The 144,179-nt window shown below is 38.4% G+C and overlaps 1 protein-coding gene and 1 pseudogene across 2 annotated transcripts; one reads left to right on the top strand and one right to left on the bottom strand.

Annotated features, from left to right (window-relative positions):
- The first annotated feature begins 2,283 nt into the window (after positions 1–2,283).
- On the top strand, positions 2,284–67,369 carry LOC121434777 (hepatocyte growth factor). 2 transcript variants are annotated; one of them, XM_041633749.1, is made up of 18 exons: positions 2,284–2,478; positions 9,240–9,405; positions 13,752–13,864; positions 15,321–15,435; positions 21,040–21,167; positions 25,491–25,611; positions 26,984–27,102; positions 40,147–40,321; positions 43,950–44,077; positions 48,240–48,342; positions 50,541–50,674; positions 55,741–55,779; positions 57,464–57,560; positions 59,199–59,273; positions 60,280–60,426; positions 60,822–60,928; positions 61,049–61,194; positions 63,734–67,369. In XM_041633749.1, exons 1-18 carry the CDS (start codon positions 2,391–2,393, stop codon positions 63,899–63,901), a joined length of 2,169 nt encoding a protein of 722 aa, XP_041489683.1. In that variant the 5' UTR covers positions 2,284–2,390; the 3' UTR covers positions 63,902–67,369. The 2 variants fall into 2 exon arrangements, with proteins under 2 accessions (XP_041489683.1, XP_041489682.1); XM_041633748.1 differs by having other exon boundaries at positions 2,314–2,478; positions 21,025–21,167.
- Positions 67,370–78,210: 10,841 nt separating this feature from the next.
- On the bottom strand, positions 78,211–80,344 carry LOC121434707 (annotated as a pseudogene).
- Positions 80,345–144,179: the final 63,835 nt, after the last annotated feature.

Raw genomic sequence — 144,179 nt, forward strand, 5'->3', positions numbered from 1 at the left:
TCTCGAAAAACCAAAAAAAAAAAAAAAAAAAAAAAAGATCACAACTTGTTTGTCCTGGGTTCAACTGACAACTGTTTAACTTCAGTTCCAGGGGATCAGACGCCCTCTTTTGGCTTCTGAAGAAAACAGGCGTGCAAGTGGTAAATAGAAAGTAAAGCATTCATATACATAAAATTCAAAAGCAAAGTCCTGAGTTAGTGAGCTTCACAAAGTACTGAGTTAGTGAGCTTCCACAAGCTCAGGTCAGCTGTTTCTGCCTGCTAGGGAGCCACATGGCACCGACCCAGGCCTTTTGCATCCGGGTGACAATTGTGTCTTTGGTGAGACCCCTAGTGGTGGGACCAGAACCAATTCCTGATGCATCAACTGGCTCTTTGGAACCTATTCCCTATGGTGGGATGCCTTGTTCAGCCTTGATGTTGTGGGGAGGAGCTTGGTCCTGCCTCAGCTTGATATGCCATGCTTTGTTGACTCCCATGGGAGGTCTGATTCCATCTAAGTAGAGACTGAAGGAGTGAATGGGGAAGGGGTAGAAGGGAGTTGAAGGGAGGGATTGGGAGGAGAGTGGTTGGAATATAAAATAAATAAAAGATGATTAAAAATGTTTAAAAATAGAAAGAAGTAATGTATAATGTTATTTATTTCATCATGACAGTTATTCCTAATTAAAATCAGTATTTAAATGAAAAAAAAACACCAAAATCCCTCAAAGGAGTTCTCCTTCATGGCTAAATACCGCACAGCCTAGTTTCTTTCCTCCTTCCTTTCCCTTCCTCTCATCCTCCCTCCTCCTCACTCTTCCTATCTTTCTCATTCTTCATCCCCCTCTCTCTTTCCTGTCTCCCTTTCTCCAGTCTTTCACTCTCTCTTGTCTCTGCAGGTAGTTGTAGCTGTTCTGGAGGAGGGTGAAAAGAACTAACTGCCTTTGCTGATGGAGGTAGAGGAAGGCCATCCTGTTACTGACTCTCATTTTGCCCTTGGTTACCTCTGTAGGTCAGCAGGCTACTTTAGAGAGAGAGTCTCAGAGTCTCACATTCTGTTGGTGTTCCCATTCCCCGAAGAGGTACTACTTCCTATAGGTATCCACCTCAGAAATACACAGAGGGAGCTATTTTTCAAAACCCACGAGAAAGAAAGTGCTCTGTCGTCTGAAATGTCAGAGCAATCCCCCCACCCACCCCCGCCCCGTGTTGGTGATAAAAGGAGAAGTCTGCGCAATGATCTCACCAAAACGTGATACTCGGGGATCAGGGCCCCTCCACCACCCGCAAGTGCGTCCTCCCTCCCCCTCAGACTGTGTGATGTTGTGGGGGTGTGCAGGAGAAAAGAGGCGCAGACAGTATTTATGAATTAAAATAGCTCAAGGGATCACACGTGACAGACTGAGGGCACACAGAGTGGCAGGCATTCATATGTGACTGGGTACAAGCTCAGAAGGACGAGCATCTGTTTGCTTGTCAGGGACAAGCAATGGGCATGTCTACCCCTTAGACGCCTTAAGAGAAAGCATCACCAGATACATCAGAAAGGAGACCTTTGAAAAATGTATTTGGCATCCGTCTGTGGTGGTTTGGTGTAGCACATCTCCTGAGGAGAGCTGCCTGTCCTGAGCCCATTGGACGGGGGAGTTTTCTGGCCTGAGACCCTGGACGCTTTGCTTCTGCTGTTATTTAGTCTCAACCCTCAAGGCCACACCCTTTTTTTCCTGCCCTCTTTCTACCTGGGCTGTCCTAAGCTCAACCCCCTGGCTCCCTCCCTCTGCTGCCACTGTCTTTAAAACCCAGGGAACTGGGGTCAGTGTTCCATCCATGGGTCGCTCCAGCATTGCAAGTTTGCAGACTTGGGCGCTCGGGCTCATTTGGCAGAAGGGCTGCTCCGCTTTCTTCTCATGCAGCTTCCCCTTCCTCTTTTCCCAGATAGATATGTAAACACATGCATTTTCCTGTTCAAACGGGGCGAATTGCTGTTGTGCCTGTTCCTTGACTTAGCTATTGGGCTGAGCCTTGCTCCTCCCTTCTCCGCTCGGATAGGAGCCACAAGGATCTGGAGCTTGGGCTTCCAAATTGCAGCTGGCCTCGGGCCAGGTGACCTTTGCTTTGTAAGTTTCTTTGGGGGGGGGGCGGATGGAGTGCGTGGAAGGGGGAGCTGGGTTCTGTTGGGTGTTGGGGGGGGGGTAGTTGAGGAAAGGAAGGGGCTGGAAGAGAGTAAAGGGCTGTTGTTAAACAGTTTCTTACCGTAAGAGGGAGTTCAGACCTGGATCTTTCCAGTTAATCACACAACAAACTTAGCTCATCGCAATAAAAGCAGCTCAGAACCGACCGGCTCGCAACAGGATTCTCTCAGCCCGGCATCTCCTGCAGAGGGATCAGCCTGCTCGAACTGCAAGCGTGATGTGGGGGACCAAACTTCTGCCGGTCCTGTTGCTGCAGCATGTCCTCCTGCACCTCCTCCTGCTTCCTGTCACCATCCCCTACGCAGGTAAGTTTACTTCTGCTTCACGGAGGTGCTTGAACTCTCCTGCGGATCCGGCTCTTTCCTTCCAAGAAGCTCTCTACGCTGCTTCCAGCATCCTTTCTGAACTCCATGTGTGGTGCGGGGCTTCCTAACCCCTCATTATGCTTTCTTTTGGCATTCCTTTCTTTTTGAAAAACATGTAAAATGATAATTAGCATCCCTCAGCGATACCCCCACCCCCATGGAGCCCCAACTCATTTAGCCAAGCTGTCCGGAATTACGGGATAGGAATGAAGTGCTAACCCTGGCTGGAACTTTGCTGGTTTGGCCAAGTTTTTTTTTTTTTTTTTTTTTTTTTAAAAAAAAAACAATAAAAACGAAGACAGACTTTGGCTTGAAGAGGGGAGAGTGATAGTCCATCTAACCGGGGACCCACGATTTCCCCAAAGGAAAATTTCCTATAAGCGTCCCTCCAGTCAACCCCCAGCTCCAAATTATGACATTGCGCAGGTCTCCACTTGGAGGAGGTAGATTAAGCTCTGAGTACATGCATGTTATAAAAATGAAACAGAAAGCTTTTCCTTCCAAGCTCCTCTTCTCTCGGGTATGGATGATTGCCCTGGATGCTGCAGCGCGGGGAGGAACCACATCTGTGGCTTGTATGGATGCAGCAGAATTGTCCCTCTGTCTTCGCTTGGTTTGTAGGTTGGGGAGGAGACCCTTGGTCTCATTGAGATGGCCTGAGTATCTGGGGGGTCTCAAATGCTGGTAAAGGAGGTTTTCTCTTAGTAGCTAGAGTGGAGGACACATCTGTATCTATTGTGCCATTGCTGCAGTGGCTGCACGGGGGTGCCAGCAGGAGAAGCTGGGGAACTTTAGGGTAGGTGCAGGAAGATAAAGACTGTAGTGAGGGCCATACAGCAGCTAGGTGACCTTTTAAAAACAAGAGAACAAGGAAATGGCCTCATAATTTAAGATAAGTTAACTATGACATTTATCACACCTCTGATCTAGTATCTCAAGTAATATAAGAAGTAGCTAGTGCTAATAAAAATATTGAACCCACCTGTGTTTTTCTGCCTTGGGAAGGGACTCCTTTTCAAAGAAGACACCTTGGAAAGTGTCCTTTGAAAGGGTGTAGGCAAATATTCCTGAAGAAGTGGTGGAGAACTTAGAGAGGTGTCATACTAAGGTAGACCTTTAAGACATTGCTAGGTTGGGGTGTGTGTGTGTGTGTGTGTGTTAGAATTAATTTTGATCTTGGTCCAGTTTGTTGGTTTCACTTTTCAAAGGCTGAAATGTTGTTGCCCCGAAGTGTGGTTCCCTGAACTCAGCTAATGCAAGACCTCAGTTTGGAAAACTCAAACAGTAGATCGACCAAAGACAATGTCTATTCTTTTGGCGAGCATTACATGCTTTTGGCAGGAGGTAGACATTTGTAATTATATTTCACTTTGGCTAATGCTAAGATGACTTTGTTTCCTGAGTATAGAGAGAGCAGTCTGAGAGAGTACCAGCGGGCCAGGAGGGGGATGTTGGCAATTCCAGATATATGCTATGAATAATTCCTAAAGTGGGCGATACTAACATCGTCATCAAAAGAGGGCCCATCTTTGGTGTGTTTTCAGCTTTGTTTCCCCAGTCTCCTTGTTTGAAGTGACTTCCAAAACGGAAACAGATAGCTTTTTTTCCGGACATGTGATGAGAGTTTTGCTCAATGACTTTCCGTGTGACGTTGAATATTTACTGTGTAGTTGTTTCTTGAGTGGCTATTCCTCTGACAGCAAGCAGGTCCTCTAACATGCTGAGAGGCAGTCGTGAACAGAAGATGTCATGGAGATGCTTCTTAAAGAGGTTTCTTGAGAAATCTTTGGTGTGGATGATGCAAGCGGTTTTGATAGCTTATCTACTACATAGCATTCCCACCTCGTCCCTCACACTGAATACTGTAAGCATATGTGGAATACTCCATTTAAGAAATTAAACATTAAATGAGCACCTGTTGTTCAAGCATCTTAGGAAAGGCAAATGTGATCAGATGGGAGAGGAATTGTGTTTGTTGAGCTATAGTGCTAAGAAATGAAGCTAAAACTCACTTAGGCCTAACACCTGCATTCTTCAATCTATTTGACATGTAAAAAGCAGGGTTTGAACATCTTAAAAGTTATCTTTGTTAACTACGAACTGACCTAAAATTTCTGAATACTAAGTGAATGGAAAATGTAATTTTTCTCTTATACTAAAGCTCAACACTGCAATCAGTTCAAGCATACTTATGAAAAATCGTTTGGCTAAGTGAGAAAAAGGAACCAACATTAGCAAAAAGGAAAACAAAACATTTTATTTTTTGTATTAGAAAATGTTGATACAGTATAATGGAGAGTTCTTTACTTTAGTCTTCAAGCTTGGTTAAAGATGTTTGTCGTACCTAAGTCAAATATGAGAAGATGAGCTATAGCATGATGGGTACTGTGGTAGTATTGTTTCAGGAGTTGCCTGAATCCCAGAGGTAAGAAAGTGTAAGAGATGCTTCAGAAAGACTTACAGACAGCAAGGGAAGATCAATTCTAAGGGCTGGTATACTGCGTTCCTAGTGGGAGTATAGCCTGTGGTTGGAAAGGGAAGATGGGACAGTATGACAGCCTTGTATGTCATGTGAAACCAAGGGGTCTCAGTAGTGAACATCGGAGGGAGCACGTGAAAATTTTGCATGCACAGGACACAAATAGCTGCACTTCAATGTGGTTACTTTACTTACTCTGTAGAAGGGAGTTGCAGCCAGAGGGGGGCAGAGGCGAAGGAGATCAGGGCAGGACATCTATAATGAGGAGTCCCAGAAAGGAAGTAGAAAGAAGGGGAGACACCCATGCTTACCTTGAACACTCTATCCAGCAAGTCTTCAGGAGAAAGGTTATCACGTTGCTTCTCCGCCACCAGTACTCAGTCTAAGCTCTTGATTCTCACTGTCTTTATTTACCACGAGATTAGCTCCTCCAAAAAGGGGGAGCATATTGCTGCCAAAGAGTGAAGTCTGAGTCCTAGACAGTAACAGTGGAAAGTGTGACTTCTTTTTGTGATCCCTGTCTTTAGGAGTTAAAATTCTCTAAGCGCAGCCATTGCCCCCATCAATTCTTTGTACACTTTCATCTTAATGTTTTGCCAGTTCAAACTGTTAATCACTAATCATGTGGGTAGTTTTCTTCAGTTACGGGGAGCCAGGCTCCTGCTCTTTCCACACCCTGCAAATCCTTCCTTGGCCTGGCTTGCCTTTGAAGTCCACTGTTCTTCCACACAGAAGGAAATATATGAGGTACTGAGAGAAATGAGCTTTGGGTCCAGGGGCCGTGAGAGAAATGCATCTTTCTGTGTCTGCCTTCATATGCTTGACGCTGCTTTCTGTGTGCAGATTTCCACCAGGATCCTGGTGATCTCGGTTCTAAAACAGGGACTTCAGGTTGTGCAGGAAATGTACCTTCCAGAATATTTCCCTAAGCTGGGAAAAGAGAAAGGAGCAGAATTAAAAATACAGGAAAGCAGACATATTTGTAGGGCTCTCTTACCCTTTGATTTCACTTCAGTATTTTCTTTATGAACTTTAACAGACACGATCAAAAAATACTAGGTAAAATACCTGTTCCAAACGTATTTTGAGTCCCCACCCTCTCCAGGTTAAGCCTGGCTTTTTAATTGTTTTCAGTAAACCAAGCATCAGTTGCTACAGGCGGAAGAGGCAGTGAAATCTATTTTCAGCAAAGGAATTCCATTTTCAAATGCTGATTTTGAGTGACTTCTGTTTTGCCTTTTTTCTCTTATTGAAGAAGTAATTAATTTTATAGACGCAAGAAGTTAATGATGTATACGCACTTTGAACTTCATATTCTGGAATAATTAGTGAGTGATCTAGTCTAGAGACTGAGTTCTGAGGGGAAGTTCAGGTATTCCAGTTTCAGGGGACTCCTGGTATCTGGCTCTGATTGGTTCTTATTAGCACTGAAGCTCTGGGGCTGCTATACTACACAGTAAATCGAGATTATAGATTTACTTATTTTTCAGGACGCTTTTTGATCTGTAGTCAGGCAACCTCTCCTAGCAAGCCAGAGTAGCTGGTTTTATGAGGCAAATTCATGCACTGACACAGTTCAGTAGGACAACTGGGGGTCTCTAAAGTTAATCAGCGCCTCCTTTCCACAGATCAGTCTTCACTCTTTTATAGCGTTGGCCAGCGGCTCTGTTCGGATTGATAATTACTAAAATAAATGCCTTAGGAACTTAATGCTTATCAAAGCTATTTTGAAATTACTTTTGTGTTTTTAATACGCTTAGACACACACAAAAGCACATTGTACATAAGACCAATGCTATATTCTTAGTTGGCAAAATTCACATATATACATATATACCTATATATGTGTGTTATATATAGGTATAGTATATATGTGTATATATATGTGGTTAATTTTGACAAAAGCTATTTTTAAAACAAATATTGCTCAATGTAAGCTTCTACCACCTACAGGAAATGCTTAAACTTATAAGGAAACTTAAATTATCTTTATGGTATAAAATATTTAGGAGCACCAAAGAAGTAGTGAAATAAGGCCACAGAAAGAGAAACTCATGATGGAAAAATTATCTCTCATTAACAAGAGTCAATGATAGGAAGGTCAATCTGCCAGTATCATGACTTTCTTTGTTGTAAGAATAACAGTTGTGTCAGAAATTAAATGATAAAATTTCAAAAATAATACCAGAACTCCAAAAAACCCATTTCATTGCAATTTCTAATTGTATTCATAATATTTACTTAATGAATATAACTCAAACAGCTCTATTGATTCATTTAGCCTTTTTATTTATAGACTGAACAATCAGTATCTTAAAATTTCATGTAATTACACAAAGTCAATTGGCAAGTCAGTAAAAATTCCAGCTTCAGCTGCCTGTCAATGTTATGCAAGGAATTTTGACCCCAATTTCATGAAATAACATACTGATAGATTATTTGATTGACTTTATGTATCAAGGTTTTGTTTAAACAAAATCTCTGACATCATAGTCGTTATATCTTATAGCCCAAGGGACAACATCATTGCAAGGGTGAGTACCAGTCTGTTGGAGTCTGTGTTCTGGAGTTTTGCAAAGAACTCAGACCTTGGAGAAGTGCATGTTGACTTCAGGTTAGGATAGACATGAAGGAGCAGCATTTGCATCCTTAGCCAACCAACCGGTGCCAGTTGCTGCTGGCAAACGGGATGATGCTATGCTGGACACTGCACTCCGGGAGCCATCTCTCCAACTTTCCCGAACAGAAAGCTGCACCCTCCTTTCCTGACATACTTCCCAACATTTAAGGAGAAGGAATTCATTTCCTGTGGCAGCATCCAAGCTTCTCTTCAACTGATAGCTCTGAACCAAATCTCCAGGAAATGTTTACAAATCCCATGTCCCCATACATTCTTAGCAATTCTTAGATAAAGGATGGCTGTGTGGATGGTTCCGGGTGCTAGCTTTGAAGCTGGGCCTCTGCGTTTCCAGTCTGAGGTCTTTGAAGTGCTCAGTTCATTTCTCCCTATGTCTTTACTCACCTCCCGCTAAAAATGAGTGTATTAAACTGCCATTGTCTTAAGGGCTATTAAATAAGCGGATGTGCACATGTGCATGATCCCACACTTGTTTTGCAATTGCTGTGGTCTAATAGATGATTGGTGCAAATGAGTTTGGACAATATTATAATGGGGTACTTTGGGGAAATTAAGAATGAAGCAATAAGCCTGGCGGTAGTGGTGCATGCCTTTAATCCCAGAACTGTGGAGGAAGAGGCAGGTGGATTTCTGTGAGTTCAAGGCCAGCCTGGACTACAGAGGGAGTTCCAGGACAGGCACCAAAGCTACACAGAGAAACCCTGTCTTGAAAAGCAAGCAAACAAACAAACAAACAAAAAAGAATGAAGGAATAAGTTCTTATTATTTTCAAATTATACATAAATTTAAGATCTTTATGAATTGTTGGTTCTTTTTTTTCAGGTTTATAGTAAGTTTCATGCTCTCTAGAGGTCTTGCCCCTTCATGAAGAAAATTGGTATCGCTACATTAAAGGATAAAACTTGACAGACATTTGATTTACAGTGTTTGGATTGCTCTCAATACAAATTGTTTCATGAAATTGAGAAATAGTGTCCCAAACACGGAATACATTCTTTTTGCACAAAACTAAGAAGAGAGGGGCTAACATACGTATAGTATAGTATGAAGCACTTAAAGAACAAGTCAGAAGAATTTGTCCAGTGCAAAGTTTTTAGTGAGAAGTTTCTCACGTGCCTTTGGAGAGATTTACCTAGTTAGCAGTGTGGCTTCTATAAGGAACCACTGAGAGGAGAATGAACAGTTTAATTACAAAGCATCCATGTGCCTCTGGCAACTATGTTTTATTCTGTGTTGTCTGGAGAACATCATCTCTTTAGGGTGAGCTTTGTCCCAATTTTGAAATAATTATTCTTTAAAGTTGTTTATTCTTTGGGGTGAACTTTGTCCTAATTTTTCAATGCATCCTTCATTTGAAAGGATGTAGATTAGTGGATTTATATAGCAGCTATCTGTTTTTACATAATTATAGTGTTCTTCTCTCTTTCTCCTACACATCCTCATCCAACTCTGTCCGACCCCTAGAGGTATGCTATGTTGTTCTACAAAATCATTATTTTGAAGACGTTCCTTAAGACATTTCCCCCTCTATAAATATTAAAAACCTTTCTTTCATGTTGAACTATTTAATTTTTGCATTAATAGAAGGACAGAAGAAAAGAAGAAATACACTACATGAATTCAAAAAGTCAGCAAAGACTACTCTTACCAAGGAAGATCCATTATTGAAGATTAAAACCAAAAAAATGAACTCAGCAGATGAGTGTGCCAACAGATGTATCAGGAATAAGGGACTTCCGTTCACTTGCAAGTAAGCCTCTTCATTTTCTTTATTGAGTAATTTTCAAATAAAGTAAGTATGTAATAATCATATTATCTCTTCCTTTTTGCTAGTCAATGCAATGGGTCCTTTAGAGTAAGTTTGAGCCTAGCTTTAACTCATTACAATAGCAGACCGAGCTCTCAGCCGATGGAAACCGAATGAGCATGCGCGGCTCTGAAAACTGCCTTTCAAAGTAAACAGTTGCATTGGCTATGAACTTTGTACAATTAACTTGGAGCTAAAATTCAACTGGACTGAATTTTATCTCTCTTTATTTTTATTTTATTGTGTGTCTTGTTTTCTTCCGTAGCAGAACACTGCAAGGATTTTCTGGGTAGGAACTGGGCAACAGCCAAAATTTCCTGCAACTTCTATCATCTCTGTAGGGATTTCAATAAAAAGTGTTGATAGACTCATATAAACCTAGAGCGACTGGTGTCAGCAGCACAGACTGCTTCAAAGAAGTTGGGGAGGTGATGATAAAGCTATGGCGGAGAGGGGTGGAGCCATTCCGAGGCTCAAGTGGCTTCAAGTAAAGAGGGTCTTATCTTTTGACAGCTCCCATCTCACTAAGAATTCCCATTGCCTTGCCAGTGATCTCCAAGGCGAAAGCTTACAACCTTGAAATAACACGGTGAAAATTTCATCTGAAATGGCAGTAAGAACATTGATTTCCTAAGCGAGGTCTAGTGGTGCACTCTTAGAATCCCCAAATGAGGAAGTTGGTCATTTCAAGTTCAAGATTAGCCTGGGTTACAAAGGCACACAAACACACACACACACACACACACACACACACACACACCATACTTAAAAATCTGTTTTGTTGGTTTATTTTCTAGTATCCCTTAAAAAAACACTGGGTGCTGAAGAGATGGTTTGGTGGTTAAGGATACTTGCTACTTTTGCAGAGGACCTGGTTGGTTCCTAGAACCCATATAAGAGACTTCCCTAACCCCCCCCTCTACCCGACACCTGTACCAGTTCCAGGGTATCTGATGTCCTGTACTGGCCTCCAGAGACATCTGCACACATGTGGTACACATTAATTCCCTTGAGCACATTCATATAATCTGATAATAAATAAATCATTAACAAGAGATGATGTAGCTGGGATGTAGCTCAGTGTTGGTGAGCCTTCTTGGAATGCATTTTATAGATGGTATTAAATATGATATTTTTGAAGGCATTCTATGAATGTTCAATTCTTGCATATTCTGCATTTTGACAGTGGCATTTTATGAGAATACAGAATTCAGTGGTTTCATGTGAGCGGTTTCCATTTAGTGTTCGCTGTCTCAGAGAAATGAGGATTATGGGCCTGTAGGGCGGGACATGGTCACAGAAGGTCTTCAGCAGACTTGGGCAGAGGAAAGACTATCTCTTCTGTGTTTTCAAAGCCAGCTGCCACTCCCAGGAAGACATTTCCTGGCAACCACAGTGGGAACTGGATTTGTAAACTTGTCCCTAGGATAACTGGGTTTCAGGCTGACTTTTGTGTATAAGCCTTGAGATTGGGGAAAATGAAGCAGGAAAGATTACTCTCAGTCAGTGTTCAAGCTGCATGAATGGATGGAGATGTTTTATTGGCAACTGGGCTGGCATTGGGTCGTCTCTCCTCAGAGTTGCAATGTAGGGGAAAAGCAATAGAAGAAGCACATTTCGTTGTGAATATTTAATGGAGAGCTTGAAGATAAGGATGAGGTAAATTTAGAGAAAAATTCATCGCCGGGAATGTCATGGTCCCACACACTTCACATAAAGGAATACCATAAAGAGCCTATGCTGTTATAATCGGAGAAAGGAAAGGGTCTATACATTGGAAATCAAAACAACTTTTCTGACTGAAATTACCTTAAAAAATATCTAAAGTATTTTGTGGTATTTATCAATTTGTTTTAGTTAATACTTTTAGTAAGCAATGTGAAAAGCAGCATATTAGCTGCAGGAATAATGGGACACACGTCTTCCATAAGAGTATGAATTAAATTGTATTGTCTAATGTTAATAGTTTTGAAATAAAATGTGTATGATAAACCTTTTATGGGAGTATTGACTTAGAAACATAGCACCTTATAGTTAGATGTCCATTCTATTTAGTAAATTTCACATTTTATGGCTCCCCAAACAAGGATATTATATGACAGTTTCCAAACATTTCACTCAGATTCTTCTTTTTTAAGACACTATTTGGGCTTGGTGACTTGCCTAATAGTTTTTTCCTCAAGAATTTCTTGTATGGTTAGAATATATCTCAGTCACGTCCAGTCCCCAGTGCTTCCAACTCTTCTCAGGCTTCCCAATACATCTTGCTCTAAAATTCATTTCCTTTTTTTTTTTTTTTAAAAAAAGTGCCCACTGAAAGACACTTAAGGAAATTGTAAACATCCTTAGTCATCAGAGAAATGCAAATCAAAACAACTCTGAGGTTCCATCTTACACCTGTAAGAATGGCCATGATCAAAACACCGATGACAGCTTGTGCTGGAGAGGATGTGGAGTAAAGGGTACACTCCTGCATTGCTAGTGGGACTGCAAACTGGTGTAGCCCCTTTAGATATCAGTATGGTGATTTCTCAGAAAATTAGGAAACAACCTTCCTCAAGACCCAGCAATACCACTTTTGGGAATATATCCAAAGGATGCTCAATCGTGCCATAAGGACGTGTGCTCAACTATGTTCATGGCAGCACTGTTTGTCATAGCCAAAATTTGGAAACAACCTTGACCAAAGAATGGATAAGTAAAATGTGATGCATTTACACAATGGAGTACTACACAGCGGAAAAAAAAATGACATCTTAAAATTTGCAGGCAAATGGATGGAGCTAGAAAATATCATTTTGAGTGAGGTCACCCTGACTCAGAAAGACAATTATCATATGTACTCACTTATAAGTGGCTTTTAAACATAAAGCAAAGAAAATCAGCCTATAAATCACAATCCCAGAGAACCTAGACTAGAATAAGGACTCTAAGAGAGACAGACATGGATCTAATCTACATGGGAAGTAGAAAAAGACAAGATCGTCTAAGTAAATTGGGAACATGGGGACCTTGGGAGAGGGTTGTAGGGGAGGGGAGCAGAGAAAAATGTAGAGCCCCATAAAAATCAATTTTAAAAAGTGCCCACTGAGTTCAATTCGTGGTACTTATCTGTGCATGACTTTGCATCGTCCAGTGAAGCATAGGTAATCTACTAGTGGCCACACCCCTGAAAGAAAAGTGACCCTTTCTCCCTTAGCAGCCATCAGCTGGCCATAGCTCTTCAGGAGCCAATCATCATTCCATGCTGGAATTTTCAACTGGCTTGGTCTTGTGTGGGCAGCAAGAGCTGCTGTGAATTGCTATGTGGAACGGCCAGGTTATGTTCAGGGGTGGCATTATTTCACAGTACACCTCCCCATCTCTCAGCTCTTACATTCTTTCTTCCCCCTTCTCTAGAATGTTCTTTGAGCTGTGAGGGGGCCAGGTTCCTACAGTTACTGTTCTCAGTACTTCAGCGGTTAAAAAGTCTGTGCATTAAGCACTGCCTACTTTGATAAGAAACTTCCTTGACCGAGTGTAAGAGCAGCACAAAGCTATCTGTTCCAGGAGCCTGGGGACTCAGCCTAATGCAGCTAATCATTCTAGCTTTTTTATTGCAAGACTGAGGGGGAAATCTAAATCTCTCTCCATGCTAGGACATGAATTCTACTGACCTATATTCCTAGCTATTTTATATATTTTGTTTTGTTTTGAGCCAGGGTCTTGCAAAACTGTTCATGTCTGCCTTGAACTTACTCTGTAGTCTATATAGGCTTTCAATATATTTCTCCAATCTCAGCATCCCTGTAGCTGGACGAGGGCTACATCATCAGGCCCAGGGGATGTGTTATTTTAAGAAAATATTTGTATATTATAAGCTTTGCATGCTAATGATGATACGCAAATGCAATCACTTGCATATAACTAAAACCTTCTAACTAACTGGACACTTACAAAACTATTAAAAGTCTTCAGAAATCATCTAGGTAGTTGTTGTATGCAATTTTGGGACCTTCAGTTTTTCTACAAGTCATTGTGATTAAATTCAAAACTTTCCACATAGTGTTGATCTGGTTTTCTAATTGATACCTAAAAAACCGTTGTTTTGTCCTTCCTGTTTGTTCCATCAAAATTAGGAACACACACACACACACACACACACACACACGCACACACCACTGTATTTTAATACGCAATAATGCCCCATTCTGTATGTCCTCCTTGGTAAACCATGTGCCCATTAAGAACGAAAACCAGAACTGTTGAATTGTGCTATTCTTTTTTTTTCACTCAGCTGTCTTTTTCAGGGCCTTTGTTTTTGATAAGACAAAAAAACGATGCCACTGGTTCCCTTTCAATAGTATGTCAAGTGGAGTGAAGAAGGGATTTGGCCATGAGTTTGACCTCTATGAAAACAAAGGTAATGGCCTTCTTTCTAAGCACTACATGACAAAATGAAGGGTAATCTCTACACTTGCATTTTCTCGCCACTAGGTCTTCCCTGCTGGTGTCCTGGTCAGGTTCTGATCTGTGACTCAGTCAGTTGCTGATTAAGGCAGAAGAACCTGGTGCCTTGACTATGATTGTTGGGACACCGCGTTAGACGGAAGGCTGTACTTCCCAGATTTCCCTTAATTATCTCTCTTCCTCCTTAGCTTGTTTTTTCTACATTCATTTTCTGATGTGTGATTTAGGTTATGAGATCAGCATACCCTATATTGTGGCAAATTTTAAGATTAAGGTAGTATTTTCAATTATAACAACTTTGTGTGGCTCATCATAATGGTGGTTGGCACAAAGATTTGGGGGAAATAGGTTGAGTTCATGTATGCATGCTTTAAAATTATTTAATTGAACAATTGAAATTGTTAATTTGTCTATTATGTGAAATTATATATGATATAATATGTAAATATTTCCACTGTTTAAAAGCAAAAATATACCAATGTGGTAACTATAGAATATTAGATATGCTTTTAACAGGTTAAATATTTCATCATGTGAAATAAAAATTATTAATTGAACTTCTGAAATGATCCTTATTTTATTAATTTTTTGTAAGAATCTATTATAGCCTTGAATTAGAATATTGATGCCAAATATAGACACCTCTATGCCAACTTACTGGATCTTTAAGCAAAAGCCAATAGTAAGAAACAGAACAATTTTTACATATCCCAATAATTTTACATATCTGAAGTCTGATTTGTCACCAAACAGGAAGTCCCTCTATTCAGTCTTCCTCCAGTTGACTAGCTGCAAATCTTCTTGTCTAAAGCTCACATGCTCCTGTTTAGAATTCAGTTCCCTGTGCTAGAAGCTGGTGTTCTTTAAAAATGCAGAATGATAATTGACCAGCGTAGTCATTTCACGCCGCCACCCAAATACACACACAGAGAGGTAATAGCAACCACGAAACCAAACAAACGCACACGACTTTGCTGAGCTAGGAAAGACAGATCAGTTTCACGTTCTTACATTTTATTTCAGAATTTAAACTAGATTCTGGAAGTCACCTAAGTTTTGTTTTTAATATTTTCTTAGGTGTATTTATTCATCAAGCCACAGTGGTCTACCCAGCGGAGTTTGTAAACTCATTCAATTAAAGGATGAAGAATAATCTCTGTGGTTAGCTTCTATTATACACTCAAAATTAAAACATGACTGCTTGACTTGCTTGCTTTGCTTTGCTCTGAAATGTTCTACTTTTAAAACACTAGTACCAGCTTTACGCAAGACTTTTCAGTGTCGTTGGAAACGGTTTGCATCAGTCAATGACTCACGTGCATAAGTGGATTCTTATTTTTCCTCTCCAGCGAGCACAGCATGTGCTTCACAGAGTTCTAAACGTTTTTCCCCTCTCTGTTAATCAATAGACTATATCAGAAACTGCATCATTGGCAAAGGAAGCAGCTACAAGGGGACAGTATCCATCACCAAGAGTGGCATCAAATGTCAGCCTTGGGGTTCCATGATCCCCCATGAGCACAGGTAAGAACAGCATGGGGAAAAGAGGAAGCAAGCTTGTCTGTTTGCAAGTGAACAGTTAGTTACTCGTTAGTCCTCTGGATCGTACAGCCTGCCACCACCGCTCAGTCAGTTTGCTGACCTGCACAAGGCCAAAACTTACACAGATTATTATTGAGCCATCAAAAGATTCACAGATTTATTATTTAAATATGGCCTAGCATTTTTTTTTTAACCGCAGTGTCTCAATTTGTTATTGAAAATGATTCTCTCTGCTTTTTGCCTTTGAGAGGGTACTTTGAATTCATGGGAATCCATGATTTAGACCTCACAAAAGGTGTGTTTAAACCTTGGTAGAGCTCGGCTTTGGCTGCGTGTTAAAATGACTCACTGCAAACCTTGGAATGTCCCACTACCAAAGTTACAAACAGATCGACTGAACTAGATCCTTCAGAGTAGGGGTGGCGATAATGGTCCTTGATTGGTTCTGAAGGGCACACGACACTGGAGCCCCTTAGTCAAAGCTCTCTTGCCACAGATTAACTGGCTTGCTGGTCCTATGCCACCTGTTGCTGAAGTCATGAGAATCTTATGTGTAGATTACATATCTACACTGAAGAGAACTTTATTCACTGTAGCAGAAGAAAAGTATTTGAAGATCAATATTCATAGGCTTATGAGATTTTGATCATCATGGAGGAAAAACATCAACATTTTACATGCACCAGAGAATCAAATGTCCAGACCTATTTCATAAATAGTCTCAATAATAAATAGTTTGAAACAGTTCTATCTGGTTAGAAACTTCAGCCGAGGCTTAAATTTACCACGTTAGACAGTTAACTCGGTAGACAGTTAACCTGATTTTTTCGTTTATTACTTAGACAAATAACACAGCACATGGCTTTATGTTCCTAGTTACGTACTACAAACATATCCCAAACAGTCTAGTGTTTTCAAGGCAGTTTCACAGGAAACCCAGAATATGCAGCAACCTTCCAGCATGAGATCGTGAGTCTCCCTGTAGTATGTGCTTTCTGACTTGTCTGTAATAGCAAAATGTGATTCCTTTCCCTTGATGAATACACATTTCAATCCTTTCTACATCAAAACTTTTTATGCATTTTACATAACAACCACAGTTCCCTCTCTCTCTTCTGCTCCTCCCTACCTCTCCCTCCACCTCCCATCCACTCCTCAGATAGGGTAGGGCCTCCCACGGGGAGGCAACAAAACCTAGGATTTCAAGTAGAGGCAGTACCAAGCCCCTCTCCTCTGTATCAAGGCTGACCGTGGTATACCACCGTAGGGAGTGGACTCCAAAAATCCAGTTCACGCACCAGGGATAAAGCTTGGTCCCACTGCCAGAGGCCCCACAAAAAGACCAAGCCACAGAACTGCCACCCACATTCAAAGTGCATAGTTTAGTCCCAGTCAGACTCCCCAGTTGTCAGCCGAGAGTCCGTGAGCTCCCACTAGCTCAGGTCAGCTGTCTCTGTGGGTTTCCCCATCATGATCTTGACCCCACCTTGCTCATATAATTATTCTTCCCTGTCTTCACCTGGACTCCAGTCTGATTACAAGGGAAGGCCAGTTCAGGCACCTTCTCCCCTATTGCTAGGAGTCATCCTTTTGGATTCCTGGGTGTTTCCCTAGCCCCAGGTTTCTCCCTAACCCCATAAGGGCTCCCTCTACCAAGGTATCTCTTTCATTGCTCTCCCTCTCCGTCCCTCCCCCAAACTGACCCATCCGGTTCCCCCATGTTCTTATCCCCATTCCCCTCCATCTTACCCCCAACCTTCCAGTTCGTTTCTACTTTTAAAAAGCATATGCTTCCAAGATTGATTTTGTTTTGGCAAACATATATGAGTTAACCAACTGAAGTATAATATAAAAGTTAGGTTGTCCAATGCGGTAATGAAACCTTGGGACTTTGCCTGACAAACCCTAGCTAGTGACTCTCCAAGTTGATCAAGTCGGTAGTAGTATTTCAATAATAGGAAACGACGATTTTCCGAAGTAATTTACAACAATTTTAAAAGAATGCCTCTAAAACATGATATTGCCTCTAGATCAGAAATAATACAATGAATTTTGTTCTGCCTTATTATAGGTGTGCATACTGAAGAAAACTCATGGGTTGATGGTTAGACCAAACTTTTCACTAGCAAAGAAATCCGATCAAAATCAATCCAACCTTAGACCAGGAGAGTTCTAGACTCAGTCGAGGTTTTATTTTAACCCGAATTCTCTATGATTGTCATTCTCTGCTCCAGGAGTAAATGTGAAATGAATCTCTCTGAGAACTGACTTTCCTATCCAAGTAGATATTGTGCCAAGGAACATAGGCATCTTATATATTATCCAAATCCCCTTTTGTTTAAGGAAAACAATACTTAATTTTCATCAATTAGCAGTTTTGGGGGGCTAGCTTCATGATAGCTTAACTCTGTAAAATGAGGTGGTAACTAAAGTCTAATTTAAAAAAGAAATATGTTTTTGCCTAGCAGAGTGATTTATTGTTGACTTTCTAAACTGAAATATTTTACAAATGGCTTAATGGAAAGATGATGATAGATGTTGAAATTAGTACAAAAGCTTCACAGAGAGTCAGGTGACCTGATATCTACATCTATATCCATCACTGGCTTCCTAGCATTCATTAATGAAGCAGATGATAGAATAGATCAAGTTTTCGATGAACACAGTTTATATTAAAAAGCAAAAAAAAAAAAAAAAGAGGGAGGCTAGCACCCAGAAGACCTAGTTTATGGTTTAGAGTATATTTGGACATAACCCAGTTTTAAATATTTCTTCACTTATCTCTCTTAAACTTTGCTAACAGCAAGGACAGAGATAAAAATAGTATCTGTGTGAGTACCAGCTCGGTACAGACCCCACAGGCTGGCACAGGCCTTTAGTGTGACGAGTTCTCATAAACATTTGTCTAATGAACACCTATAAGTGAAAGAGCGGGTGAGGCTTCATACCCTGGCCAAGTGTGGGATGTTGAGGATGATCAGCCTGAACACCTTGTGACACAGAAGAAAGCCAGCTAGCTTGGGGGAAGGTCAAAATCACCAAATAAAGAAATGAGAAGCTCTTTAACCTCTATGACCCAAAGAGGAATTTGATGTCAATTGACTCATAATTATAAAAACAAGAACATCTTTTCTCTTCATTTTCTGACTTTAACTCCAGTGAGAATTTTTTTCTTCTTTTGGCCGTGTTCCTCGCCCGTCCCCTTCTCTCTTTCCCTCCACCCATCCTCCAGCTACTTTCTACTTTTAAAAGAACACTTTCTAAAATCTCTTCCTTCTTTGGTTAAACCGGGCAATTTTATTTTACGATTTGAAACTTTTTTCCTTCAATTGAAAACAGATATTTTTTTCTTACACAGTGCATCCTGATTATGGAATACCCTTCTCTCAGTTCTTCCCCACCTCTCCTCCCAGGCAGATCCTCCCCACCTCCTCTCATCCAGTTCTCTGAAATCACTAGTGTCTTCAGTATGATATTGTTCTCTTGACAAACCTGTAATTAAATAAATCATTGTCTGGGGAGCATCATTCCCACACCAACCAGGTGATAAGAATGTATGATACGGCGATGGCTCATAACTAATATTACCACTGCCTTTTCCTAATGTAAATTTACAATAGACTTTTCTTAAGTAAATGTAGTTGATAAGTTACTTCATCAAATATACGAAGTGAAAATCAGTTTTATTTCTGATAGAGAGGTATTTTGTTATAAATTTACTATGAAAATTTGGAGAAGTGCTAATCAATGAAAGAAAATATATTTCAGGCAATATTACAAACACAGGACACAGACACAAAATTCTAGAATGACAGGACTACAACTGAGAAAAGATAAATGGTTTACTTTTCAAAATCGATTCTTGTGAAGGCTTTAAAATTATAATCACCTTTAAATGCACTATAACTTCCATCAGTCACATGACCTAATGTCTTATTTCTATTTCCTTTATTTAAAATGCTGGCGAAGTAAGGATATGAGCACTTTAGGGAGCTACACCTTGCAATTGCTTAATTCTTACAATGCTAGTTTGGTTCCTTGCCTATGTTTAGTAATGTCTTAGATTGGCTATTTAATTTTTGAGCACCAGTTTATGTCTTTGGAAGGCCTGACAGTGGCATTCCTTCATGCTCAGACAAAACTTCCTATTGTGAAATGTTGCTTGGAATAGGATGCACGCCAGTAATCATTCTGTGGTATAACATCTTTATTTTTAAAACGATTTCTCTCACTTTCCTTTTTGCTTAGTACATAATAACTTTAAATGTAGTGACTGATCTTTCAATTCATGTCGCAGACCAGCCCTGGATAATCAGCCTATCTGCTTCCCAACTATCATGTCGCTGGATAGAAAACTCATTTGGATCATATTTAATGTGAGACTTAGATCTTTATAGCTTGTATTCATGCACAGAAGTGAGGTCAATAAACGTAGAGACATCTTTTAGCAAAAGCCCAGTTAACTACTAAACTTGTGACTGGGTTGAAATGTTTTTACTGGCATTGCCTATTGAAGAATGGTCTTCTGTTGTGATGCTTTGTAGTGAACAAGTAAGGATTCACTACTGTAAGCATTACATACAGAGACTGCTTTCTCCTTTTCTCTTGCTGGAGTATACTCCTGGGTCACAGACTACCACTAGATCTTTAGATATTTTTGGTGAAGCTATTACATTGATCTCAATATATCCAATGACTAAAACTGAGAACACCAAATCTCAATCTCAGCCATTGTTTTCAAACCTTTGGAAGAGAATAATCCATTGGCTTCCTTGTTACGGCACTGACAATGAGTTGGGTCTCTTAATTATTGGTGTCATTTGTCAAGTGTCTCATCATCTCCTTGAAGTTCTCAAAGCAGCCATATGAGATCTAAGTTCTTATAAGTGCTGGGTTCTTAGTGAATTACTGAGCAAATGGTTCAGAGGGGTGAAATTATTTGCTGGGATCTCACAGTTGTTATGAGAAAGAGTTGAAAATGGTACCTGGGCTTATTTTGATACTGGATTCTTGGCTCATGCTATGTCATCAATCTTTTCCTCAACTGTGAAGAAACAAGGTGTGTTTGTGCGTATGTGTGTGTGTGCATGCGTGTGTGTGTGTGTGTGCATGCGTGTGTGTGTGTGTGTGAGTGAGTGATTTCCCTCCTGAGGAAAGCAATATATAAGCAAATGATGACCCTAGATAAGCAGTGTAAGGTGAGGTCTAGAAGTCAACTGCAGAGATGTGGCTTAAGTTTTTCTAAGTCAGAGAAATTGTTACCTGTGATTTGGAGTGTTGAAATTGTATTTTATAAAACATGATTATATTTCAGAATATTTGGGCTTGAGGAAATTCAGAGGCTAGGAGTCACTGATTTGATGTGGGATACAGATAGTTCAGTTAGGTAAATTTTGATGAAATTCAAGTATTTAAGCATATTGGAAATAGCAAAATTAAAGTACATGCTAAATTACATGAGTAGATGTTGCTCTACTTTTGGGGAAAGTATACCCAGTAACTAGTATAATTAATAGGCCCACACTAATGTTGCATGCTCTTATACTGTGATGATTATCATTTTAAAACTAGCTTTTTGCCTTCGAGCTATCGCGATAAAGACCTACAGGAAAACTACTGTCGAAATCCTCGAGGGGAAGAAGGGGGACCCTGGTGTTTCACAAGCAATCCAGAGGTACGCTACGAAGTCTGTGACATTCCTCAGTGTTCAGAAGGTAAATGAACCTGAATACCACGTGGGGCACTACCTGCCCCCCGTGTATAGAACTGTAATTCACCTTAAAGATTAACAGCAATGAATCAGTTACAATGAATACGCTGTTCATTCAAGTGCAAGCATAGATAGTAATGGGAGCGTTTTCTCACAACATATCACAAACTTGGCGTCAGCAGATTCATGCAAGGTAACAGCGCCAGTTACCAATGTGAATTGCAACACCAGCCTGGAATAATCTTCTGTGAAAAGGAACAGTGGGCATTTACTTGTTCACGGAAGCTCGCCTACCTCTAATTCTGCTACCATGGACCCCCTGAGAGGGCCTAGAATCTAGGCCCACCTTTGGGGGTCGTGTATCAGATAGTATTTACGTGATGATTCATAACAGTAGCAAAGTGACAGTTATGATGTGGCAGCAAAATAATTTTGTGGTTCGGGGTCGCCACACCATGGGGAACTGTGTTAAAAGGTTGCGGCATTAGGAAGGTTGAGAACCACTGCCCTAGATAAAACTGTCTTTGATTGATAGTCTTGGTGCTGTCCATCCAGCCCCTGTTTCTGAAGAAATGTGGTTAAGGCTGTTTTGAAGCCACACAGCCCAGACTGGATAGATTCAAGAGATGACATGCTGGGGTTCCCCTAAACTCAAATTTCCAATTTATTTTGGGGGTGACTGCAACCACGCATAAGGCATGTCTGCAACTCAGTGCCATTCAAAACAGTGTTTGAAAAGATCAAACTGGGGTCCCACGCTGCCTGGAAGGCGATCACCTTAGCCACTTCCTGCACTGTGTTCTCACTGTGAACATGTTCTGTATTCCCTTTTGCACTGGAAAGCTGGGTGGCCAGCAAGACGGTACAGAGATCATTTGAGCATTGTGTACGGTTTCATTTCTCTCAGTCATCTGACTACAGGATTAATTGGGTTTTTCAGTTCTGACAAAGCTCCTATGATTTCACAAATCCAGACGAAACATGAATTAAATCATTTTCAGATTTATTAGGATTTTGAAGTACTTGGGGAATGGAAGAGACCTCTGGAATTCTGTCTGTTTTTATAGTAGGATGTCATACCTGTTTATTAATGCAGTATTTTCTATATCCTCCATGAATATCTATTCTATATTATGTTGCTATTTATCACGGAAGCAAAGGTGTTGTTAGCTCACTGTCATGGAGAAGGAGAATATGTTTGTCATTGGTTAAGTTGCAGCGCTCGAGTTCATGTGCTAGACAGTGTGTCTCTGTAACCTGCTCCTCTCCATCCCTTGTCATACTCTGTTCCCTCAACATCTTCATTGTTTCCTTTCCTTTTAAAAATAATAAACGCATCTGTGATAACATTATGAATAAGTCTGTTTTGTACGAATAAGTCTGCAATGCATTCTGGTCTCTAAATTACACATGAAAGAACATAAATCTCTAGGCTTAGGGAAATCTCCGCAAGCATAATTTTCTGAGATTGAGAATCAATGGCAAGTACATTTACTGCTTTCGTTTGGTCTGAGAAAGTATTTCAGAGGGCAGGTAGTTTGGTCCAAACTTTGTACAGCCTAACTCCCGCATTCCCTTCCTAGTTCTTATTGGGATATGATTTTCGTTCCTCGTTCCCCTTTTGCAAACACATTGACATTTATTCTCAGGGGTGATGGCAAATATAAGTGCTAGAAAAGAAGTATTTTAAAACACTCTTATTTTTAGCTATGCTTAGGAGGAAATTCCTTAACATCCTTCAGCAGTTTGAGGTCATGAAACATCTCTTAGAGGAGACCATCGTCCACTGGTGTGGAAGACGTGTGTTGTCATTCACGATGTCACAGAGCGTGCAGATAAGTGCTTTCTGGAGGTCTGATAACAGCGGAACCGACCTCTAGAAGTGAGTGCACACCTGCCCTATTGACTAAACATGCTCAGGCATCATGAGTTGAACTGGGAGATTTTAAATTCAAGCTAAAGTGAGCTAAGTTCTATGTGGATTTTAATGAAGAAAAATTCAAAATAAGCAGTTTTGTCCATACACCCATGGACCATAGAACTACTCATAAAAAGGGTATTAAACATGTAAAACTGACGTACATATGATGTGACTAGAAACACGAAGGAGAACTCTCAAAATCCACTGAACTTAGACGATATGATGAACTGGCTGTCTGTTATTAGGTTTCATTTATTAAGTGGTAAGTGGCAAAGATTGCCTCATTACGAATGAGTTAGTAATTATCAAGTAGCTTTATAATTTTATTATTTGAAATAATAAGATCCTATGATCATATTTTCTTCTGTAGTTTTTAAAAGAGGGACTACTTGGACCTCTAAGAGGGCCTGTTCATTTTTTACCCCCACAATGGCTTTGCCTCCTACAACTTAACATTAGTTTTCTAACTTATACCTAATTAATTTATTAAGTATTACCACCATTTACTGCTTATTTGTTCCTGTATATGTTATTAATTTTATCTATACTTTAACACCCAAGAAAAACTTGTCTCCGAAAGCTATTCCCTCAAACACATAGAAGTTTCGATCCTATCACACGGTGGGGGTCCTGCTGCCGGCAACATCAGGGTCTTCTGAGACCCTATCACTGCTACCCAGTCCAACCCTGCTCACCAAGGGCTTGACAGTGAAGGAGAACTGAAGGTGGCTTTTATGCAATTTAATGTGGAGGCACATTAATCTCCCACATTCGTTCTGGAAAGTAGTCGTGTCTTGTAGTCACGAATTTCATCTGTGTAGCAACTTTTTCCTAATGCTGTTAAACTCGAAGTCGGAAAATATTTTATAATAATTCCCATAGGAATGCTTCCAAGAAAATAGTTCTATTCCATTTTAGAATTGGCAGATATATCATTACAAGCTGCAGACACAGTTTTGAGCGGTACATTGCAATGGGAATAGGTAATCTACTTCTCACTGAATGCAAAGGAACAGGCGACAAGAACAGTGCCATTTTCATTGAAAATATCAGAGCTTAACATCCTTTAAAAAACGGAGAGCACTAGATAAATTTGTTCCATTCAAATGAAAGCTGAACTACTACTAGCTGTAACCTATGTGAAGCATTTTGGTGTGGATGACAGCGTCTAAACTGAACACCCTTCTTTGTGACGAAACCCTCCTTCACAGTTCCGGTGCCTATTGACTGTATCCTGCGCAATCTTTGAAACACAGGCAAGGAGCAGAATTGGCCCTTTGTCTTAATTCATGAATTATCCTATAGGAAAAGAAAGTAGATGGACACTCCAATACATGGATCATATATTCAGACAGTTAACAGTGACTGTCCCATTATGTTATTAAAGTAAACATTTCAGAAGAAGAGACCATTTTAATGTCACATACCGAAACACTCCCAATATTTATTAGGCAAGAATCCAGCAGATAAATTAATTTTAACATTAATATCTTTCCTCACTCTAGCTAAAGTTAGATGATCAGTGCTCATGAGATACAAATGATGTGTTTGGGGAAGCCAGACGGCTTCGTAGGAGAGCCATGCCATGATTTATTCCACAGGATGCTTGCTGTGCTACAAATCAACCTTCTGTTTGAGAAATCTCATTTGCAGCTAGTTGATGGGACTCAGTTTTCAGTGTGACTTGAGACCAGCCAGAGGTGCACAATTAATTAACCCACAGAGCCATCAGTATGATCCTGCATAATTAGATCAGCTTATACATTTTTAAAGAGTGGGCGCACGGAGTTCAGTAGCAGGTCATCTTCCGTAAGGTAAGAATGTTAGCTTGCCCACATGCTCGGCATGAATTGCTACTAACAAAATGGAGCTGTAATTACCTATAAATTTGCGTGCAAAAGCTTGTGTTCTTAAGTTGTAGCTGACCAATTGTTTGGTTGCTCTCTTAAGTATGTCAGTTCTTAATGGATATATTATACGTGCTTAGTTTAAGTCCCAAGATCGTATGCGTGTGTGTAGAGATGGCAGGCGGAGTGAGAACCACTAGTGTGTTCGTGATACATGCTCTAAGATCTTACACTGTAGTTCAAGGGGAGCAGTCTGCAAGGGTCCATCTTATATTTCAAATTTTTATGTATTTTTGAATAATTACCGAAAATTAGGCAGCATTATGTCCTTATGTTAAATCTGGATGGAATTAAGTTAAATATAATATAAAATACACGTTACATTCCATAGGTATTATTTTATGTTGCTATTTATGGGCATAAGATCCCAATTTAAAATTAGGACAGAGTGTATGGCTATTGAATTTTTAATAACTGATTGATTTACTGTTCTAAACAGAACAATGGTATTGGTCTTACTACCAGAAACAATTAACATAGCATATTTTAATTTTATTAGTTGAATGCATGACCTGCAATGGTGAAAGCTACCGGGGTCCTATGGATCACACCGAGTCGGGCAAGACCTGTCAGCGCTGGGATCATCAGACACCTCACCGGCACAAATTCTTGCCCGAAAGGTAACATCTCATCAGATCTTGCTCCCATAGCTTTCTGTTTACATACTGTTGTTTATTCTGTAACAAACCGCCATGAAAATCCTGTCTTTATTATAGCACACAGTCAGGTAATGTGGTATTAGCTTTTCTACTCTGGCTTCTGCCACATTTGGTGGGGTCTGCAGGATGTAGTCCTGGCGTGATAAGATAGGTTCATGGTTAGACATTTGAGAACAGTAGCTACACATTCAGTTGAGTTGCTAAACTAAGGAAGGTTGTTGACCAAAACTGCCAGAAAGGTGCAGAATGGAAGCAGTAGCAGAGCCTTCTCTTGTTTCCCATAGCAATAAACAAACAGATAAAAACAAAACAAAACACAAACAGTACAATGTGGCTAATGAGATAATGATTACTTTGATAGACCCATCCTTTTGGCAGACAGTATATTGCTAAGTACAACCAAATTTCCTCTAGCATCTTTAGATAATTAGGCCACATGTCTAGTACCTTAGCACAGTTCATGTCCATCGTGGAAAGGAAAGACAACACAAAACAATCCTCTGGCTGTTTGAGCCTCATGCACTTTAAAATGGCCAAAATGTCATGTGAAAATTTTGAGTTGAGAAAGAAAAGCAAAATGGAATTAATTTTATAATAAATGATTAAAAGGCAAATAGTTATTCTATCTCCACCTTTCTTTAGAAATTGGTGTAAATTGCCTTTTTAACTTTTCTCTATGTTTTTGTTTATTTTTTCTCTTTACTCTTGTAAATGGAATGAAAACTCTATTTTTTTAAATGTGTGTCATTTCTTTTAAGTGAGACCAGAAAGGATATGGTAGCAATTAAATTCAAACCACCAGTGCAGGGTGCTGCTAATTTAAAGGGAGGTGGGATGTGGGGAAAGTGGTGTGATGGAGTTTGTCTCTTGCTCTGGTGGAGGGGAGGGCATGACCTAGCAAGGCTCCATTTCCAAAATTGAGCTGTCATTAGCAGCAGAGCTATTGAAACCGGACTTCGGTTTGAAGTTTAAGCCTGCCCTAGAAGAGAACCTGCTCCCTTAATGAACATTCTACACAAGGTCATGTTTGTGAAATTTGTCTTTAATTGGACTCTGTGGAAAAAGAGATGCAGTTGGCGATCCTAACTGGGGGACAGGTCCAAAATGGACCTACTTTAGTAACAAAGAGGGTGATGCTGGATCCTTAGTGGAATGATGTGTAAATGAAATCGGGCAGTTAGCAACTGGCAGACCCTATAAAGCAAAAGGTGGGAAACGCATCTTTTCCATGCTCTGGCTACCAGGCTAAGTGGAAAGCTATTCTGGGAATTGAGGGCTGTGGATGGTGTTTGCAGGCAGATTTACGTGACACTTTTCCTGGTGTGGTTTGCAGATATCCCGACAAGGGCTTTGATGATAATTATTGCCGCAATCCTGATGGCAAGCCGAGGCCATGGTGCTATACTCTTGACCCTGACACCCCTTGGGAATATTGTGCAATTAAAATGTGCGGTAAGTTAGGCTCAAATTTATTGCTTCCTTTCCCTTTAACAGATTGGACCTAAGCAGCAATTATTCGGAAGATAGGTCAGCAACTATTATACCTCGTATCTTGTTATGCGTGAGTTTTAATATTCTAAGACTGTTGTGCTGTTCTTCCCAATCTTTTCAATTTTCATATAAAATTGTTTTGAAAGTGATGCATGCATAAGGGTGCACATATAAACACGTTCATACATGTGATAGTAAATACTTGCAGTTTAATGCTACCGAGAAAATTTTTTTGTAAAGTCTAAAGAGAGAGAAAATGAACAGGGAATATACACATCACTCCGAAATTTGTATGGTTACAATCCCTTTCGAGTTTACACCTTTTCCTGTACGCTTTCTCTGCCTTGTCTCTCAGAGGAGTAGCTTGAGCTATTATCTGACAGCAAACCTCTCTTGGATAAAGGTAGACCCACAGCGGGGAAAGGAAGCCTCATTGAAGCTTCTCATGGTGTCTGTAACCTCGAGAGAGTGATTTCTTCCCTCTGGCTAGCCTCACACATGGCCTACATTTTCTTTCAATTTGCTATGTCCCTAAGTTCTGTTTCTAGATGCTCACACTGAACTAAATGCTCAGGGAAGAAGCTAAATCTCATGTCCTCTAACTTGTGATATCCCGTTAAATTTGTGCGCGTGGCGTCTCTTTTATATCTAATTTGGGCTTTTCCTCTTCTTTGAAGTTATGCTATGTAATAATAATTAGATAAAGACATGCTTTTCCTTGTATAAAGTTCTTATTTTTGCAGCTGGAATCTAACATGCTTTAAGAGCATCACAACTGCATATATTTATGAAGATACAATAATGTTGTATATTGGCTTGAGAGTTATGTATTGATATGGAGATACATAAGGAGATGAGCTATATAAAGTGGTATAGCCACACCCAGAATAACACGAAATTATGAGGCCGTGGGTAGATATTTGGATGTTTCCCTGAACCAGGTTGATGAGGAATATCTTCTGAATATATCCTAAAACATTATTCAGGGTGTTGAACTGTCGGTCTCTTTCTTAGAGTCACCAGTAAGAGAAAGGGTTTGGGCAAGTCGGGGAGAAGGGACAGAGCATATGTGAATCTATCACAGCTTCTGGAAGCCTCTCAGCTGAGACACAGTGTTCCGGGGAGATTGAATCATCCACTTTGTCCTTTAAAATCTACGGTGATTCCTATGACAGTGCTGCTCTGTTGAGACTGGATTAGTTCCACCCACTGACTTATTTAATCATTTCCCCATCTTTTTAGATCAGGGAGATACAATACACCGATTGTTTCTCTTTTATTGTTGCTCTCCTAGGCAATATTAAAGCCTCCTCCTGAAATAGGGTTAGTAGACACACACATGAATGCTTGGCGAACTAACCCGTGAGTGTACACTCACACCATATGCACACACATTCACATGTATTCTCACATACACGATCACCTTTTGACTGTCATCTGTATACAGGGAAACCGAAATGTTATTCTCTGTGGTTCTAAACAAAGTCACGAGAATGTTTTAAAAAGATGTTGGGAAAAGAAATAAAGAATGATACTTTTGTTATTATTCTTTCCTGGTTTTTGGGACAAGGGCACACATATCTAAGACCTCCTGAATTTGACCATAATGCATTCATTGCCTTGAGGTTTTAAAAACACTAGAAACACTAAAATAAGAGATATTTTGAAAATTTATTAGACATATTTATGGCATTTATCAACATGGATTATTAATAATTCCATATCTCTAGCTATCTCATAGACATATATGTACACCTAAATGCTTATGTTTGTGTATGTCCTACAATCACAGGAAATTTAGCAATTCAATTTTAATCTATGAATTTATTTCAGAGCAATATAGCGAGGTGAGAAATAAAAGATGCTCCCACAAAAGTATCTGAAATACAGGCTACCAAAAAATAGAGTATAAATCAGAGGAGCAGGCAGAGAGAAGACAAAGTGGGGAGGGGAGGTGTGGATGACATTCAAGAGGTTGAATGTAAAGTACATCTGTCACACTGGGAGGACCTGGAGGTGGGATGAAGGAAGAGCTAGTTTCCCAGGGTGTTGTATACATGATTATGTGAGAGGTGTTAATCTAAGGATGGGAAGTGCCAAATTTGGATGGGATTTACATAAATCCATTCTTCCGTGTGTTGTTGGGGAGTGTCCTTAGTGAGTGTGACAGAAAAGCCTTGGCTGTGAGGTCGTGTCAGCCGGGTGACAGTTTCTGTGGGGTATGGGTTTGCTGAGCAACTGCTACGTGCCACACACTTGACCAGTTGAGAAGGATGGGAATGCAGCTGAGTTGGACAAAGTGATTGCACTGAAATTTCAGAGCTTTTGAATGAACTGCCAAAGCATAGCTAAACTCTCTCGATAGAGAAATTCATGACTTGCAGAGCCACAGTTTGAATGCTATTCTTTTTCTGATAAATGAACTCCAAGGTAGTTCCTAGCACTCTTTCCTAAGCCTTTGTTCTATGGTCAGTGTGTCTCTGGAAGTGCAGGACGGATGTTGCTCACTGTCTGCAAAAGTGTACCAGAGTGCTCTACCGAAGAATTCTGTCCTTCCTCACAAAGGAATATCTCCAGAAACATCAGAAGTCCACAAACATTTTAACGGTATAACGTTCGACAGTCCCAAGCCCGTGTGGTGCCTGCATGGAATATTGGCTTTCTCATTTATGCTTTTTTTTTTTTTTGGGACAAGCTCATATTTTGCATGTTTGTTTTGCATATTAGTCAGAAAGAGTGTTGGCTGAGATTGATGGTATCGGCCACATTAGTTGCTCATGAACCACCCTTGTGACTGATGTCCCCTAGAAAGCTTCACCAATTGTTTAAGTCAATTTACAAACTTGTCGGTCCGTGTTTGGGGAGGCTTCTGTCCCGCCTGACCCCACAATAAACACACAGAAACTGTTATTTTCAATAATGCTTGGCCAATAGCTTAAGCGTATTTCTGGATAACTCTTATATCTTTTCTTGTTTTTTTTTTTGTTTGTTTTGTTTTTCATTTTTTTTTTTAGACAGGGCTTCTCTGTAGATTTGGGGTAACTCTTATATCTTAAATTAATTCATTTCTATTTATCTGTGTATCACACTGGCCACAAGGCTGTGACTTAACGGCAAGGTTCTGGTGGGCTCCTGGGCAGCTACATGTCTTCTTGTGGGCTCCTGGACAGCTACATGTCTTCTTGTGGGCTCCTGGACAGCTACATGTCTTCTTGTGGGCTCCTGGACAGCTACATGTCTTCTTGTGGGCTCCTGGACAGCTACATGTCTTCTTGTGGGCTCCTGGACAGCTACATGGCTTCTCTTGGACTCCTGGACAGCTACATGGCTTCTCCAGACTCAGCCTTCTTTTTACCACCATACAGTTTAGTTTTCCCATTTAGCTTTACTCTGTTAAACCACTCCCCGAAAGCAGCTTCTTTATTAACTCATGGCAATAAAACATATTCACAGCCTGCAGAGAAGAATCCCACATCAGGACTGAAAGCATTCTCTGCTCTGTCATTGGGGTCTTCAACATATCTCTGTGGGTTATGCGAGCAATGCTGACCATATTAGAAATTAAAAGCATGTCAGCTCATTAGTAATGGTGAAAACATTGGCTAATAACACATGTAGTTTTAATAAGAAAATATGTAATTTTCAGAATTAAAGAAATCTGTGGCATTTTAGTCTTTTGCTCTTTCCTTCCTTCCTTTATGTCTTTTCTCTTTTTCTTTCTTTCTTTTTTTTTTTTTTGCAAATTTCTTAATACCATCTTAAAAGAAGGCAACTAGGCATGTTGCATTTGCTGTGCCTTCAGCATTTTGGACACAAATGACCTTATAGTGTTACTATGGAGATAGTCTTGATTCTGCAGACCCCTGGGCTTCTCAGGAATGTCAAGTGTGCATGAAAACACTTTTTTGTTGTTGTTGAGTTAGATCCCTGACCGTTGCTTTGGTCTGTTGGAGTGCATGGACTGGAGCAAATACACCTGTTGCCTGCTCCAGTTGATCTCAATCTCTCAGCACCAGTAACTTAGCGACCTGAGGACTTCTGTCAGATCTTTCTCTTTGAATTTCTTTATTAACCCCTTAGAAGGGTCTGTTCTGGAATTGAAATTCTCATTGGCATGATTGCTGCAATTTTTTTAACATGTTCAGAATATAAAATTCTAAGATAATCCCATCACTGTGACTATCCTCCATATTTCCTAGTTGGTACTTTACCTAGGCTATTTGTGGAGTCTTCTGTGAATTTCCTCATTGGCCATTTTGTTTCATCACTATCCCCATTGTCCCCCCAAATATTATTTTTCATCATCAGTAATTGGATGAACAGTTTTATGAGAGCAGTTATCACTTCTTCACGGTTTTTCTCTTCCATTCTCTTTTTCACATTATAGAACTAATATGTTTGCAAAATTCTTGTGACATTCTCATCCTTAAGCTGTACCATAACACACACATACACATACAGACACACACAGAGACACACACAGACACACGGACACACAGACACACACACAGAATCAAAATACTTCAAAGACTTTCTTTGATTCCCGCATGAAGATAAAACGAAGCACCTTTTGCTCCTCTCCTACATTTTTGATGCTCTAAGTGACCCCATAGTCTGCCAGATTTCTCTCCAGGAGTCTTGCTTGCTGTCTCAGGTACAATGTTTTTTTTTTTTTATTTTTTCACCTTTTCCTTTTCTTTCTGATGTCTCATGTACTCTGAATTCCCTTGGCAGTTCCTTTCCACTAATGTTACTTCTGCCTTTCACAACCACCTTCTTTCTTTTCTTGTCTAGATTACAGTCATAACTTCTATAAATTTTAACTTAGGTACCATCCCCAATAGAAACACTTTCCTCCTCCCTCCTCTCCTCCTCCAACTTCTTCTCCTCTTCCTTCTTTCCTCTTCCTCCTCTCTCCTTCTCCCTCCTCCTCTTTCTTCTTACCCATCCTCCTTCTTTATCTTTTTCCTTTTGAGACAGATGACATGGTGTAGCTCTGGCTGTCCTAGAACTTACTGTATAGTTCCAGTTGGCTTAAACATAGAACATCCTTGTGCCTTTGCTTTCTATCTGCTGAGATCACAGTTGTGTACTACTATCATTTTTAAATTTATCCTTGATTAGGTCAAATATCATTTATTTTTTTATGAATCAGGGGTTTACTATGTGGTCCTGGTTTGCTTGATATTCTCTATGTAGACCCAAGTGACCAGTTCACTGAGATCTGCCTGCCTCTGCCTCCTGAGTACTAGGGTTAAAGATATGTACCACAGTGCCCTTTTCATATCCTTTATTATATATTCATACCACCAAAACATTCCCTTTCATATCCTTAATTAGTCTGAATATTTCAAATTCTTTTTTTTATTTTTAGTCTCTATGCAAAGATGTAGATTCCAGTTAAGCTGAGTATTTGGCTATTGCAGGAGTTTAATAAAAAGTTGTTAATGAATGAAGGTTGATTCTTAGAGGCTTTGAGTTTTTCACTTTTCTTTTATGTTTTTCTGATTTTTTTTTCTGTGATTCTTGATTTCCACAAAAACAAGACCTAATGTGTTTTTACACAGTTTTGTACCATGTCCTTGGCTCACACATAGGCTTCAGGGTTTACTGGGCTATTGCGATTTTTTTACTGCCTATTGGCATAATAAATTTTCTTTTGGTCTTGTCTTATCTCATTTCTGTTAAACTCTTTCTTCTCTCCCTTCTTATTTTTTTAAAATTTGTAGATAAATTGTATTTGATTGGGGACATTTTAGAAGTATGTGCTGCCCAGATATTCCATAGCTCAGGAATCTGTTTGTGGCATGAAAATGGACTAAATGTTACAATCCCAAAATTTAAATACTGTTGCCTTAAATCCCCACATGATTAGATTTTGGCATAAGTATTTTAGAGGGGATTTAACATTAAGTAGAGTTCTAAGAAAGAGCCAAAAGTTAGTGGAGATAATGGTTTATAACAATAGGAAGATAATACTCTCCCTATGTTCCTCCATCATTCGAGAACAAGGCAAGAAGCAAGCCATCTACCCACCCTCATTAGGAACCTGTGGAACAGAACCTTTTTCTTGAACTTCCCAGTCTCCAGAACTGTGAGAAAATAAGTTACCATTGCTTACACTACTGAGCCCTCGGCATTTTGTTGTTCCAAAGTAGCCATTGATAACAAATACAGAAAGGCTTCCTTGTAGTAAAACTCAGTATGAGCCTCTTTAAAAGAGGGTATCATTATCTATAAAAGTTCAGGGTACTCAGATGCTGGGAACATATTTATGACAAACTGTCTTCCTTCTTAAAAAGAATACTGACTGTTTCACTGAGTTTTATTGGGACGTTCAAGGCCAGAGCAGAGATTAATAGAAATAAAACTGTATTTATTATATTCTCAGTCAGGAAGAAAAAAATCATACTATCAATGCCCTTCTCAAGGGAAAAGTCTTTCACTTGGATGGCTTTTCCAAGTCATCTCCTAAGAAATAATACTATAGACTTGAAGATGTTTCATGAATGCCTTGTCTCCTGTGTATTTTGTACCAGAAGAGTCTTGGAGAAAGTCCAGAGAAATGTTTCAGTATGAATACTAGCTTCACATGGGGAGCAAACGTGCAAGCAATTTGAGGTTTGTACTTTGGAGGTCTTTACTACTTTCCCATGTCAACTTTAAAGCAAGAAGCTCTTTAAATTTACAGTGGGCTTGATCCTGCCCTTTGTGGTCCACGGAGTACAAGTACTGTTGACAGGAGAGTGGCTTTATATAGTGTACTTAAGCCTCCGAGGACCATTGTGAGGTGAATTCTGTGTTTCATTGCCCCTCAGTAGCTATGGTTAGGAAGCTATGAGGGGGTATGAACTCCGGCAGATAATCAGGTGTTGTCCACTGGCGTGTTAAGCGATTTAGTATTAACTATTGAAAAAATAATAGGAGTCTGGGGCCAGGGAGCAACATCGGGGGCAGTGGGTAAGAGTAATTACAAGTGTGAGGACCTGAGCCTGCATCCTTAGCATCCATGTGAGAGTAGGGTACCGCTCTCTTTCTCTGGAATCCCTGCTGTTCTCTTCTGATCTCTGCACACATGTATACACACACACACACACACACACACACACACACACACACGCTCGAGAGTGCAGGTATCAGGGTTCTTAGCTCTCTTGGGAAATCTGACCTATTTTTGAAAAGGATTGTGACTTAGTGAAGGATTGTGTATGTAAGGGTTTGGCTGTCTGTATAGATAGAGCTTAGAAAGCCCTGGGTGTGGCTCTTTGAGACCCTTACACTCTAGTTCCTATTCACAAACATTTATTTAAAAAATACAGTTTCTCTGCAAAGACCTGGAAAGATTTTCACAGAGGACATTAATGAAATTTATTTGTTTACTTACTTACTTATATAGTTCAGATAGTGCAAGCTATCTTTGATCTTATGAACCAACTTCTCTAGCCCGCCAAATACAGGATTACAGGTGTAGTCTACCATGGCCAGATTCATTTGTTTTTAGTGATCTGTTTCTACTTATGCCTATCTGGAAAAGATGTTTACCCTAAGAATTAGATAAATCAATCCTCTTTATCTAATCATATCTATTTAAACTTTCAAACTGCCTTCAAATGTTCTGGCAACCAGATCACCCTGAATTCAAACCAGCAAAGTTAGTCGAATGTTCCAAGAAGCTCCCACTATATTTGATGGTTTTGTAACAAGGCAGCTGAAGTTTCAATAGTGAATGTTGTGTTCTTTAAAGTATTTCCAAACAGAGATGATGTGGGAGCCCCCTTTTGTGTCAATCACCAAGGACAAGCATTCCTCTTAGGCTAGGCAACAGAGGAACAGTTAAATATCTTTGAATCTGTGTCCAAATTCTGGCCACCACTGACACCCCTGGCAAAATATTTTATTTTGAGGAATTCTCCAAAGATTTCCTGGTATGCTCAGTGTGAACTTGCACAAATATTTGTGTGTGTGGTGATGATGTATTTTAAAAGTATGTTGTTTTACATCAAGTTGATCAGCTCCAGCAGATACTGGGTTGTGATGCTGTTCTTCCCTTTACTCTTGGTGCGGTCACTAGAGACACTTTGAACCTTCTTCAATCCGAGTCTCTTGTTGAAGGATTAAGTACAAAGGAATGCCTTTCCCAGTATTTGACAGCCCTTTCCAAATCAGTTATCTTGAAGCATTTGTTTCTCTTTTGCTTTAGGTTTTAGTGTTGATACAGTAGGGCAGCAGAAGGAACCTATTTTATTGTAGTTCAGAAATAAGTTATTTTATTTATATCATGGTTTAATGGTCTATGGGTAAATCATATATCATGTGTAATATCACTTTTCAGCTAATATTTATTGAACAGCTTCAAAAGAGTCTCTTAATAAGTCTTATTGATGAAAATTACTTAGTGCTTGTACTAATACATCTTCATTCATCCAAATTATTTACTGTATGCACTGTAGAATTATGTCGTTCTTGATGGGATCATTTCTAGCAGCGGAATGTGAGATGTACTAATCCTGAATTCAGTATTGTTTATTTGTGGCTAAAACTATGATATATTTCCAATAAATTAAAATAAGGAAAAAAAAACTAAGGTATTTAAGATCCTATAATGTTATAGATGCTCATTAAACTAATAGGTAAAAATGATGATCATTGCTTACTTATTTTTCACCTTTGGGAAGCTTAATGAAACATAATATTTATTGACACAATGTTGATTTTTCAAATATTTCAATTAATTCAAACATTAATTTTTACATCTGGACATTTTATAATTTCAATTATTAAAATCTTTGTTTTCTGAACTAAATTAGAATATTTTATGCAATACAAACCCTCTGTTTGCGTATTTGTGGCATATGTATGTATGAGTATATGCACAAGTGCACGTATGTATGCAAATACATCTGCATCTGTGTGTGTGTTGTGGCGACCACAGTTTTAAAGCATGGTTCTCTCTCAGCTATTCTCCATTGTTAGTTGTTGAGACTAGGTCTCTGACTGGTAACCCAGGGACTTGGCTAGACTGTCTACCCAGGGATCTTCCTCAAACTGTGCTGGGTTACAGTACCCATGGGCAGACTCGGCTTTTATGTGGATGCTGCAGATTTGAATTCAAGAGCTCAAGTTTGTAAGCAAGGTATTTTAGTGGCTGAATCCTCATAACTTTGCCTTTATAGTAATATACTAATGTGTTTTGTTGTTATTTTTAGTGAATATTGCCTTTTGAACATCATTTTCCATCAAAATCTGTAAAAATATCCTCCTGAAGTGATAGGCATGGTGGTTTATGTCTGCAATCCCATTTAGGAGGCTGAAAAGAAAGTCATTCCTGTGTTAAAAAAAAAAAACAAAATATCACACACAATAGTTATGATGAGAGTAATAATCATCATCATCCTAATAATGGCATAAACCAATGCAGTAGTTAGGAATGTGAATGGAAGCTGAGATGAACAGTCAGCTTAACAGTTCAAGGGATGAGCATCTTATAATTACATTTAAAAGTGGAATGTTATTCCATCAACTCCTGTTGGAAATCTCTTCAGCTGTGATAAAGTCAACTCTAGCAACACAGGCTTCTCAACTTGACTCTGACATTACAGTGGGTAAACATTAGTGAAATATGTTCCTAATGTCATTAGACAATTGATTTTCCTTGTTTTAATTAGTTTTTTCTTGCAATACGTTTTAGACCTATTCTTCCTCGCTGCAAACTCCTCTGTGACTTCTTGCTTTTCTATTCATCCAACTTCAGGTTCTTTTTCTCTTTGATTTTATTAGAGTCACTATTTTTGTAGTGTAGGTTTTCCTGAAATTTAAAAAATGTGCTCACTCATTGAGATTATTTATTTTCTGTTGGTATTTTAAATTTATTTTCTCCTCAAGTTTTTCTGATAATTATGTTATTGCTCACAACCACCCATTGCTTCTGCCAGAGACTGATTTTCTAATAAGTTACAGTCTTCTTTACTTATCTTAATAATCTTCTCACTAAGCCCATTTCAACTCATCTTTGAACTGAAATCTCTATGTAGTATTTCAGATTACAGCTCTCACAGGTCTTAAATTTAATATTTAAGGTCATATTGAAAATGAATAGGGAGCTGAGGCAGAATGTCCTGCTTCTAGATATCCCTCTGACATCTTTTTCCTGTCTAAAAGAAGCTTCACACAGTAGAGAAAACAGTCTTCAGAACCTAGTAATATATTAAGGTATCACATTATCAGGTAATGGCCAAATTCCCAGTTATGTCTGTCTACGTTATCCTTTCATTTTTCCTTCTTTGGTTAGTGTCTGTCGAAACAGCAAATTCATTTCTTTGAAATCAAGTTTGAGCTGTTTTCTCAGGGAAAGTATCAGTCCTCGTGTACTCAGTGTAACACTGACTGATGTCCAGGGAGACTGAGCTGTGGTGCACAGGAGCAACATAGCAAGGACAGTGCTGGTCACCAGTAGACAGGAAACCCACAAGTACGGAGGGCAGTAAAGAGCTAAAGTGATTAAGACAGGCAACCTAACCCCGAAAAGACCAAAAGAAGTGTGCTTTCTTACTAGCATCCCCAACTGTGAACTCCATTCCATCTTTAGGATTCACGCTCTGATTGCTGTCACCAGGTTGGTGTAAGAACTTGTTCCTAAGAGCTGAGTATCTTTGTCTCTTTTATGTTTCTATGACAGAGGGGATCACTCAGCTTAGGGTTCAAGGCTGAGTCACAGCACATGGTAAAGCATTGACATTGCATTGAACATCTTGGAAGGCAGAAGAACAAGTAGACATAGAAGGAGAAGAACAAACACAAAGAGGTGTTGCTTTATTGAGACACCTTCTGTAGAATGAACCCAGTCTTTTAAGGAAGTGTGGATGTCTCTTGATGACTTGATTGCTCTAAAAGTCCCCAATTCCCAAAACTAATACAATCAATGGCAACCAGATTTCAACAATCCAGAGGAAATGGCCATAGCCAAACCATAACAATGGAGGAAAATATTGATTCTTCAAGATATGTTTTTGTCCTTGTTCCTATCATAGAATAGTAAGATGTGCAATGTATTAGTACAAGGTCTGCTTATCTTAGAGTTGTTTTCCTTCCAAGACATCCCACATTAAGTCTCCTCCAATTACTTGATTCTACATTATCTAACTTGATAGAACTCACTTTGATGAAATATAGTTACCAGGGACTATGAAATCCATTCTTATTTTGCAAAACGTTTTAGTTAATATCAAAATCAAGTCTTGAGTTCTCAGTACAAACTTCTATCCAAGTCATTTAATAGAACGATAGTTTTTTTATTATTTATGAAGTTGTCATCTATCCTTTATCTATTCATCCATCTACGTATCATCTCCCTATCTATCACTAGTAACACTGTTATTTTATATAATGCTATCAAATAGACATATAGAGATCAATCACCAAACATTTTTATCTTCATTTCTTTTTTAAATTAGGGTATTTCTGAACTGCAGTTCTATTTCCTAAAGGAGATACAAGAAATATTGATTGCTGTAAAGGAATTAGAGCAAAGTTATTATTTTGATAAGTTTGAAGAGAAATTAGGGGAAACCCATTGTTTCAGCTTCTTTTCCTGTTGCTGTGAGAGCAGACCCCGACAAAAGCAGCCTAACGGAGAAAGTTTATTCTGACTCACGGTTTAAAGTCACAGTCCACGTGGGGGGATGTTAAGGTGACAAAGCTCGATGTGCTGGCTCATGTCACGTCTGCGTCAGAAAGCAGGAAGCAGGATGAGGGTTCCTTGGTCCCTTCTCTGCCGTCCAGTAGCCCACTCAGAACTGTGCCACTCATGTGGGGGGTGGTTTCCCACTTCGATTAAAATAATCATGGCCACAGGTAGCTCTGAAGCCCACCACCCACACATTCTAGATTTTTGTCCAGGAGAAGTGATCTTTTGTGTAACTGTTTTTTATCACTGTTTGTATTTACAAAGCTTTATAGAACAATGATAAACTTACATGGACATATCTCAGAGAACTTAATGAAGTGAAGCATCTGTCTACATGTAAAAGAGAAATAAACTTAGAAAAGAAATTGTTTTTATCATCTTATACTGTTGCATATAGACAGCATATATAGACCATTCTGTATTTGTAGAGGGGACCCATTTAGTTCTAGAATGTAAAGCTACAGAGAAATTTACTTCAATCTGAACAGTCTGATATGGTTCCAAACTTGGCTCTTATCCAGAGATTGCCGCATGATCATCTGTCATAAAGATACCTGGGGTGTTTACTTCTGATTGTAACAAACCAATCAAAGCTTTACGCATTTTCCTTGGTGCTTTGTTTTGAGGAAGGGTGTGAGCATGGTCCAGGCTGGTCTCAAACCTCCGTCTTCCCCTCAGTCTTCTGAGTGCCCAGATCCTTGTGTACACCCTCACACTCAACTCCTAAAATGCCCCCAGTTATACTTGGTGGATAGTACATTCAACACGGAAAGAATGACTCTTATTTGTGGTAAAATAAATTTCATGATTCTTTTTACACAGTAAGAGCATCATGGACACACACACACACACACACACACACACACAATGATGTGTGATAGTTGGAAAACTGAGTTTTGTAAATCCCCAAAATTCAGTTGAAAAGAATACTGTATTAACTTCCGTGTTTACCATATAAAAGAAAGTTGATGATGAAATTGTTGAGTTTTTGTGTATTGAAGAAACTTGACTGTCGGAATGACGCTAGTCATTTCAGAAGGAACTGATTTCAGCATGTATATTACAGAGATATATGGAAGTCGATATCTTTATGGTACTCTTCATGAAAAAAATTAAGTTAGGGTTGAAATGTAAGAAAAATTGGAAAAGAAATAGTAATATGTTAAGTTGATTTCTGACTCCATTTAATTTTCAACTAAACTTTAGAATGATAAAAAAAAAATCCCTAGTACCACAATGCAGTGGGCAGTGACAAGGGTGATGGGCATGATGAAAGAAAGGTTTTCTTTAAACTCATATTTTTTTTTTTTTTGCACCAACAGCTCACAGTTCTGTGAATGATACTGCTGTCCCTATGGAAACAACTGAATGTATCCAAGGCCAAGGAGAAGGTTACAGGGGAACCACCAATACCATTTGGAATGGAATTCCCTGCCAGCGCTGGGATTCTCAGTACCCTCACCAGCATGATGTAACCCCCGAGAACTTCAAGTGCAAGTGAGTCAATTTTGGAAATGCTGCAAACTTCAGTGGTTCCCAGGGAAATGGGGCAGATGGGGTCTGCTCATGTTTGGATTAGCAGCCCTCATAATTTGATGGCCTAGGTCTACTTAAGAGAAAAATGGGGGCTATTCTTTTCAGGCTTCAATTAAACAGGGGGCGGGGGAGAATCTCATGTGGCCCCTTCCTAGACAGAGAAACTAACAGTCCATGACTGCTGAGGGGGTAATTAACCTTATACATGGATGAGCCCCCTGACCCCTGACTGAGTACCCAATACAAAATGGTTAGCCCTGAAACCAGGTGCACACAAACAATCAAAATGGATTAAGCAGTTCATATTTATATTTGCCCATATTTAACAATAATAGTAAAAGAAAAAGAGGCCATTGATTTGAGTGTTGGGAGGTGACATGGTAGGGATTGGAGAGAGAGCACAGAAGAGTATCTGGAAAGATGGGTAGATGAGAAGTGATATAATTATATTTTAATTTAAAATGTCAGAATAAGTAAATATATAATATAAATTAAGAATAATACTAGCTATTAAGCATATGAAAACACCAGGTTACCTCTTTATTTAAGAAAAGGATGGTTATGGAAATTTGGTTTCTAAACTGCTTACTTGAAACTGAACCATCAAGAGTTAAATTCTATATCTTACAGGAACTTAAATTTTCCTTTCTTAATTAACTTATTTGACTAAAGTAACCTGGCATAAATGCCTCTCCAGAGTCTGGGCCATAATAATGTTACTAAATGTGACACAATATTTGAACGCTCACATATTGGTTTCCTATTTACCCTTTCCAGTCTAGCAGAAACAGGAATATTGCTTAGATGTCTCTGCTTCTGTTAAACAGTATTTGCTCCCATACATATAATACTGTAACTGAGCTACGCTATTTATGATGAGTACACATGAATTATATAGTAATCAATTCACTACAGGAATTGTAAATAACTCCTCGATTAAACACATCAAAACATAGAGGCAATTTGGGCAGCTCTCTATATTTGCTTGGATCTATTCTAGGCTAAGCTGGCAATTTTGGGGGCTGGTTCTAAAACTAGGCCCCTGAAGGCTTTTGCAATTTTAGATTCACTTAATTATCTTGCTTTGAATCAAAAGTGCAAAATAATTTAACTGAGTAGTTATGTATTTAGTATTGTGAACTTATGTGAATTAAATGTAAAATGTTTCATATATAAATACTTTATATATATAAAGTTTAAAATGTAATGATATTTATGATATTTTAAAGGAAAAAATTATTCATGTTTTCCAGTGATGAATTTGATTATTGTAGGAGTTTGGAAATGGGTTGATCCCTTCCCATGGTGTGACTAGACACTGGTCATCTTCTCTGACACGTTATTGAGTTTTGTCAACAAGAAAATGGCCCACAGAATCTACTATCCAGGGCTCATAGGGGATCGCAGAGACTAATCCAACAATCAGGGACCCTGTATGGGTCTGACTAGGATTGTTGGAGGAGGGGGGCCTCTTGTTCTTCCCAGCCACCCAACTAGCTTATACCAAAAATAATCACACAGAAACTGTATTATTTAAATTACTGCTTGGTCTATTAGCTCTAGCTTCTTACTGGCTAACTCATATTAATTTAACCCATTTCTATTAATCTGTATATCACCACATGGCAGTGCCTTACTGGCAAAGCTTCGGCATGTCTGAATCAGGCAGTGGCCCCATGGTGTCTCTCTGACTCTGCCCTTCTTCCTCCCAGTAACTTGTTCAGTTTACCCGCCTACCTACGTTCTGCCCTATAAACAGGCCAAGGCAGTTTCTTTATTCATTAACCAAGAAAAGCAACACACAGACAGAAGGACCTCCCACATCATAGGACCTCTGCGAATATGTTACAATTGTGTCCGTTGGTATTGTGGAACTCCTAACAGTGGGAGTTTGGGCTCTCTCTGACTCTTTTGCCAATTTTTGTTGCTCTTTTCTTCCTACTCAGTTGCCTCATCCAACTTTAAAATGAGGTGATGTGCCTACTCTTATTGCAACTTGTTATATCATGCTTTGTTGATATCCCTGGGAAACCTGCCCTTTCTGAAAGAAAAGAAGGAGGAATAGGTCTGGGGAAGAATAGAGACAGGAGGAGGGACTGGCAGGAAAGAAGGAGGATTAAATGCAGTTTATGTAATATATGAATGAAAAGAAATAAAAAGAAAATAGTATAGTGGGAAAAGGTAATGAAGAAATGATGTAATTATATTTTTATTAAATTTAAAATATATAGTAAGAAATGAGTTTCTGTCAAGATTGAGTTTGACAAGATAGATTTATGTAGACAGAAGTTTCTGTTTTACCCAGTCCCTCAGCCATTCACTCCCAAATAAACAAATAGAAGCTTATATTAATTATAAATGGTTTGGTCTATTACTCAGGCTTATTACTAACCACAACTCTTGCAACTTAAATTAACCCACAATTCTTGTCTATTTTGAGTCATGTGGCTTGGTAGTTTTTCTCAGTAAGGCATTCTCATCTTGCTTCCTATGCATCTGGCTGTCAACTGCATCTCTGCCTTTCCTCTTTCCAGAATTCCCGTAGTCTGATCACCCTACCTATATTTCTGCGTGGCAACTGGTCAATCAGCATTTTTTAAGCCAATATGCGTGACAAATCTTTCCAGTGTACAAGAGCATTATCGTGCAACAGATTTACTCATTAGTTTTCTGACTAAATGCAAGCTTATGCCTCACAACTTTGTCTGTTTCTTGGATTTCATTTGGATATTAATGAGATTGAAAAACTCTTAATTGTGCTGACATAATTACAATTCTTTCTAGAAGATTGTACATGCATGCATCCATGTTTTGTTCACTATAAACCTTATCAAAAGAAATAAAAACATGCATGGTGATTTTATGCTTGTAGGGTAACTGCAAACAGCGCCACAATAAGCAGATAAAAATACCGGTAATATAAGTTGAAATCTAAAGAACTTTAATAGATATCTTAGGCTAGGGGACTCTATATTTCTAATTAAAACAATGATGAAAGATATACATGACCTACATGGACAACTTATTCTACTGTTAGGTACATGCATTATAATTGAGTCTTAATTGCTTAGCTATACCTATAAAGATAATAAATAACCTCTCTAAACTGAGAAAAATTTTTTGATTAGAGGAAATCGACGCACCAAACTACATGTATCAAATAAATACATAAATCAAGGCGGACAAAAGAAGCCATTTGATTTTATTAAAACTTTGCATAGTTTCAAATTCCATTTTAAATGAGAAGCAGCTATTAGTAAGTTTTCTTCTACAAAGAGAATGATGAGTTTCCCCATCATTAATAAATTTGTTATAGATATTAAACATATATAGTGGGAGTCAACTTTGCTACTCAGTGAAGATAACTAAGAGCTGCTGTCTCTCTCTCTAGTCTCTCAGGCAGCTGCATGCATGAAGAACCCCGAGGTTTGGAGGACAGTGTTTATTTAACAGCCCTAGTGTGTGGTGGATAGAGAGTTCCAAGTTATTATCACTGTTCTAATCAAGCCAGGCATACATCTGGGATCCGGGAAATGTAGTGGTGAGAACTCTGTGAGACGACTTACCTTAACGTGTTTCCTCTCCACAGGGACCTTAGAGAAAATTATTGCCGCAATCCAGATGGGGCTGAATCACCGTGGTGTTTTACCACTGACCCAAACATCCGAGTTGGCTACTGCTCGCAAATTCCCAAGTGTGATGTGTCAAGTGGACAAGGTAATAGCTGACATTTTGTAGTAGAGGCATGATTAAAACCAGGGGAAATGCCTAGAAGGGCACGCATTCAGTTTCTTGTTGAACTGCTCTTGAGGCTCGCAAGGAAGATGGTTGAACAGGAATGGTGTGTTTTATATATCCATTTCTTCACTAATTCCTTCAATATTTATTTACTCATGTATTTAGTTAGCTGTTATTTAAGGGATTATGTGGTTATTACGGAATTATAAAATCAGTGCCAGTACACAAAACTGAATATCTGGCTCCGGAGAACTGCTTTCTAGTAGGCAGAAGCGTGAAATGCTACTGGGTTATTATGTAAGTTTGTGCCTAGATGCCGGAGAGAAAATGAGCTGCAAGTGAGAGGTGAGGGTGTTGATCTCTTATGTTTCCAAGGTTTGGGTGGCTCTTCTGTGTAAAGGATAGGGGAATTTAAGGACGATTAGGAGGACAGAGAGCTATGCCTCCCATCCGTACATGAAAAGAACATTCTAGGAAACTGTAAATGCAAGTAGTTCAAAAGTTTAATAGGAAATCCATTCTGTCACTCTGGCTGTGGCCTAATGAGGAGACGGGCCAGCAAATGAGATTCTAAAGACAATAGGGTAAATGGCATTGGCCCTGCAGGATCTCTCAAGACTGATAAAGGAGGCTGAGAAGTTAGGCAATCTGAGCGGAGCTTCAGCTGGATCGCACCGGATGCCTTATGGAAAGAGAATTTCCAGAGTTTCAGATAGGCAGGCCAAGGAAACAGTGTCTCAGTAGATCCTGCACAAGGAAGTGCCTGGGACCTGGGTCTTAGCGAAGATGACCTCATTACATGGTGTAAGGAAAATGTCTTTGACTGGGAATCGTAGGTACCTTAAGACAGCTGTTTGAGGGCGCAGTAGTAGACGGATCGAACTTCACTCTGTGTAAATAACTGGTCACTAGTGAATAATGATGTACTCTTTACACGTGTTGGTGTACAATAAATTGAAAATTATATTCTTAATGATCATATTCTAGTTCATGTAAACTTAAAAGTCATGGCCGTTGTCATGAAAAGTCCAAGCCTACCTCCAGCTCCATTTCTTCAGCTCATTGCCCCTATGTACTTTTGTTCTTCAACATTTCCTCCAGGGTCAGTGTTCAGGAGCTGCTCTGACCACAGTCTGTAGGCGGAGAGAGGGAGGGGCTCCTTTCCATCCATTTCACCATTTGCCATGCTTAAAGGTCAGCTGGAAATAAAGTTAAAGCTAATAATTAAGGGACATTAGCTATCAGCTGAGTCTTCAGCCTCCCTGTCTCATTCACTGAGACAGTTCGTGAAATCCTGGTAGGAGAAGAAGGACACAGACAGCTGTTTGGAGAACTTCTGGTGCATTTTGAGATGTTCTCACACATATGGCCATCTACAGAAGAATTATGGAACAGAATATATGGATATTTTATTTGATGATTAAATAGATAATAGTACTTATCTAATGAATATATTTAATAAAGATCAAAAGTTTACTATGAACAAAGAAATTTGCTCAAATTATTCAACTAGTACAAGTGAGCTTGAATTAGACTCTCCTGACAACCTTTATACTTTCCCATCTTTTCTCTCCTTAATTATTTAAAAACTTATTATTTATTAATATATTTACCTAATACAAGAGTCTGTTAGACTTGGTCAGCAACATGCTATGAGGAAAGCACACAGCTACTACTCAGGAAATATTGTCAGCCAATTCATCATTCAATTGCTACATCAGAAGCTATGCCTATTATCTATCTATCTATCTATCTATCTATCTATCTATCTATCATCTATCTATCTATCTATCATCTATATATCATCTATCTATCTATCTATCATCTATCTATCATCTATCTATCTATCATCTATCTATTATCTATCTATCATCTATTCTTTTGTATCTATAACCTATCATATATCATCTACTGATTATTACAAGTCTACATTCTATAATCTTAACATAAATCTTTATTACATGCCACTATATATTGCAAATTCCTTTCTCTTTCTTTACATACACATATATGCGCACACATGTACAGCAATCTATATATATGCATATACTCATATAAACTGATGTTACTCTTGTCCTTTTGGGTAATAACAAGTATATGTTTTATCTATAGATGAGTAAGTTGGAAACATTTTCCGGTTGGACAATAACAGAAAGTAAAAAAATATATATAATTCCTTTAATATCTTGTTGCAACAGTATCTGCTAGGTTATGAAGATAGAGTTTTATATATTTAATCATCAGAATATATAATATATAATATTATATACTAAAAGAGTTGAGATGAATGAAACCAAAAGAAAGAAAATTATTATAGTAAAAGCATACAAAAATACACCTCAGAAAGATATAGACTCAATGAATAAATTGAAAGATTTAAAAATTAACAAAAGCTAGTTTCAGAACAGCTACTGTTACAGAGAAAGCCTGTCTTTAAAAAAATTTTAAAAATTCGCCAACAGTCTGCTATACAATTAAGAAGAAGAAGAAAAGTTAACAAAATAGCATTTGCCTAAGGAGAGAAGTGGCTACCAGAACAGGCAATTGGGAAGCACAAATAGTTAAATTTTTGTGGAAATTCTCTCCATCATCTCTTGGAGAAAGAAGTGTGATGTGGAAGACCAGACCACTTCTCATCTGAGACAGTTTCACACAATCCTAGATAGATAGAAATAGAGACTCAGTATACAAAAAGAATTTTCAGTCAATAAATAATAAAGTAATTAATTTTGATGTATTTCTTTGGTATTTATGTATTTTGTTACTTATTAAAGATAACACGTACATAGTAATTATATACAAATGATTGTTCATAGAAAACTCTAATCCTGACTGAATGCTTGATACTGCAGTTACCCAACCACGTCAGTGTTTCTCAGAGTCAGTGTACATTCATTTTTCAGTCTCCAATGTTGAGAAGACCTTCACATTAATAGTTAGCACAAAAGACAGAAGTATGTTTAAAGCTGCTTCAGAAAATTCACGAATGCTATTCTAATATGAAGACAAAACTCACTTAACTTCTTTATGAAATTCAAGTTTGTAACTCAAAGCCCAATTTTAAAAAAATAAGCATTTAAATGCAAAGACACTAATTTCTACTTACATGCTGAGTGATGGTGACAGGAAAGCATTTGAGCATCAAAAGGAATGGGGGATATAAATACACACACATATACATACATATCATCATGTAATGCGCATATAACTCACATGTATATATGTATGAGAAATATATGTTGTGTATATATGTGTGAGATATATGTATATATTCCTTTGAATATAAATGGAATGTACAAGTCTCTATGCATACCACTAATTCTATTAATAATAAGTAGAAGAGGCAGATGGAGAGAAGAATTACTAAGAATAGAAAAATAACCATTCTATGAGCAACACATTAAACCTGACTCACGAAAACCCATCATCATATGCCTCAGTGTTTGGGGAAATTTTGTTTGGAAATGGGATGGTTACTCAGTTTAAAGCCTGGCAGATGTAGGATCTGCTGTTACTGTTTCGTGCAAAGAGAAGTTTTTCCTTTCCATCACTTAACCAAGTGACCAGCTACATCAGCAGTGATGCGCCAAACTGAAGTCACGTGCTGAGGATGTCACACTCGGAAGAGCACAGGCTATCGCCTGGACACTATTCCTGTCTTCTTTAACTTGCTCTCATAGTGATTGAGACTGAAACCATTTGTGCAACAGCTGTCCTGGGTGACTCAGGATGTCAACATCACGAGAAACCCAAATCTAAACACAAGTAACTCACTGGAGTAGAATTTTATTGTGTTATTTTTGTACAAATGTTTGTATGCAATTTTCTGCACAATGAAACATTTCTAAAGAAAATTCTGGGAATTCCAAAGATCACTTAAAACTTTTTATTTCTTTGGTGTAATAAGGAGCCTTCTTTTGAATTTTTTATGTGAGAGGTGTTATTATTTGGGGTGTTCAAATTGATGTGGGCATTTACAATTTTGGAATCAAAGCTAGAGATATTTTATTCTGGAATATTTCTCATTAATTTCCATAGATGTTAGCTTGTGTTTTTATTATTGTGTTGATTTTGATGGATTAACGTGCTTACAAAGTGTGAATGTTTTGAAAGTATTAAGTCCTGTGTATTTTATGCCTAGATTGTTATCGCGGCAATGGGAAAAATTACATGGGCAACTTATCCAAAACAAGGTCTGGACTTACATGCTCAATGTGGGACAAGAATATGGAGGATTTACACCGGTACGTAGACTTCTTTCTTCCTACTTACAAAATTTGATGATAGTAGTAATTATGTATATTCAAATATATACACAGTTATTTCTCTCTATTCTTAATAGAGGGAGCCAATATAAACAACAGATGGATTTTGTCTATATGACCCATACCCTTGTTCTTTGTCTATAGAAAACTTTTAAATATGTAATCTAACTAGTATGTATTTGTTGAACACTTAATATTGTATTTGGAATATAACAGATACTATGGGGGAAAAGAAAATGTAGATATGTAGTTCAATCCCAAATTTCATGGAGGATCTAGTCACATTGACAAAAGAATTACATAACTCAACAAGAGAGTATAGTTGGCAGGTCAAGAGTGATAGTGCTAGTCAAATTAAGATTAATAGTGGTTTGTGACATAAATGTATAAGTGATTTTATATGCATATTTATATTAAATATTCACTTTAAGAGAATTTATAGAGACAGATTTTCCATAGTAGCTATAGTGTATAAAACTTTAAAGTCACCACAGAAATACTCTTGTAACTTAAGAAAATATTTATATTTTTGAAGAACTGTATATACTTATGATGGATATTTTATTAAAGATGGTAGTATCCACATGGAACTAGAAACAGTATTAGCACTTGTGAAACCATAAAGAAAACTTGAACATAGCTGTTGCTTAAAACAGATTGTTAGTAAATTCCTCAGACTATATACACCAGAATAAAAAAATTACAATATTTTATTAAATGCTTGTCACATAGCTTCTTACGTCATTTTCTGGTATTTTATCATCATATTATTATATGAAAGATATTTCTATGTGTGTGTAAGAAACCAAGCACTCAGAGAAATTGAATCACATTAATTCAGGTTGTATTTTAAATGTAAAATTCTTTTCTAAGTTGGATGCCACCATGGTTTATATTTTTTAAATTAATTGACTTCACAAGTAAGTAGGAATAGGATATATATGTTTTAGTCAACGTGCCCTTATGTAATCCAAGCTGTTTTTAGAGTCAAAACTTATAAGAGCACAGGTGTGCACCAATACATCTGTTGCTAACCATTCTTAATTCACTGACGCTAGCTTTGATTGGGGGGGGGGCGCAATTAAAAGTCACTTCAAGACATTGTGAAGGAAACTGGGCAATTACTGAGTTTCACAGTAGCATTCTGTTTTAAGAATGAACTACTCAAAGATGAGGTAGACAATAATGGTTGGCTCTCAGAACAGCATTTGGTTACAACACCACCTCTGCTATTCATAAGTCACGTGGTTTACAATAATTAATTTTCTCTTGGATTCTTGGTGTCTCCACACATTAGTATAGCATTGTCTTAGAGATTCCCTTGCAATGTTCATTCGGTGGTATATATAAATAATACCACAGTCAAGCATATGGGAAGTGCACTGTTCTCTGATTAGTCTAGAAAGTGAACCTGCACCTGGAAGGGTGCTCCAAGTTTCTGTGTGCAAGAGCGTGCCATTTGTATTTTAAATCGTGTTTAATTATACTTAAAAGTAGTAGTAATTAATAACAGAAAACATTTATCTACAGTTTTTAATGACTTGATCAGAAGTCACTGTGTAGGACTTGGTTTAATTAATATTTCTGAGGCAAATGAAAACACAAACTTAAACTTATAAAAACGACCATAGTCTTATAGAACAGCACCTTTTTTATTTCAAAAAGTTCATCTATAAGTTGGAAAAATTTGTTACTTAGCTTTTTGCCAGAAAACCCTAACTTACTAGTATTAGGCCAAGGAAAATTTAGAATTAAGCTGGCAATTTATGAAAACTTTTCTCATTCATTGTGACAATTCTGTTGCTTCCACGTGCGGAAGATGAAGAGCATTTTACAGTAACTTGTATGTTCTATGTATTTTATAATTTAATCTTCATTATCTACCTGCTTTGCTTTTAGATAGTGCTTCTCTAATTTTATGCATGAAGTTGTTATTTCATATCAAGGGAAATCAAGGTCCCCAAATCTCTCACATTTTTGTATGTATGAAGTATGGAGCTTTAGTCCATATTCCCTAAACTTTTAAACTTAAAATGTGTTTCCAAGCCATGAGGGCAGCCGCCAAAGCTTCTGTTGAGTATGTAATGAAAGAGGTGTGTGAAGATCAGATCTTCTTGTAACATTTTGCTTCTCTTGGCTGGAAGAGACACTTCCGAATGTCTGGTTTGTTTTTATAGTCATATTTTCTGGGAGCCAGATGCGAGCAAGTTGAACAAGAATTATTGCCGCAATCCTGATGATGATGCCCATGGACCTTGGTGCTACACGGGGAATCCTCTTATTCCTTGGGATTATTGCCCCATTTCCCGTTGTAAGTACATGTCATGCTCTTTCTCACTTGAAATATTTCAAATGTACTGCATCTCCACTGCAACAGCTCCTCAATCAGGGGTTACAATGATGTAGGACTCTACAGTTGATTTGAAAAAAGAAGTTCCTCGGGAGCAATGCACACAGCCAACAGCCTGTCCCCTTTGCTCATCCTCCCCTCTCCTCCCCTCCTCTCCCCTTTTCTTACCTTCTCCTTTCTTCCTTGGCCCCTATTATCACTTCTCTTATAGAAAAGAAGCAATTGTGCTTATTTTTATAGTGTTTATGTGCTGACATAATTTCTACTTGGAAGAAAAAGAAACAGCAAACTTAAAAGCTTAATCCTAGCACCGACATTACCTCATGATTCTCTGGCTACAGCAGAACTCTTAGTAAACTTTCTAATTCTGCAAAGTCTGTGGGACCCGAAATCCTTAGCAAAATACTAAAACAAATGGAGATTAAGCTCTTTATTCTAAGTGAAAGATAACTTTCAAAAAGTATTCATGTAACAGTAGTAGGTGTCAAGTATCATTCGATATACTTCATAAAATCTGTGTGCCATAGAGCTCATATTTAATGAGATATACCAATAAATAAAATTGCAAGAACTCAAGAGAAAATGACAAAACCAGCCTTTGAAAATAAATATCATTAACAAATAAAATGAAAAGGAGACGGTGGTGGGGAGGAGGCAGAAATCTTTAATAAATAAATAAATAAATAAATAAATAAATAGACACTTATGCCCCTCTCTTGGGCTTTTATACTATTAAAACAATGTATACCAACAAAAAAAAAGAAAAGTAATTAAAACCAGCAAGAAAAAAAGGGCTTAAACTTTATAAGAAATTATTTCTTAATATCAGATGGTAAATGATAAAAATGCTTGACAGTACTCAGGATTAGTGGGCGTACAGACAACACTACCGTCCCACTTCACTGCTTTGTGTAGTGGGAAGGCCTGTCTGGAAGCCAATTCAGGCAAATGTATCAAAAGTAACAATAACACATACGCGATTGCACTACAAACACTTTCAGGGTGGCTGTTTTGTGTAGTTGTAGGACACTTATTTCCCTTTTTGCTATTTACTAGGTGGCCAGAAACATTTTCCCCACTACTTCTGAATCTAGGAAACACTTTCAGACACGTACAGTGTCTCACCACCAAATAGGATCCTCACAAATGAAATGTGTGCGCACGAGCACACACTCACACACACACACACACACACACACACACACACGCACGCACACTGAAACAGAAATATATTGCACGTACCTTATTGAGTGAAATCCCCAAGTCAGAACACAGGTGGCAGGAGAGTGGTTCTCTAACATTTCAACAGCTCTGTGTTTATAGCAAGTTTGATGGCCGAAGTTCAGTCACCAGATCACATGGAGAGAACCAATTCCTAAGCACAGTCATGTACATACACATCAACATAACATTAAAAACAAACCATTGCATTGAAGAAACAATGTCATCTTGAAAAAATATTATGCAAATACATCTATAGTTTTAGCAAAAAATAATGTTGTGTTAAAGAGAGAATTTTTCTTCAGGGACCTGGCAATGCAATCTCGTTTCATGAAACAGGGAAATTAGTTATAATAATAGGTGGATGCCTCATATATTTGCAAGGAAGCTATATTTTGTTATTACATTTTTATTTCCTCTGGTTATAGTCTTTCAAGTTAATTGATCTTTTCTAATTATCTTCTGTTCTTGATTATTGATTTCATATATCCTAAAAAGTTCCCCCAAATAAGATAACTTCCATGTTTCAACACTAAAATAAACAAATCTACTTTACCAGAGACTAGAATACAAAAAGTATTATTAAATTAGAAAACAGATATTGTTAATCTTTTTGCAGTTTTGGGGATCAAATCCCAGGCTTACAGGCCCCATTATCACACTCCTACTAATACCTGCCCCATCTTTCCTTTTCCTGAACATTCATATGACTTCACTGTGTCTCTGAGATTCTATGATTAAGAATAATAAAGGCTTATATAGTATACAGTCATGGAAGGGTAAAGAAAAATTCTCTGGCTTTCAAATAGATTGTAGCAATTTCCCTGTTAAGTCTAGCTCAGTCTAGGACAAATGTCTAGACTAGAGGAACTCAGGGCTTGTGGCTTGCTTTGCATGCTTAAAGGAGGAAGCACTCATGATTTTCAGGATATCAGAAACGATATTCTACTAACCTAGGCAAACCAAAAATCAGCACGATACTGATGAAAGATGCAAGGGTGTTACTGGTGTAGGATCAAATGCTCGCACCAATAACTCACTTTTATTTAAATGTGTACTGAACACTAATTTCAATAAATATTTTACACTGTCATTTTTCCTACTTGTATTTATAGCCAGGATTTATTTACATTTTCTCCCTGTTGAAAGGCTAATGCAATTTATCTTTAGAAGATTTGAGCTCTTATTATTTATTTAACCTCAGAGACAATATTCATCATTTTTGCACTCTCACAAAACATGTGAAGATTTGCGTTCTTTAAAATTGCCGAACATTATCTACCATGTATTGTAGTGTGGAGCTTATCAAATCAACAATAACAAACAAATGGCTATATGTTTTGTGTATTTCTGTGCACAAACACACACACACAAACTCTCTCTTAATGTAGCTTAAGTAAATCTTAGGTGTTGAGAGTGTAGTAGTTGATTTCAACTCAGATTTTTGAAGTAGAAAAACTATGGTTCTACAATTATCTATGTCAAGTTATTATCCTATATATGATATATACTCTGTGTTTGCAAAAATTCTATAATATAAATAGCAATTTTACTGGGCTGTGGTGAATTGAACCTGTAAGTACAAACACATTTTATTTATTCATTCTTCTGTAATGTGTGTTAAGCTGCTATTGTATACAAATGCTTATATAACAAGAAAGTTGCACAGATATATGCTGTCTTTCAACCTGAAATGTTTTACGGTATGGAGTAAAGCAAACTTATAAAACACTATAATTATGTTGTAAATATTTATTCACATTAATATATAAATAATGATGGGAAAATAGCTGTTTGGATGGAGACATCAGATATATACATACTGTTTTGAATTATAGCTGCAAAATTGAACTGCAGGAAATTAGATTTCTTCATGTTTTCAGTTAGGTCCTCTATACTATGTTTCTGGGCTGCTGAGAGGCATACACACATAAGTATACGCACACACACACACAAGCACACACACCACTTGCAATCTTCTGTAAGTAAAACTTCTGGGATTGATAAGATTGTAAAATGCTTTTCTTCATATTTAAGGAAATCATGGAAACAAGTTTTACAGTCTACATTGAGTGTATGTGGGTTGCAGGGTAGGTAGAGGAAGGTAGGCAAAGGAAAAGACGTGGTTAGTGTTCAAGAGTGAGCCGGAAATATCCAGAGAATAGTTTCTCAGTGGCTTTCTTACAGTATGTACCAAAAGAACGTACTATGTTCAAACATACCCAGAAAACTACAGTCCCCACCGTCTGGTTGTGCATGACATTTCAGCTTATTTTTAAGTTTGAGAATGCTGAACTTGAGGAACCAAAATAACTCTTAATTGTTTTTAAGCCACTGATTACTAAAACATCAGATAGAAGATTCCTTTAAATATTTCAAACTAAATAAAAATACAACCATGAAGCAACCACTTGTGAAACTAATGTTATTTAATGTGGAATTTGGTATAGAGTGTGTATCTTAATCTTTGTTATGACAAGGTAAGGGATGAATATCAAATTACTCAAACATTTAAAATCATTAACTCGAGTAGCAAAACCAACATCGTTTCTGCGTTAATGGCCTCAGTGCTTGCTTCTATTATGTACTGAAAACCTAAGCCTCAACGGACTCCCAGGGAACACCCCACATAAAATAATGATTAAATTTATGTTTGCTGTATCTTTATCCACCTATAATACCTCAACCTGGAACGTGAACATAAATAAAAGCCCTCTAGTGGGCATAATTCTCTCAAGTACTCTCATAAATAACAATCGCATTTGCATTCCAAAGGTGTCTATGTGTCATTATTGTTTTGTTGCTGGATTATCTGAGCTCAGGGCATTTCCAGGGATTAACGGCCAGCTGGGTCTCAACCGTGCCTGGCTGAACTCTATGCCATCAATTCTGAAAAGTTAAGACATTAAGACTCAGGAAATGTCTTGTGTCTCATTCATTGCTGTTCAAGTACTTCCAAAGTCCTCGCATCCTTTAAGCCTTTCTTTAGGCAGCAATTAAACCCTGGTAGAGAGTTCACGGGAAAGGTTTAAGTGATGAGAATTCAGGTAGAGTTATGTGTGGTGTCTAGTGTTTTCTTTTTACCATACTTTTCCTTCTTCTTCTTCTTCTTCTTCTTCTTCTTCTTCTTCTTCTTCTTCTTCTTCTTCTTCTTCTTCTTCTTCTACATCTGGAAAATCTAACTTTTGACAGAGTCTATCAAAAAAAATAATTATATACCCCATTTCTGCAGAGATGACATTAATTTCTATTTTCTAAATTCTTGAATAGATTTACCAAGCACGTTCAGTTTCAATTCTCTTCATTCAAGTATTAGTAAAAGTAGCTTTTAGAAAAAAATGCAAACAGATGAATTGCACTAAAAGACAGTCAGTCCATATGAAGGACCCACTCAAACAATCATGAACATGTGTGGTGCTATATGGAAAAGCCTTGGGTATAGTGCTGAATAACTTGCAGAATGAGGTCATCTCCAGCTACTGTTTGGAATCCAGTCTGTCAAAGGCCACGAAGCCACACACACTTGCAGCCTTCAGAGATGCAAACAAGACTTTCCCACATCCCGTAGTACCAAGAGGAGATGCTCACAATGTTAGACAGGAAAGAGGACAGAATTCTTCAGAAAATTTATATTATATTTACAATTCATTTTGATGTTATTAGCAACTTATTGATTTTTAAGTGAATTAAATGTCAGTAATTTTAGGAAATTACAACAAAGATTTCGATGTCGTGGTTTGATTTTTATATAGATTAATGAATATGTATACACGAATTATTATATATCATAATATTCATTTCTACAGGTGAAGGAGATACCACACCTACAATTGTCAACTTGGACCGTGAGTAGTATTCAAAACATAAAACATAATTGACTTTCTGTCTGTCACAAATGATTTCATGCCGCACACCATGGCCCCCGTCTGCACTCTATGCGCTAGACCCCAGTTCGTGAGCTTCAGGCAAGGGACTGGAGGTTGAGAACACAGACGCAGAGACAGACTGACACAAAGACCTTCAATCACTGGTACTAAAAGCCCCTCTTTATTAACACCATGTAGACTTAAATACACTGCACTCAATGGTCAACAGGTGAAAATTCCATCCTCTGATCCTCTAAACTAGGCACAGCTTCTAGTAGCTTCAATTAGAAGGTTCTAGGAGGGAAGAGCAGCTGAAAGCCAGGATTCATTAGTCCCAACAATTTCATTATTATCCTCATAGAATAAAAGAAAAAAAAAGAGTTACAAAGAAATCTTTGGTATATATGAAAATTATTTTGCACTATAGTAACATCCCATCTAAAGTCAATGTAGTTTTTTCCATTTTGTTTTAAACTACATGTATGTATGTGTGTCATTGAGGGGGTATGGGCACTTTGAAGCAGCAGCTCAAGGAAAGGGAGAACATGAGCAAGGAAGTCAGGACCGCGAGGGGTGCACCCACACACTGAGACAGTGGGGCTGATCAATTAGGAACCCACCAAGGCAGCTGGACTGGGTCTAAAAAAGCATGGGATAAAACCAGACTCTCTGAACATGGCAGACAATGAGGGCTGCTGAGAAGCCAAGAACAATGGCACTGGGTTTTGATCCTACTGCACGCACTGGCTTTGTGGGAGCCTAGGCTGTTTGCATGCTCACCTTCCTAGACCTGGATGGAGGAGGGAGGACCTTGGACTTCCCACAGGGCAGGGAACCCTGACTGCTCTTTGGGATGGAGAGGGAGGGCGAGGGGAGCGAAGGAGGGGGAGGGAAATGGGAGGTGGAGGCGGGGAGGAGGCAGAAATTTTTAATAAAAAATAAAAAAATTAAAATTAAAAAAAAAAGAAAATGAGCCGATGGTGTTACATGCCCTGGAGCTGGCGGTGAGCTACCTGATGTCGGTGTTGGGATCCGATCTCCCCTGCAAGAGCTGTGCTTGCTGAACCATTTCTGTGACCTCTATCTGTTTTTATTCTAAAATTTAGACTGTTCTGATTATAGATGTGACGTAGTCAGAAGAACTGCACATGACTTTGAAAAACGTATTTTCACACTTTCAATTTGAGGGACTCCTTATGCAGTGGATCACATTTATATTCATCCCCCTCAAAGAGACACGAGAATACTAAAGGCAGAAACAAAGAGGCCAGGTTTTGGACAGTTCCATAGCTTCTTCAGTCTGTCGTGCCCTAATGCTCTTACCAGCCCTGGGATCTGTTAGGTGAGAGATGGGGGCATGTGAGACAGTGACTTACTTCATCATGAGAACAAGAGCTTCGGGGAGGCGCGCACTTGGTTTTCTGTTGTTGCTGCTCCTGCTGGGTTTTTTTTATTATTATTAATTTTTTCATACTCTTCTTAGCCCAAAAGAAGTTATTCAAGTATTTTGTTGTAGACTAAAAAAATGGGGATGTATGTGTCATGGACTTGATAAACAACTGTGGCTATGTAGCTATTCTATGTAGCTATCATAGAACTTCATAAAAGTTATAGGTACTGAGTAATAGCATGACCAAGTGCTCTACGTGGTCTTATTTTTTAGACCCTGTCATATCCTGTGCCAAGACAAAACAGCTGAGGGTTGTAAATGGCATCCCAACACGGACAAATGTAGGATGGATGGTTAGTTTGAAACACAGGTAATTATTAATGATAACAATCCCAATAGTCTGAATATTTGCAAAAACCATTTTCAGCTTAAGACTGCAAGAAGACTGTGTTCTATAGAAGGTACTAATCTGGGGATCGACGGCTGATTTGCTTACCAATTTATAACGGACTGTATAATTTATGCACATGATAATCCTTATAAGTTGTAGCAAAGTTTCCATTAATACTTATTGTCTGTGACCCTGATTCTGATGAACTGGAAGAAAATGACACAAGAGACCTATTTGTACCTTAATGTCACCATGATAGTTATGGCACATACATTAATTTTCAAATCTAGCATACTTTAAACTTATGTTCTAAGATGATTATACACAATCACAGAAATGGCGTTTTTAGTTTCCAATATCGCTGAAATGAATAATAGCAATTTTAAAGTGTTCTATTATGGAAATCAATAACCTATTAGAATAATTGGGTGGTTTTGATTTTTATAATCAGCTAGATATAGAATTTTTAATATGTCTATTTCTCAAAGGTCTTAAGAGTCACTAGTATGATCTATGTAAAATCAATATGCAAGTTACAAAGAAGTTTAGAATTCTCATAAAAATGAAGTATCTGACTCACATTGTTCAAATCTTACGTATAGTAGTCCAAGTTCTTAGTAAACACAGATGTTTGGTTATTTTTCCAAAACACACACTGAGGGGAATAGAAGTTAAGGCTCAATATCTACTGTCATCCTCCTGTGTGGCAAGCCGTAAATCACTGTCCCTTCAGCTGGGCGTTCTGAGTGTCGGCGCTGAAGCCACGGGCAGCTGTGCTCCTTGGAACTGTGACTAAGACAGAGCTGCAGTCTTTTCACATTTCTGCAAAAAAAAAAAAAAAAAAGGGATTTACAGATTTTTGAAATCATCAAATAAGTGCACTAGTTCTTATTCTTCTGTACAAATATTTAAAATTTCCTAGATGATTTATCTTGAACAATTATTTTGCTTTCATAAATGAAAAACTATAGAAAGTGATCTCACACTTGGCAAATTTATCTAAATCCAGTTGCTTTTTAATCAGTTCAAACCAGAATGGAGACACTGGAGGGGTAGTTCCGTGTAGAAAGCTTTCTGAGGATATGCTTTTAGCATATCCAGGGCCCCAAAAAAAGCAAAGCCTGAAACTACTCAATAATGGTAGAAGAAAAACGGAATGGTATAAAAGAAAAAAATAGGATGAAACATTGTTACCTCTGCGTGATTGTTTAGAACTGTTTAATGAAATCTCAAATTATCATTTTCATTGTCAAATGCTGAATTTTAAACATTTTTAGAGTTTTATTTATTTAAATTATCCTTTATTTGCAGCATTATTATATGTGGTCATAAGCATAAACGCATGCTTTGGAAGTATATACTGGCATATAGTGACGACTTTTCTATTGTAAACTTGATGCCCTAAAATTTAGACACAGTGTGAAAACAGTTATGGATGCCACACTCAGCAAACACCACCCTCAGACAAAAGCACTGCTGCGTATTGTTCCGAGTAGATTGCTTTTATTCTTCTTGGCAGTTCATTTAGTTTTGATATATGAAGTTATAGGCTTTCACTAATTGGCAGGAAGCTTTGTTTTTCACAAAGATGTTATTTGTTCTTTTCTCTTTCCATAGAAATAAACATATCTGTGGAGGATCACTGATAAAGGAAAGTTGGGTTCTTACTGCAAGGCAATGTTTTCCATCCAGGTAAGATGGTTTTTAAATCAACATTTATTTGAGGCATCTAAATATATCTTCTATTGTGATTTTGAAGTTGAGCATTTATTTTACAGAAATTTATCAGAAGAAGGGAGCCATTTAGTCTACTTTAAATGAAAAATAGTGTGTGTGTGTGTGTGTGTGTGTGTGTGTACTTGACATGGCTTGCATGTTGAGGTCAGAAGTCAACTCGTGGGAGTCAGCTCCCTCCTTCTGCCATGTGCATCTCTGCAATCAAATTCCACAAGCGTGTTTACCCACTGAATCATGTTGTCAGCCTTTGTTCTAAAATTTGATTATAAAAGTTTGGCTTTACTACACTTTCATATTTAGTGCTCATTCAGCTAACTGGGTTTTTTTTTTTCATGATTGACCTTAGTCTCACTTGGGGAAACTATTTCTCTGAATTTTGTAAAACACCATGTTCCGACTTCTCACTTTTACTCAGTATTCCTAGAGAGATACTTGTGATGACCAGCAGGCTTCCTTGAATCCCTGCATCTTTTTTTATCTATCTTGAGGACCAGCGTGGGGATAATTTCAAGAACAATGACCTCAGCAAAGATAAGGAGGCTGCACTTAGAGCTTCCTTTTCAGTTCTCGTCATACCACTGGGTTTCCGTGAATATCTTCAACCTTAGCGATAAGCCAAATATATATATATACAGCTGAGAGGAAACAAAGTTTATAAGCAAATTATGATCCCTGTAAAGACCATGAAGATTTTGTAACAGGTGTCTTTCTGTATAGCAAGTGTAATACAACATGTTAGAAACTGAGTAGCCTTAGAATTTGTGCAGCTTCACACTTTTCTCTGCTTCAACACATTTGTGGTACTCGGGGATCTCCCTTAACAAATGTGTTGCTATGTATTATACTTTGTATTAAAAATTAATCCAAATATAAGTGTTTATCCTTATAAGTTAAAACTACAATGGAAATTAATAATGATCTATACTTGGACACTATAGTTTGTGTTTCATTTCCTACCTAGAAACAAAGACTTGAAGGATTACGAAGCCTGGCTTGGAATTCATGATGTCCACGGGAGAGGTGATGAGAAACGCAAGCAGGTCCTCAACATTTCCCAGCTGGTCTCGGGGCCGGAAGGCTCAGATCTGGTGCTGCTGAAGCTTTCTCGGTGAGGCCCTATTTTCCCGGAAACTTGAATTACTGAAACATTGCTTTTCAGCTGAGTTTCTTTTTCTTTCTCATGTAGAGTCATCGTTATCTCATGTATCATGTGGATGCATTTATGTGTACATGTGCATGTATGTGACCTATACGAGAAAGAGGAGTAATATGATTTTCATATAGCAGTAGGAGAATTTCACACAATATTCTAACTACCTTAATACTGAAGCTTAATGACAATCATTCGACTCAGAAAAGAATCAGAGTAATTTTTTGCACAGTGAACATTTATTGCAGACTTCTGCTAGTAAATATCTCCTTAATATTGTATATGTCATGGCATATCCATGTTTCTGTAGAATGGTGTTCCCAGAGTACTTATGCTGGATTTTGTCTTTTCAGGCCTGCAGTCCTAGATGACTTTGTCAGTACAATTGATTTACCCAATTATGGCTGCACAATCCCAGAGAAGACCACTTGCAGTGTTTACGGCTGGGGCTACACTGGACGTAAGCTAACTTTTAGGACATGAGGGAATATAGTTATTTAGCATATAAACGCTTTTTCTTTCCTGATTTCCTTGCCTTTATTCATTGCTCATTAACTGCGTATTTTCTATGCCGTTGCAGAGATCAATTCGGATGGTTTATTGCGAGTAGCCCATCTGTATATTATGGGGAATGAGAAGTGCCGTCAGCACCACCAAGGGAAGGTGACTCTCAGTGAGTCTGAACTGTGTGCTGGGGCTGAAAAGATTGGATCGGGACCATGCGAGGTAAGAAAAAGTTGTTTAATAAAGTCTGATTGTCTGTCTGTCTGTCCATCTGTCTGTCTATCTCTGTCTGTTTTCCTGCCCAGCCTGCTTATCTATCTATCTATCTATCTATCTATCTATCTATCTATCATCTGTCTATCTGTCTATCTATCTAATCTATCTATCTATCTATCTATCTATCTATCTATCTATCTATCTATCTATCTATATTTATATCTATATCTATTATCTAATCTATCTACCTACCTACCTACAGGTGGAACATTCCTGTAATTCTAGAACTTGGAAAACTAAAGCGGGAAGAGTATAAGTTCTTGATAAAAGTCTATCTTATAAACCAAACTAAGCCAAAATTGTCTTAAAAAGCCAATGCCATATTTGCTTGTGCTTTTTCTGTTTATTTTTGTCAAATCAAAGTATTTGTATACCAAGGCATTCCTAGAGAAAGGAAATTTAGAAAAAGCCTTCTGTTATTTTTGTGCACTTCTTTTAATTGACTTATGAGTCAGCCCATGCTTCATCCACAAAGCACGTTCAAGGCATTCATGTCTAAAAAGACTACCATACAAACTGCACAAGTCTCAGAGGAAGCTGTGCCCACAGGAACAGCTGGCCTGAGCCAGGGGAAGTTCGCTGACACCTGACTGACAGCAGAGGAACCTGCATAGGCCCAAACTAGGCCCTCTGAATGTGAATGACAGTTGTTTGGCTGGGACAGTCTGTGGGGCCACTGGCAGTGGGACCAGAGTTTATCCCTAGTGTTGAGCTGACTCTTTGGAAGGATACCTTGCTCAGTCTAGACATAGGGGAAACTTGGTCCTGCCTCAATGTGATGTGCTAAACTTTTTTCATTCCCCACTCATTTGTGAGCCTTACTCTCTCTGAGGAGTGAATGGGGGGGTGGGGTAGGTGGTAGATGGGGGGAAACTGGAGGAGAGAGAGAGAGAACTGCCCTCTCTTTCTCCATTCCTCTTTTCTTCCTAGCCTCTTTGCATCTGTTGTTTGATTATTTCATTAGTCAAGAATATTTGAAGAGAACGACCCTAAATTTCTACGTGGTAGAAGTGGTAGAAAGTCTCCAAAGACAGTCATTTTGAAAAGTGACTGTCAGGGGTGGCTGGTGTCTTATTTAAACCACAATTTTATTACCTTATGGGGCTTGGTGTCTTTTTTTTTTTTAATCTTTACTGTTTGGCATTTGTTTTCAGGTCTGCCTTAATTTACCTATCAAAAATTCTATATCAATGACTTCTTCTTTCTACCCAACATAAAATTTTGTTTTTAAATTGCATTGCTTTTAGAGGAAAATGCAGATAATATCAAACATTCTTGTTTGTTTGTTTTGTTTTTGAGACAGGGTTTCTCTGTAGCTTTGCAGCTTGTCTTGGAACTAGCTCTTGTAGAACAGGCTGGTTTCAATCTCACAGAAATCCGCCTGCCTCTGCCTCCCGAGTGCTGGGATTAAAGGCATGCACCAACACTACCTGGCTCACATATTTTTATTTATATTTGGATGCTTAAAACTAGTCATTGTGGTTCTTTTTTATGTGTATGTATGAGTGCTTGAATGCTTACACATACCTCATATGCATGCTTGGTACCCATGGAAGCCATAATTGGGTATCTGGTTCCCACCACCCGTAGAAGGTGGTGGGAACCAGATATGGGTCCTTTGAAACAGTCCTCTTAAATACTGAACCATGCTTCCATCTCTGTAACTGTACTCTTAAGAGGGTGCATGGCTCATAAAAGTGATATAACACAGTTCTAACAGTTATCTATACAAACACGTGCAGTATGAATACATGCATATTCATATAGTTAACATTTGTGTATTAATATGTATAAAATATATGTATATGCACAAGTTAATCTATATTCATTTGTCATATTTCTTTACCTGATGATATAGTAAAATATTTAAATTATAACTATATTAGCTACTAGTATCAACTATGAATAGAGAAATATTTTATGCTTGGAAAAGTAATTTCCAAATAATATAAAATTATTGTTTCAATTTTAAGGATTTCCTATTTAAAATGTTAAGATAGTCTTTTGGTAGCAGACAAAGAGTGTTTTAGAAAGAAGAGAAAGTTAAAGTACGCTTAACCATTAAATCATGTGATTACAAGTGGATTTTGTCTTTATTTTACAAATCTATATATTTTCCAAATGTTGATATGGAACACATGGTGAATATCAACAACAAAATAAACATAGAATTGACATTACTCGATGGGGGGAATGCTGAAAAGATGGTTCAGTGGGTTAAGGTACCTGTGGCCAAGCCAAAGGATCTGAGTTCAAATCCCAGGTGGAAGGAGAGGCCCAACTCCCACATGTTGTCTTCTGACTGCCACATACATGGAGACATATACAATAATTAAAATGTAAGAAAAATTGATGTCATTGAATTTCTATACCTTTTAGCTGCAAGTCATCAGCAAGTCATCAGGGGAATGCTGCTGAAGAATTACTGGTTTTTTTTTTTTTTTTTACTTACAAAATAATTTGTTTTGTTGTTTTTCCTTCTTAGGGAGATTATGGTGGCCCACTCATTTGTGAGCAACACAAAATGAAAATGGTTCTTGGTGTCATTGTTCCTGGCCGTGGATGTGCCATCCCTAATCGTCCTGGTATTTTTGTCCGAGTAGCCTATTATGCAAAGTGGATGCACAAAGTAATTTTGACCTACAAATTGTAATAGCCATAGAAGAAGCCAGTGTGTTTGAAGCATCCATCTATACATGAAGATTTCAGAGACGTCGAGATTAAAATGTAACCTAAACCAATCCTAAAACAGCTACTTGAGTGTTGTGAGTGTTCAGAAACTCATTAATATATATGGGTGTTTTCTGTTGTTCTGTTTGTCAGTGTTCTTTTGTAAATGTTGAAGTGAATTAAGGTACCTGTAAGTGCAGTAACATATCTCCTGAAGATACTTGAACGGATTCAAAAATGCAATAGTTGCTAGATGATAAGAGATTTAAAGGTTAAGGTTGATTATCATTCTATGCTGCTTTTCAGGTTAATATCTTAATGATGAATTAATCATAAGTTAAACATTATTTTAACCCCACCCAAACCAATTTGTACTTTGTGTTCCTAACTTGTAACTCTGTATTAAATTATATTACACTTCCCACAGCACATGTTAGAGTTCATTCATTATTTTCACGACATGTATCCTGCAGTACTGGCACGCCAACATCCTTTTATGAAAACAGATGACCATAACAAATGGCTGATTACACATGCAGCAATATTACCGTTTAAACCATGATGTATCTAGTGTAATATCTAAATGTTTTGGATTATGTATCTATATTTATTCTCCAATGTAAAGTTTTTGGAAGACCAGTGGGAATATTCAGGAAAGGTACAAGGTATAAGTGTGGATCCTTTGTGCGTATCACGTATGATCTCCACTGGAAAGTGGTCAAAGTCAGGACAGGACCCATAGGATAAAAGAATGGCTAGCCTGTATGTTTATTTATATTTATTAGCCTAGTTATTTTGTGTGTTCTCTAATGCCTAAGAAGCAGAAAGTAATTTGTCTATTTATCTTATTTCTTTCCTCCAAATTTGAGCTACCTATTTATGAAGGATATTGGTAGATCTATTTTCTTAAAACATTTATTCAGTTTTCAAACATGTCTCAATGAAGAAATTTTAAAGTGTCTCTGTCTTCAAAAATGTATTTATATGGGTTGATATTAAAACTTGCTGCTATGATTGGCTTCTAGCTCTCCTTAAAAAAATGATTTAGCATAAAAATATCATGTCTGCAAAGCTTTGTGACCATCCCGTCATTAAATTTTATTTTGAAATATTCTGAAGAAAAAAATTAAAATACTTTCCTTAATCTAAAAATTCTTAGTCTTTGAGTAATAGAAAAAAATATGAAGTAAAATAGTTTTTCTAAATTCTTTAATTCAACAACTTTCAAAAGTATAATTGTTTCTGAAAATCAAATATGTTGGAAAGATATCATATTTTCTCATTTCTTTTTAACAAAACTCTTAATGACATGGAATATTCATTAAGATTTTATAATCTATATGATAACATTCAAATTGTATTTATTATTCTACTTGCCATGCCTAGCTAGGAGTTGTATATACAGAAGTAGGAATTCAAAAAAGTAATAAGACAGCTTCTAAGTTCTCAGTCTTCCTGTGTACATCAAGATTATTAAAAGTTATAATTTGTTTGTTTTAAATCCAGTGTTCCCATTCTTGAGACTGAATTTTTTTAGAGTATCTGAAATCTGAAGTTTCAAATGATGCCCTAATGCATTCTCAAAATTTTCTGGAAGTCAATGCAGAAGTTCTTGTACAAGCTCTGACATATATGTGTGTGCTTGCATGGTATATATATATATATATATATATATATATATATATATATATATACACAAATGCATATATGTTTGTGATAGCATAGGTGCTGTGTTGATCAACAGTGGATGCAGAGAGACCCAGTGAATTGCTGTCCTTATCATTTTACATCTGTTACATTTTCATTCCTTTTGCAACATGTCATTTGATCAAGCATAAATTTCAAAGATATATTATTAAAATATTAAAGTCCTTCTCATAGCTTCTTACTGAATTGAATAGATTTCAATGTTACATATAAATTATATTGATAAAGCTGTTATGCTAATTATAATACTTTAACATACTAACATTTTACAATACTTCTTACAGTGTATTTTTTTGTAATTATCCATGAAAAGAGGAACAGAAATGACCTAGAAACAATATGCAGTCAAGTTTTTAGATACTTTGGAATCAGTGTTTCTAACTTAAGTGAAAAACAAACAAATATGTCAATAAGTCACCAAATGTGGTTTGTTAAGCAACTCTTCCCATGAGGTTTTCTTTGCAATGGTCAAAGTCGGTAGAGTTCACAGTGAAAAAGATAAATAGGATCTTACTTGCTAGAAAATGGTAGAGTTATTTTCTAGGCAACACTATATATGGGATGGTTTTCTGTGAATAAATTTCAAAGGAAGAGGAGAGAAAAATTCAGCTTATTTAGAAGTCTATATTATTTTGTCTCATGGACAAGTGGCCCTTTTGAATTATGAGCGTCCAGTTTGGTTTTGTTTTGACTGGGTAAGAGGTACACACTGTCATAATTGTAGACATTTTCTTCTGTCTGCAGGAATAGGAGTGTAAAACTAAAATCGTAGTCATATGCCTCTGCTGTGCAGAGAGGTGATAATTCTTTTGTATATTTCTTTAATGTTATTGTAAAATGTAAGGTAACTTTTACCAATTTGCTGTGGGCAGGTCCTCAGTATAATTGTTTCTAGTGAGTCGGTCTCTATTAACAGGCTCTGGCTTGCCTTCTAAGTGTTTCAAGCTACAGGAATGGGAAACACTGGACGGCAAGAAAGATGACAATAATGGCATGTGTCAGAAAAGCTGTGGATGCTTCTTGCTGGTACCAGTGGTACTGTGTGGAGCTGATGTTCCAGCTACCGCATCCCTGAAAATGAGCACTGTCAAGCACTAGTAGTTGCTGTCAGGCATTTTCTTTTCTCTTACAAAACAAACGCTAGCTCTGTAATATGAAACAGAAAATGTCAATACTATATCATGCTAAGTAAAGGGAAACCTTAAATTGATTTAAAATAACTACTTCTACTCACTGTGTGTATACAACCACTCATTTACATTTATAGAAAACTCATAAAATAAAAGGGATTTGGGTAAAGACAATACATTTGCCTTTTTACAAAGAGTAATTTGCAATAAATCACTCTTCATAATTAAGTCCAAGGAAGAAAATGTCTTTCAAAATTCAACTGAAGTTTGTACCAAGAACTTATTAATAAGAATCAACCAACCAAACAAACAAAAACATTAAACTATCCCAGACCCTTACCTCTTGACAATGCCGTTTTCGTGTAGGTTCATGTCTGTTTGCACAGAAGGCTTCTGTCTTCAGAAGCTGAAAACCGAATCCTGTGGAAATCGCAGCGAGTCTGCCTATGTAAACAGGACAAGAATAGCTGCTGATTGGGTGGGATAGCTGGATGCTTACCCCAAAACGGGAACCCTGTGGTGATGGCTTGTATTATAAATTCTCTGTAGTTAATAAAGTTGTTATTTTTATAACCATAATTATATTATTATTCTTAATAATAATAAAATATTTTACCAAATGTCTCCTTTCTCTTTTATAATCATATGTTTATGTAACTGTTCGAGGACTTTAAAGTGGCAACCCCAACAACATTGGTTTAGTAGACAGAATCGACATACATTTTATTATGAGAAATACACAATTTCTGTATACAATTAAGTAAAAAATTGCATATTTTTCTGCCTTCTTTCCATGGTACTCTCAGGGCTCTCAAAAAAAATCATTAACATCTGTGAACTTGAATATCTTCAAGTGTAAAATAGGTTTATTCTGCCATTATTTCGATTTGCTAGGAAGCTACTATGCTGCCTTTTGCAACTTTACAGAAAATATTATAAATGTCCCTAATTTACCATACAACTAGATGTTATAAAATTGTTTATAAGTTTTTTTTTTTTCTTTTAATCACTGCTTGGCCCTTTAGCCCTAGCCCTTACTGGCTAATCCTGTTATCCCGATCAACCCATCTCTAATAATCTGTGAGAACCGGTCTTACCGGGAAGATTCTAGCCTAGTCCATCCTGGGTCGGAGCTTCATAGCGTGCATCTGCCCAGGAGCCAGGAGCATGGCGTCTCTCTGAGGCGTCTGCTCCCGAGAGCAGAGCAGTGGAGTCTCTGACCTCACTTCCTCTTCCTCCCAGCGTTCTGTCCTGTTTTCTCCTCCCACCTATCCTCGAACCAATAAAATGGGCCAGGGCAGTACCTTTATTAGCCAATGACCTTCCTCCATCATTTCCCCTTTTTCGGTTTAAACAAAAAAAAAAAAAAGGCTTTAACTTTAACATAGCAAAATTACATATAACAAAACAGTTATCAAGTAAAAGTTACAATAATCTTTATCATAACTAAGGAAAACTATAACTATAACTAACTATTCTTAACTCCATCAAAGACTCCAGAAAGATATAATATTACCTAAGTAAACAAGAACTAAGAAACTTCAAACTCTAGAAATGACAAAGACATCTCGCCGCCTGGACAGTCACCCAAAGTTCTTTTGTACCGTTGGGGCATCCATCTTCAGCCTTCAGGCCCATGGTATCCATCAGACATTTCCATAAAGCAGGAAAATTCAAAGTCAGTTCAGTCACTATCTGTTGTGTCCTGCAGAATGTCTCGCAGACTCTTTCAAAATGAATCAGGAACCCCGAAAGATCATCTCACCTTAGGCAAGTTCAGTAGTCCTCTCTCTGCGGGTTCTCTGTGTCCAGTTTATGCAATAGTCCAGGCAAGAGCAGTTTCTTGCCCAAATGGCTATCAAACTCCATAAGGATCCTCTTCGATGCCCATCTTCCTCAGGAAGTAGATTGGTGCTGCCAGGAGCAGAGTGTCTCATTGTCATGAAAAGTCCTCAGTTATTAAAACATTAAATGTCCTATTCTGTAATCTTTGAAAGACATGAAGAATGTCTATCTAACTGAAATACATCTCTATATATCTAGAAAATCTAACTAACATGACTACAAGCTTTACTATTATCGATGATTATCCATTAACAACCTATATTTCTTAATTATACAGTACATATTTAAATGAACTACACAATCACAATACCTTAATCAAAATCAGAAACACTTATACATATAACAAAATTGACCTTAAATCTCTATCAATAAAGCAAAATCTATACTAATGCAAATTATTCATATCTATATCATATCCCCCTTTAAATGTAAAAGAACGTTTATAAACCATATTTGGGAACATGGGCGCAGTTTTTTCTCTCCAAACTGCTTCCTGCTGAATGGGGGCGTCGTTAATTAGGTCTTTCATGTGTGCTAGTTTCATCTCAGTTGGCAGTTGAGCGAAGCAAATGTTTGGATGTTCACCTTCCTAGATATGGACGGAGGGGGGAGGACCTAGGATTTACCACAGGGCAGGGAACCTGGACTGCTCTGTGGACTGGAGAGGGAGGGGGAGAGGAGTGGGGGGAGGGGTAGAAGGGTGGGAGGAGGGGGAGAAGGGTGGGAGGAGGGGGAGGGAAATGGGAGGCTGGGAGGAGGTGGAAACTTGTTTTTTGTTTATGTTTTTTTCTTCTTTTCTTAATAAAAAAAATTATTAAAAAAAAAAAGAAAAAAGAAAATTTCTGAATGGTTTACAGTGTGTTAAAAATATATGCAGACTAAAAGTTGAAGTTCCTAAAGTAAAAAAAAAAAAAAAAAAAAGGAAGAGAGTTGTTGTGTGTGGTAGCACACGCCTTTAATCCCAGTGCCTAGAAGGCAGAGACAAACAGATCTCTATGAGTTCAAGGTGTAGTAGTGTACACCTTTAATCCCGAATGCCTGGGAGGCAGAGACAGGTGGATCTCTGAGAGTTCAAAGACAGCCTGGTTTACAGAGTTACTTCAGGTCAAAGATACAGAGAACCTGTCTCAAAAAGCAAAGAGTTAAAAGTAAAAATAAACAAAATAGAGGTTAAAACAAAGCTGCACAAAGATGGAAAATACACAGAGAATCTTGATACTGTATGCTATTATGTTCTCTTTGAATTGTTTGAATGCTGAGGAAGGAGCAACAGCTGCTAAAAGATATTTATTTATAAATGCTGCTGAACTAATCCAACATAGATATTTTGAATATGGATCTAAGGATATGATACTTTGGAAAGGAGATTCTTATTTTGTTTTCACAGAGGATGAGACGCTGTTCATTTCTTCTATTCCGATTTGGTATGATGGACCACGCCCTCCTGAAGGGTTGCAGTGAACATCTTCAGAAAATTGTTTATAAGTTTTAATTGAGCTAAGGCATCTTTACAGGGTTATCGATAATTTCACAATACATATGAGTCCACAGAATGTATTTACTTAAAAGTAGAAGAACTAATTATTAACTGTCTAAACAAGAGCTCTGTAACGCCATTGATTATTTCTAGCTTTGCCATATTTTCTCTGTCTCTCCCTGACCCAAAGTAACTAACTTTATATAGATTCTTATTGCAAATGATGATGTTCATATATATAACTTGATAGGCACAGTAAGACAGCTTATCATTTTTAATGGTATGCTTAAAGTAAAATATGCACACTTATTCACTATGTCAGTATGACGTTTAAGATTCTATACAATGAATTTTTAAAATTCACTTTATTCTACAAGAGCTAGTTCCAGGACAGGCACCAAAGCTACACAGAGAAGCCCTGTCTCAAAACAAAACAAAACAAAACAAAAAATTCACTTTATCCTTCTCTACAATCTATCTCGTGTATTCTTTCAAGTAAAGAGTCACGAATTCTTTGAGAAATGTCGTTTGCAACATTTCTCGGATAAGAGAGCAAACTTCATAGGTAAACTCGGAAAGTTGGGGCTCCTAATACAACTTTGTCCATCTTCTGTATTGTGCTGCCCTAACTAATCTCTAATTTCAAGTCTTGAATTTTTACAGTAATTATTAACATGCTTAAAGATTGATAACTCATTCATGTTTTCTTATAGAAGTCCTCAGAGCTATTTTTTTTGAGTGATCAGTATTGAAATGCATTTTTAGTTGCTGAATTAAACCAATATTTAATATGTGATTTAACTTTTTGAGTTAGTATTTGAGAATTTCACGCATGTATGCACATGTATGCGGTGTATTTTGAGCACATTCACCCATCCCCTCAGCTCCTCCTGAATCCCTTCATATCCTCCTCCTAACATCACGTCATTTATTATCGTGACCCACTGAGGCCAATTAGTGCCGCCCGCATACACATGTATGTGGGGAAGTCCACCGGGGCACCGTAATTAATCGCTATTTGTCCAAGACCCCAAAGAATCATTTCAATCTGTATTTCCTCTGTGCTTTGGTCCAGAAGTCCTCTCGTGGTTCCCTGCCATTAATCTCGTAAGCGCACTATCCTTCACCTAGGCAGTTCTAAACTAGCTCTCCACACCCTTTCAATCAACCACATGCTTGTCATGTGTGATTAGCCACGAACGGTTTACTCTAAGGAGCCTGTGGTTATCTCTTGCTGTTTACATTCACAAGTATCTCTGTTGATTATGTTATTTATGAAAGAAGATGTTCACTGCAAGTTAAAGGTGTATTTGTAGAAATTAAGAAAGAAATTATGAAACCATCATAAACATGTTACCGCCTTAAGTATGTCTATTGAGATAGAAATAAAATAAAACTCGCTTTTACTTTATAGAACTCAAAAAATATAATAATAGGTTATAAATCAACTGTGTGCTCATTTATGGTTTAAAATGATAACACATTAAAAACATAAGCACTGTAGCAACACATGGGACCCCAGACAAGCATTAGTTCTTCATCACTCTCTAATATTCTTGAGTACTCAGTTTTATATGTTCGCTTCTTCTAACATTTTAAAATGTAATCCTTATGCCAAGGTTCACCAGATTTCTTCCACCATGACTAAACTTTCGCATTTCATGTAGTTGCTTTTGTGTCTGCATCCTCATCCCCAATCCAGGAGTCCCCATCAGCCCCTGTAGTGCTTGTCCCTTCTCACCTGTACTTGGTTGTAGCTGCCCTGTGATTGGACTGGGTCAGACTTGCTACAGTGGGCATTATTTTTACTGTGCACGGTGTGACACTGAGTTTATACTTCATAAACACCAGCAATGTCCTGTTATTAACATTTCTACACTCTTTATTTTTCACAGTGCTTCCACATATAAATAATGGTGGTAAAAATATTCATCATGAATAAGATGAGACTTAGTACTGTTTCTAAGAGAATTTGATTTGGATAAAAATTGTACAGTTATCACTAAGAATTATACATTTTAGGGCTTACATTTAATCAAATTAGTTAGATTTGAATTAGCAAATGAGACTAATTAAAAATGTCCTACTAATTGTATATAGTAGGTGATGCTTGGAAAATATTTTTATTTATGAATTGATACATAGAAATTACGCATAGTATTTGTGGGGCATCTCATGATATTTGGGCAGTGTGTATAATGTACAATGTTCAAATCAGATTAAGTGTATTTTCTTGAACACACGTAATTTCTTTATGATTAATCATTCTGATGTTATTTAAGCATGCAGGACATATTTATTATCTAGAGTTACCTCATTGCTCAATTGCACACCAGAATGCCTTGCTTTGAACTAGATGTAGGTTCGTACCTATGGGTTAACTCATCTCCATTCCCCAACTTTACCCAGATTCTGGTATCCACCATTCTACTCTCACATCGATGAGACTGTATTTAAAAACTGGATGTATGAATAAGACTGTGACATTTGCCTCCCTGTTTCTTGCTTATTTCAAGAAACATGATGACCTCCAGTCCCATCCACGGTGTTGCAATTAGCAGAATTTAATTCATTTTGATGTCTTAAAAATATTCCACTTTACTTCCTTGCTCATGTTCTCCCTCCTTCTGCTCCTCATTGGGACCTTGGGATTTCAGTCCGGTGCTCGAGTGTGGGTCTCTGTCTCTATCTCCATCCATCGACAGATGAAGGTTCTATGGTGATATGCAAGATATTCATTAGTATGGCTATAGGATCGGGCCATTTCAGGTTCCCTCTTATCAGCTGCCCAATGAACTAACTGGGGACATCTCCCTGGACACCTGGGAGTCCCTCAAGTGTCAAGCCTCTTGCCAACCCTAAAATGGCTCCCTTAATTAAGATATATACTTCCCTGCTCCCATATCCATCCTTTCTTTATACCAACCATCCCATTCCCCCAACTTCCCCCATCCTCCCCTTCTCACTTTTCTCTCCCCATTTCCCCTTACCTCAATCCCACCCCACCCCCAAGATCCCAATTTTTGCCCGGCAATCTTGTCTACTTTCAATATCCAGGAGGATAACTATATGTTTTTCTTTAGGTTTACCTTCTTATTTAGCTTCTCTAGGATCACAAATTATAGGCTCAATGTCCTTTAGGACCGAGAGGGGTGCACCCACCCGCTGAGACAATGGGGCTGATCTATTGGGAGCTCACCAAGGCCAGCTGAACTGGGACTGAAGAAGCATGGGATAAAACTGGACTCTCTGAACATGGCGGACAATGAGGGCTGATGAGAAGCCAAGGACAATGGCACTGGGTTTTGATCCTACTTCATGTACTGGCTTTGTGGGAGCCTGCCCAGTCTGGATGCTCACCTTCCTAGACCTGGATGGAGGGGGGAGGACCTTGGACTTCCTACAGGGCAGGGAACCCTGACAGCTCTTTGGACTGGAGAGGGAGGAGGAGAGGAGTGGGGGGAGGGGGACAGTAGTGGGGGGAAGGGGAGGGAAACGGGAGGCTGGGAGGAGGCAGAAATTTTTTTCAATAAAATAAATAAATAAATAAAATTATCAAATTAAAAATAAATAAATAAATACGCCACTTTGTCTATCTGGCACATTTTCATTAGCAGTCGATGGATAGCTAGACTGATTTCTTACTTTGATTGAATGATAGTGCTGAAATGAATTGGGGAGTGAGGATGCCCTGGTAACAGACAGAGTTCATTAATAGCAATGGGATCCGTGGATTGAGTAGCAGTTCTGTTTTACGTGTCTGGGTAGTTTCCGTCTTGGTTTCCACGATGGCTGGGTTAATGTGAACCAGCATTCCCCTTCTCATACCCTGAAGCTTTAGTTTTGCTTTGTGGGTTTTTACAATAATCATTCTTATGGTGAAATGATGGCTCATTGTGGTTGAATTTATGCTTCCATGATGATGTGGAGTATATTTTTTTATATATGTGTGTCCATTTGCATCTTTTTTATAGCGTGTCTGTTGACACCTGCTTTCTGTTTTTTAACGGCTGGGCTGGTTTTCCAGGCTTACAGTTTCGCTGCCATCAGCTGAGCTTCGTGCCCATTACGCGCGTTGCCCTCCGGTCAGCTGTGCAGATGAGATTTGTTTTCCTGTCCTGTGAGCTGTCTTTTCCACTTTGAGGGTTTTCTTGGCTGTGCAGATGCTTCTCAGTTTGTCATCCTACTTTTATAATTTTGTTTTTGTTTCCCATTCTCTTATTTTTTCTCAGCTAAACAATATAAATCACTTCCAATTGTAATGTGTTTTAAGTATTTTTTTATATTTTATTTTAACAGTTTCATAGTCCGATCAGATTTTCAGCACTGTTGTGATGACAGTGGTTGTAACAGGGGGGCTTCCTGGTATTGATTCAGATCCTAAAGAGAAGGTTTTCATCTTTGCTGTATTTAGTATGATGTTAGCTGTGGCTCTGTGGCATATCATCTTTCTATCTATTTATTTATTTAATTAATTTTTGGTTTTTAGAAACAGGGTTTCTCTGTAGCTTTGGAGCTTGTTCTGGAACTGGCTATTGTAGACCAGGCTGGCCTCGAATTCGCAGAGATCAGCCTGTCTCTGCCTCCCGAGTGCTGGGATTAAAGGTGTCTGCAACCACTGCCGGGCTATGTATCATCTCTACTAAGATGGGATACATTACTGTTATAACTAATTAAAAGTGTTACCATGAAGAGATGTTAAATTATATCAAATAATTTTCTGCTTCTCATAATGATCATATTGATTTTGCTCATCATTCAATTGACATGATATATTATGTACATTGTTTTGCATATGGAATGAAGCCTTGATCATGGCCAATAATTTGTAGGACTTGGTTTGTTAATGTTTTAGGATATTTGCATCTGTGTTCATCAGGAATATTTTGGAGCACTTTTGTGTTTTTGTGTACTTATCTAGCTTTAACATTAGCATAATCCTGCACAGAGATAACAGTTTAACATTCTTATGTTTCTTAAAAAGTGAAGAATTGTTGGCTTTAAAAAGTTAATGTTTTCCTATTTGTAGATTGATTTTAGAAATGAAAATGGGAAATTCAATTTTTTATTCTTTGAAATTATGAGAATTGCACAGTCTTCTCTTAGTTTTCCCTCCAACCCTTTCCGTGCTTTTTTTTCAAATTCCTGGCCTCTTTTTCTTTAGTTGTTTCATATTAAATACATTATCGATCTGTATATATTCCTAAACACAGTCTTCTTATTCAGGACTGATCATTTAGTCTTTCTCAAATCAATGGTTTTTAGTACACACACACACACACACACACAAATGGAAAGAGAAAGGGAGGAAGAGAGAGGAATATTTCTAGGGAAACCATCCCTGGGACTGGAACCCTAGCCAAATATCCAGGCCTAGGGGAATTAGATTTTTGTGGGCTTATGAGTAAAGGTGTTTTCTGGTGTGCACTCACTGGTAAGCGAATGTTAGACATAAAGCGAAGGACAAGCACACTACAATCCACACCCCAGAGAAGCTAGGGGAAAGGGGGACCCTAAGAGGGACACACATGGAGGTCCCCAGGAAAGAGAAGTTGTTAAGATTTCCTGAATAAACTGGTAAGGGGAGTAAAAGGTGGGGCAGGGCATGGGAACATGAGGGATCCCGATGGTCAAATTGGGGACCTGACAGAAAGGGAGAGCAAGGAAAGAGATATCTTGGTAGAGGGAGCCATTATGGGGTTAGGGAGAAACCTGGTGTTAGGGAAATTCCCAGGAATCCACAATGATGACCCCAGCTAAGACACCTAGCAATGGTGGAGAGGGTGCCTGAACTGGCCTTCCCCCATAATCAGAGTAGTGACTACTCTAACTGTGATCATAGAACCTACATCCAGTAACTGATGGAAGCAGATACAGTGACCCACAGCCAAGCACTCAGCTGAGCTCCTGGAACTTAGTTAAAAAGAAGGAAGAGGGATCATTTGAGCAAGAGGGTTCAAGATCATGATGGGAAAACCACAGAGACAGCTGACCTAAGCTGCTGGGAACTCACAGACTCTTGACTGACAGCTTGGGATCCTCCATGGGACCTAAGATTTCTGAATGTGGGTGACAGTTCTGTGGCTTCATCTGTTGAGGAACTCCCTAGTAGTGGGACCAGGACATATCCTGCATGTGCGAACTGACTTTCTGGAGACCATTCAATATGGTGGGATACCTTGCTCAGCCTTGATACAGGAGGGAGGGGCTTGGTCCTGCCTCAGCTTGATATGCCAGACTTTGTTGACTCCCCAAGGTAGAGGCCTTACCTCCTCTGAGAAATGGATGGGGGATGGGAAGGTCAGGTAGAGGTGGGAGAAAGGGAGGGAGGGGGAACTGGGGCTAGTATGTAAAATTAAAAAGATATTTTAAATAAAAAAGTAAAGGTGTTTTCTTAATAAAACAGATACAATTTAATTTATGTAAGGGTATGTTTTCCAATCTGGTGTTTCACATGAACAGTCAATGCCATAACCATGAAGGGGAAAACATCGCAATTACTGCAAATATTCTGAGTCAACACTCTGGATAGTCTACACATTGCTTGTGGGTAAAGCTATCACTTGAGCAGCATTATAAAGTTTCATAACACTGTCACTTCATCAACACAAGATTTCCATGTGAGGGGGCTGGAGAGATGGCTCAGTGGTTAAGAGCATCGCCTGCTCTTCCAAAGTTCCTGAGTTCAATTCCCAGCAACCACATGGTGGCTCACAACCATCTGTAATGAGGTCTGGTGCCCTCTTCTGGCCTGCAGGCATACAGACAGACATAACATTGTATACATAGTAAATAAATAAATTAAAAAAAAAAAGATTTCCATTTGAGGATTTCTGTTCAACTGAGAAGCCAACACAGGTAGCATGCTGCAGAGAGATACAAGGAAGGATTTTTGTATTGTTCCTTATAGCTTTTGAAATATATTCTAAAGTTTTAATATCTCTGAGTTTTCATATGACATAAAATCTAAATATAACCATAACTGAGAATACATGAGCACACCCTGTATTTCACGATGTATACAACCTATCAACCATAATACTTTGCTCTACACTTATGTCAACCATATCTCAACACAAATGGAAAAATAGTGCTGAGAAAATCAACTACTAAAAGTAGTCACTAAAGAAAAGATAGAGATTTTATGAAAAAACTCCAATAAATGATTTTTTAAAAAGCATTTAAATGTTTCTAGACTATGGGGAAGAATTTGTGAGAACATTTTTCTCTTCGGTTGTTCGAAGAGTCATTATAATAAGAAATGCTCAAGTTATGTTGATTGTAAGAATCTGGAAAAAATAATGATGACACCTTAATCAGATAGTTTTGGCAATAATTCTCAGTTGTGAAGGCTGAACTCATATAAATGAATATGAAAAACCATAGCAACTCTAATCCTGGGCATTCCCTAGAAAGTAATTGCTCAATTAAGGTTGGATTTTACTCAAACAAGTCTTTTATGTAACTTTTCAGAACCATGTGGAGAAAACCATGTGTTCAAGGCTTGAAAAAGCAGAGGTATATGGGGGTCTCAAATTCTACTCCACACTATAGTAGTTAAGACACTTGGGATCTCAATACTTTAAGGCTCCATGAGAGTGATTATATAGGATAATATTTACATTTTTCCATTAATAAAATTTCATTAAACTTGACATCAGCTGCACAATTAAAACAGCAAATAAGACAGGATTTTTGCCAGTTAGTGTCACAACACAGGAGGAAGATAGAGGAAGTGGTACTTTGGTAAAGTGCCAACAACACTCAAAGTCTCGTGGGACTTTGTTAGAATTTAAAGCACACCCCTGGGAAGGCTACTATGTATAAAGTCAAGCAGGGCATAGAACAGCATTTTAGCAGTATTGTGTCTAGAGGTAACGAGAGAATGCAGTTTTGTTGTCTTTAAAGGGATGATTATATTACATACAGTATGAAATGCACACTGTGAAATGAAATTTAGGCATTTAAAAGGGTGTTGTTGAAGAAAATGAACCCATATAAAAATATCTCCTTGACAACATATACATTGATCACATTTATATAGGACATTGAGACTGAGAGGCAAACTCTTTTAAAAGATAACTTTAATTTTAATCATCCTATTCCCCAAGCCTATTAAGAACAAATAAATAATTACACAACAAGAAAACTGGGTTTCAGATCTGAAAGTCCACAGCTGAAGAGATAGTGACGACCGGCAGCAACCACCTGAAGAAATAGAAAAGGGAACCAAGGACAAGCTGGTAGATTTATAGTTGAAACCAGATCTAGGCAGAGGACTTTGCAGAATTACTTAAGATATGAGATATGATCTGGACACATAAAGTGAAGAAAGTAGATAAACACACACACATACATATATACACATATATATGTATACATATAATTAGCTGGATTCCCCTGTTAAACTAAAAAGCAGTTTTAAAAAGATTCCTAAATGTTTTAGACAATGTTGTTAGCCTAGAGTCATAAACAACCACATCCAAATAAGGTAAGCTAAGAAAGTAAAAGAACCTTTTGAAGAGCAAGTAAACACTGTACACTATGTACAGATGGCACACGGTGCCAATTGCAGATGCAGTGGTCCACTTGAGTTATGCCTTTGCTACAGCCTTGGACAGACTCTGAGCTGTGTACAACTCAGCTGCGCCAGAGCGCTGATCTTAGCATGTTGGACGTTGTAGACTTGTTCTTGTTAGACACGTATTTGTAAGTTCACCGTTGTTGACAGAGGTTTCTGCCCACCTGGTCCTTCAGTCTTTCAGTCCCAAAGGAATCACACAGAGGTCTACATTAATTATAAACTGATTGGCCAAGTATCTCGGGCTTCTTATTAATTAATTCTTACATCTTAAATTGGCCCATTATTCTTGCCTATGTTAGCCACTTGGCTTGGTACCTTTTTCCGTGAGGCAGTCACATCTTGCTTCCTCTGTGGCTGGATCATGACTACAGACTGCACTTCCCTCTTCCCGGCATTCTTGTTGCCCCTCCTCTACTTCCTGTCTGGTTGCCCGCCTATATTTACTGTCTGATCCACCCAGCTATACTTCCTACCTGGCTACTGGCCAATCAGCATTTTATTAAAAATAATACAAGTGACAGGATAAAAGACCATTGTCCCACAGCACACCGTGACTACATTCTTAGACAGGTGCTGCATAACGGTAGAAGGGATTCATCTGTATAGGACAGGTAGTGCTCAGAGTTGGTGTCCCATCACTGTTGTCAAGAATTTTCAGTGCTAAGTACAAAGCTCTGGCTACAAACTGAGAAGGAACAAAGTGCACCATGCTGTAGTCCAGTATAGTGAGCTCCAGGAGGTATTTGGCCAAAGTTCAGCATCAACCTCTCCAATTTTAGATGCTCTATGGAGGAAGTGCAGAGGCACAGGATGACCCAAACTGAAGTTTAGAACTTTTAGAATCTTTATTTCCATCGATCTGATTTGGTGCTTAGTGTAAGTGTTGCTAGTCACAAAAGCAAAGTCCCCTATTTCCGGATGGTACATTTCTTCATATTTGCTTGCAATAAACATGGCAGTCACACCAGCCAGCTCCAGTATCTTGGGCACATAAACATCCTGCATGAACTGGTCCATCAATAATGGAAACAGTCATGTACATGTTCTCCTGCAGCAGCCTAAATTTCATCTGAACCCGTATCAGCAAGTCAATTAGAATAGCTCTCATGTTTCCTGTGATTTCTCATGATTCTGGTAGGTCTTTTGATCTAATTGACTTCTTCTTCAAGTTGTCTGAGTTAAGCATTATATGTCTTTCACACATTGACTACACAGGCTTGGGTCAGCTCCATCATCTGCATCCACATCACTCATGGCAAGAATTACATCAGAAAAAGCCTGACACAGATACTCTTCTGCAAGGGCACATCTGGATGGTTCCACTGGGCCTAGAGAGGGACTATCAATCAAAATAGGTCCAGAAGAAAGCTTTTCTTCCATAGCAAGATCAGTTAGTTCCACCCCCGGCTCACTCAGGCACCTTCTCTAGAGGTTTTGGTGGGATCTTAGCTGAAATTTTTCCAGAAAGTGAAGATTTAGTTCCTTTTTCAGAGATACTCTTGCCACTACCTGTTCGTTGACTTTGTTACCAATATCTCTGAGAGCGGTTCTTGGTCTCAGCCCAGGCTTGGAGGCTGCAGCAATTACTGCAAGTACACACTTGGCACCAGTCATGCCGACCTTTGCTTTATTTTCTGTGTTAATTTTCGTGTTCCTAGTGACCCTGAGACCATGGCTCCCCATGAAAAGGCTTGGCGACCAGCAGCAAAGAACCCGACCTCTGACTGGCGACGGCCAGATACCAACACCTGTTCCTCCGCAGCATCCCGTGGATAATATTTACTTTTATTGCAATGAAAAATTCTCTTTCATATTCGAGACAATGTTTTCTTTCTGTTTTAAGGATTGATTCCTGTATTTACTCTGTGGCTTGAGAGTTCTACTATGTTCAAAATCTGTACTAATTTTTTAACAAAAATAACTTCTAGAAAACCTATTTATTTGACACAATGTCCAATATCAGTATTCTTGCTCAAGTTTTCTCTTTTCTAATCAGTGCGAAAATGTAATACACCCAGAAATATTTGAATTGCCTTTTTTGGACATTTGTAACATCTATTGAAATTCTCCTGTCATTTAAATTATTGCAAATAATTAAATTATTACAACAATCGAATAGTTTTCTTATTTTGTTACCATTAAAGCTTTGAAAAATAGTGTAGCTTGTTTTCATTTCAGGGGACTTTACAATGTCCTCATTATATCTGTTACTTTTTCATTTTTGGAAGTAGAGAATTAAAAGAAAGTTTAAAAGTTATTATATAAGAAGTGGGGGGAAAGGTTTTAAAAACTAGAAGTGCTTTAAGAGAAAATTTACAAAGATTTTATGTATGTCCCAAAGCAAGGTTAACTGAAGAGCTAGTAGCCCTTGCTTCTTGCTAGCCTTCTTTCTTCTAATTCATTGTCACTTCTGTTGTTTATGAAACAGTGTGATGAGTTGCCCCAAACCTAAGTATGTAAGAAGAACAGCCTGTGGGTGTAGTAATCTAATCACAATTTGTTTTTACTTTAAATTTTTTTAAAAAACGGAAAACAAACTATCTCCTTCCATAAAACACACCAATACAAGTTCCCACTCCCTCCTCTCCTCCTATTCCCTCCACCTATCCCCCCCCCACTTCAACCCCCATCCACTCCTCAGAGAGGGTGAGGCACATTGCTTTTGGGAAGGTCCAAGGCCTTCCTTATTATATCTAAGCTGAGTAAGGTACCCATCCAAAGAGAATAGGTTCCCAAAAAGCCAGTACATTTAGTAGGGAAAAATCCTGGTGCCATTGCCAATGGCCCCTCAGTCTGCCCCAGCCATACAACTGTCAACCATATTCAGAGGGACTAGTTTGGTCCTATACTTGTTCCTTTCCAGTCGGGATGGTCTTGGTGAGCTCCCATTAGCTCAGGTACAGTTTCAGTGGGTGAACCCATGCTGGTCTTGACCTCTTTGCTCATATTCTCATTCCTTCCACTCTTCAACTGGACTTTGGGAGTTCAGTCCAGTCCTCCGAAGCAGGTCTCTGCCTCTGCTTCCATCAGTTGCTGGATGAAGATTCTACGGTGACATTTAAGATATTCATCAGTCTGACTAAAGGGCAAGGCAAGTTCAGGCCCCCTCTCCTCTATTGCTTAGGGTCTTAGCTGGGGTCATCCTTATGGATTACTGGGAATTTCTCTAGCACCAAGTTTCTTGCTAACCCCATAATGGCTCCCTCAATCAAGACATCGCTTTCTTTGCTCTCATCTCTGTCCTTCCTCCATCTCAACTATTCCATTCCCTCAAGTTCTCCTTGCTGCTCCTCTTCTCCTCTCCTCTTTCATTTCCACCCTCCCTTCTCCCCCACCCACATGCTCCCAATAATTTAACCTTGTGGTGGATCTATATACATTTTTCTTAGGTTCACCTTATTACTTAGCTCCTCTAGGATCATGAATTATAGGCTCAATACCCTTTCTTTATAGCTAGTATGCCAATATTCATCTTTTTGGGTCTGCATTACTTCACTCAGTATAGTGTTTTCAAGATCCATCCATTTGCATGAAAAATTCAGGATGTCATTGCTTTTTTTAAACCACTGAGTAGTTAGTACTCTAATGTGTAAATTGCCACATTTTCTTTATCCATTCTTCGGTTGAGGGGCATCTAGGTTGTTCCCAGGTTCTGACTATTACAAATACAGCTTCTATGAACATAATTGAACAAATGTCTTTGTAGTATGATTGAGCATCTTTTTGGTATATGCCCAAGAGTGATCCTGAGAAATTTTCTGAGAAACTGCCATACTAATTTCCAAAGTGGTTGCACAAGTCTGCATTCCCACCAGCAATGGATGACTGTTCCTCTTACTTGACATCCTTTCCAGCATAAGTTATCATTGGTTTTTTTATTCTTAGCCATCTGACAGGTATAAGATGGAATCTCAGAATTGTTTTGATTTGCATTTTCCTGATGGCTAAGGATGTGGAACATTTCATTAAGTGTCTTTCTGCCATTTGAAATTCTTCTAATGAGAGTTCCCTGTTTAGTTCTGAGCCCCATCTTTAATTAGGTAATTTGGAATTTTGATGTCTAAATATATATATATTGGAAATCAGTCCTTAGTCTGATGTGGGATTGCTGAAGATCTTTTCCCATTCAATAAGCTGCTGTTTTGTCTTATTGACTATGTCCTTTGCTTTAAAGAAGCTTCTCAGTTTCAGGAGGTTTCATTTATTTATTGGTACTTTCAGTGTCTGTGCTGCTGGGTTATATTTAGGAAGTGGTCTCCTGTGCCCATGCATTAAAGGCTACTTCCCACTCTCTCTTCTATCAGGTTCAGTGAGGTCAGATTTATATTGAGGTCTTTAATCCATTTGAATTTGAGTTTTGTGCATGGGGATAGATATGGATTTATTTGCATTCTTCTACATGTTGACATCCAGCTATGCCAGCACCATTTGTTGAAAATGCTTCCTTTTTTCCATTGTATAATTTTAGCTTCTTTGTCAAAAATCAAGTGTTCAAAGATGTGTGGATTAATTTCCAGGTCTTCAATTCGATTCCATTTATCAAACTCTCTGTTTTTATGCCAATACTAAGCTGTTTTCATTACTGTAGCTCTGTAATAGAGCTTGATGTCAGGGATGGTGATGCCTCCAGAAGTTCCTTTATTGTACAGGATTGTTTTGGTTATCCTGGGTTTTTTGTTTTTCCAAATTAAGTTGATTATTTTTCTTTCAAGGTCTGTGAAGAATTGTGTTGGGATTATGATGGGTATTGCATTGAATCTATAGATTGCTTTTGGTAGGGTTGCCATTTTTGTTATGTTGACCCTACCTAACCAAAAGCATGAGAGACATTTCTACTTTGTGGTATCTTCTTTGATTGCTTTTGTCAAAGACTTAAATTCTAGTTAAATAGGTCTTTCACTTCTTTGGTTAGTGTTACCTCAAGATATTTTATGCTATTTGTGTCTATTGTGAAAGGTGATGTTTCTCTGATTTCTTTCTCAGCTTCTTTATCATTTGTATATAGGAGGGCTAATGATATTTTTGGAGTTGATATTGTATCTTGCCACATTACTGAAGGTATTTATCACCTGTAGGAGTTCCCTGGTAGAGTTTTTGGGGTGACTTATATATACTATCATATCATCTGAAAATAACAAAAGTTTGACTTCTTCCTTTCTAATTTGAATCCCCTTAATGCCCTTTTGTTGTCTTATTGCTATAGCCAGAACTTCAAGAACTATATTGAAGGGATATGGAGAGAATGACCAGCCTGTCTTTTTCCTCATTTATTGGAATCACTTTGAGTTTCTCTGTATTTAATTTGATGTTGGCTGTCGGCTTGCTGTATATTGCTTTTATTATGTTTAGATATGTTCCTTGTATTCTTGATCTCTCCAAGACCTTAATCATGAAGGGGTGTTGGCTTTTGTCAAATGCTTTTTCAGCATCAAATAAGATGATCATGTTTTTTTTTTCTTTCAGTTTATTTATATGACGGATTATATTGATAGATTTTTGTATGTTGAACCATCCCTGCATTTCTGGGATGAAAGCAACATGGTCATAGTGGATGATTTTTTATGTGTTCTTGGATTTGGTTTGCCAGTATTTTATTGAGAATTTTTGCAACCATGTTCATGAGTGAGACTGGTCTGTAATTCTCTTTCTTGGTTGAATCTTTATGTGGTTTTGGTATCGGGGTAACTGTAGCCTCATAAAAAGAGTTTGGCAATGTTCCCTCTGTTTCTATGATATGGAAACAGGACATTCCACATTACTTTGAGGAGTATAGATTTTAGCTCTTCTTGGAAGTTCTGCTAGAATTCTACACTAAAACCATTCGGCCCTGCGCTTTTCTTTTTCAGTTGGGAAGTTTTTGATGACAGCTTCTATTTCCTTACAGTTTATTGGTCTATTTAAATTGTTTGCCTGGTCTTGATTTAATTTTGATGTACGGAATCTACCTAGAAAATTGTCTCAAGTTCCGGCGAGGGGGGCACCTGCCCGCCCAGGGCCTCTCCTGCTCAGTCTGCCCTCATGCAGAGCCCTGCTCTCTGGGAGTTCACCTCCCTGATCAGGGAGAGCCTGGTTAGGGCCTTGGGGAGGTCCCAGTCTCAGACAAGATCACAAAAGTTAGGAGCATGAGCATGAGGGAAGGGTATAGGGGGAGAGAGAAGGGAGAAGGGAAGGATTTGGGAGAGCTTGGGGGCGTGGGATGATTGAGATAGAGAAAGGGCAGATATGGGAGCAGGGAAGAAGATATCTTAATTAAGGGAGCCATTTTAGGGTTGGCAAGAGACTTGGCTCTAGAGGGGTTCCCAGATGTCCAAGGGGATGTCCCCAGCTAGGTCCTTGGGCAGTAGAAAAGAGGGTACCTGAACTGGCCTTGTCCCATAGCCACACTGATGAATATCTTGAATATCACCATAGAACCTTTGTCAGGAGATGGATGGAGATAGAGACAGAGACCCACACTGGAGCACTGGACTGAGCTCCCAAGTTCTATTTGAAGAACAGAAGGAGGGAGAAGATGAGCAAGAAAGTCAGGACCATGAGGGGTTCGTCCACCCACTGAGACAATGGGACTGATCTAATGGGAGCTCACCAAGGCCAGCTGGATTGGGACTGAACAAGCATGTGATCAAACCGGACTCTCTGTGGCTGACAATGGGGCTGACTGAGAAGTCAATGATAATGACACTGGAACTTGTTTCTACTGCAGGTACTGGCTTTTGGGGATCTTAGTCAGTTTGGATGCATACCTTCCTAGGCCTAGATGGAGGGGGGGCTTGGACTTCCCACAGGGCAGGGTACCCTGCCCTCTCATAGGACTGAAGGGGGAAGGGTAAGTGGGAGAACGGGAGGGAAATTGGAGGAGGGGAGGAGGTGGAAACTTTGAATGGTATTATTTATAAAGCAATAAAAAATCTAAAAAAAGAAAATTGTCCATTTCTTTCATGTTTTCAATTTTTTTGGAGTATAGGTTTTTATAGTATGACCTAATAATTTTCTGAATTTCCTCAGTGTCTGCTGTTATGTCTTGCTTTTCATTTATGATTTTGTTGATTTGGATGTTCTCTCTCTGCCTTTTGATTAGTTTTGATGAGGGTTTGTCTATCTTGTTGATTTTCTCAAAGAACCAGCTCTTTGTCTCCTTGATTCTTTGTATTGTTTTCTTTGTTTCTATTTTTTTTTTATTTCAGAACTCAATTTGATTATTTCCTGTCTTCTACTCCTCCTGGATGAGTCTGTTTCTTTTTGTTCTAGAGCTTTCATGTGTGTTGTTAAGTCATTAATATGAGTTTTCTCCATTTTCTTTATGTAGGCACTTAGTGCTGCTTTCATAGTGTCCCATAGGTTTGGGGACGTTGTGCTTTCATTTTCACTGAATTCTAGGAAGTCTTTAATTTCTTTATTTCTTCCTTAACCTAGAAGTGGTTCAATTGAGCACTATTCAATTTCCATGAGTTTGTAGGCTTTCTGGGAGTAGTATTGTTAAACTTTAACTTTAAACCATGGTGATCTGATGAGAAACAGGGGTTAGCCCAACTTATTTTGTATCTGTAGATGTTTGCTTTGTTACTGAGTATGTGATCAGTTTTAGAGAAGGTTCCATGAGGTGCTGAGAAGGTATATTCTTTTTTGTTTGTGTGGAATGTTCTAAAGATGTCTGTCAAGTCCATTTGATTCATTACATCTGTTAGTTCTCCTATTTCTCTGTTACTTTTTCTGTCTTGTTGACCTGTCCAATGGTGTGAGTGGAATGTTGAAGTCTCTTTTCTTATTAGTATGTGGTGTTTAATGTGTGATTTAATCTTTAGTAATGTTTCTTTTACATATGTGAGTGCTCTTGTATTAGGAGCATAGATGTTCAGGATTGAGACTTCATCTTGGTGGATTTTCCTGTTATGAGTATAAAGTGTTCTTCTCCATCTTCTCTGATTGATTTTAGTTTGAAATCTAATTTGTTGCATATTAAGATAGCTACACCTGCTTGTTTCTTAGGTCCATTTGATTGGAAAACCAATTTCAACACTTTATTTTGAGGTAATGTCTGTCTTTGAAGTTGAGGTGTGTTTCTTATATGCAGCAGAGGCTGGATCCTGTTTTCGTAGCCATTCTCTTAGCCTGTGTCTTATTATAGGTGAATTGAGTCCATTGATATTAAGTGATATTAATGACCAGTGGTTGTTAATTCCTGTTATTTTTTTGGTAGTAGTGTTTTTGTGTTTCCATTCTATGGGTTTTGCTGGTGGGAGGTCATGTGTTGCCTGTTCTTTTGTGGGTGCAGTTAGCTTCCATGAGTTAGGGTTTTCTTTCTAGTACTTTTTGTAGGGTTGAATTTCTGAATACATAATGTTTAAATCTGGTTTTGTTATGGAATATCTTATTTTCTCCATTTATGGTGATTAAAGCTTTACTGGGTATAGCAGTCTAGGCTTGCATCTGTGGTGTCTTAGTGTCTGCAGCACATCTGCTCAGGACCTTCTGGCTTTCATGGTTTCCATTGAAAAGTCAGGTGTAAGTCTACCTTCATATGTTACTTGTCCATTTTCCTTTGTAGCTCATAATAGCCTTTCTTTATTCTGTATATTTTGTGTTTTGATAATTATATGGCATGAAGACATTTTTTTGTTCTCATCTATTTGGTGTTCTATAAGTTTCTTGTACCTTCATAGGGATATCCTTCTTTAGGTTGGGAAAGTTTTCTTCTATGATTTTGTTGAATATATATTATGTGCCCTTGAGCAGGAGTTCTTCTTCTATCCTTAATATTCTTAGGCTTGGTCTTTTCATGGTGTCCCAGATTTCCTGGATGTTTTGTGTTAAGAATTTGTTAGATTTAATGTTTTCTTTGACCAATGAATCTATTTCCTCTATAGTATTTTCAACACCTGAGATTCTTTCTTCCATCTCTTGTATTTTGTGGGTTATCCTTGCCTCCTGTTCATTTACCCAGATTTCCCATATCCAGAATTCCTTTAGTTTGTTTTCTTTCAATCTTCAACTGTTTAAGTGTTTGCTTCACCAGTTTGATTGTTTTTTCTTGAGTTTCTTTGAGAGTTTTATTAATTTCTTCCAATTTTTTATTTGTCTTTTCCTCCATTTCTTTAAGGAAGTTTTTCATTTCCTCTTTAAAGGTCTCCATCATCTTCATAATGTTATGTTTAAAGTCATTTTCTTCTGCTTCTTCTGGGTTAGGATGATCAAATCTTCCTGTTGTGTGAACACTGTTGTTGCTTTTTAGGTTGTAGGGTGAATTCTTGCATTGGTGCCTACCCATCTCTTTCTTCAAATGAGGTCGGCAGTGTTTTGCATTTTGGTCTAATTCTTGCAGTAGCTGTCTGAAGCTTTGGCAATTATTCTTGGCCTGCTCTGTACTGTCAATGTCTGTGTCTCAGGGAGCAACTGAGGTCTCTCCAAGCCTGCTTTCTTGGTCTTTTCTCCTGGTTCGCTCTCTTGGTCCCCTCAGTGTTGTAGCAAGCTCTTGGTCCCCTCAGTATTGCAGCAAGCTCTGTTTGAGAGCTTCACTGAGGTTGCAGGAGGACAGTTGAGCTTGTGAGTGGAATGGGGCTAGTAGCTTGCAGGGTCTGGTGCATGGGGGTGGGTATTGGGACAGTCTACCTGCAGGAAACTCTCCTGATAGCTGACTAGAGAAGCCAAGGAGAGGGGCCCAGGGTTTTGTCCCACTGTGGTGGTCCTAGTGAGTGGGGTGTTCTGCCACATGGCTCATCTCTTAATCACAATGTTTTAATTTATTCTTTAATCTCTTTTTTGATGTGTTTTTAAAACCTTTTAAATTTGTCAATGATATTCTTACAACTTTATTGAGGTATCGCTGATATAAATATTTAAAGAGTAAACTTGATGGTTAACATACACATACACCATAAAATAATTATAATAAGCTATTAGCATAATTATCACCTTACACTGTTAACATTTGGGAGGGTGTGGGAGATGATCGTGAGAACACTTGTCTTCTGTGCTGAATAACAGAGTATTTAAACTACAATTACCATGCTTCAATTAAGTCTCCAGTGCTTATTTATTTTATGATTGTAAGTTTGTATGCTTTGAGAAAAACGGAGAAAAAGGTAAGTTTTCCTTTATAGTGTTTCCACCTTTAGGGAACTCAGCATCTCCCCAAGGTCACACCACATAGGCAAAGGAGCCTAGAACTTGGTCAAGGCTGCTCAGCTGTCCACAGGACCTCCTTGTTGGGATGCTCTCTTAGGTTGTGAACTGAGTATATCCAAAACTGCACCTCAATTCCTACTTGTTTTCAACTTTCCCAATCCAAATTCTGTCCTTATAGTGCCCAAAGCAGAATCTAGAAAAGCACTTTCCTCTATACCTGTCCCCTTTTGACATTCAGGTGATTGTCCAGGTGTCAACCACACCTCCTGCCCTTTGGCTTCAATCACCCACATGTCTTCATCCCCAATGGGCTCATCTTTTCCAAGCCATGATATTTCTTTAATTAGAACAAATTCTGAGACCTGTTTCTGCACATAAATTGCATGTCCCATCCAAATTAAGCACAAATTACACAATTAAAAAATATAACTGTAATTCTCTAACTAAAAATCCTTTAATAGCTCCTCATTGGTTGATCAACGTTTAAATCGATTGTCTCTGAATATCCAATTCGTCAGGCACTTCTCCTTTTGCCTACATTACAGTTTCTGTGGGCACTTTCAGCTCTGAAAACTGAGTGCACTTCTTTCCATAAAACCTCTGCATCTGCTCATCTTTCTGTTGGGAGTCATCCCTCCACCTACAGTTTTTGCCTGACTAATATTGAGTTCACCCAGCTTAAAAATCACCAAATATCCCCCCACCCACCTTGCTGACCCAATTACACATTCCAAAGTATGATGCATTTCTATTTCAGAACACTTCCCTCAGTCAGCTTATGTATTGTTTATAGATACACATTTTGTTGTAATTTGCACATACACCACACTCTAACAAGGTATCTTCTACTAGACCCTACATTCCCTACAAACAGGGGCTAAGCCTGTATTTGCTTCCATTTGTTTTTCATTACTGACTCAGGACTATAACACACATCAATATTTGCAGTGATGTTTCATTTACGTCTTAAATACCATCATATTAACACATCTTAACCATATTTACTGGTTAAGAAGTGACATCTCCAAGTTCCCTTGGTGTTTCCTGGAGATGCAGTTTGTACTGACTTCTGTCACAGGCTTCTGTTTTACATCAACAAACAAGCATTGGTCCACTACTGTGACATTGTAAGGCTCTGGCGACACAGCTGCAAGCAAACAAGTCTCCGCTCTTAGGCTCATAAAACATAAAAGCCTGGAAGACAGAGATAGGACAGGAATGCGGGTGATTTAACAAACAACTGCAAATAGCATATGTTGGAAGATTTTAAGGATTTGAAAATATTTTCACTTATTGTTTTGAACCGCTTCTTATTTAACTTTTGAAGACTGCCATTGTAATTGGACTTTCCTTTCGACCACCAGTTCCCTCTCAAACAATGACACAGACGCCATTTAATTTATGAACATTTGGCCTATGGCTTAGAATTGTTCCAAACTAGCTTTTATAACTTAAATAAACCAGTTTTTATTAAAATATGCTTTACCATGTGGCTTTTTATCTTTCTTTGACTCTGTATGTCTTATCTTCCATGTCTTGTTGACATCTCCTCCATGTCTTGATTATCTCCTGCTTCTTTTTATCCCTGCTCAGAAGCCCTGCCTCTACCTCCTGCCCAGATACTGCCTGTTTACCTCTTTATTAAACCAATCACAACAATATATCTTCTCACAGTGTACAAATATCCTAAAACACTTCCCACTTTTTGTCTAAATAAAGAGGAAAGGTTTTAACTCTAACATAGTAAAACTATACAATAAGCACAATCATCAGGTAACAATTACATTCACAATGGCCAGTTCCTTTGTAATTGGCATATTTGGAGAAAATCCTCTATTATCTATCTTATTTGATAAATTTAAGATTTTATACCTAAACCATTTTCTGTTATAACTTGTATTATTATCCTAAAACTGTTTTTTAGACATAAAAATATCTTCCTTGGTAAACAACTTAAGTTTTTATGTTTTTCAACCTTCCAAACTTTATACCTCTTATGTAAGTTTATTTCTGAATTTTCAGTCCCCATCAGAGACCTAAGAAGTATAAAATATTACCTGAGCACATAGGAAATGTAGCACAAGCAATTTCTAAAACTGAAAAAATATGACAGAGACTTCTGACTGCCTGAACAGTCAACTAAAGGTTCCTCTATAATGTTAAAGAATCCATCTTTGGTCTATAGTACTAGAATATCTGGCAGACTTTTTCTGAAGCAAGAATTTTGAAGGACAACAGTTTGTCAATCACTTTCTTTTGTGTCCTGATTGTCCAGTTTACACAACATTCTGCCAGAAGTAACGGCAAGGGTAGTGTCTTATTAATGTGGCTAGCTTTGTCACATTGAAAATAAACTCCATATAGAGGTTCTTTGCTGCCCACCATCATTTTTTGAAGTAAATTGGTACTGGCAAGAGCAGACCTTCCTCACTGTGATGAAAAGTCCTGTTATTAAAACATGTTAAGTGCCATAATCTGTAAATCTTTGAAGTGTTTGAAGACCATCTATTTAAAATACATCTGCTTGACCTTGAAAACATACCTAACATTACTATAAGTTTGATTGTTAGAGATAATTAACTACTAACATTTCTTTCTCTAGTAACCTAAATAGATTTACATTTCTAAACCTTTATATTATAGGTATAATACCTTAAACAAAGGTAGAAACACATATATAGTACATTGCAACAAAATAACCTTAAATTTGTATTAATATACAAAAATCCATACCAATGTAAAATATTTGAGACTAGTAGTTGCTTATTAGTTTAAAAGTAGATTCAATATCTATCCTTTTATTCTATCATTTCTATACCATATCCCCCATTTTCCATTCAAAAAGAAATCTGTGACCCCATTCTCCTTCGTTCAGCTTTTTTTTCTGATCATTACCAATAACAACTTGTAACCAATCCTCCTAAATGACTAAAAACTCACATCCACCTCTTGGGAAAGTGAGTGTAGTGTTTCTAGATTGCTTCCTGTTGTCTGGAAGTGTTGGCATTTTTAGGGGACCCTGAGAAAATTGGAATAAAGGTCAAGTCCTGGGAAAGCTAGCTATATCATTCTTTGTTTATTCTCTGTGTGATGGGAAAGCGTATAGCTTATCTGAACTCTTGCTGGGCAGTCTGAGAGGCTGCACCACATCAGCTAGCAGCTTTCAAGTTGTTCTGGATGCAGAATTTTGAGGAAACTTTACAGAGGCATTCCTAGAGGCTGGATTACTTGGGATATTTGTCTTTATCGGTGTTCGGTTCTTTTCACTGAAAACACATACACTTTTAAAGATAGCATATATATCTGTATTAACCCAAGTATGGAATGTGCAGTGTGCATAAGTCAGTTAAAGATGATGTGTTTTATGTTTGAGCAGGAAAAGACATTTATTAATTTTATATGTTTGTTTGGACTGTATAAGCAAACCTATTATGGCATAATAATAATAAGTCAAGAGGACACTGTACCCAAAAAGATTTATCATGTTTCATCCAATCTCAGAGCTGTTCCCATGTCAAGGGATCAGCATATATATCACCTGTCTGTTATTCTTTCTTGGTTTCATTTTCATGTCTGTATCCAAGACCTTCAGGAATTCTCCCCCAATCAAATCAGATCATTAAAATTTTGAAAAGAACTATAACTTTTTGTTTCCTGTGTAAACAAAGGCATAACCTCTCCCCAACTCAACGTATTTTCTAACTTCAATTTTGAAGTTAAGACATTCTTAAAAACATACAGGTTGGTTTAATTTAGCAGTTTCTATAATTCAATGTCTCTCAGCAGCTATTTTTTTTGTACATTAGCATTTAAAAAGTTCAAAGTCAACAAGGCACCATACAGGACCAGATGCCTATGTATTTCCCAACCTTACATGACTTAGTTGTTTCATATTTCTTTACTGTTTCTCTAAAGGCTTTATTATATTTTGTATTTTTTTTCTATAGCTGTCTATATCCATTATCCATTTTCTTTTCATTTAGTATGTGAGTGCCTTTTTAAAAACACTGTAATCTGTTCAGAGGTTTGGTCAGTCTGGATGTGGCTTTTATTGTGTGTGTGCATCAGCAACCTCCTCTGATCACATGATTCAAATCTTAAACACTGGGCAAGAGCCACATGACTCTATTTAGCATTGTTGCACTGGCAGCTGACTTTGCCTGCCTTGTTTCCATGACAGCCTAGTCTCATGTCAGTGAGTACCAGCTCTGGAGCCACTTTTATTACGCCAGCTCTGGGGATTTGTTGTGTCTGGTTGAAGCAGGAGTGTGTACCCAGTGTCAGTTGCTCAAGTGCTTGGCCGTACAGAAAGACCTCTTAAAAGAGCCACACTTGAGGTCCGAGGAAGTAGGCCTGAGCCAGGACCTCTGCAAGTCCGGGCTGAATCTGGGACTTCCGAAGGAGTAGACAGGGACCAGAGACTTCCAAGAGTCCAGGTGTGAGTCTGGGACCTCCTATGGAGTAGGCCTGAGCCAGGACCTGTCTGGGTCCAGACTCACCCAAGTCTGGGACCTCCAAGGGAGTAGACCAAAGCCAGAGACCTTTGTGGGACCAACCCCAAGCCAGGGACCTCTGCAGGAATGTATGGACATAGACTAGGGAAATTTCCTGAAACAGGACAGAGCCAGCAAACTCCACAAGAACAGGTACAAGGGAACAACCACTGAGGAAGTAGGCTGGAACCAGAGACTCCTGCAGGTCCAGGTGTAAGTCTGGGACCTCCAAGAAAGTAGGCCTAAGCCAGGAGCTCTGAGGGTCCAGGCATGACTCTAGGATCTCTGAGGGGGTAGGCAGGAAGGAGAGATTTCTGTGTGTCCCAGTGTGAGAATGGGACCACCAAGAGAATAAGCCTGAGTCAGGACCTCTGTCAGGGCAGGCCCAAGGCAGCAACCTCAGCAGAAAGAGCCCCAAGCAAGCAATCTCTGTGGATGCAGGCCCGAATGATCCCTGCTATTGCAGGGGAAACCCCAGGAGCACTGAGCGAGTGACCTACTAACAAGGAGTGATCAACAGAATGACTGGAACTGTTGCCCAGACTGTACCACGAGGAGCAACCATCTGAGCCTTGGATCCATTGGCACCTGGAAGAGTAATCACCAGAGTCACAGACAGCCCCAATTACACCAATCAGAGGAAAAGATGAGTAGATAAGGTAAGAATACAAAGAGTAACACAACAACAGTTAAAAAAAATTAGTGACCATACAACAGAAATACTTGAATGACCAACTATAAATAAAGCAGAAGAAAACGACTTAAAAAATTACTTTAGAATGTTTGAGGCTCTTAAAGAGGAAATGAAAAATTTCATCAAACAAATGGAGGAAAAGACAAACAAAAAATTTAAGGCATTAACAAATCCCTTAAATAAAAACCAAGAAAAAGCAAACATTTGAAAAAAACTATTCGAGACTTGAAAACTGAAACAGAGACAATAAAGAAAGCACAAGCTGAGGAAATTTTAAAAACAGAAATCATGAGAAAACAATCAGGAACCATAAATGCAAGCATATACAGCAGAATACAAGAGATGGAATAGAGAATCTCAAGTGCTGAAGATACAATAGAGGAAATAGACTCCTACATGAAAGAAAACATTAAATCTAACAAAAGCTTAACACAAAACATCCAGGAAATATGGGACACCATGAAAAGGCCAAACCTAAGACTGATAGTTATAGAAGAAAAAGAAGTTCAACTCAAAAGCACAGAAAATATATTTAACAAAATCATTAAAGAAAACTTTTCCAAACTAAAGAAAGATATGCCTATGAAGATACAAGAAGCTAACAGAACACTAAATAGACTGGAGAAAAAAAAAAGACCTCTCGCCACATAATAATCAAAACACTAAATATACAGAATAAAGAAATAATATTTAGAGCTGAAAAGTAAAAAGATAAAGTAACAAATAAAGGCAAACCTATCAGAATTACACCTGACTTCTCAATGGAGACAATGAAAGCCAGAAGGTCCTGGTTAAGGATTATGCAAACACTAAGAGACCATGTATGTCAGCCCAGACTACTATACCCAGCTAAACTTTCAATCACCAAAGAAGAAAAATAACAACAAAAAAGATATTCCACGACAAGACCAGATTTAACCAATACCTAGCCACAAACCCAGCCCTACACAAAGTACTACAAGGAAAACTCGAACCCAGGGAAGTTGGCTATATTCACAAAATCATAGAGAGTTGATTTGACAGAAGCAAATCCTAAAGAAGGGAAAAACACACAAAATAATATCACCAACAATGAAATCTAGATTAACAGGAGATAGCAATCAATCCCTTAATATAAATGGACTCAAGTTACCTATAAAAAGTACAGGCTAACAAATTGGATACAAAAACAGAATCCATCCTTCTGCTGCAAACAAGAAACACACCTCAACCTCAAAAACAGACATTGCCTCAGAGGAAAGGGTTGGGAAAACTTTTTCCAATCAAATGGACCTAAGAAACAAGTTGGTGTAGATAGACTTCAACTTAAAATCAATCAAAAGAGACAAAGAAGGACATATCATATTAGTCACAGGAAACATCCATCAAAAGGAAATCTCAATACTGAACATGTATGACCTGAATACAAGGGCACCCTCATATGTAAAAGAAACTTCTGAAGCTTAAATCACACATTAAACCCCACACACTAATAGTGTGAGATTTCAAAAGTCTACTCTCATCACTGAACTGGTCTGTCAGACAAAAAATTAACAAAGAAATCAAGATACTATGAGATGTTATGACTCAAATGGATTTAACAACATCTATAGAACAATCCATCCAAACATAAAAGAATATACCTTCTTCTCAGCACCTCATGGAACCTTCTCAAAAATTGACCACATACTATGTAACAAATCAAATCTCAACAGATACAAAAAAAATGGAGTAACTCCATGTATCTTATCAGATCATTATGGCTTAAAACTAGAATTCAATGGCAAGACTAATTCCAGAAAGCCCACAAATACATGGAAACTAAACAATACTTACCTGAATTATCAATGGGCCAAGGAAGAAACAAGGGAGAAATTAAAGACTTCCTAAAATTCAATGAATATGACTACATAACATACCCAGATTTGTGGGTCACAATAAAAGCAGTGTTAAGAGGAAAGTTCATAGCACTAAATGCCTCCATTAACAAGCTTCTGTAAAGCAATGGATATGGTCAACAAGACAAAACAACAGCCTACAGAATGGGAAAAGACCTTCACCAACCCCACATCAGACAGAGATCTGATCTTCAAAATATACAGAGAACTCAAGAAATTGGTCATCCAAAGAACAAATAATCCAACAAAATAATGGAGTACAGGCCTAAACAGAGAACTCTCAACAGAGAAATCTAAAATGGCTCAAAGACACTTAAGGAAATGTTCAACATCCTTAGTCATCAGAGAAATGACATCAAGACAACTCTGAGATCCCATTGTAAGAATGGCCAAGATAAAAAGCACTGATGACAACTTATGCTGGAGAAGATGTGGGGTAAAGGCAACACTCCTGCATTGCTGGTGGGAGCACAAACTGGTACAGCCCCTTTGAATGTCAGTGTCGCGATTTCTCAGGAAATTAAGAAACAACCTTCCTCAAGACCCAGAAATACCACTTTTGGGTATATATTCAAAGGATGCTCAACTGTGCCACAAGAACATGTGCTCAGCTATGTCCATAGCAGCATTGTTTGTCATAGCCAGAGCTTGGAAACAATCTAAATGCTGCTCCACCAAAGAATGGATAAGGAAACTGTGGTACATTTACACAATGGAGTACTACACAGCAGAAAAAAATGACATCTTGAAATTTGAAGGCAAATGGATGGAGCTAGAAAACATCATATTGAATGAGGTAACCCAAACCCCAGAAAGACAAATATCATATGTACTCATTCAAAGTAATTTTTAGACATAAAGAAAAAAAAACAAGCTACAAATCATAATCCCGGAGAACCTAGACAACAATGAGGACCCTAAGAGAGACATATATAGATCTAAACTACATGGGAAGTAGAAAAAGACAAGATCTCCTGAATAAATTGCAAGCATGGGGACCTTGGAAGAGGGTTGAAGAAGAGGGGAGAGGTAGGAATGGAAGCAGAGAAAAATGTAGAGTTCAATAAAAATCAATAATACATATATACATATGTACGTGTGTGTGTGTGTGTGTGTGTGTGTGTGTGTGTGTGAAAAATAAAATAAATCTGTTTGAGAAAAAAGAGAATTGTGCAGAAACAAAAGGTTATGTTCTTCGTGGTCCCACTGGGAACAAAACTCAGAATTCTGAAGCCATGAAAAGCAGTAATGGTTCCTATTGTCACCCCAGATGCTACAGGATGTTATACACAAAAGGTACCTTCCAAAGATATTCAAGTCTTTTACATGGAGTCACTACCCAAGGTTTTTATTGCTAGAAATGATGACTTTTGACAACTGAAAATGCATGTTCTTTGTGTTTCAAAGAAAAAAGTGAAGCAACTGAAAATTATGTCTTGGCCAGCATCATACAGTAAGAGAGAGCCAGTACTGGAAATAAAATCTATGATTTCTTAAATGCAATTCTTTGGTTTTCTTATTTACTTATTCTGTAACTGAGATTATATTCATAAACTATATTACACTAAAATCTAGCTAAATGACTTTTATGCTTTATATAACAAAATTAAATAGTTAACACAATTATAAAATATTTTCTAAGGAAAGAAATGAAGGAGTCTATCTTACAGAGTGATATCTTGACCAAGTCCTAGAAAGTTCATATCTTACAAATCTATTTATTACTTCATTTGCTTTAGCTGGGGCTCAATATGTGCAAGATCCTTTTACCTCAGCCTCTTACGAGCTAGGATTACAGGTGTAGAACGCCATGCTTGCCTCTCTTAGAGTCTTAGAGACCGAATCCTTAATGGAGATGTTGGGAGGTCGAAGCTTTATGCAATCACTAGCTAATAAGAAATTTCTGCCCTTATGAGTGTATTAGTAGAATGCTGATCTTATATAGAACTAGTCCTCTCTCTCTCTCTCTCTCTCTCTCTCTCTCTCTCTCCCTCTTCCTTTTTCCATCACTCTTTCTCCCCTTCTCTCATCCCTCGTTATCCCTTTGGATGACTTCTGCCATGTTGTAACATACAATGAAAGGTTCTTACCAGGTGGAGCGCCTTAATCTTCGTCAACCCTATGTGGAGAGCCAACCCAGGTGCAGTTTTAGCAGACTTCACATTAGGAGCAAGCCAGTGCTCATCTGTGTTTGGTTCTCTTCTTAGCTCAGTTTCTCATCTGTTTTCCTCTCTGACTGAGGAGGCGAACCTGGAAGACTGATTCCTTCACAGAAGTCTAGCTGAAATACAGAGCACAGAACGTGATAGAGCCCAAGCTAAGGAGAAGTAACAGAGAAGAGTAATGAACACAGGGCCCTCCTCTCTGGTTCCCAGGGAACTCATCCTGTTTGGTTAATTAACTTAGAAAGCTGCAGGAGCACCTGACTGATGGGGAGAGATTATTTTGTACTTTAAAAGAGCTTTTGAAACTGGTTGACTGTGAAAGTTTAGATGATTTGTTTTTAATAGAACCATTTGAAACTTGGGATCTTCTTTTCACACATGTAAGGTTATATATTAGGAGTAAAGATCTGAAATGGTACTTACCTATTATGATGTCAAGCACTTGCTTTACATATTCCTCATCCACCTTAGAGCCCAACTGAACCTTCACATCAGTCTCTAGGCACGCCATAGTTTCACATGCTAAAAAAATCAAATCTTCCTTTTTCTAATCATCCCATTGAACTGTAGTATCTATCTATCTATCTATCTATCTATCTATCTATCTATCTATCTATCATCTATCTATCATCTATCATCCATCCATCCATCCATCCATCTCCCTCTATTTATCTCTCCATGAAATTAGGTATCCTGACAATCTGAAGTCTGACCATGTCATTCTGTTATCCACAACACACAGTCACATTATCTTGAGTGTTTTGTTGCATTGTCGTTGCTCCTGACTTAGTAAATAGTGAAATGCTGTTTTCATTACTATCCTAATAATGTGAACTTCATGTTAGCCAGCTACATTTTTAAATCCCTCTATTTATTATGCCTGGAATTAGAGATTTGGGAGCTCAAAATCTTATGAAGTTGCCTTAGAATGATTGCTTTCTACATATCTTTCTACCTAGTACTTCATTCTAATAGTTTATTCCAAACCTGGACCAGAGGTTTCTTCCTCTAATTGAAGTTTGCTCGATTATGTCTTATTTCCCAGTATGTACCATCTTTGGAAATCACCAACACCAGAAAGTTGGGGTTAAGCCCCACAGTCTTGGCCTTATTTAATTCTTTTCCTACTGTCCATTATTAGCTCAACTCTCCTCGCCCTTCCTAACTAAACATGGAAAACAACCATTCTTATTCTTATTTGCCTCCTCACTTTGGTTGAAAACCTCTGTAGTTCGCTCATTGCCTTGGTATTCTAAAAGGCAACTGTCCAAGTTGCTTCTCTCCAACCCTGATCCCTGCTGTAAGAATGGTCTCTTTAAAGAGCACGTGAAGTGAAGTCTCCAATTCTGCAATCCTGGGGTTCATCATCAGCCTGCCTGCAGGGTATAATCTCAGTGACTCCAGATCTCATCCTGACCTTGTTTCTTATTTCATGTTGGGGGCTGCAGATAGAGTATTCCACTTCCTTGAGAGAACTTGGATAGCTTTGCCTGATGTTTGTTTTGATCTGTGCCTTTGATTTTTTTTTTTTTTTTGCCTCAATAACTTTCCCAGTTTTCTGTCTTCCTGAAACAGTCTGCCTACCATCTCCTCCACTCCCTGCTTAATCCAACTTGGGTTTTCATCCTGATCCTCGGCATAGCTTTCCCTTGGCCTTTACCCCAGCCAGCTGTCTGACTGGGTCTGAACTTTTACGGACAGGATTAACAACCCCTCTGAAGGCAGACCATTGCCTACAGCTGAAGTCCTATCGCCATGGAAGTAAGTACTTTAAAGATATCTATAGAAAAACAGATGAAGCAAACTTAATCCACTCTCTGGTTGATACTTGATTTCCTCACTTTGTGCTTGGACACTGTTGGTACCAGGCTCTTTGGGCAAGATCTCACCTAGCTTGCAGCTCCAGCTTTTGCCTCCTCGTTTGCTGAAAATGCTCACTAACTGCAAGGAGTGTTACCCGTAAACAACAGGTCCTGATACCATAGCCTCTTCTTCCAGAATGGAAAGCTCAGGACAATGCACAGATAAATGACTTTAAAAATAGCTTACGATTAATGAGCTGTAGCTGAGATTGATATCACATATGTGTTAATGAAATCCACATATACTTTTGTCAGCTTTTACTGTTTTCAAAGTTTCGTGTTTATATAGTAATCATTTTGCTTAGTGATAGAAAACTTCTTATACATGGACTTATCCATCTGAAATAGATTTAGCTGCTAGTGACAAGAATTTCAGAACAGTAATTTGACTGCATTCTTATTTAATAGCAGTTTGAAAGAGGGCATCTAGAGTGGGCATATATTAATTCTAGGAACCACAGGGACTTTGATCCGACTTTGTCAGGAGACTACTGTAAGCAGTCTGCTCTACTTCATTCTCAAACTGACTTTCCAGGTTTCCATTATAAGCCCATGTTCCAGAAAGCTAGGGAGGTCCATACTGCCACATCTCTCCTCCTATCTTCATTTTCTATTGTCCTCATCCGATGATAGTCTCAACTTCATTTACATACACACACACACACACACACACACACACACACACACGATGTGATGGTGCACTGAAAAATTCTAGAAAAAGAGCTGAAACTGAAGTCTTGTAAAAAAAAATAAAACTGCTGCAAAACTTAGATGTGGCAATCAAAAAAAAAAAGAAAGAAAGAAAAAGAGATGGAGTTTATAAAGGAAGAAAGCCTGAAATAATACTTTTAAAGTGTTTCCTTACAGTGATTTCAATTTACATTAACACTTTACACTTTACATTAACAATTTACACTTATAAACGGCCACTTAAAAGGCACAATTTAGAATAATATCACTAAATCATATTGCTCTTCATTTATAAGAATTATAGGAATGTTCTCTACAGATTCTGTATATTCATGAAGAGTTTTGTTTCCAAGGGCCAGGCTCTTTTCTTTAATGTCATTTCTTTATTGATTTTTTGGGAATTTCACATCAAGCACACCAATTCTTCTCATTTCCCAGTCCCCCAGTATCTGGCCCTGACCCAGGCAGTGTCCCTCCCATAAATGCAAAAACAAATAAATAAATGAATAAAATCAAGCCAAACCTACAAAACACATCACCTCATTCCCCCATCTTTTTGGTCTGAGTTGAGGTCTTTGGCTTCCCAATCCGGTTCTTGGTGTTTTTTCCCTTGCGGTCTCCCTGTGTTCAGGGTCGCTCCCTGCAGTGTCTCACCTCTTGCTTTCCCAGTGAAGGGTGTTACACCTTGTGGTATTGCAACGCGAGCTGTGGCACAGCACCTCACAGTGCTGTTGCCATGACACTGTGCGGCACTCTGCGGTGTGGCACTCCACAGTGCGACTATGCCAGTGTGGCACCGGCGGCGTGTCATTGGTGGTGCGGCACCCGCTGATGTGGGAGTAATTTCTTATTAATAAAGAAACTGCCTAGACCCATTTGATAGGCCAACCCTTAGGTAGGCGGAGTAAACAGAAGAGAATGCTGGGAGAAAGAAGCTGAGTCAAGGAATCACCATGATTCTCCCACTCCAGGCAGATGCAGGTTAAGATTATTCCTGGTAAGCCAGCTCGTGGGCTACACAGATTAATAGAAATCGGTTAGATCAATATGTAAAAGCTAGCCAATAAGAAACTGAAACTAATGGGTCAGGCAGTGTTTAAAAGAATACAGTTTCCATGTAATTATTTTGGGTAAAGCTAGCCGGGTGGCGGGACACAGCCCGCTGCTCCATATTTCAACAACCCGCGGCCCTGCACGCTCTCTCTTTTTCTTTTTTTCTTTGATATTTATTGAGCTCTACATTTTTCTCAGCTCCCCTCCCTGCCTTTCCCCTCCCCTTTAACCTTCTCCCAATGTCCCCATGCTCCCAATTTACTGAGGAGATTTTGTCTTTTTCTACTGTCTACTTCCCATGTTGATTAGATCTATGTAAGTCTCTCTTAGTGTCCTCATTGTGGTCTAAGTTCTCTGGAACTGTGGTTTGTAGGCTGGCTTTCTTTGCTTTCATGGTGGCCTGCGGCGCTGGTGGAGCGGCACTTGAGGTGCTGAGTGCACAAGGTGCCGCAGGTGCCGCATTCGCGGTGCAGCGCGGCACTCCCGGTGCGGGCGCGGCACTCCCAGCATGGCACCTCACCGTGTGCCCTTTTGTTCAATCAGCTTTACTAGCAAATGTTCATTGCAATGAATCATTGGACTGACCTCTGGTTTCTGGTACACCAACATCACTGGATCCTCACCAAAACTCCTCTCCAATACCCGTGCTCGTCACAGTCATGGAGATCCCGTGGTTACCATTTTACAGGACCGGTCCCCTCATGCGCTCCAGTAGCACACACAAGGGGAAGATGTTAGGGAAGGCCAACCCAATGCCCTGGATGTGGACCGGGGTGGCGGCTGGGCGGGTCAGTTGGAGCCACTGGGGCTGCCACCCTCAAGGGAGGGGCGGAGCCAGCTCTCCAACCATCAGTTCTCCCAGGCCATGGGGAAGGGGGTGGTGTCATCTTTCTATAGTGGGAGACAGGCAGCTCTCCTGGGATGTCTGGTCAGCTCTTTTGATGCAGTATCTAATGAGGGGCAGGGCCAGCTTTCCCAGAATCAGGAAAGGGCAGGGTCAGCTCAGCATGGCCCTGTGATTTCAACAGGCATGGTCCCTATGATGGCCTATGTTAACAGTGGCCACAGACATCAACCCAGACCCCAACTGCAGCAGAATCAGGGACCCATGTCCTTTTCAGTGATAGGAGCCTCACTTTTTACTAGAGTCTCTGAGTTTTTATGTGCATCAGCAGAGGGCAGCCTCCTGGTGTTGATTTCTTTCTACTTAAGTAAGTTCTCGGGATGGAACTCCTGCCTTAGGCTTAGGGGCAAATGTTTGTATCCATTGAGACATTTTTTTTAATTGATTTTTATTGAGCTCTACATTTTTCTCTGCTCCCCCCACCTCTCCCCTTCCCTTTAGCCCTCTCTTACAGTCCCCATGCTCCCAATTTACTCAGGAGATCTTGTCTTTTTCTACTACCTATGAAGATTAGATCCACATATGTCTCTCTTAGGGTTCTCATTGTTGTCTAGGTTCTCTGGCACTGTGATTTGTGGGCAGATTTTCTTTGCTTTAAGTTTAAAAACTACTTCTTATGAGTGAGTACATGTGATAATTGTCTTTCTGGGTCTGGGTTACTGTTGTAGGGAGGGGCTGCTTGTTCGTCCCACAGCCCGGCTAGCTTAGCCCCAAAATAAGCACACAGAAATTGTATTAGTTAAAACACTGCTTGCCCATTAGTTCTAGCCTCTTATTGGCTAACTCTCACATCTTGATTTCTATTCACCTGTATATCACCACGTGGCAGTGGCTTACTGGGAAAGGTTCAGGATGTCTGACTCTGGTGGCTCCATGGTGGATTTCTCTCACTCTGCTTTCTTCCTTCCAGCATTCAGTTCTGTCCCCCTAGCCCCGACTACCTAAGTTCTGCCCTATCAAAAGGCCAAGGCAGTTTCTTTATTCATTAACCATTGAAAGCAACACATAAACAGAAGGACCTCCTGGACCAGGTTACCTCAATCAAAATAATGTTTTCTAACTCCACCCATTTTCCTGCAAAATTCAAGATGTCATTATTTTTCTCTGCTGTGTAATACTCCATTGTGTAAATGCACCACATTTTTCTTATCCATTCTTCTGTCAAAGGGCATTTAGGTTGTTTCCAGATTCTGGGTATGAAAACAATGCTGCTATGAACACAGTTGAGCACATGTTCTTATGGCACAGTTGAGCATCTTTTGGATATATACCCCAAAGTGGTATTACTAGGTCTTGAGGAAGGTTGTTTCCTAATTTTCTGAGAAATTGCCATACTGACATCCGAAGGGGCTATTCCAGCTTGCATTCCCACTGGCAATGCAGGAGTGTTCCCTTTACCCCACAACCTATCCAGCATAAGCTGTCATCAGTGTTTACTTATCTTTTATACTTTGTATCTGTTTATTTATATTATCTATTTGTTGAAATGTCAATCTCACATTTTAACACACACACACATTCTCTTACCCATTTGAACATACATAAAATAGAACAATCATAAGTGATAACCCCAGTTTTATGTTTCATATACTTCTTATAATCAAGTTAAAATGTTACCATTTCAAATATATTTAAGCTTAACTAAAATTCCTTTTTCACTGAAACTATCAGATCAGCCAGAGAGAAGGAATCTCATCTGACTTTACTCAAGAGAAAAAAAAAATATTCACTGGGTGAAAGCTAAGGCCGTGGCCATGTTTTGAAGATCTTTGCACAGAACCAACTGTCTTAGCAAGCTATTCATTCTAATCTCTATCAGCACACTGCAGTTTCTGCAGTGGCCTTGCAGCAAAGTCTTCTGTTCTGGTTTTTTTCACACAGTACAGGGTGCTTTTCTCTGCTTTACTTCTAAACATGTCTTAGTATTTATGTGTGCCCAGCTACCACTGGAAATGGTTTCTTTCTTCTCATGTCTACATATAATAGCTATGTTATGTATGTGGTACAGAAAGAAGTAAGCTTTTGTATTAAAAATACTAGGATGGATCTAAGAGGTATAGAACTTTGCTAGCTTATTCAGAAATCTAGGTTTGATATCCCTACTCCATGTCCTAAAAAATGAGAAAAGACAAACATAAACACTGTGATATTCATACTATGTAGCACCATGGCTCCCTATTTTGATTGATGTATTTCCAAGACACGCAAAAGCTCTAACATGCCTTTCAACCAGTCATAGCACACAATAAGCTTTAAGATTCTATGAACTGAAAAATAAAATATTTTACATATGAGACTAAAATTAAAATGCACAGAGACAAAAACACTAAAAGAAAATATATTAATTCTTGAATTGTCCTGCCACTTATCAGCAATTCTGAATTAGGCCAGGGTGTGTCAGGAGGGGAATTTATTTAAAGTGTTACTATTTTGGAGAGGAAAAGCAAAGACTCTAACTTCTGTAGACTATGGAAGCAAGTCCAGAAGAAAAGTATTCAAAAATGTTTACCATAACACATTTATAAGGCACAAACAGAGAAAAATAGATTAAGTATCCAACTTCAGAGTGATTTAATAAATGGTAAAAAAAAAATAAATTTTGTTCTATAAAAATATTTTATACTGCAGAGGTTACATGTGGAACTATTTGGTATATTGTATATAAATGTATAAATACATAACATATGTTTAAAACACAACAGTAAAAATGAACACGAAAACTTTTAGGTGGCAAGAAACCAACACAGAATCTATAGCCACAGGACACTGGGAAAAGAGGATTTGAAATCACTCTTGTTGTGCAGCATAAATACCACCATATGATGTGGGCAAAAGCATACTTAGTGTAGAAACACAGAGGACCTCTAAGGTTTGTTAGAAAAAATTGTAAGGTCTCTTGTAGAAAAATAGGATTTAACTGAGAGAGAATAGAAATCAATCATGACGTATTGGACTAGCAGAAAATTTAAATTTGTGTTTTCCAAATTTTTCCTCTCAGCTGTGGGATTATCTAAGCAGAAAATATAATATAGACAAATACAGCTTTCATGACTTTTTAAAAACAGAATATGGGAGATCACACGCACAGGAAGAATTGCTTCTCCCTTAATACTGCAACGCTTCTTTGCACAATCCAGACGGAGACACTGTATGACTCCATGTTAATCCATTTCATAATCGCAAACATCTAATTTATCATTTAAACAAGGCGCAACATTTCTCTCCCATTTTTGAGTCTTAAAAATAAATCCCCTGGAGCTGTAGATGCAATAGATTGGGTTTAATTGGATGCCATTCATCAGCACAGCTCCGGAGCCCCTTGGCTTCTAATGCTGTGTGGAACAAAGGGAGACATTTCTCTTCATCTATGTAACGTTGAACCGCTCAGATTGCCTGTACTGTGCATGGACAACAGCAGAGACAGAGAGAGGAAGCATAAGCGAGGACAGGCACGGTTCCACCTGATTCTTCAGTTACCCTCATGGACCTCCTCAAGGCCGACTTTGTCTTCTTTAAGACAAAGTCATCCCTTTCGCCTTGCATTTATGTCTGCTAATGTCCTGTGTATACGGTTTGTTACTGTTATCTAGGGCTGTGTTTTGTGTATTATCAATGTAAAACAAATGCATATCTTGATAAGAGGTGTGCATGTATGTACTAGCATTTTGCACTTATAATAAAAATGTGATACATGCCCATGACAATGAAAACTGCAGAGAACACGGAGCAACCGAAAGTACTGATCATCACAGAAATAATCGAACAGTTTGTTTCTAGTGTTCTATTGATGCAATAATTGCTATTTTCTTTTCTAAACGTGACGGGCCCCCCCACACACTGCTGCAGGTTTTTCAGACTCCTCATAGCGGGTCGAGACCATGTTTCCAAGGTCACATTTACAGACTATTTCATCCCTTCTATCTGAAATAGTTATAAAGGATCACTGGCTAGAGAGACAACATCACCGTCAATGTTTTTATTTTCTGCAGATTGGTTTAGTATACCTTATTATTGCCCCAGGGGAAAAAATCATTTCTTAATTCCCAAGACTTTCTTACGACAATTCGAAACTAAATATTCTTTCTTTCTTTTTTTTTTTTTATAAAAAAGCAAACATCCACTCCTTCATTTATTTGCAGTTAAACATCAAAGGAAAAAGAAATTAACCATTGTTCTTATTGTGTACTAAATTTTATATATAAAGTATAAATTATTTTTCTTTTTAATAATTCATCAGTAGTAAAATATTTCTTGAACACCTCTTATGTGCTCCAACTGTGTCATTATCCAGCTGTCATGAAAACTTATAAATTATGAAAATTTCACAAAAAAGAAAGGAAAAATTATTCCCAAGAATTGAAAACTAAGAGCAATATCAAGTCATGAGGAATTTGAATATGCTTGTGGATATATAGCTTTTTGGGGTATATATAATTTTTGTACTATGCCCTTTATTATAATACTTGTGTCTTATTGACCAACACTTTGTCTTTCTGAATAGACAATTTAATCAAGCATGTAACAACTTCCAGCTCTGTAAAGTAGTTAAGTCTTAAATCCCCAACAGTGTTTAGAAACTGTGCGACTCACGTGCCTGCTAGGCTCCACTGTCATCATGCAGAAGTAATTTTCATTCCTTAAACATGACAGATTTTCACAACTCTGCATACGCTTTCTCAAATGCCACTCTTCCTCCCTCCCCCATGCGGGGAGCTGGCATTAATATGTTACATCTAATTAAATTGTCATCACCTTTGGGAATCTCTTCTAGACCTCAAGAGAGCAAAACCATTTTCTTCTGGGATCCACAAGAGCCATTTGAACATTCCTTTATCGTTTTACATATCATCATGTGATGTAATCATACCTGTTTCCGCTACAATACAAACGCCTGGAAAGTAAGATTCAGAGTTGAGGCTTCTGCTTGTCTTTGCCAATCATTCGGTTTGGTTCTGCAACCAAAATAGGATAGGTGAATTGATACAGTACCTGGAGGTTAGTTTCTGACTCGGCGGAGTAAGAAGTCGCTGCGGCAGAGTAAGAAGTCGCTGCCTCTAGAAACAGAATGGTGATTGGCTTTGATCTAAATGCATCCTCATCTTTATGGAAAGGAGTTTGCATGGATAATACCAACTACTACTAAGCTTTATCTACTAACTGCCTTCGTTGAATCTCAGAGTTATTTTGGGGAAAAAAAGTGGCATTATGGGATAGTGTCTCTTTCTACCAAAGAACAATTTAGAGAACTCAACATACGTGGACAGAATTTACCATAACCTTAGCTTGAAATGAAGCATGATGTTTTGTTGTGTTCAAATAGACCCAGACAAAAGTCTCCTGGCTTTTAAAGGATCCAGAGCCTGGCATAGCTTCATGTATCTATGCTACCTCCATTTACCCCTCCAGTTATGACAAATCTGACATTAGAAACCTCGTATCTCTCTTACTGGATTTTTTTGTTGTTTAAGCTATTTTTGGTTCAAACTATTTTCCTTTATGATTTCTAAAACAGAATCTTTCCAACAAGAGAATCCAGAAATCCATTTTAGAGACCACCCAGATTTGAAAGTTGTTTTTCTTAATTCTACTGGTGTGCACACAGTTACATTGTCATGAAATTCCTTTCAAATGACACAGTTCCTATATGTAGAAACTTAATACTTGATTAAAAATAAGATTATGTTTAAGTGAGAGAATTTTAACTTCATTATTAACTGATTAGTATGCTGTTTAAACTTCAGATGTTCAGTTACTCCATAATGTAATAGAAACTCACTGCTGCCTGGAAGCATAGTGTGGGCTTTCTTTCAGCAGTAAAGAAACCAACATGGATGCATACACTGTGCAAACAAATAGAACTAGCTGAAAATGTAATCCTTTTAACATAATCAGGCCTGGACTAGTGTTGCCCAACGAAAGATTACTCATTTGCTGATCTGTAACTTTAGATGATAAGTTGGGCAGAATCACTTTTTCTTTTCCTTAATTTCATACCTGATGGTGCTAAACCCATTCCTAGTGTTTCTTCCAGTTTGATCTAGTTTGTAATTTGCCAGATAGCCAAAATCTATTACAACTAAAATAGCCAGTCAATAGAGTGAGTATTGTTTAAAGGGAGCCTGCCTTGGCTAGTTCTTTTGTTTCTTCTTTGTAGACATCAACAGATATCTCTCTCTCTCTCTCTCTCTCTCTCTCTCTCTCTCTCTCCAGTAGAATCTGTTTCTCCCACGTCTGAAGTATGCTGATGCTACTTCCTCATAAAACGCTGTTGCTTCTGTACTCTATCTTGTGATTAATTTAATTCAGATCGCTGTCATAGTGCAAAGGTTCAATGAAACCTGATCTGGTCCACAGTGTTGCAAATTTCTGGTTACTCATATCAATTTTTGATTGTCATTTATTTCTCCACGCCAGCTTGACCATCCAGTACACTAAAAATACAGTTTATTTGGGGATCATGTCCCTTTTTTCAATATATAATTAATTCCACGAAGGGAGAGAAGAGTGTGCACAATTCTACAAGCAGTACTTACAATAGAGTCAACACTCAGCATGTACTTACCAGAGCACTGACAAAAACAAACAGACAGATGGGGGATGCCCGCACCATACATTAAAAATCACTTTGAACATAGTTCTCTCTCGGAATCTGTAATAGTGTCTCAGTTTTTAATCCTTCATTTGCTTCTGTTCTGTAAAGAATAATCCCAGCAGGAAATTCATGTGCTGTCCAGAGAAAGAAGTTAGTTTTGATTCATAGTTAATTGAAAAAGGCTGTGATTATTTTTCTTTCCCTTGACTTATGGTATCAAACTCTATGAAAATCCTATTGCAAAATTAACGTTATCTTAGTACAAAGATGTTGAAGCTTCATTTATTCCACCCATCTCCATCTTTAAATGACAAGCCCCGTGCAGCACCTCATCTCGTGAGCTACAGAATTGCTGCCATTAAGGCTCGAACAATGGCCAGGGCCAGCAGACCAGAGACAGTGCTGTGCTTTCCTGGGTCACATCAGAATCAAGACGTTAAAATCTGCCTGATAGCCTTTCGTGTCTACGCATTTCAGGCAAGTGATTCTCTTCTCTCGGTAGTCACGCGTTTGTTTATGCAAACGAAGAATCTAGACTCGTGTTTAAAAATGCCAATAATATATTATCTTTCAAGAAGCTTCTCTACAATAACGATTCTCTGCAGTGAATCACGCTGTTGAATAAAGCATGCCACAATGTTATCCTAGACCCAAGAGATGGCAAGATGCTCACCTCTTGGAAGGAAACATTCAGAAATCATGGGAAGCATCAAGCCAAGAACTGGGGTTATTTTCATAGTCAGATTACTAGAACAAGAACTGAATTTAGATACTGGAACTGAACCCTTAATACAGAGATATGGTTTTATTGGAAATCAGTCTCTCTTCTTTCCTTATTTATAATCTGTACATTCTGAAGTGGCTACTCCACCAGATGAGTGTGAATGTTTAAGTGGCGCTCCACTTTCAACAAACATAAATTCTTCTTAGCAGTGATACCTTTAAAAAATGAGAATAATCTTAATTTGATCTTAATTTGTCTCTTCTAAGGATATATATATATATACACACACACATTATATAGCCATTTCAATGTTATCAGAGATTGATAATATTATAATTTGATAGATAACCATCTTTGTTCATTTTCCATTTCTGTAACAGAATGCCCAAAGCTTGGTAATTTATAAAGAAAACAGACTTATTTAGTACACAGTTCTGTAGGCTAGAAGACTATGAACAAGTGACCTCATGCATTGCCTTCAATACACAACAGAAATGCAGGAAAGCAAGGGACCCTGTGAAGGAGAGGAGGAGACAAGAAGATAGAAACTTTCCAACAACACAGTCTTGGAAGAGCAAACCCATTCCCACGAGTTCTAACCCAGTTTCCGGAGGAATGCACAAATCCCACACAAATGCAATGCTTTCCAATAATGCCCCTTAGCAACCAACTGTAAAATGTGCTTTGGTGAGAACAGGTCACATCAAAGCCAGAGCAGCAAGGCAGCCCACATATGACGCCCTTGTTTCAAGAAGGGTAAAGCAAGGTAAACATGGCAAACGTGTGATCTTTTACTGGATCTGGAAGGAGCCTGACGGGAAGGGAGAAGAAACACGCGGGCTTCAGCTAGCTCCATTCCTTCAGTTTTCTCATATGATCACTGCAGTTATTCCAAATGACAGAGCTCGTCATAACATCTGCTAGCTAATAGCCTTTAGCGTTCCCTCGTGGGCTGCAGTTAAACACAAGGGAGTAGCACACACACACACACACACACACACACACACACACGACTCTTCTCAGTATGTTACATATATGTGAATCTTTCTTTCAAGGTTTTATTCTATCTCTCTTTTCCTTGATTATCCAAAGTAAGCCACATAGTTTGACCATAATGAACTATTTTTTTATGATGTAGATGTCCATGCCACTTCCCCCCCCCCCAAAAAAAAGCTTCAGGGATGTTTCTGTATTAATTCGGCTTAATCTGTCTGCCTTGTGTTGAAATAGGAGCAGCGGGGCTGTGTCCCCGGCATCCGGCCGCCCACATGGCTAGCTTATGCCCCGAAATAATTACATGGAAACTGTATTCTTTTAAACACTGCCTGGCCCATTAGTTCCAGCCTCTTATTGGCTAGCTCTTTCATATCGATCTAACTAATTTCTAATATCCCTATAACACCATGACGTGTCTTACCAGGGAAGATCTTAACCTGCATCTGTATCCGGTAGGAGAATCATGGCGACTCCTTGACTCAGCTTCTTTCTCCCAGCATTCTGTTCTGTTTACTCCGCCTACCTAATTTTATGTCCTATTAAAGGGCCAAGGCAGCCTCTTTATTTAACCAATGAAATTAACACAAAACAGAAGACTCTCCCCCATCAGCCTTGTTGCTAGTCAATAGATCTTTCTAATAACTAATGGCCCGAGATGAAGTCATACTGTATATCACTCCCGAACCCTAGCATCATCTTAGGATTAAGTACCCTTGATCATGCCCTTTAACCTAACGCCTTTTCTATGTCTCATTCTCCATCTACAGAGAATGATCTTTGGCTCCTGGATGCTCTTCAGGAGCCCTGTGTGAAATCCTTACTTTAACACACCCGGCTCTCTCCATCTTCTCTGGGCCCATTTCTCCCCCATGGTCCCGAACTGCTGCATGTATTCACCTCACCTGCACCTTGCTATAGTCCCCTCTGAGCTCCTTCTTCTGTCCTTTAACCATCGTGGGCACCATGCCTATACAGTGTTTGCACAATATAATTTTCTCCTTCCTTTTCAAGCTGAGAAACTAATTTTGGATGTTGTTGTTGCAGAGAAATGGTAACATTTTTGAGTGTGACATGCTGGTTATATGTTGAACTGTCAATCAATTGCCAATTATGCAAAATTTTACAACAATTTAAAAAATATTTTTCATATCTTAAACAAACAAAAATCACTATTTCAACCCTAAACAGGAGAATAATGGTGACTGAACATTTTAAAGTCATGAGGCTTTATCCCAAGTTCCTAAAACACCCAAGTCTAGTGAAGTAGAAAGCTAATTTATGAAGTGAATTTCAAAAAGCAGTATTGATTCCATTGTGAATTTTGTACTCCTTCTGGGAACATGGATCAGTGTCTTTGAAATTAAATGTCTGGTGTTTCCTCTCGTCTCCTGCTAATGTACCCTCTTCCTCAGGAGAGACAGAGCCCTCACTTTGTTCTGTAGCGCCATCCACGCCAGTGACAAATGAATAAAATCTGCGGTTACATTTGTACTTATCTCTTTTGAAGCCAAATATCTGGCAGCCTCTTATCTGAGCTTTCACAAGTACAGATAAACCTTGGTAAAGAACGTCTCTGGGCTGAAACGCTGTAACAAGAGTAAACTATTGAAACTAAAAGCAGCTGTTTGATTTTTCTCTCTGAAAAATAAATCTAAAAGTCAAATTCTCCCCAAAGGATGACAAGATAGCTTTTAGTCAAGTGCAAACATAACCGTCCCGGACATTTATCTGTGATGAAGGTAGACCTTTGCAAATCAGGTTCTTTAGCTTTCGTAACTAAAGTGACTAGCGAGCTGATGCTCATTCTATCCCACTGGCAAGGTCAGCGCACTGGTGTTAACAAAGCTCAGGTTACTTAGCTTGGGGATATCTCTATTGTGTTTTTATTAATAAGTCAATCTACAAGATTTGAACTTGCCCTAGCTTTCAGGTTTCTCCAGAAAGATCTCAGGGTGGAAGGAGAAAAGGGCAATTCTAAAGTCCTCACTCCCTTTTAGAGGAGAGTAGGAAAATCCATCATCCAAGAAAGAAAAAGAACAAATATTACTAGTAGAAAAGTCAGCAGCTTATCAAATGGTTTTATATTATGAGGGGTAGAATCTGTATTTTCAATTGGAATGCCATCTCCTTGATGTGAGCCTTGCTAGCTTCCCGCAGTAGTGATTCAGTATGAAATGCTCAGCAGGTCAAGTACTTTCCTTTCCTTAACATCTAACCTTGGGAATGTTATTAACATTTTCATCTGCACAAACACTATGCTGGTAAGTATTAAAATATACACCAATTTGAAGTTATCCTGCCCCTTTCCCTTCCTTTTCTTTCTTCCCTTCTTCCCTTTTACAACAGAAAAGACAGCTTTCAAGTTGAACAAACATTATTGGCCTTCACAAACAGGTTACCTTAAAACATGCGTGTGTGTTTATTTAAATCATGTTTTAAAAATAATGTTTAATATTTTCAGATTTTAATATAATAAACATACACTCTCATGGTCCCAGTCCCTTGGTCCCTTTTAAATCCATGACTTCTTTTTGTTTGTTACTTTGAGTGTGTGTGTGTGTGTGTGTGTTCCTTAGAAAACAAATACCAGCAGCTTAGTCTGTGAAATGATATTTGTATATACGTTCTCAAGGATGAGCATTTGGTAGTGAATAGATAATTGGTGGGCTCGTCCCTAGGGAAGACTATTCTTCCTGCTCGCAGCATTCTTTAGCTGCCTGTATGTCTCGACATCTCCTGATCTCTCCGCCTTCCACCTTAGCATGTCTCTTGGTGTCACCCTTGTTCACGTCATGTTTATGCAGCCATGTCGGTGAGATCTCACAGGCATGTAGGTCCCCTGGCCTCTCTAGGAATCATACTCTCACAGCAACCTCCTCTGTCCTTTCTTCCATGGTGCTCTATGAGCTTAGATGCCCAAGCTGTATTGCAGATTTATCAGTCGGGACTGAAATCCACACCAAGTACTATGGAAAAAAGCCAATATTAATTTAGACCATGCAAACTTAAGGGGATGTGTCAAGTCAGAAGACAGCGCCAAGCGTTAGTTTTAACTCTTCTTTGAGACATCCCCTCTCTTGTTGACTGTTGGGTGTCCCAGGTGACACTTGCCAGGATTCTCCTGTCTCCACTTTTATCTTGCTGTGAGCTTACCGCTCTCATGGACATGTGTTACCATGGGTTCTGAACTCGGAGAATTCTAACGATTAGGCTCTACCCACCACTGAGCCACCACGGCAGCTTCAATGTTACATTTTGTAACATGTTCTCCTATTTTTGTATGCTTAACTTTTTTATGCCCAAACCCTTATGGGAAGACAGTGAAGTGTACATCTTATAAGTTAAGAGAAGTTAGGGAACAATGAAACAGGAGAGGAATTGAGTCATGATAAAATATTTACTATAATTATTACCAGTGCATACAACACCGATCAGTGAAGCTACTGCTCTCTTTTTTGAGAATGGCAAAAGCCTTTGACTCAAGAAGTTAAAAGTATAGTTAGCACCAGTTATTGTTTTTATGTTTATAATATTTGGCAAAATGAAGAAGCATTGAATTTACCAATATATTTGTTGAATAACTGTTTGCTAAATTTCATGTGGAAAGACAAATTCAGTTTCTCTGCCTTTGTTTTCTTCTGCAGTGTATGTGTATGTATGGGACATAAATATTTAGGAACAGGAAACCCAAGGTCTCTCCATACAACTGCTACCGAAGAGCTCCTACCCACGTACTCCAGGTCTTTTCCTAACACATGGCATGCAGGAACAAATGTTTAAAACATTAAAGAACAAGAAAACGCAAACTACTAACAGACATTAAAACGGTGTGTACATAATAAAAGAATGTCCCGTTACAGGACGCTGGGAACATGTCTGGAAAACATGGAACAGGACAGCTGCTACCTTGGACGTGAGGTTAACCAGGTTTGTGGCACCTTCAATGCGCTACCCGCATGCTAATATCAGGTCTTCTAGAAGTGATTAAGAAGAATGACATTAAAAAGAAAACAAGTGTGTCTTTTTTGGAAAAAGAGGCAGTGTTGGCAAGCAGTTCCTGAACTGACTCAGAACTGTGGGAGGATGCAAGTGAGATTGCCTTGAAATAAACTCAGATGAAAAGTACAAAGTTTTAAAATACGGTGGCCACTTTTATGGCCATAGAAAAACCTGCTCATCACTTCTATCCATAAATTTAATTCCTGAACATTCCTTCATAATAATCTGATAAGGAATACGATAAAGCCAAGCGAATTTTAAACTAGATGAAGCAGAAAGGCTCTAAGAAATACAATTCTGAAGGCTAGTAAGCTTCAGCTATCTATTTATGATCATTATAGTCATGGCATTCACATAGTCTTTTGCTGCCGTGTGTGTGTGTGTGTGTGTGTGTGTGTGTGTGTGTGTGTGTGTTTTATTTTCTCATCTTTTATCTTCCTCTCCCATGTCTCATTCATCGGACTCCTTGGGAAAGAAATTTAGATATTTGACAAGTACATAGATTTAATTTAAGCAGGACAACTGACGGAGCGTAATCGGCAAAACAGAACCCGCATTGATCATGTTTAATAAAAAGCACTTTAACAGCAAAGTTTGGTTTCACATGCGAAAGAAAGGCAGCCGGATCACAGAGGCAGCATTAGGAAGCAGCTGCTGTCCTGGGACCGAAGGCTTACCATTCTGGGGCCACGTGAATACAATACAGGTCTGGGGATAATGAAGAAGGGGCTGCAGGAAGATGCAGTTGTTGACTGCATCTCTAGACTGGACCGCTGCCTTGTAGCCGTACCCCTTCTGGCTGAAAACAGAAGAAAACCTGCTGAAGAGAGTCAGCGTACGAAGCTTCTTGTGAGAACTCTAGGAGAAGCATCGCTAGATTAATGAGAAGTCAGTAAGAAAAAAATCCAGAGGAAAATAAAGATAGTAACGGTGGTTCAAAGGTCTGCACAGGGTTACGTGGAGTGGCAAAACTTAAAATCAGTAAATGGGTTCTGAAAATGCAAAGACCAAAGCTTAGTTCAAGTACGCAACAGATCCAAGGCATTTCCAGGTGTACTCACCGTGAGAGTTCACTGAGACCTTCGTACTGAACACACACGATACACTCTTCTTGGCTGCACTATCCACACCTTCACCACCTAAACCCTTGGGTTCAGAACCGCTATGGTTTTACTGCCCATGCAGAAACAGGTCCCTGGAACTTTCTGTCTCGCCTAGTCCCGCGAGACTGGTTTCTTTCCTTACTGTCGGTTCCCACACCCGTTTATGAAACAGTCACTCAGAGACAAATATTAGACATAATTGTTTGGCCAATGGCTTAAGCTATTACTGACTAGTACTCGTTAGTAAATTTACCCCTTTCCTAAAGTCTGTATGTTGTTGGCCGTCGCATTACCTTAGATGGCGGTTCGTCAGCTTCTCTCTTCTTAGGCAGCTGGTTCGCATTCCTCTCGACCCCGCCTTTCTCCTGTTTGGATCTAGCTATATTCTGTCTTTCCATAGGCCAAAACAGCTTTAAAGAGCAACCAATAGGAACAACGTATATTCACAGCATCCTGAAGGACATCCCACCTCAGAAACTTAGTGGTTTTATTATGGAAAGCAAAGGTTTTCAACATTGTTCTATAACCAGTCCTTAGTATAACTCAAGTTATTAGATCTTTGGGCTGTATCATGTAGTTCTTGCTGTTAAGTATTTCTATTTCAATTGCTAAACATGAGTTTTATTTTAAAAAAAATCATCCAAAAAATTTTGGTTTAGGGTAAATTCAGGATTTCTCACAATTTTGAAATTGTTACTAAACATACATTTAATTTTTGTCATCTATGTAAATTAACATGGTTATATATTTTTGGTCCCTAGAATGTAACAATTTGTTCCTTTCGACAGCACCATACTGAGTTCAGTAACTTAGTAGATCAAATGACAGTGACCAGAAACATCAATTGCCTTAGAATACATTGACTACTGTTAGAAAATGCCGTCTCAGAAATACCAGGGATGTCTAAACCCAGCTTTGCTTCTGAAGAAGTCAGCACTCATCTGCTTCCTGGTAGACATGGAGAGACACACAGACACTTGAGAACCCATGCTCCGTGGGTGTCATCAGCTGCTCCGTCTCTTTTTAACAACTCACAAATTAAATGACCTCGGGGAATTTGCGATCTTTCTGGCCTTAGAATCCGTTTCTATAAATGTAAGACTTGCATTAGAACATTTTCCAGCATTTTACAACTTATTAATGAATTAATACTTTAAAATTTCTGGAAAGACAGTCTGGCACACACTAAATACTGAAATTACTGTTAAAAAATATTTGTTTAAAATTATCTGCATAGTTATAATATTTAAAAGTAAAGTATTTTATGCTTAAGGTCAGCAAAATGTCCCTGGAGGTATATAGTTTTTCAATTCCCTATGCTTCTGCATTTATAATAAGCCAACCCTTGACTTACAGGTAGTTCCATGTGAGCTCTGCCATTTATCATGTCAGATTCAAGAGAAATTTATTGAGCTTTCTTTCCTCTGCTTTAACTACGTACACTCTTTCTACTGGATTCTATTTGAGCCAAAAAAAGAAAGAGTCGAAGTTGATGTGTGAAGTTCTCTGTATTCATGAAGGTAGAGAAAGTATGTGTCTTGAGATAAAAACACAGCTGAGGTTTGGTTACGGCTAGCTGCCTGGAATACAAACTCTCTCTTAAGCAGTTAAATCAGCCCAACATCTGGCTGGCCATTTATTATTCACTCCGCTTCCTAGGGGGAAATACTGCAAATGAGACAGCATATGTTGACTTGGGATCATTTCAATAAAAACTCTTTCTTATGCAAATATTTATCTTAAATTCCTAAAATCGACTAATGAAGGCAAAGATTTTTGAGCAGACAATGGAACACTGTTGACACTGGGGACGTGGGGCATGGGGAGAGCTAAGTTTTCAAGGATAAACCGAGATTCCCCTTTGGAATACTTAGGAGCCTCGCTTACGTTTTTACAAGTTGTGCTAAAGGAAGTGTGTATTGCTTCCAAACACGAATAAAGGAAAAACAACAACGAACAAACAAAACTACAGAAAGATCAGAAGATAAATGTATAATTTTATAGGAGAGCTGCCATGTTTGCTGAGTTCAATGCTTTCTACCGTGATTTTGTTAAATCTTAATAAAAGCTATGAAGTAAGAACTGTGTCCTTCATCCTTAAGAAGAATATTTGACCTAAGAACTACTGCACAGCTAAAATGACCTTACCAATTTTTGTTTTTGCTGTTTAGCATTGCTCTTGCTAGAATGTAGTTTTGAAAAGGTCGAGACCTGAACCCATGACATCTTAACAATATGGTTGTCTGAACAAGACTTGGATAATAACCACAGCAGTCGATATGATCACGCGGCTGGAGAGTGTTTCATAAGGCCCCACCCCTTGATGATGGGACTCCAGGCAGTCCATAGCTGCTGAGAGAGGGAGAATCAGTTTTCCTCGGGGGGCCAGAGTCCCTAATGGGTTATCCAATCCCAAGAGATCAGCTCTACAAACACAGGAAATTATAAACAGCTCTAAATGGACTCATTAGGCTACATATACACAGGAAGTGTGCCGCGCACCGTGGCCCCCGTCTGCGCTCTGTGAGCTAGACCCCCAGTTTGCGAGCTTAGGGCAAGGGGCTGGAGATTGAGGAAACACACAAACAGACAGACTGACCCACAGACCTTCAAACACTGGTACCAAAAGCTCCTCTTTAATAGCACCATGGAGGCTTAATGGCCAACAGGTGAAAATCCCACTCGCTGTCGTACCGGTGGGGTCAATGCCGTGTTCATGGCTTATCACCTCTCAGAACCGATCTGGTTGCCACACTGTCCGGCCTAGATGTGTACAATTTCCCTCATGGCGTTAAGATAGATATCGAACATGAAAAGATCATTATTTTCTTTCTGGGCCCGTCTCAGGCTGAAAGGATGGAACGTGGCCCCGGAGGCTGCAGCAGCGAGATGGTCTTCTGTAGTTATGACAGCCATGAAAAATGTAATGGCTTGTATCAAGTTCCGGCACAAAGACACTAGCCAGTACCAACATCAATATTGTCCCAGAAGCAGTTGCATGGCCTTGGGGCAAGATGTTTTTACCTCATCCTGGTGAGATGAGGATTACATAGACTCTGAAAGTTTTTAAAGCAACATCTGGATCTTAATAAGTCAGTGTTATTAAAATGGTGGCTATTATTGTTAGTATTTTATTAACTTATTTTTCAGTCAAATTTCTTTTCCAATTCTGTTAAGAAAATTCGGGATAAATAAATATGCCCAGCTGGGAATCTTTTAGAAGTGAAAATCTTTTCTTCATCTTGTTCTTCTATATCATAAAGAAAAATAAGAAACAATTTTAGACTTTATTTTAGTACCAAAAATGATTATATTCTCTCCAAAAGAATGCATGATTCTGCCCCAGTCTTTGATCCTGTTTCTTTATATATTGAATTACCATAAAATAAACTAAACATTTACAATTTATATGAGCTATATTTCTCTTTTGGGGGTAAATTCAATAACCACACTATAATAGAATTGTCAAGCTACGAATAATATTTATTCATACAGGTATGATTTGTATGAGGTTTCATAGGCAGGGAAGAGCCATGAGGTAATTAAGGGAAGCTGTAGCTAATTATGGCACTTTGGTCTCCTAGTTAAGAGGAGGGTATGAGAGGCCAAAGGAAACTGAGGTGAATCGTGTTGGCTATGTCTCCTGATAGAATGTTCCTTTTTCTTTAAATATCCTTGAAGTCATCATAAGTTTTTTTTATGACTTTATCAGAAAGTATCCAGAACAGCATTTACAGGAAGAAATATCCCAAAACAAAGATCTGACTCATCATGACTCATCACGAGAAGATGTTCTCTCCATTACATATCATTGACTTCATGGATATACATATGAGTATACATATGCTTTAAAGAGCAGTTAATGGGAAAAAAGAGGCCATTACTTGACAGAGGGCAAGGAGAGGTATTTGGAAGGGTTTAGGGAAAGGAAAGGGAAGGGAGAAATGATGGAATTATATCTAAAAATAAGAGAAAAAAAATCTTTCTTAAAACCTGGTGTGGGATTTCCCTCTGTATGCTGTGAATACCATTGGTTACTAAAGAAACTGTCTTGGGCCTGCACAGGGAACAGAGGTAGGCACGGGAAAACTAAACTGAATGCTGGGAAAAGAAAGGCAGAGCAGAGAGAAGCCATGGAGCCCCGCGGGAGCCGGCTGGAACATTAGCCGGTAAGTCACAGCCACAGGGCAATCCACAGATTACTAGAAATGGGTTAAATTACGATGTAAGAGTTAGCAAATAAGAAGCTAGAGCTAACGGACCAAGCAGTGTTTCATATAATATAGTTTCTGTGTGATTATTTCAGGGCTAAGCAGCTGGGAACTAACAGTCTCCTCACAACAAAAACCCACGATTAAGAAATCAGTGGTGGGGGTGGGGGAGAAAAAGAAACCAATGAGTTGCTACCAACTCCCTGCTTTGAGTCTGCCTACTCTAATCTGTATCTAAGTTTGTTTGTTTAAAAAAATATTCCTGCCAAAACTCTGTGTCTGTCAACTAAATTCTTTCCTTTGAAAAATACAGGGCTTGAGAAAAAACCATTACACTAAGATAAAAAAAAAAAAAACCTTAACATCTATCTCCTTATAAAGTATATTGTCAGTATGTTATTTTTGGGTGAAAAGAGCCAAGGAAAAGCACACCTTGCCCCTTACTAAACCTGAGACCTGAACCAAGGAAAAATACTCGGACCTTGACTTGATCCTGGGGTCAGGGTTTGATATCCCCCCAATCCCTGAGCTTGGTCCCGAGTCAGGGTGCAGCACCCCACCAATCCCTGAGGTCCCTATACTCAGAATATCACAATCCCTGAGGTCCCTGCACACAGAATACCATCAATCCCTGAACATGAAATTCCCCCAATCTTTGAGCTTGGTCCCAGGTCAGGGTGCAGCACCCCACCAATCCCTGAACATGACATTTTTCCAATCCCTGAGTTTACCCCAGAATCAGACCACTAAAATCTGCTGGTTGCAAGCCACCGGAATCCCACCCCCACCAGAAACCCTATATAAACTCTCTACCCTGTACAGTTTGCTGCTGCTTCTCACCTCAGAGGCAGCCACCATCCTGGATTCTTCCTTCCCCAAAAATCTCTTAGATGATGTTTTTTGTGCAGTGTGACAGTTTTTTGTTGTTATTGTTTGGGTTCTTCTTTTTTTTTTTTTTTTTCTGAAGCAGAGCCCAGCTGTAACGACTTTCTCCCGAGCAGAGCAGAACCATAACCCACTCTTTCTCTCTCTGCCCTTCTTCTGGAGAGGCAGCTTCTACCTCTCACTCTTCTCTCCCCCTTCTCCCCTTCCTCCCTTCTCTCATTCCCCCTTCTTTCCTTCCTCCCTTCTCCCCTTTCCTTATCCCTCCATAACCCATTAAATTAACTCTATAAGCCAGCTCTCTCTGCATAGCCCGTCTGTCTCTCATCTGCCATGACGCCCCACCTGCCAAGGTGCAGCATAGCTCTGTAAAGTTTGAATGCTATGCTGCTCCTCGTGGGACTGCTGCCCCTCGTTGGCACCAGCCTCGGATCATCATCTGCTTACACATGATCACAAGGATACCTTTCCATCTGAGCTGCAATGCTTACAGTTATACTTATGCTACACACTTGCTCCAAAGGCTCAAATAAACACAGCAGACTGCTTCATGTGTACCACAATCTGAATACACATAGCCTTCATTTACACACACACACACACACACACACACACACACACACTTTAAACTAAGGCATGAGCTTGAAGGCTTTTGGCTCAATATACACATTTGAATTCCTGTCTTAAACTAACCCTAATAAATTTTATCAGGAAGAGACTGAACTTGATGACACTGACCAAAAAGGATTCTTTGGGGTGCACTGAAAATCCATAATATATTTGCAAAAAACCTAGCAGAGACCCTTGCAGGCTCTGTGATGGCTGCTTCCACCTATGAGCTTCTGTTTGCCCTACTTAGTTTATTCTGTGGGCCTCTTTTCCCTTGGACTCCTATAATCCTACTTCCCCCTCTTTTGTGGAGTTCCCTGAGCTCTGCCTAATGTTTGGCTGTTGGTCTTTGCCTTTGTGTCTATCAGCTACCAGAAAGAAATTTCTCTGACTCTCTGAGAATGATTGGGCTAGATACTGATCTATGAGTAAAGCAGAATATCATTAGGAATCTTTTTTCTTTGCCGGTCATATTTGATTCTCTGGGTCATCCAGCTTCTAGTTTGTGGTTGTCCAGGTAGTGTCAGGTCTTGTGGCTGGCTGGATGTCACAGCTCTACCACTAGAAGTCTTGTCTGATCTACAGAAGATGGCTGGTCCAGGCTTTGTTACTAGGAGTCCTTGCTACGGTCAGCCTCATGGATTACAGGAAGTTTCTACAGCATTTGGATTCCACAATGTTCCCCAAATTCCCCAGATGTTTTTTTTTTTTTTTTTTTTTGGTTTTTCGAGACAGGGTTTCTCTGTGGCTTTGGAGCCTGTCGTGGAACTAGCTCTGTAGACCAGGCTGGTCTCGAACTCACAGAGATCTGCCTGCCTCTGCCTCCCGAGTGCTGGGATTAAAGGCGTGCGCCACCACCGCCCGGCTTCCCCAGATGTTTTTAATTCCAGATATTTTCCCCTGTGCTACTCTTTCCCTTTCTCCATCCTCTTCCATCTGACCCCTCCTGTTTCAATACTCACCTGTTTCCAGCCTACTCACAATAACTATTCTATTTCTCCTTCCCAGGGAAATCCATGTGTCACTCAAAGGGCCTTCCTTGTTTCTTAGCTTCTCTGGGTCTGTGAATTGTAGCACGGATATCTTTTACTTATCAGCCAATATTCACTTGTACGTAAATATGTACCATGTCTGTTTTTCTGGGTCAGGGTTTTCTCACTCAGGGTAATTTTTTTTTCTAGCTCCATTCATTTGCTTGCAAATTTCACAGTGTCATTTTTTTAACAGATGAGTATTGTATCAATGTGCCACATTTTCTTTTCCCATTCTTTAGTTGAGGGGCATCAAAGTTGTTTCCAGGTGATGGCTATTATGAGAAAAGCCATTATGTATAAAAGGAGACCACTCATTCATTTCCCAGCCTTCCAGACCCAAAATAATTACACAGAAACTATATTAATTCAATACTCTTTGGCCAATAGCTTAAGTGTATTTTTAGCTAGCTCTTACATCTTAAATTAATCCATTTTTATTAATCTATGAATCACCACAATACTTGTGGTTTACCAGTAAGGTTCCACTATCTATCTCTCTATCTATCTCTTCCGGCCTCACTACTACATTCTGCCCTGTTATATGCCAAAGTAGCTTCATTATTAACCAATGGTAATAAAACATATTCACAGCATACAGAGGGGAATCCCACATCAACTATGAACATAGTTGAGCATTTGTCTTAGTGATAGGATGCAGTATCCTTTGGGTTTTATGCCCAAAAGTGATATAGCTGGGTCCTGAGGTAAATTAATTACCAATTTTCTGATGAACCACCAGAAATGGAGGTGCATTTCCCTTGCTCTACCTCCTTACTAGTATAAGCTGTCATTTGTTTCATTGATACTGGCCATTCTGACAAGTGCAAGATAGAAGCTCAGAGTCATTTAGATTTGCATTTTCCTGATGGCTAAAGGATGCTGAACATTTCTTTAAGTGTTTCTCAGCCATTTGTTGAGATCTGTTTAGATCTGTACTCCATTTTAAATTAGATTATTAGGATTTTTAGTTCTTTATATATTTTGTATATTAGCCCTCTATTGATGTGGAGTTGGTGAAAATCTTTTCCCATTAAGTAGGCTGCTGTTTTGTCCTTGACAATGTTCTTTGCCTTACAGAAGCTTTTCAGTTTCATGAGGTCCCATATGTCAACTGTTGATCCCACTGTCTTATCTATCAGTGTTCTCTTTCTGAAACTGTCTCCTCTTCCAATACATTCAAGGATTTTCCTACAGTCCCTTCTTTCAGGTTCAGTGTGTCTGGACTTATGTTGAGATCTTTGATTCATTTGTACTTGAATTTTGTGCAGGGTGATGAATATGGATCAATATGCATTCTTCTACATACAGACATCTATGTACCAACATCACTTGATAAAGAGGCTTTCTGCTTTCCATTTTGTATTTATGGTTTCTTTACCAAAAAATCAGGTATCCATAAGTGTGTAGATTTATGTCTGGGTCTTCTATTCAATTCCATTGATCAACATGTCTGTTTTTATGAAAATGCCATGCAGTTTTATTATTATTATTATTATTATTATTATTATTATATACAGTACAGCTTGAAACCAGGGATATTGATACCTCTGAAAGTTCTTTTATGGCTTAGGATATTTTTTTTTAGCTATTCTGGGTTATTTGTTTTATTATATAAAGATGAGAATTGTTGTTTTATAGTCTTTAAAGAATTGTTTTGGAATATTGCTGGGGATTACATTGAATCTGTAGATTGCTTTTGATAGAATGGCGACTTTTACTACATTAATCCTACTGAGCAAGGGAGATCTTTCCACCTTTTGATATTTTCCTCATTTATTTTCTTGAAAGACTTGAAGTTTTTGTAACACAAGTCCTTCATTTGCTTGGTTAGGGTTACTCCAAGATTGTTTATATTTTTTTGTGGCTGTGGTGAATGTTGTTGTTTCCTAGATTTTTCTATGTATGCTAGTTATTTGTATATAGGGAGGCTACTGATCTTTAGGAGTTAATTGTGTATTCAGCTATTCCACTGATAAAATGTTTATCAGTTGTAGGAGTTCCTTGGTAGAATTGTTGAAGTTGCTAATACTATCATATCATCTGCAAATGATGATACTTTGACTTCTTCCTTTTCAATTTGTATCCCCATGAACTTCTTCAGTTTTCTTATTGTTCCAGGTACCATACTATTGCTTCAAAAAACTATATTGAATGAATAAGGAGAGAGTGGACAACATTGTGTTGTTCCTGATTTTAACTGACTTGCTTTGACTTTCCCTCCATTTAATTTGATGTTGGATGTTGGACTGATGCAAATTGCTTTTATTATGATTGGGTATGTTCCTTGTATCCCTGATCTCACCAAGATTTTTTATTATGAAGAAGTGTTGCATCTTGTCAAAGGTATTTCCAGCATCTAATGAAGTTATCATATGCTGTCTTCTTTCATTTTGTTTTTAGGTGGACCACATTTACTCAGTTTTGTATATTGAACCATTTCTGAATCTCTGAGATGAAGCCTATTTGACCTTGATAGATTATATTTTTGATGTGTTATTGGATGCAGTTTGTGAGAAATTTGTTAAGTATTTTTACATCTATGCTTATAAGGAAAATTGCTTAGGATTTCTCTTCATTTGTGGGGCCTTTGTGTCATTTGGATATCAGAGTCACTGTGGCAGCACAGAAGGAATTTGGCAATGTTCCTTCTGTTTCTATTTTGTAGAATAATTTGAGGAATATTGCTAACTTGTCTTTGAAAGTCTGGTAGAATTCTTTACTACAACTAGTTGTTCCTGGGCTTCTTTTGGTTGGAAACTTTCAGTGACTGCTTCTATTTTTTTTTAGGAGTTATAGGTCTATTTAAATTATTTATGTGTTCTTGATTTAATTTTGGTAAATGGTATCTTCTGAGAAAAGTATCCATTTCTTTTAAATTTTCCAATTTTAGTGGAGTACAGGTTTTAAAAGCATGACCTAATGATTCTTTGGATTTCCTTGGTGTCTGTTATGTCCCCCTGTTTGCTTTTAATTTTGTTCATTTGTGTATTGTTTCTCTGTCCTTTAGTTAGTTTGGATAATGGTTTGTCTATCTTATTAATTTTCTCAAAGAGCCAACTTTTTGTTTCATTGATTCTTTGTATTGCTCTCTTTGTATCTATTTTATTGATTTCAGCCCTCAGTTTGATTTTGTCCTGAGGACTTTTGGGTGTGCTTGCTTCTTTTTGTTTGAGATTGTTCAGGTGTTCTTTTAAGTTGCTAGTATGTGATCTCTCCAACTATTCTGTTCTTTCTTTGTCTGTCATCCACTGGGTTTAACCAGGGCAACCCTCAAGGGTGTGAGTATAGAATTATCTACTGGAGCTCTATTAACTCACCAATGGTGACTGTACTGAAGATTATGACTTTTTTTCTCAGAAGCCCTCACTCACCTACAAATAGCTCTCCTGGGTGGGGCTGGAAGACAGGATCTTTGACTGGTCTCTTTACTAGTAGTGTCTCTCTTCTCCTATTCCTCCACATTTTCTGGTATTAGAGATACCAGTACTCCAGGATGTTCCACTATGATACAGTGTCTCTTACTCTTGTTTTCTTACATGCTTTTAAGATTGAACAACTGCAACTCAATAATTTTTTTTCAGGTTATTAATTCTGCTTTTTGTCATGAATGTTTAGATGAAAGACTCAGCTAATGAATACTTTATGCATATTATGACTTTTCAATTCTGGAGTTTCCATTTGTTTTTTTTTTCTCAGATATACTTTTTGTTCAAATTATCATGTTTAAATCTGTATTTGTCATCTCTACCAGGCTTTGAAGCATCCATACATTATAGAATGCTTACATCTAGCTATATATGTATTATACATCGAATCCATTCTTGGTGTCTTTTCCCAGAGTGACTCTTAGTTGTCCTAACACATTTTATAATGCTTCATTCACATCGTTGGTCATCTCAAACATTCGCCATTTATTTGTGATTAAAAACACTCAGAATCCATCTTGTAGCAATATTGGATTACAAAACAGATGGTTGGGTAAGATTGCCCAGCATGCACTAGGTCACTGGAGCTTTTCCCTGCTGCCTGGCTGCAACTCTGTGCTTTTGACCAGTCTCTCGGGGTTCTCTTAGCAGTTGTTTCTTTGTATTAATCCTAAATTCTTAGGTGAAATTTCAACATTTTTCCATCTATTTCTTTGAGCAGATTTTGTTTTTCTAAAAACTACTTAAGAATGGAAATATAGTTTCCTTTCTGAAGACTTCTATCTTCACTTCTGTTACTTGGACTTTGTTTGATTCACCCTCTATAATTGCTGACTTAATTATGACTTCCTATAAAATCACTTACTCTCTGGCTTCTGTTATCTCTCATTGCAGGACAAATTTGTTTAGTTTGGCATTCAGTTGGAATGGGAGCAAATTACCAATAAATGAATCAGATGCTGGATTCCCAGCTGTGGAGAGTGAGACTGTCTGCTTTTTCTTCTATGGCGAAAGTCTGGAGAGGTCTTGCCTGAGGGCATGGGCTTGGTCTAGGCAGCCTCCTTCTTCCTTCCTACTGGGCCTGAGCTCCTGTGTTTGTTTTCTCAGCTTTCTCGTGCTGCAGGGCCTCCCTTGCCCTTCACATTTGACTTCTTTGCCACTTAGCTTATAGATCTGGGGAAAACAGAAGTTTCTTCTACGGACAGTCCTACCAGCTGACATGTTCACCTTCTTTTTGTTTTTCTGTGACATCAGTTCTTCAGTTTCTGGATACTTTGCTATCAACAATTTCTTTTCCTAATTATCCTTTTCTGGCTTCTAAACTTGTTTCAGTAATGATCATTCTGTACCCGGAACACACATCAAGTATCTGTGGTTGAGAATGATGAGGAGTCTGGGCTTGAATTTACTGTGTTTATTCTGTCTCCATAACTCTGTCTTCCTAATTCTCCCTGCCCTGTATCTCTTCTCATGCCTCCCAAGTACTATTCTTTCTGTATCTTATAAAGAGTATGGTGTCCTTTCCTCTCTTCCTCCTCTGCTCTCCTGCTCTATGCTTTATGGTGCTAAACTATGAGTCCAGAGCCTCATGCCTGATTTGCAAATACTCTCCCCAACTCTGAAGACTTTCATACAATTTATAGGATGACAGCTGGGAAAGAGAGTAACACAGACATGCAGGATCTAGCATCATTGTTCTTCCAGAATGTAGAGTTGCTGTTCTTCTGTTTGTTTCTATGTAGACAAAAAGGCAGAAGATGGATGAAGACTTTCAATAAACGTTCACCGAGAGGCTGTCATAGACTGAGTTCTCTTCTCAGTTCTAGAGATATAAAGGTGAGCAGACATAGGGATAGCCTTTCTCTCATGAACCTTACAATCTAGTGAAATAAGAAAATCATGACAAAAATAAGGCAGATCTCTAGTAACCTAGATACCTTTGTAAACCGATAATAAATTCGTAATTGTGGACTAAATACATGCAACTTTTCAGAAGATTAAAAAACTCCTATGAGCATTTATCCGGCTTGTACTTTCATGCATGCCTCTCCAGTCTTATTCTTTCTCTGACCATCTGACTGCTTCTGTGTGATCCAAGTGTATTCTCAAGACACTGAATCTCACTTGCGTTGCTGTGTTTAGTGATCTATAGCTCCGATGTGCACTAGGACATGCAGAATAAATAGTAGCACTCTCAAGATGAGAGTCCTTGAGCTGTTTGCTGGCTACATGATTTATGTGCATTTGGCCCCATTAATTATTAAAACAATCTTAATTTTTATGTGCACGCCAGTATATTGACTTTTGTAGGTAAGAGATGTGTATTTTTTCAAAATACATGAGGCTATTCATATAAGTATCTTTGAAGTAATAATTCCTTTTTTTCTTTTTTCTTTTTGTTTCCCCTCCCTACTTTTCTTTCCTTTTTCCCCACCTTCCTCTCTCCTCTCCTCTCTTCTCCTCTCCTTCTCTCCCCATCCCTCCCCTCCTCTCTCCTCTCCTCTTCCCTGCTTTCTCCTCTTTTTTCCTTTCCATTCTTGCCTTCTCTTTTCTTTCTTTCTTTTAGCGATGGATTATCAACCCATGGCTTTTAACATGGAAGACCTGTAGTGATCATTGATCTGCACACTAAGCTCTTCGTCTGTTTTCTAATTGTAAATCCCATGAACCCTCTTTTCTCTGAACCTTCTCACACTTTGGAACCACTACTAAATGTGAGCCACCATCGCCTTGCTCTCCACATCAAGCTCCTGGGCTCTACTCCCCAAGGCACAGTTTGAGTATTTTTTTAAATAACAAAACTATCATGTGGCTTGCTTCTCTCCATCAAAGTTTTAGTGACCTCTTATGCAAATTTTGAAAACGCCTTCAGAATAAAGAAAACTTAAAATAATATTAAATCCTTAGCATAGCTCAGCAGTCTAGTCAGTGAGACTGTAAAACGCTTTGGCTAAGAAAAGATCCTCTGGAGCCACTTCAATTCCTAGCTCCCCTGATTGCTAACTACGTAATGCTGGGAAAGAGTCTAAACTCTCCGTGCCAAGTCCTTTCTTCTGTACAATGGCAATAAAAATGTACATTATATTGTTACGTGGAAAATTAGATATTTTAATAATAGATTTTCTGTAGTGCCCGAAAGCACTCAACAAGCATCTAATGAGTGCTAACTTTTCAAAATCCAGTTCTTGATTTCATCTTCATGGTTGTACAAACATATCCACCATCCTCCTACCCACGAGCCAAGCTTTAACTCTAGCTTAGCTGGCCCTGTTATGGCTGCACAAATACCTTGACATCCTTGTTCTTTAATTCTTTCACACCTGCTATTTCTGGTTTTCACTTTCAGAATTTAGCATTACTGGATTTGATTTTTGATGTTCGATTGATATATGACTTATTCTCTTTATGCCTCATTACAAAGATGCGATTATGACTATTTCAAGTAGTTTTGGTTTGACTCCACTCTAGGTTGGATATTCTATAGTGCAATTCAGGAATAAATTTATGCTATTTCTCAGGTCACTGAAATCTATAAAATGTATTGTATATAATAGCTTCCCAATAATTTTGCTGAATTATCGTTTTGAAAAATGAAGGATAGCCTGGAACTCCACCTATGGAGGAGAGCATGAGGGGCAAGTAGGATCTGAGCTCTGCACGCTTTGGAGAGCTCAGCTTAAGGCTCTTGTAGCACAACTGTGGACTGCTTAGGAGAAATTTTCTAATGTAAAGACGACTCGAACAGTAAGTTCCAGAAATAGAAAACTGAATAGTTTGGATTAATACCAAGGCAAATCTAACTAAAATAAATATCAAGTACGGTTTTGTCAAGTATGAACTGTACCTAATATGGGTATTTTGTTTAACACAGTCACAGGGATGACTTCTTTCCCTCCTGGGACATCCTTGGAGCATCCTCTGCCTAGTCGTTCCTTTCTTGTCTGTTTCCATTTCTACCTGCCAGCATCCCACACAGATCCTTGTCGCCATATTAAGCCAATCTCTCCTCCCCCCCAAAGAGGCTCAGAGCCATAAGAAACCACAAATAGGCATGCATGCCTTTGAAGCTGAAGGTTTGCCAAGGAGAAATATCCATACCAAATCAAACTCGAAAGCCTCGCGCTTTCACACTTAAAACATTGCAGTTTCACGGTAAGGGAGCATCCAAAACCCACAATGTTTAAAGGGGCTCAACACTTTACGATGCTGAAGGATAAATGATTGGAGCGTAACACTTTGACTAAATAGAAAGCCAATAGAATAGTGGTAAAATTTATCTTCTTACTAATTTCTATTTTAGAATTTTTTGAAGTATGTTAAGCTTAAATAAAACGAAGGTAAAAGGTCTCATAACATCTGACATGAAAGTGACTTAAAATAACAGTGTTAAGGTTGATTATGTGCAAGAAATACCATGAACGTTATCTGCAGAAAATCTGATTTCAAAACGGAAAAATTTTGGTTTGCAGAATTGCAATAAAACATTAAACAATATTTGCTGGCTTTCTTATTTCATAGAAAATAAGAACTACTGTGTTTTTTAAGTTTTACTTTATTAAGCACTGAGTTCTTTTTTAGCATTTTTTTTTTTTTAGCAATTAAATTTAGTCTTTGCTAGTTTTGCACATCTAGATTTCCCCTTCTGCCTGTTCTCACTCTCAAATCCTCTCAACTCCCTCCCGCCCAGATCAAAATCTCCTTCTCAGCACTCCCTTTGTCACCTTTGGCTCTGTTTGTTTATGACCCACTGTGTTGAATGAGTGTAAGCAGACAGCTTTTCCAGCCTTTCCCTCTGCTGCTCTCTTGGCCTTAGAGAAGCCGCTACAAGTGTCTTGCTGATTGCTAAATATCCAACAATTACTTGTTCTCAGCACTTTGACCAGTTACTAGTCTGCTTTATTTATTTATTTATTTATTTATTTATTTATTTATTTATTGTTTCAGATCCATTGTTAAACTTAGGTGACAGAAAGAGGTATGCAGGGTATTGTCCACTTCTCCCCCAACACAGTGATAACCACTCCATTATCAGCTCCCCCACGAGAGAACGACTTTTTTCACAATCATTGAACCTCTGACAACTCAGAACCATGCAAAGTCCACAGCTGGGGTTAGGGTGTTTACACCCTGTGGCTCTGGGCAGATGTGAAATGACGCATCCAGTGTTTTATTATACAGAGTATGTGGACTGTCTTAAAAATCCCCATTTCTCAGCCTACACCCCTCCTCCGTTTCCCACCAATCCACACTTTGATGCCCACTAATCTTCTCACAGGTTTCCTGACTTTTGTTTTCCTAAATTAAAATCCTTGTTAGAATCTGTGTGTAGAAATGGATTGACTTATTTTAGAGTGCTGGCTTGTTATGTGTCAGTTTCATAGAAGCGAGAGGCATTTTAGAAGAGAAAACCAAGGCTAGGAAAATACCTGACAAGACTGGGCTGTGGCAGGGTGGAGTGGGTGTTCTTGATGAATGACTGATGTGGGAGTGTCCGACTCTTTCTGACTGTGTGAGCCGTGGGAGAGTGGTCCTGGGTTCTAGAAGAAAGCATTCTGAGCAAGCAATGAGGATCAAGCCATGACCTTGCATCAAATACTGCCGGTAGCTTGCTGCCTTGACTTAACTCAGTGTCTGACTGCAGTGTGGAAAAAGAGGCTAAAATAAACCCTTTTCTTCCAAGTTGCCATTAGTCATGGTGTTTTATCACAGCAATGGAAGCCTTAGTTAAGACACCTAGTAATACTTATTTAATTTATTCCATGTCTTTTGATTCAACGGCTCATTCTTTTAGGACAACACAATGATATTCTATTGTCTAAATAATTCCCCTTTTAATCCAATTACTTACTGATAGACATCTTGAATGAAGTTCTTAATCTGAGTATTGATTAAATAGAATTTTTAAAAACCTTTTTTGGGGGATAAATAGCAAGAAACTTGTCTACTAAGTCATTTGATAAAATCACGCACAGAAATCTCTGAGAAATGGATTATCTTCTAAAGTGTATGCATCGTGTTGCAAGCCCAGCAACAAGATCACTGAGGGGACACCAGCGTGTGGCGTTGTCTATAATCTATATTTGTCTATATTAATAGATTTGTAGTACAAGCAGCTCCCAAAACAAGTGTAGAGATGATGTGACTTCTCTAGGAAGTGCATTTAATATTATGTAAGCCTCTTCTTTATATCTGTGTTTTTATAACAGAATGCTTCTCGTAAAAATACATCAGAGTTTATTATTTGATATGAATAGTAAGTGCTTAGCAGTTCCAGGTAATGCTTTGATCATTTCCTATGCATTATCTCATTTCTTCGTTATTACCCTCACCTATACTATCTAGTACTACTACCGAAACAATTTATAAATGATGACAAAAGATGGAGACAGTGCATGAATGGCGATGGTTCCCTCAACCTCCAAATGGCAGAATTGAAATCTGGAAGTTGAAAAGCGCCAAGCTTTGTGTTAGATTGTAGATGGCCTGCTTAGACTTCCTTATTACCCAGTTCTCTTTCTGGGTACACCAGTCTGACTTTATTACAGAGACATCCTGCTTGGCAACTAAATGTTTAGTTATCTTTCTTGACTGTGACTGATTCGATGGTTTGTCAAAATGTACACAATTACTGGCTTCTTCCATATCAAAATTTGTTCTTAGCATCTATGGTTGATTAAAACTCTCTCTCTCTCTCTCTCTCTCTCTCTCTCTCTCTTTCTTTCCCATATTTTTCTGCCCCCTTCAAGCTCTTGTTTTGCTTTGTTATGTTTTCGTTCAGTCATTATTCCTTTTTCCTGACATAAATTTTATTTAACTTATTTATATACAGCTAAATGTATTATAAGCATCTGTAGCAACCAAAATGGGTTGCTAAATACAATTTTGCAGCATTCCCCCCCCCCCCCCCCCTTAATGAAAGTGGTTGTGTTTCATCTAACTCTTGTCTCAGGACAGGGGACTTCTATTATGGAGAAAGTCAACTCTGTTTCCTGTCCTGGTCTTCTTCACATGGGAACCTGGGTAGTTCATATCACACTCCTTTCTTCTTCCTTCGTAGAGGCTCCATCCGTCCTAACAGGGATTATTCCTATCTCATGGCTTTGTCTCCAACTCCCCTCTCATGCTTTTCTCCCACAGGACATAAAACGATCACATAACACAAACACATTCTTAACATGCAGATTAAAACCCTTTAATCCCCCCATTTCATGTCCACATTCCTCTACAGAAGTCCTATCCTGAGAAATCTACATTCCACAACCCTTGTCTGCCATTCCTCTCTCTGTGTGACAGCTGACTCTTTCACAGCAGCCAATAATCGTTATGTATAGATGCCACATCTGAGAATCGTCTATTTATAACATTTATTTGTAGCTTCCCAATGAAACCCCAGGGGTTTCATATAGACTAGGACCCATTAATGGAGTGGTAAAGAGTGGGCTTCCTTGAGGAGCCTTTTCCCATCGAAGATCTCACGAGGAGATGCTGGCTTTCCTCTTTCATGTCTTTTGCTGTAAACAGCCACTTTTGTGGTCTGTTTAATGCAACATTCCCCATATTTCGCTGTTTACAATAGTCCCCAAGTATGTTGCTGGATTCAAGCTAGTTCACAATAAGGCTGTGAAAGAGAAAAAAACAGGGAGTGTGTGACTTAGATGAGCTTCTTTCAGGCGCAAATTGCAGGATGGTTGGCCAGGAGGTCAGCACTAACAAACTGACAATATGCATGGTAGAAGGGGCCTTTGAATGTAGTACTAAATAAAATATGCTTATGCAAGATCAAGTCATTAAACCATATTTATTAATGTTATTCTTCTTTAATTATTTTGCTAAAGAAAAAACAAATGGGGAATTAAGTTCATGTGGCTAGGTAGCAAGATTCCATATATGAGAAAAATGATAAAATGTTGAATGAGTTAAGAGAAACATCTTACTTTCAGGTGTGGGTCTGAACTATCAACAAGATTTAGAGTGCAGCTTCACATTGGTAATGTGTATTCTTTCAGGGCATGTCCTGGCTAAGTGCAGGGAGAAAGTCACAATTCCATATCACTTAGTCCCCTGCATTTGGTTTTCTAACTGAGACTTCTCATTAATGGCTACCAGAATGTGAAGAAATGGCTGATTCCTGGCCTGAAGTAGGGAAAAAGTATAAAAGAGCCCTGGAATTTCGTGTCTCAGAAGTGAAGGAAGCCACTGGATATTTCTGGAGTACAATTAAAATTGCAAACCCAAACCAGAGAATTACAGAAAACGTTCCCACTGTCCCTAGTACAGAAGAGCTACTGTACCAAAATAAATATTAAACGTAGTGATGGGATCTTAATTAGGCTAACCCTCAAGCAAGCTTTAAAGCCCACTTAACAGTCCCTTACTTTGGAGAATCTGCAGGCACGCAATCTCTTAGGAACCAGGCTCCTCACCGTTCCTTTCTCCTCCCCATTTTCTTTCTCTACAAATCTGCATATTACTCCTGTGTGTTCTACTGCTCCAGTTTGATTTTCTTTCTTTCTTTCTTTCTTTCTTTCTTTCTTTCTTTCTTCTTCTTTTTTTTTTTTTAGTTGGGGTCTGTTCTTGTGCTTCTAGGGCCGCAAGATGTGGTTTGGAAACTCTTGTCACTTTTTTTTTTTGATATTTTGATATGGGCACAGACTGCTGTAAATTTCCTTTTTACTCCTGCTTTCTCATTGCTTCAATGTAATATGTCTCCATTTTCATTTGTTTCGAGACTTTTTAAAATAAAAGTTCCTGCAATCAAGCCTCATGGATCCACTGGTAATTTTTAAATTTCTGGGCATTTTTATGGCTTCTAAAGCCTTATTTTGTTCTTTTTCTTAGTTTCCAGTTTTATTATATTTTTTTTGCTAGAAATAAGATTCTATGTAATTTAATTTAATGTATCCTAGGAACATTATGTTCCTGGATAAGTAATCTTTGTATTGGCCCCTGTTAGATACAGGGATCTATAGGTGTCTGAGAGTCCCATTTTGGGTAAGATGCAAATGAATCCTGGTGCTCACTGATTTTCTCGTTAAATGATCTGTATGTTGTGGAGGTGAGGTGTGTCGGTTCCCAGATAATGCTGCACAATAACACATCTCTTCGTTCATGTCTATTTTCACCCACTTTCTGTACTTAGGTGACTTTAAATGGGCACACTTGTATCTAGAACTGGCATCTCCTGCTGTGGTGGTTTGAAGGGAAATGTTCCCTAAAGGGAAGTGGCACTATTAGGAGGTATGGCCTTGTTGAAGGAAGTGTGTCACTGTGGAGGTGGACTTGGAGGTCTCATATTTGCTCATGCCATACCCAGTGAGCCAGTTCCCCTCAGCTCCTTCTCCAGCACAAGTCTACCTTCATGCCTCCGTGTCCCACCATGATGATAATGGACTAAACCTCGGAAACTGGAAGTCACACCATTTATAAGCGTGGCCATGGTCATGGTCTTCCTTCACAACAATAGGGTTCTAAGTGAGACACTTGCTAAATTGACTCCTCTATATGAAGACATTGTTTTTCATCAGCTCTGACTAAAATCTGTTTTATGTGGCTTAAGAACAGCTATTACGACATTCATTCTTGGTTCTATTGTAAGGGGATTTCAGCTTACCATCTCTCTTTTGAGCTATGTGCACCCTTCTGGGGGCAGTGAGTTTCTTGTAAGTAACAAATTGGAGGGTCTATTTTTTTAATCTAGTGAATTATTCAATTATTTTAAATAATAGAATTGTGTTATTTATAGGCAAGGTAATCACTAACCACATTCTTACCACAACTGTTTTGTAACTACTTTTAAAGGATATTTTAGTCCATTTCTAGTTTTGTGTCTTGATTCCTTGCTTACTATTTTCAGTGTATATACTATGAACTTTTACTTTGTGCATCCCATGAAGCTCACCTGACTATTTGTTGGTGGTAAGACTAATTAAAAATGACAGCAATATTTAGAATGATCATAAAGAACAAGAACAGACCAACAAAACAGGACAGGACAAAGCACTCTGCTAATAAGAAAATAGAAAGACCCCTCCCTAGAGTAGACAGCAGCATGTGGCTACAGGCCAGATGCAAGGAGGTCTTAGGGAACAGCTGGTGAGATGTTCTCTCTGCTTTCTCTCCTGACTGGTGAGTATATCTACCTGTTCTTATTCTAGTCTGTCATTAGGACACAGCTTCTTCAGCCTTCCAGTGTGCACTGAAGACGAAGAATTCTCCACACCTCCATCACCGGATTATGGCTGTCTTTGTAGACAGAAAGGCCAATGGAATGAATTCTCTTTGCAATATATATTCATTATGTTAGCTCTGGCCCTTTAGACAGCCATGATTAGCAAGCCTACCACATTTGCTATTCTCAGTTCATTCCAAAGTCCGTGTGACTATTCTTCATTATGTTTTCTTTTTCCTTCTCTAACCATGCGTTTTTAAGAATTCTGTCAGCAAGCTCATTAGTTCTTCCTTTGGTTTCATCTGTTTTGTTACTGATGGTTTAATAATGGCATAAATTTGCTCCTCTATTTTGTAACTGGCGATTGTTCTGTTTTCACCATTTGTTTTGATCTCTTTGTTTAAGTTAATTCTCTTTATTAAAGTACAAAAATTTTGTTGGTGGTGGTATTATTATTTATTATTATTATCATTATGGTTTTTCCTGACATTGTTGAGTTTCCTTAAAGCATGTATTTAAATTCTCTATTTCTGAATTTTTGTGTGCTTGTTCCTATCTGGACAGTTTCTGCCACTTTATTTTGGGTATTGGGTAAGGCTATTTCTCCCTATAAAGTGTGTAAGTCTGTTGGTATGTAACATTGTTTGGACAGTTGAGGTTAGATATGTATTGAAATCTTTCTAATCTACTTTATTTTGTTGGTTTTGTTTGTTTGTTTCGGTTTGTTTTTGCTTTACTTTCCTGATATTCTAATTACATAGTTTATTCTCTCTGAGTCTAATCTCTTCTACTATTTCAGTACTGTGTTGCATCAGATGCAAACTTTATAAGAGTTCGTTGTCAGTGTGTTATCTTGGTTTTAGTACTAGGAAACCACGTAAACCCAGATTTGTCCCCAAAACAAATGAAAAGGTGTTTTGAGTTGTTTTGTAGGTCCGCCATAGGCAGCCTGGCTGATAGAGCTGTGAGCCTTAGTCCAGGAGGAGAAATATGGATCTCTGGTCTCTGTGCTTGGTGCTAGGAAACATCTAAAGTCCCATCCCCAAGCACTGGCCCCGAAATAGCTTAGGGATATAGTGTGGTCCATGGTTGAGGAACGGTAGCACAGCCGTTCCATTGGCCACTGACATTGACAGGTCCCACAGCTGCAGGGACTTGCTCTTCTCAAGCGGATGGCCGGTGTGTCTCGGGCCAACTCCAAGGTTGGAAAATATGCGAGAAGAGATTTTTAATTTTCCCACCTTTGCGTACGCCTCGGGCTGCTCTTGGGGAGTCTCGGGGGGCTTTCTTTGTGCATTCTGACCTGCCCTAAAGCAGTTCTGTCAAAACTGAAGCTTTATTGTTCATTTATTTGACAGAGGCTTGCACCGGCTCTGCTGCCAGCATTTGGTATAAGGGTGGCAGAGGCTTTGGCCTCCAGCCTAACGTACTTTCAGGGGTGCAGTAGACGCTGTTTCCCTAGCACTGTTTTTTTTTTAATTTATTTATTTTTATTTTATGTGCATTGGTGTTGAGGACTGGCCTCTTATCAGGGAAGTGGCATGAGAATTTTAGAAATGGAAGTAAAGAATATGAAGACACACAAAAATAATAAGAAAGAAACCAGAAAATAATGTAGAGAAGGTATTCCAGTGATTACTGAAATCTGGAAGTCACCTGCGTTTATTTTTCCACAATTTGTATACCCAACATAAACAGGGAGTTGGGGCAGTGGCTAACAAAAGACTTTATTAACATAATACAAAGGATAAACTCAGGTAGTCAATGCTTTATCACTCTGAGACAGCAAATCATTAGCATTCTGTTGTCTAGGCACTGAAGCTGCTCTAGATCACGTGAGCTGAAGGTTGCCCCTCCCCAGGTGACCTCAACATTACAAAAGAAGGAGCAGAAGTACATTTGCATATCCTTCTGTCAGTGCTGAATGGTGCTATCTTAACTTCAACTATGCTTTGTCAAGTGTGAGCGATTTCCAACTTCTCTGACCATTAGACAAGGTGGAAATTAGTCTCACATTTTGGGTCTCCACCCATTGGTGTTTTGCCTGTAAGTATGTTTGGTGTGAGAATGTTGAGTCCCCTGGAAATGGAGTTACAGACAGTTGTGAGATACCATGTGGGTGCTGAGACTTGAACCCTGGTCCTCTGGAAGAGCAGTCAGTGTTCTTAGCCACTGAGCCATCTCTCCAGCTCCCTAGCCCTGGTTTTAACTTGGCTGGTGTGGTACTGACCTTGAAACCTTAAGAGACCTAGAAAGTGAGAACACACAAAGGTCTGTTTACCAGTTTATTAAGGGGTGCAATAAAAAGACAGACTCAAGAATCCAGAACAAAGCAGACTCACCTCTGATCAGTCATTCTGCCTGATCTGAAAGGTCACAAGCTACTTCTTTGCTGCTTTCTCAGGCTCTGACTACCCCTGCGGAGAAAAGGAGACCAGGTCTTCAGTTTATCATGTCTTGAATTTAGAGAAAATCACATCCTTAGGGCAAGTCACTCCTAAGTGTCTTTGGCTAATCAGATGGAGCTCCCACAACAGATTTAGGTTTAATCTCTCCCTCCTCCAAGACAGAGGGACCTTTCTCTGCATCTGACTGCTTTGAGCTGGGGAGTGGAGATCTTGTTCTTTCCTTCCATTTTATGATTTTTTTTTTATTGTTATGCTGAAGGAAGGCACTAGGTTCTGGAACCTGTTTTCTTTAGATGATAAGGCAGTGTGAGGAAAAATACTCATTCAACTTGTGTTTTTTGGGAAACAATCCATTGCTAGAGATCTTACACACTGGTGATTTAAGGTTCTTTAGAGTAAAGGAACAAATACAAGGAACACAGGAAGGATTTACTGGGTTGGCTCACACTATACAGTCTGCATAATCCAGCAAAGGCTGTCTCACACTGGGGAGGCCAAGAATTTGAGAGATACTCAGTCAATAGGGTAGGTGCCCCAGGAGTCTTACCCTGGTACCAAAGACAGCGGATTACTGGAGATCTACTGGTTTTCATTCTATGACAAAAACCAAAAGAAGCTTGGCTTATCGTGGCAAAATCAATAACCAGAGAAAACGAAAGAATCCCGAGCATGTCTAAAACAGACAAGGCTGAGCTGTTTTATCTAAGTTGTTTAATTTTTTATCATGATGCGAAACCATTTGCACAATGATAATTATACTCATCACGTTGCACAAAAGGCCTTTTGAATTTTTTTCCTGCGATCGAACTGAAGCTGTGCATTCTTTGACCAGTATCTCAAAGCCCGTCTGGCATGCTTTGGTAATCATTTTATTCTGCTTCTCTTAGGATTTTATTTTTTTAAAAAAACTATTCCATGAATAGCTAAACCTAGATAAAACAGCAAAGACCTTTTTAGTGATGGTGGTGAGAACATGGTCGTGTGTGCATTTAAAGCCATGGTATGTCCATTTCAGAGCGTATCCTTCTGACATTTACTTACCACTCTGTCCCCAGAGCTTTAGTCCTCCCAGCCACTTATTTATGTTCCCATTTTTATTTCCATGAACAAGATGAAATAGTCACACATTATTAAATCTTATTTTCTTCATTAAATGTTAAATTGAACAAAAAATTTATGATGCCGACAGAAAGAGCCTAGCTGTGCCTTTAAATATCTCCTTTCAGTGGACACTGTGCAGGAGACATGTGTTTCCTCTATCACTAAGGTTTTCATGGTGAGAAAAGCCATCCCACTGGCATAGCTAGAAAAGACAAACCTAACTCAATGTACGGATATATGTTTTCGAGTTGGCTGTATAAAAATTGCCTGTATGTCACATAACCACACACAAGTGACGATTTTCAGCAAGCTTCGCTGTTCTTAGTTGTAGTTTTTATATTGTAGGCAAACACGTATGTCATTGTTATTTCTACTGTGTATTTGTTTATATATGCAAATATACAATTGTGAAGACCCAAAAAAATGTGAGCCTATTCTACCTTGTCTGAAGGTCAAAGAGTTTGAGTTTATTTTGCACTCTCAAAGTTGGTGACTACACACCCTGACTTAGGGTGTGGTTACTTGGTGTTTTGGACTTTAAGTGGCCTATAGAGGTAGATATGTTCCACCTTGAACACAATTCAGAGAATTCAAGCATACTTCTGCTCCTTCTTTTGAAATAGGAGGTATGACCTAGGGAGTGGCTGCCTTCAGGACACTTCATCTAGGGTGGGTTCACTGCCTAAACAACAGTGCTTACCTCAGGAATTGATGGCTTGATGTCTCAAGTATTGGCGCAGGTAACTTCTAGTTGTCCTTTGTATCACTTTAAAGCAGTCTTTGTCTTCTTCCCCTCCCTTTCGTATTGGGGTATAAAAGTTTATGGAAAATAAACGTGGGTGAACTCGAAACTCAATATAGGAGGCACTGAGCTGACTTCCTGAATCTATACTATGTCTCTGTGTTTCTGTCTTATTTCTGTTCCTTCCACCTAGCATTCCTAGTCAAAATGCTCCTACCCCGAAAGTACAAACCCACTGAGGTTAGGATCATGACAGAAGTTGTTTTATATTATATACTATTGATACACGTTAGCATATATTTGCCCCTTCATTATGATTGAATTATGTGGCTTTCTTTCATTTTTATTTGTTTTTAATTGATTTTACCATAAGTACATTTTTATATATTTTCATATTTGATATAAATGCCAGAACATATTGTTCTTTAGTGATGTTTGGGATGATTTAGTGGTTTGTAAACATTTTTTTCCAATTTCAAACACAGAGCATGTAGAACAGATTCCTTTCATAAATTATTTTTCTTGCATTTGTTGCATGTTGATCAGCCTTTGCCTGACTTAATTATGATTGATATTGCAAGCTATTGACTTTTACAATAATGTGATACAATATCTTCATTTGACAGTTGGAGAATTTAGGCCCCTGTACCCAATACAGGAATAGATCCATGTGAGGAGAATTCTGAGAGCTTGTGGGAACAAACCAAAAGAACAGGGAAGGATACTTGGATCTCAATTTCTTCAGGACAGGGCTCCTTCTTGGTTTTCATGCTCCTCCCAGGGTAGCAGATGGGTGTAAGCTTACTTCAGATTACTCGTTATTGCTTGATTGTTATTCATAGTTTCTTTGTATGCGTCTATGGAAAACATTGATTTGCCATTTGCAACTTGTCCTTCTGATTTTATACAGCTTGACCTCATAGAACTTAACTCAAGTGACCATTTTTAACCATCAGAGTAAAGACTGCATGAGATTCTGAATAGAGTTGGCTATTGTATGGGGTGTGTGTGTGTGTGTGTGTTTGTGTCTGTGTGTGTATACCTATATATTGCATTATGTATACTATATATATATATAAGTGTAAATATATAGTATATATAATGCAGAAACACAAAGTAGGCTGTTACAGCAAAGAAGTGGTACTACAAGCCTCAAATACTCTCTGATGACTTTGATGATGCTAGGCCTTTTAGCTGATGGAAACTACTGATATTCTAAGTTAATAGATTCCAAAATGTTTTTATCTGATAGTCACAGGGTATTGTCTGATACCAAGGTGGCCAAGGAGTAGCTATTGAGGAAGATAAAGATGGCTTGAAATAGACCATAATTCAGCTTTGCACTGGTCGCATTCCAATCTTTCACCTACCATAAAGTTCTAACTAGGTAATGAGACGTGCAGAAGTCTCAGGTGGAGCTTCTTTTTAGAAACTTCACAAGCCTAACTTTATTTTAATCAATATTGCACACACTAATGTTTAAAAATCACTTAACATAGTAAGATTTCAACTGATATTGGATAATATATAAATTATATCTGTAAATATAAAAGTAAAAATTTAAATGCTATTTCTTTTCTTCGTTGAATTATTTTCCTTTCTCGTTCAAACATACTAGTAGATCCTAGGAACACACTTTGTGTACTCTCATCCCTCTGGGTTCTGTTCACACTGATTCCTATCACGGAGAAGAACTTCGTTTCTTCCTGGCTTGTTGGTGTATTGTCAATTCAGACGTGACTATTGCTTCTGTGGGGAAGCATGAATTGACTTTTTTTTTAGTTATTTTAAAATGTACTTCTTTATTGTATGCCTAACTTACCTAAATTTCTGTAGCAAAATTAAATTACTTTTGTTGTTCCATTTCTTTGTGAAATGGTAAATTTTCTTTCAGCGATGGTGTCCTATAGACTGGTGCCTAATTCAGTATATTACTCAGTCTGAGCCTGATAATAAGAGTTTATATATTAAATTGAACAGACATATAAAATCGATTTTGCCTCAGCAAAGATATATCACTGAAATGCTAAGCTTAATTTTAAAAACCTCTGATAGATATAACAAAATTCACCAGATGGCCTTTGACAAAATAAATATATTTTAATATTATGCCATCTTTCTTCTGCATGTATAGTTGTACTATAATTTTCAAAATAAAATCTCATTAATGTTGTTTATCTATCTACATGTTTTAAGTTGTTTATCTCTCAGATGCATAATTTAGAAGTCTTTTCACATGTAACATTTTAAAATGAAGAGCACATTTAACATATTAAACATACTTGTGCTGAACTCAATTAGCTTGGGGCTTGACCTACCAACCCAACACCATGAAAGACATTCTAGGCTCATTTGCCTATCGCTTTCAGTTCTGAAAATAGGAGTCTCTCTCTCTATCTTCCTTCCTTCTTTTTAAAATCAATAACTTAGTTATTCTGTAAATGGATGCTTCAAAGGAACTATATTTTTAAGTCTGAAAATTGTAGCATTCCTCTATAATTTGGCCATTCAAATGTTATCTCTTGAAATTCATGAAGGTATGAATCCTTTGTTTATTTTCAGCGTTTAGTTTGTGGCTCTTTACAGTATGGGCATGGTGTCTTCCTGGAACAAGCGAGGGAGCTAGGAGACACCAGCAAGCTTTAGACTGGTCCCTATTAGATTGACATGTTTATTAGGAGAGGAGATGTTCCTTAATCTATAACTCTACTGTATGTCACATCTTCATTTGTCTTGTGCATCATTGTGTTTTATTGACGTTTCCTGATGTCTTCACATAAGTTATGCTCTTGTGCTAAGAATGATTGCACTGTCTCTGCTTTTATTAGTTTACCATTTTCTCCAGGGAACTGACGAAGAGACACATTTTTGAGATTGCAATTAAGTGAAAGTTAATACTGGATTCTGAGAGAAAATTTTGAAAGAGTATAAGTCAAGGAAAAGTTAAAAAGAAAAGCCTCCTTATTTTTTAAAGAAACTTTAACACTATTTCTTTAATCTCACTTTTCAAGTTCCTATAAACTCAAAATGAAATGTTATATGACCCCTGTAAGTACATCCAAAGTGGGGGACCCCAGTGAGATTCATTTACACCCAGAGAGAATTAGATCATCCAAAGGATAACTTTGCTGAAATGTGATTATATGGAAGTAGACAGGATTTTGGCCAAAGAAATAGCTTATGGAATACCAGTTCTCATGCACTTTCATTTATGGATCTCCTTGGGGGCGCCAACTGTGCTGAGACTTATTGAATCTTTTTCTAGGCACCATCAACTTGGTTGCTACTTTCTAAGTCTCCTGTCCCAGCACCAATTGATAACGGTGCTGTGATTACAGCATTACTGTCTTTGAGTCCCTTGCAGTGGTTGGTGCATAGATGAAGAAATAGAAGTCCACTGGCATTGAACACTCCCAGTGTTGTACTTACCTTGTGCAAATCATTCACGGTTACATGACAGTGTGTTGGGTGCTTAATTCTAGAAACACATAAACACACAAACACACACACACACACACACACACTCATGCATTTTACAATGACATTGATAACATTCATGGGCAGCTCATAGTACAAATTAAGATGAACACTTACTTATTTTCCTTTTCTCATCACTTTTCTTCTAAGACCTCAGATTGCTTTGCCTGATCTCTTGATCAAGACT

Source organism: Microtus oregoni, unplaced genomic scaffold (assembly GCF_018167655.1).
Source record: "Microtus oregoni isolate MIOR12 unplaced genomic scaffold, Mior012 000044F_ref0000062, whole genome shotgun sequence".
Lineage (NCBI taxonomy): Eukaryota > Metazoa > Chordata > Mammalia > Rodentia > Cricetidae > Microtus > Microtus oregoni.

Bases quoted from the DNA above. Each gene is read 5' to 3' on its own strand.
- LOC121434777 (XM_041633748.1), top strand. From the start codon at position 2,391: ATGTGGGGGACCAAACTTCTGCCGGTCCTGTTGCTGCAGCATGTCCTC. The intron at 44,078-48,239 runs GTAATAGCTGAC...TTTTATGCCTAG, and splicing joins TGATGTGTCAAGTGGACAAG to ATTGTTATCGCGGCAATGGG. The intron at 61,195-63,733 runs GTAAGAAAAAGT...TTTCCTTCTTAG, and splicing joins TTGGATCGGGACCATGCGAG to GGAGATTATGGTGGCCCACT.